The 124,569-nt window shown below is 42.6% G+C and overlaps 3 protein-coding genes and 1 long non-coding RNA gene across 13 annotated transcripts; 3 read left to right on the top strand and 1 right to left on the bottom strand.

Moving 5' to 3' along the window:
- The first annotated feature begins 13,257 nt into the window (after nucleotides 1-13,257).
- MTMR2 (myotubularin related protein 2) lies at nucleotides 13,258-76,402 on the top strand. Of its 3 annotated transcripts, XM_039563615.1 has the most exons (15): nucleotides 13,259-13,374; nucleotides 35,071-35,176; nucleotides 50,703-50,778; nucleotides 54,003-54,097; nucleotides 54,275-54,385; nucleotides 56,375-56,476; nucleotides 57,174-57,257; nucleotides 64,095-64,244; nucleotides 65,044-65,232; nucleotides 67,454-67,639; nucleotides 68,502-68,708; nucleotides 70,278-70,370; nucleotides 71,735-71,848; nucleotides 73,257-73,433; nucleotides 74,404-76,402. In XM_039563615.1, exons 1-15 carry the CDS (start codon nucleotides 13,292-13,294, stop codon nucleotides 74,563-74,565), a joined length of 1,935 nt encoding a protein of 644 aa, XP_039419549.1. In that variant the 5' UTR covers nucleotides 13,259-13,291; the 3' UTR covers nucleotides 74,566-76,402. The 3 variants fall into 3 exon arrangements, with proteins under 3 accessions (XP_039419563.1, XP_039419549.1, XP_019141987.1); XM_039563629.1 differs by lacking the exon at nucleotides 74,404-76,402 and having other exon boundaries at nucleotides 13,258-13,374; nucleotides 73,301-73,422; XM_019286442.3 differs by lacking the exons at nucleotides 13,259-13,374; nucleotides 35,071-35,176 and adding an exon at nucleotides 42,844-43,137.
- On the top strand, nucleotides 13,488-15,484 carry LOC120411071. Its single transcript, XR_005603490.1, has 2 exons — nucleotides 13,488-13,788; nucleotides 14,973-15,484. It is a non-coding gene; the product is annotated as an uncharacterized LOC120411071 (long non-coding RNA).
- Nucleotides 76,403-77,834: 1,432 nt separating the features above from the next.
- CEP57 (centrosomal protein 57) lies at nucleotides 77,835-101,422 on the bottom strand. 4 transcript variants are annotated; one of them, XM_039563586.1, is made up of 11 exons: nucleotides 101,340-101,422; nucleotides 95,993-96,149; nucleotides 92,728-92,907; nucleotides 92,285-92,406; nucleotides 91,265-91,399; nucleotides 86,269-86,346; nucleotides 84,838-84,942; nucleotides 84,599-84,679; nucleotides 84,025-84,269; nucleotides 80,429-80,573; nucleotides 77,835-79,083 (listed from the first exon to the last, which is right to left on the bottom strand). In XM_039563586.1, exons 1-11 carry the CDS (start codon nucleotides 101,370-101,372, stop codon nucleotides 78,847-78,849), a joined length of 1,518 nt encoding a protein of 505 aa, XP_039419520.1. In that variant the 5' UTR covers nucleotides 101,373-101,422; the 3' UTR covers nucleotides 77,835-78,846. The 4 variants fall into 4 exon arrangements, with proteins under 4 accessions (XP_039419520.1, XP_039419525.1, XP_039419539.1 ...); XM_039563591.1 differs by having other exon boundaries at nucleotides 91,283-91,399; XM_039563605.1 differs by lacking the exon at nucleotides 92,728-92,907.
- A 659-nt stretch (nucleotides 101,423-102,081) lies between these two features.
- FAM76B (family with sequence similarity 76 member B) lies at nucleotides 102,082-114,943 on the top strand. 5 transcript variants are annotated; one of them, XM_039563564.1, is made up of 10 exons: nucleotides 102,082-102,232; nucleotides 102,342-102,406; nucleotides 102,907-102,961; nucleotides 104,487-104,642; nucleotides 105,566-105,762; nucleotides 107,790-107,837; nucleotides 108,038-108,118; nucleotides 108,802-108,934; nucleotides 111,616-111,717; nucleotides 112,370-114,943. In XM_039563564.1, the coding sequence occupies exons 1-10, from the start codon at nucleotides 102,128-102,130 to the stop codon at nucleotides 112,457-112,459; spliced, it is 1,032 nt and encodes a 343-aa protein (XP_039419498.1). In that variant the 5' UTR covers nucleotides 102,082-102,127; the 3' UTR covers nucleotides 112,460-114,943. The 5 variants fall into 5 exon arrangements, with proteins under 5 accessions (XP_039419498.1, XP_039419493.1, XP_039419504.1 ...); XM_039563559.1 differs by having other exon boundaries at nucleotides 108,799-108,934; XM_039563570.1 differs by lacking the exon at nucleotides 107,790-107,837 and having other exon boundaries at nucleotides 108,799-108,934.
- The last annotated feature ends 9,626 nt before the right edge of the window (nucleotides 114,944-124,569 follow it).

Raw genomic sequence — 124,569 nt, 5'->3', positions numbered from 1 at the left:
GCCTCCCAGAGCAGCAGGGATAAAGCCCCACTTGGCTGCGCTGCCATGTGCCAGGTGAGCAGCTCACTCTCCCCAGACATGTCGTGCATTCCTGTACATGGCTTCAGACAACAAAGATGCTCTATCTACATTTTTTTGGAGGGCTGCCTGGCATGTTTTCACTCTGACTGACTGGTCTGCCTTGTTTGACAGGACACAGTTGCTCTGTTTTATCCTTCTTGCCCAGGAATATTGGGAAAATCCTGTGGGGCTGTTAAGTGTTTGGGTGAAATGCTGAGTGTAGGTGCAGCCATGCAGCTCCTGTTGAAGTTAACAGACCTGGTGGCAAAACCTACCCCTCAATATCAATTTGAGATGAAAGGTAAAGTTCCTGGTTGTTGTGAAGGTCAATGAACATCATGTAAGGGCAGGGTTTGTCCTTGATACCATTATGTTGGAGGGTCATGGTGAAGATAAAACCAGGGAATGTATTCAAATGGCCTTTTGTGCTTACCTGGCCTCTAAGTACAACAGGGAAGCTCAAATCTAGAGGCCGAAACATTTTTTTAAAAATTAAATTAGTTCTCAAAGAGGTCCTAGAGTACCAGCTACTAAGAAGTATTTATTAGAAATTATTTTGGTATTGTTTAAGAATCTGATATGGAAAGCTCCTTCTTGTAGATGTGGCCTATAGGGTTAGTTCCATAAGCTGATTTCATGAACAAGTGGGCACACATAACAGTCAAGTTAATTTATGAATAAAATTCATATATCAATGAAATTTCCATCCGTGAAAGACATCTAACTTTTTCAAGGAAAAACATACAGTAATTTGGCTGCATCTCTTCAAATTTATTAGAGAAGGAAACTGATGCGTTTTCCCGAAGTGCAGTTTTTAAAAAGAGAAATATGTCAGAGTGCACATGCCATATTATTTGATTCCTCAAATTTAGCAATGTCTTTAAGGTAAATACTGAAGAATGTCTAAAAATACATGCATTGGGCAATATAACCCTTGTGAATCTACACAACAGCTTTGCCAATGATGGTTTATTCCTTTTTTGAGCTCCTTCTTCTCTTAAGGATTGTGGGTTTTTTCCATGTTACTTGTCCTTTGTTGCAGTGCTAGGTTTGGTTTAGCAAGCTGCAGCTTTCCTGGAGAGCACAGCTGGGATGCTTATGCCAGAGTGACCATTTTGCCCTCCCGTAGTCCTTTTGGACTTCCCTGAGCTCCTGCTCCGGCTAGTTGGGCTCTACAACACAGTGATGGCAAAGGAGGCAGAGAAGGGACCTCACAGTGGCCTCAGAGCACTCTTAATGTTACCTCTTGTCCCTGCAATCCCCAGAGGCAGAGAGACCTGGTGATCTGGGCACAGGGGGTTTTCTCAGGGGCCCAGGAGCGGTACATGGGCGGAGTTGGGGTACAGGATCCAATTGGGAGAGCCCGAGGGAGTGGCCAGGGCTAGGGGCAAGGAAAAGTGGGGGGGGACAATGTGAAAGGCATTTAATAAGTGAATCAGTGGGAAACACAACCCCACAGTCCTTCAGCAAGACTTCTAGCCAGCATAATGTTATTTATAGTACCTCTATGAATAACCTAACTCTACAGCAAATTAAAATCAGTGTAAAGAAACCCGTTGTACTCTCACTGATTTCCTCAGTGTGAACATGTTAGCCTTGATCTGTTGGATAACCAGGCTCACAGGATGTCTACAGCAGAGGTAGGAACCTCATGTGTGTTTCCAAAAAGCTGATCAAAGCTGCAGGGCTATGTGGTATCCCCGCTCGCATGTGAGCAGCAAGTTAACTTGCATTAGTACAGCTAAAATCAGGATTTCATGCATAACACTCCCTGAAAGCCACCTTTTCCCTTCACTTAAGCAACAACTCACTAACCAAAGGAGTTTGCCCATAGTTACAGGGCATCTTTATGCTATTACATGCCACACTGGTCTTGATTAATTGTGTGGCTCTTACTGGAGTAAACCCATCCCATGATCATCTTATTCATTAAGGTTCCCTCCAATGCCAAAGACTTAGTCTAGTGTGTTCTACCATATAAACTGCTAGCTTCTGACATACAAATACCAATAGACCATCTGTTTATGCTGGGCAGTTTAAATCCTTCTCATAGAAAATATCTGGGGTGCTTCAGAAGGTTACAAAGAGAAGCTTTCAACAGCTAACAAGACAGTGCTGTTTAAAGAAGTAAATCATTTTTGAAAAAGGAATTTTAAAAACCGTTCACGAAGAACATTTCATTAGTTTCTCAACATTGAATATAGTCTTTTTAGAAGTGACTCAAATGCACAAAACAGCACAAAACCTCAGAAATATTCTTTTGTTATATCTGTCTTTTTAACCCTCAGTAGTGGCCTATTTTGTCTTCCCCTTTTGGTTTTCTTTTTAAAAAAAATTTAAAACTGAGTCTTTTTTATACATTTACTGTGCCTCCAAAGCCTCCTGCTATTAGATCAGTTTTAGCTTTCAGCAAGTGAGAGTGTGCAATAAAGAAAAACTTCCCAATGGCCACCAACACTGTGGCACAGCGTAGCTGTGCACTTGGATGACAGATTAGCTCCAGAAATGCTACTTTTTATTAAATTATCTAAGCTTTCATCTGAGAATGCTTTCACTAGGCTTTTACAGCCTTTGATAAAAGGCAAGATTTTTGATAAAGAGCCCAAAGCTTGGCTCCCATGCCTACATTGATCTACATGATGATGTCTGGCCCTCAGATTTTAGCTTGTAGAATAGTGCCACCCTGGTAATATGATGTAGCCCAGGAAGAAATAAGCAATGCAAATGAACAGAAGTCTAGAAAATATATAGAAAAGAATGTTGTTTAGCCTGAAGAAGAGGAGGTTTGAGTGGGAATAGGAAAGAGATTTTTTGAATGGATTGCTGCCAGGGGAAAAGATTGGTTATTTTCCATGATGATCTCTACAGGCCAAGAAATCATGGCTTCAGGTTAGATGCCAGGTGGAATTTTTTGACAGGAAGGATAATATGAGGATGGACTGTCTGAGGAGGGTATGGGGTCAGAAGGTCCTCAGGACCTGCTTAGGCAGCTGTCAGAAATGATACTGCTGTGGTTATCTGTCTTCAGCCAGTGAAATGGACTAACTATCTTTGTGGGTCCTCACAGAAAGGCAGCAAAACTATTGAAAACAAGTGAAAAGTTTTCATGTTCAGGAAGAAAAGGGGGGAAAAAAGTAAATTGTTTTGTGGGGCTTAAGTCAATGAATACTTATCAATTCAAATGAACAGCAATGCATCCCAGCCCACTCCCCCATCCTGGAGGGCAACTACTTAAATCCCACTCTGTTCCCACACCAGAAAAAAACAGCAGGAGGCTTGAGAGAGGTGAGTGTCCCAACTCTCATGTCTGCTCCTTCAGATGTTTTCCTGGGAGTGAAGTTAAGGAAATCTTCTATTTCAGCTCCCTTTCCTGAAGAAAAATATTTTGATTCTGTGCTTGCACTTTTGTGTTAAAGTTATCAGATCAGGCTGGCTAATCACAGGAATGATCAGAAGCTCTCAGAGATACCCGAATCCAGCCTGGAGCATGTCTAAGTTGATGTCTTTGTTCACTTCACAAAACTAAGCAGGAGTACCTTGGGAGAGGATTAGGTATCTGCAATTCAATCCAGATGATTGCTTTATCATGGAAAACCATCCCTCTCTGTACCACCCAGAAGGACAGCCATCACAGGATGACAGTACCACGGGCTCCTGTTCCACCCCAGTTGAAGCTGCAGGCTTTAGAGGCAGAGCTAAAGGATGTACAGCTGCTACAGGAGAGGGTCTTAACAGCGTGTGAACACCATGTGCTTGTAAAGGTATTTAAAAGATTAGGGGAGAATTAAATGTTTGTCTGTCTTTGTTGTTCAGCACAGCTTCAAAGCTGGAAGACGATATTAAAGGAGATATTTCCCGTCTTTAAATACCGGAAGGAGACTGCTAAAACAATAGCTGGGAAATGCAGGCATTACCTAACAGATTTATACACAAAGATGCTGGATGATTCTTACTGGATGGGTGAAGAGCATGCTATTCTGCAGTATAAAACAGTGATATAAAGGTCACAATTTCAAATACCAGTGAACAATCCCTAGCAGGGACACAAGAGCTGGCTCAGGATTCCTCTCTGGGAAACAGAAGGCAAGCATCCTGGCTGGTGGTTTCAATTCACCCCTCTGCACTGGGCTGTGGGTTAACCGGCCAGCAGCAGAGCAATGCTTCCCATGGACTCTCCTCAAAGCAGCTCTCTTGGGCAGCCAGGGGTGGTCACCAGTTTATCTGCTGCTGTTAAATCTGCCTTGTACCAAGAATCAGAGCTCTTAAGTGCCCCAAACAGGAAACTTTCTCTGTAACCTTTTAGGAAAAAGCAAGTCTGTCTAGAGACAGAAACACTCTTGGAGGGATGCTCAGGCCAGCAGGTGCTTTCTGGGGAAAGTTTTAGTTAAGGATTCAAGTAAACTCAATGCCTTAGCTGGCAAAGGGAAATGGAGAGTCTTTCTCAGAGAGGTTATGCCATTAAATCAGATTTTTACTGAACTGAGAAACTTGCAGCTCCACAAATAGGGCTAAGAGGGTCTTAAGATACCTTGGTGTGCTCCTGATACCGAGCTATTCTGCACAGCTTAGACAGCTTTGGGGACATGGCCTAAGTTGTGGCTCACAGCCTGCAGTAAGTGCCTTCAGGTACCAGAGCTCTGCCCAGGGCAGCCACTCTGCTCCACGCTGTGGCTGCACTCTGGCTCCAGGCCCTTCTGTCTCCAGCATCATCCTCTCAAAATACCAGGTCCAGTGCTTCTGAAAGCATCTTTAGAAGGCAGACCGATGGCTGTTTTCTGCATGAGGGAACATCTCTTCCAACTGCATTTGGGAGTTTTATGGATTATTCTTCTTCACTATTCGTTCTTATTTTATTCATTATAGAAAGGGCAGAGCAAAGGCAAAAACCTCACTCATTATATATTTCTCCTCTCCTCTTCCAGCCTATTTCTCTGAAAGATGTCATCACTGAAACAGTTAATTGGGAATAGTAGCAATTTATATCATCCTCAGAGAATAAAGGAAAATTCTTTCTAACAGCAAACCTCATTCTGAGCAAACACAGCCCTGAGTTCCTTGGCTGCCCATCACCTAAACCAGCTGCATTATTTGTGACTTCACAGGCCCCACAGTGAAGAAAATAACTTTATTCATCATCACTGTCATCATAGTATAAATTTGAAATGTATTCTGGTTAGTTTAATGAGAGTGGGAATGTGCTCCCAAGAACATTATACAAGTATTTTTACAATGTGCACTGAGCTAACAGATATTCAGGTTATTGAGCAACATGTTCATACAGCCAAAGGCTTTATATCTTGGCCATGAAGAATGCTGGAGCAGAACAAGGACATTTCTCTCCTTTCCTTCTTTTCCTTTTTAAAAGTGAATTGATATCTCTTACTGGGGACACTGGTCCCTCCTACATTAGGGTTACTTAACCCTTGCCTTTACAATGGATGCTTGTGATCCTTTTCTGGGAAAGGATCAGACCTCCATTTTTTTGGAAGCAGGTATTCATACTCTGTACAGGGAATGTCCTTGGGGTAAAAGAAGTATCTTTGACTTGGAAATTCCTCTCTGCTTTGGTTGAGACATTGAATGTTAAACTTCTGTTATTTCACGTCTCAGTTTCCTTCAGCTGGAAAGCATGCTGGCAACACTCCAGACTGACTGAAGCATTGAGGGATCTATGAGGCACATGCTGATGGTTCAAGCCAGGGCTCATTCTGAATTCCTGCTGACTTCAGGCACTGCCAACACCACAAAGCACCTCTGCTCTCTGCAGTTGCTTTTGTAGCAGAGTTGGCCAAAGCAAACGTGTCCCAGCCAAAGCATCAGCCTCCAAACTGTCTCTGCTCCTGAACCACCTGAGCTTGTCTGTCAGCATGCTCAGGATGGGCTGGACCTGTTGACAGAGCAGCAGCAGATATTGGGCAGAGACACAGCTGAGCTGCCTGAGCAGTTGCAGCTGGGCGATGGTGGAGGACTGTGCTTCATGTCACCATCCTGTCACAGCCCCCTGGGGCCCCCATGACGGACTGAGGGATGCCATCCCTGAGCAGGGGAACAAAAAAGAACAGTTGCCTTAGGTGTCTTTGTTCTCCCTCCACAGCAGTGCCAACACATGCAGCACTAAAACTCACTTCTCATCCTTCTCCTTCCTTGTTTGGGTCAAAAATTCCCCAGCTAAAGAATGAGGGTTAGCATCTTCCTTCTTACACTCACCACCAGCAGTGTATGTCCCTCTTAATCCCCCAAACTTCAGGGACCTGAGGCCCTTGTCCTTCAAGGGCAGGAGAGAGGATATTGGATTGTGCTCCTTCTCCTTATCTTTTGAGCCAAACACAAGACAGTAATCCTTTTCAAACATCCCAGACCCCAACCAGACAGACATGCACAAGCAGAATGAGGGTATCAAGATCACCAAAGTCTCTGAGTTACCATAGTGAAGGCTCAGAAGTGACTCACTGTAGATAACAGTAAGGTAACTTATTACACTCACATAAGAGAATCAATGCTTCATTTTGGCCTTCACAAACTGCAGGAGCTATATTTCAGCACTTCATCAGAGCCTTGCTATGCAGGGTAAAAGCAGTTGACATGCAAATGCTGAACTATGACCAGAAGTGGCATATTTGGTGTTGCTTGTGAAGCCTGCACTCATGTGCAGGCATAAAACTGGTGTTTAATTGCACAGTTCCTTTATGCTTTTGTCCTGAACCTTCCCTGCATCCAGCACTGAGATGGGATGTCTGAGTGGGATCCCTTTAGGTTATACTGGGAAGTTTGAGAACCTGGCATTTCCTAACTTTTGGTACACATGGCATTGCATCCTAAATATTTCTTTCATGCATTAATTTGATGAATACAACACAGATTGATGTATTCATCAGTCAAACAAGTGGCAGAATGGACAAAGGCTGGCTGCTCCCTTCATGATCTAAAGCTAGCTTCAAGAGGAGGGCAGCGCTGTTCATGCCTAGGAGAATGGTAACAGCAACTGGTGCTCTCAGCTCATGTCACAATGAGAGTCTGAGACCACTTGTAGGACACTGCAGGCTCCTGCAGCTGTGCACTTCCCTGACTAGCCACTCACTACCACCTTCTTGGGAGAAGCACACACTCCCCTTTCCAGCTGTCTGGTGCTCTCAGAAGCATTGCCCAGCATCCCCATACTGGGTGTGTAATGGTCCTGGAGTCAATGAGAAACAACTCCCTGGTTAGGTCCACGTTGCTAAAATAAAAAATGATCAGGCAGATGCTGGCCATGCAGCCAGGTGGAGCAAACTGGCTTCCGCTCACACCAGAACCAGTTCCTTCTGAGCAGTCTTGCCTCATCCCTTCAATATTTGGCCTGGTTCTCCTCTGGCCCCATTAAGGCCCTGTGATCTGCCTTTTCCAAATTTTAGTTCCATTGGAAATGGCAAAAAGCTTCTTCCCTTATTGTATCCATGGGCTTAATGTGTTTTCAGTAGCTTCCTGAACATTTTTTACAGCTCACACACTGCAGACAGGTAACTTACACAGAGCAGACAACCAAACACTCTCAAATACTTCATTTTTATTGCACTCACTGTTAAGCTTGCAACTCCCCATCCCTTTCATCACTAGAGCGCAACACCCTGCTGCTTTTAAAAGAAAGTATGAGCCTTCCACATGGAAATTTGAGCCATCAAATAAAAGGGAAACCAAAAGGAATTAATTTCTACTGTGTTTTATATTCTAGAAGTGTCCTTCTCATTTTTAATATCATCTTCAGATCTTACCATCAACATTTTATTGTGTTTCATTAAAACACTACCACAAAGTGCATCTTCCCTAACAGAAAAGGAAGTACAAATGCGATAAAATCAAGTATTCTTAACCATTTCCCTAATTGTAGCTATTAAACATAGCAGCTGCAGATTAAAATCTCACTTTGAGAAGTCTGTGTGCACATAGACAATAAAGACAGTACTATTTCAGACAATGTAGACGTAAAATTACTTAATTTAAAATGAATGTTTGCTTGAAAATTGGTGTATAAATCAGGACTGTAAGACACAGATTTGAGATCCAAGAGGTACAGAGACTTTTCTCCTCCATGAGAACACCTTTCCCCATCTCAGAGGCTGCAAGTGCTGAGGCTTCAGACACCCTCCTAATGTCTGACAGTACCAAATCAATTCTTGCCCCCACATCCTCCCTTCATGCAGATCACCCTAGAACTTGTGGAAATACATTTATTTCCAGAAGTAGTGGTTTAACAAGCACCAGAAATTTCAAATTTAACTCCTGTGAGTAATTCTTTCTTACTTCATGTTTGCCACACTGGAGACCATTACACAGGTGCCAAGGAGCTGCTGGAGTGCAACAGCCCAAACCTGTAGACAGCCAGACAGTTGCTGTGATGTATTTAGCCCTTCAGGAGAAAAGATGCTTTATTCGAATTGACACAAGAAATTGATCTGTGTGTTCTGCAGCACGCAGTGGAAGTCCTGCCCCTAGAGCCTGAGGCCTGCAGCTCTCCAGGTGCCCGCACCCTCAGGCTCCCTGTCTGCTCAGCACTACAGTCCATGCCTTGGACTGCACCGGTACCATCATGTAGCTGTAAGCAAACACAGGCTACAGAGCACTGCAATCATGCACAGGCCATCGAGAATTAAAAGCATAAGACAGTTAAAAGCCAGGTGAATTGCCTGACTCCAGCAGACTGTACACACTGAGCACACAGTGGGATGGATGCTGATGTACTCATTAGCCTGTGGCATATTTAATTCCTGACTGTTCTGTGGGCAGCCATGAAATGGTGGTGGGAGTGAGGACAAGAAAGCAGGAAGAATAAATAGTCTGCCCATCAGAAGTGCTTCATAAACAGGTAACAAGCTATAGTGTACAGGATTAGGTCCAGGCTGAGTCCAGAGCCCCATGTCTGTAGCACCTTGCATCAATACCTGCATGACTGCATAAAAAATAAAAAGCAATTAAGTGACTAAAAAAAAGTGATAAAGGGTCATTGAACATTAGTTTCTGCTTCTGTCAATCACAGAGGGGGTGCAAGGCAAAAGCACTGTCGGGGTGCCATCACAGCCAGTAAAGAACCACCCTGTGGGTGAGCTGAGGTGACCACTCTGATCAGGGTAACCAGAAGTATAGTTACCTTGGAGGCACAGTGACAATTTAAGTGTCGCTGTAAGTCATAAGTCCCTTTGCTTTGACTAGTTTCTAACTTCAACAGCACAGGCATCATGCATCAGCAGGACCAGATCTGTGCATGTACCCCATGACCATCTTGTAACAGATGTTCTTGCAACCACAAGCAGCTCTAGCTCCAAATCACAGCCACAGCAAGTTGTTCTTCATCAACCTCTCTGCCTGTGCCAAAGCTCTTGCTGTTTCTGACCTCATACTTTATCAGCTGATGGGGCTTGACAAAAGGAACACATGCCACCTCCAGTGTGATTTGATGATCATACATCACAGTGGGATCTCACCAGTGACAATATGCCCTTCCCAAGGCACTGAGAATCTTTTATCGGCTGCCCACTGCCCTTTTGCTGTACATCAAGGAGACAAGAAAATGTAATAAATCTCAGAACCATTTTAGTGAATCAAAGGAGAGACAAGGGTGTCTCTGGTTGTGTGGTTTTCAGAACAATTATGGGACTGAGTCATGCTGCAAATTTGTTGGACTCATTGATGGGGACTAGACTAGAGAAGGCACAGTGTGTGAAGCTGCCTTTGCCATGAACTATTTAATGTGCTAAGAGGGCACAGGAATATGTGAGTATAGTGGCAAAAATATGGGAGATCCATAGAGCTGCAGCAAAGAGAGCTAGTTTTAGGATGGATAAGATTTTAATGTTGGGGCTGGAGCAAAAGGGACAAGACAATCATTTTCAGAAGGGATTAGAGCTCTCACTCCCTTATTATTTATAGGCCTTTCAACCATGGGATGAGTTGTATGATGGGAAGAGAGGGAGGGAGGGGAATGTCTGATGAGGTTACTACAGGTAACTACACAGGTAACTACACAGACTGCAGCAGGGGAGCAAGCTTTCTCAGAGCAGATCATTTGAGCACATGATCCTGCTTCATGGCCTACCCTTTGACCACTGTAGGAGCTTGATTCCTCCTCTGCTCCAGGGACATTTAGTCAAGCAGTCACAGACCATGACCAAACATCCCTGCGAGACTCCTGCAAAAGGTTGTGCCAGGATGCCCGGAATGTGTGACTGTCCCTAGCTTTGGTGAGCCCTGTGCTCACAGTGTGAGACACAACAGACCTGTGTTTGGCTCTGCAGCAGCAAAGCTGAGGAGCTAATCCAGCAATGAGAACATCTGGATTAATAACATCTGGCATACTCATATGGCAGATGTATGGACCACACATACAGAGCTAGAAAGCCCCTAACTCAACAGACACATAGTTTAAATACAATGGATACAAATAGTATCTCACTTTCACCCAGTAGGACTGAAGCAAAAGTCTTACCTCTCCTCACTTAATCATGTTTTACATGGTACATAAAATTATCCTCTTTGTGCTCTGTTCACCACAGCTTTGACAGCCTCTAAACACCTAAGAAAGCCTGGGGCTATGTATTTTTCACTTTGTATATGCTACAACCACATACAATTTCAGGAAGTATTGGAGGATGTCTGCTTGTCTTTTACTTGGAATTAATCTTTTACACCTTTGATTCAAGGAAGTTCCTTGTTATTCTCACTTTCAGATATCACTCAGCTGTGTCAGACACACGGCATTAAAATGAACACAGATAATTTTATTACTTATCCATAATGTTAATTTTATTTTACTGTTTCCTGTGTTGAAATGGCAAAATGACAGAACATTCTCTCATTAAAAAAAAAAACAAAAAAAAACCCCAAATGATGATACTTGTAAGATAATGGTAAGGGATGTGGTAAGCAAAAGTAGGTTAACTTATTTTACATCAGTTATACAACAGTCTTGTGAATTGTCCTTAATTGGTTTTGGTTATGTCAGGCCTTTATTTAATTCTCCATCACTTTTAAGAGCCCTGAGGTAACGCACTTCACAGAGAGAATATTCTGACTGACTTTGAAAATGTGGTATTGTTGAGCAGAAAGACTCACTGAACAGACTGCTAGTTTCTTTCAGCAGCAGGAGAGATCCAGGAGGTGATTAGCTTTGTTCTCATTTACAAAGCACCAGTGGGAATTTCTAAAGGGTTTCACAGGCCCTGGGGATAAGGCCAAGAACAAAACAGGGCAGTGAAAAGCAAATAGAGCACTTCATCAATAAACTACTTAGAGATGCCACATCAATAGTAAATTAGGAAGAAAGGAAGGCACTCTAATACTTTCACATAGCAATGGAGGTTTATATATTGTTTTTATTCCTACTTGACTTTTTTTAAACAACTGCACCTGTATCAAACTAAGCTTAGCAGAGGGAATAGAGGTAATACCAACTCACCACAAGGCTATTTGATAAGATTTGAAAGGCAGACATACACTGCTTTGTGCTGGTTCTACAGTGCTGACCTCTCCCAAGGGTTACTACCGCCAGGAACTCCATCCTCGGAAAGGCTGGGAAGAGAGTGCAGCAGTGGGAAAAGGCTACCAGGAACTGCCCGACTGCTTACCAAAGATGCTGAAGTACTGCTGCCACAGCACCCCCTGCCCGCATGTCCCCACAGAGGACACCATCTGCTCGGCAGACACAGGTGTGGATGGAAAGCTAAACAGAAGGGGCAGGGAGACAGTATGTCATTAGTACCTCGGTTTTTATTAATAAATGGTGATTCTAAAACGTCCATTGCTCCTAACCAGAGGGGAGGAAAAAAGATGAACATTTAAAATAATTTTACAGCTGGAACAAAATCAGCACAGGTCTATGGATCTTTTTTGTAATTGCAATGATGTCGAGGCATTTGTTTGGATTTTAATGCTGCAATAAACCACTAGCAATTAGCTTATTTTTCAAACAAGGATCTCACTTTTAACCATAAGACAGAGTTTTCATTTTAGAAAAGCCTCCACAAACTCAATTTTCTAGGCTGAAACCTTCCCTCCCCCAAAGCTCATTTGCCAATTTAGTAACTTTTTGTTCAGATGATTAAACGAAAAATACAAAAATAAACCCTGCTTCAACAAAGCTGTATTTTCAAGTTTACACCAGCCTCAAAACCATCCCACATCAACTTTGCTCAACAGCAGCTGATAGAAACCGAACAAAAGAGCAACAGAGGCAATTTCACAGCTGCATCATGCAGTCTCGGGTGGGGATGCTGCAAACCTGCTTCAGCATCGTGTATGACTTCTGACGACAGGAACAAAATGGGAAACAACAGAGAGAAACACATCAACTAATTTACTCCTTGCAGCTTGAAGAGGGATGATGTTTTGGTAACCATTCTACAGCCACAGAATATACAGACACAGGGTTTATCCTGTTTTGAGGTAGTATTTAAAACAGGAAGGTCCATTTGGACCGATGCTCCTGACATCAGATGCTCTTTACCAAACAGGCCTTTCTGGAAACCCACCTGCCTCCTAGCACATCCCCAGTGGTTCATTATTTTTGCCACATGAGATTCTTGCCAAAACAGCCATACATTTGAAAGACATCTGCATCCTTGATATGGGAGGCTTAAGATACAGTTCCCTCAGTCTTTGTAAGCAATGCCAAGAGCTTTTCTCTTGCTCTTCAATTGCTTCAAGGAACAGAACGTACCACGACCCTTCCTGCAGAGCACCTGATAGCGAGCCGTGCCTGCAAAGCCTTCCGGGCACAGATCGCCACGGATGCATTCGAGCTTTCAGTCGGGTGACTTCACCGAGGATCCATGCCAGCGCCCTGCGTCCTTGACTCGTGTGATTGTGACCCGTCACCTTACACAGCCCCTGCTCTCAAGCAGCAAGGGATGCTTGAGAGTGACCATTCCTTTGCTCTCAGGAACGACCACCGTGCTCCGGGGATGGAACCCGGGAACTGCTACCTTCCCTTAGTCCTCAGGAGAACAAAAAGGGACATCGTGGCCCACCCCGTACCCTCACGAACCAAGCCCCACGCCCACCGGAGGGGCGGCCCGGAGGGCTGGCAGCGGCGCTGCCCTGCTCCCGCACCCTGCGGCGGGCGGCGGCTCGGCCCCCTCCGCGCCCCGCCTCGGCCCGCCCCCCGCGCGGCACGCCGGGCCAGCATGGCCGCTTCCCGGCCCGCCGGGCGCCGGGCGCGGGGCTGAGGGACGCGGGGACACCGCCCGCCGCGGGGCCGCCCGGCATGGAGGGGAGCTCCAGCTGCGAGAGCCTCGGCGCCGGGCGGGCGGCGGCGGCGCGGCCGCCCAGCGGCGACTCCCTGTCCAGGTACCGCCCGCCGCAGAGCCGTCGCCGCCCGCCCGCGGGGCTCGGAGGCCGGGGACCACCGCGGGGCGTGGGGGCAGAGGGAGGGAGCGGGGAGGGGCCGCCAGGGAAGAAGAAGCCGAAGGGATGGAGCTGGTGCTGTTTGTTCCCTCCGTGGGCAGGAGGCTGCTGCGCTTCCCCGGGGTCGGGTCTCTCCTGCTGGGGTGTCCCTGCTGCTGCGGGTGGCTGTGGGGTGACGGAGCAGGAAGGCAGGCGTGGGCTCTGCTCGGCTGCGGCACAGCCGCTCTCTCTTGCAGGCCTTTAGTCAGAGCAGGAGGTGCCACCCGCACCAGGCTCTCGATAAATCCGTGCGCAGCCAAAGCAGTGCCCCTGCCCTTGGTACCTAAGGTGGAGGGATCTGGGAGATGGGCAGCACAGGTAAGCGTTGCTGGAAGGGCAGGCGCGGCACCCGCTTGGGAGCTGCCTTTCAGCGCGGTGCCGTGCCCACGCCAGGCCTTGTCCTCTTCAGGAGCAAATTTCCTGGGGCGTGTTGAGCGTTTGTGGTTTTGCCATCATGGCTTTTTCTGAAAGCTTGACTTTGCGGGTTGAATGGCTTGTAATGCCATGTGGGTAATATTCAAGGTCCTTAAGCCATGGAAGCCAAAAGGAGATTTTTGTGTTCTTTCCACCCTCCACGGGCTATCAGTGAAATTTTAATTTTGTGATTGAAAAGCACATCCTGCTTGGGCCTTGTGTTTGATGAAGGAGGTTGCAGTAGGGTAGCAAGAGCAGGCGCTGAGAGACTGATAGGGCTGGTGATGTGGGAGGCCCTGGTGTTGTGGTAGAGCCTGGGAGCAGGGTGACCTGATGGCTGCTGAAGGTTGTTCTGTCCCATTCTGGCTGCCCTTGCCATGCACAAGTTGCAGGATCAGAGGATAACTTGGGTTGAACAGTTCTCAGCATCCCTGAGTCCAGCCTCCTGCTCATACTAGAGACAGCTTTAAGATCAGATCAGACTGCTTTTGGCTTTTACCCGGTTTGGTCTTGAAAACTTACAAAGGTGAAGCGCACACAGCCTCTCTGGGCAGCCCATCAGCATCTCCTGTATATCTTCCACTGGCACTGGTGGCACTGGGCATGCTTTTTTGGTCCTGCAGAGCAGTCTCTCCCCAGTCTCTTCACACAGGCATGGTGCTCCAGCTACACTATCCCTGAACTCCCTCTAGCTCCCTGGAGACTTAACTGCACTGTGGGGCTAATACCTGCATGCAGTACTCCAGAAATGCTCCTCTGAAAGCTGAGTACAGGGGGATCCTTCCCTGGATCTCCTGGTTCTGCCTCTGTTCTTAGAGCCCAAGATGCCAATGGCCACTTTGTTGCCGGCATCTCCAAACTCCCATGGTTGGCTTTTACCCCGCTGCTCCTCAGACAGGCACTTGGGTTTCTTCATTCTTGGGTCCTTCCTGACTTCTGACTTTCATTTCACCCTTCTTCATCAAATTCTTCTGCTCTCTGTACTGGTTTCACTGTGCAGTTCTACCAGTGCCCTGCCAGATGCCAGCAGGCCTCTTTCGCCCTTACTTAACTGACCCATTATATTCTTCTTTTTATCTCTGCATCAGCTCAGGCAACTTGGACCCATCTGGTGGAGGTCATTTACTGTGAGAGGCCTATGGACACTAAAGAGAGCTTAACTCAGAAGAGCCAGTGGCTACAAGGAAGCTCCTGTTGAGCCTCTCGGCAGCATGCCCTGCGCAGATGGAACCATGGGGAAATTGAGATGATAAATCTGTTTCTGTTGAGCATGCACAAGGCTGTGTCCTCCAAGTCCTGGAAAGGCCCAGACTCTTAAGAGATTTCTTGGGATGTAAAAAAAGCTTATTCAAAAGCTTTCAGAATCTCAAGTCTCTGCTTGAACATCTAGAACCCATAGAAGAAAGCTAGCCACTTGGGGGGGGTTTAATGTACTCCAAACATAATACAGGTATTTGAAATAGATTAATGTTTTTCATCTGTAATTATTAATAAAAAGACCCTCATCTTGAGTTGGTGTATGCTGTAAAACTTTTTAGTTGAAATGGTTCAAGATTAGGGCAAACTTACAAGAAAATAAAACAAGGTTCTTGTAATGAGAGATGCCTGGTGACCTTCAGAATGTTTATTATCAGCTTGCCTTGGCAATCTAGTGATGCATATGCACAAATAAATAATTGTCTATTAATGGGACAGTAGATTGATTTTCATCAGGTTTTTTTTTCATTAAAGCTGTACTGCAATCTGATTTTATACATCAGAATAATTCTCTGAAACTAATTGGACTATTTGTATGCATTGAAATATACTTATTTTAATTTCTGTGATTGTGATCTAACAGCTAGACCAGCTTCAAATTGTAACCTATGACACATTTTCACCAAATGATTTTGTTTAAAAGAAGTTAGCGTTGGGAATGATGTGAGGAACACAATGAATCATGAGGATGCTGTCATCAGTTTTTATAATCCATTTTATTTAAAAGAATCAAAACCCAAAAAATGACTCAAAGGTCACTCATCTCAGAATCACCATTACCTAGCCTTGTGAAGCCTTACTGAGTTATACTTACTGAATTGTTTTATGCAAGATTTAGAAGACTTGGAAAGATGCTAGTGATGCTGGTATGAAATACATACAGCAGGGCATTCTTTGGGTTGTCTCAGCTCCAGGTTGGAAGTGTTATTATTTCTACAGGTGCTTAAGATCTAGCTCCTCAAGTAGACATGCTTGATAGGGTTTACTTGTACATAAGGCTGCTCACATCCAGATAAGTGCCTTGAAGAACATTATAGGTTTGTCTTTTAGGAATGCACATGAGCTGTGGCAATAAGGGCATTTGACAGTGAAAGTTGCTTTGATATTTAAATAGACCCTTGTAACGTGCAATACCTGTGGTCCTTGAGGAAGACATAGGAATAATTAAACAAATGTTACCTACTTTCTGTCCCAACTAGAAAAACATTGAAAAACTCCTAATGAGACTTACAGTGTAGTTGTTTGTACAGGGTAAAAAATCGCCAGCTCTCTGTGAAAATACCGAGTTAGTTTCAGATGAGCAGGTCACAGCTAATTAACTCGGCTGCCCTCACAGTTGTGCTGAAACAGCTATTCTGCTTTTCAAGTCTCAGCTGTCTCACCCAGTGCTGGCTTTGTGCAGCACAGCACTGGGTTCTGCAGCTCTCTGTGGTTTCCAAGGGTCAGTACTTAGCATGGACATTCCCCTCCCATCCTGTTCTCATGGAAGACACATGACCATGAGCCAGCTACTCATAAAGAGCTGTGGTGGTATTTGACTAGCAACTTGCAAGACGTGCTTGTGTGTCTGCAGTGTCTGTTCAGAAACAACCTGTGAGACAGAAGAAGGAGTGAGGTAAAACACTGATTCATATGTTTGATGAGCTACAATATGGTTATGTCCAGAAGAACAAGCTTTTCTCAATGTTATGGACTGCTATTATATCTCTAGAATGGCCTGAGGATCCTGGGTGAGTGAGTGATAAACACAGTTCAGCTCTGCTAGTTATTCAGACTTCTTCCAAGACCATTCTTAAAATGAATTTGTGGGTGGGTTTGTTGTATTGTTGATTTTGCAAATTTGAGGTTGCATCCAGACCCTCTGACCCTTGGAATTCAAAGGAATAGCCAAAAAATTTCTACCACAATCTTTTCCTTTCATGAAGGGAAAGCCAGATGGAGTCATGTATGATTTTAGCAGAACACATGACTTTAGGGAAAAAAAGTGGTGGCAAACTTCAGATATTTACTTTTCATTAAATGTGTTTAGGCATTTTGTTCATGCAGTCTATGTGGTTATGTCCTGTCGTTTCTGAATGAGCTTGCATCTCTGTATTCCTCAGGAAAAGCATATCACAGTTCAGTCTGAACAATGGTCCAGTAAGATATCTAAGAGGCTTTCTGTTAGGTCTGCTGAAGATAATAATAATAATAATTTGTATTGCCTGTGCAAAAGTGTGGAGGTGATTGTACTGTAAAAAAACTGTTATAGGAGATGTCAGTGCTATTTCAACATCAGTATAAAATGAGAGGAAGATAAGGCAGTGGGTAGATGTTTCCCACCAGCATGACTGTAGCAATGCTTGATGTTACTGCTTTTTTTGTTGCTTGTTATCACCTTTCTTCTGGTGTTTATCATCCACAGAGGTCTGCAGACATGGTGGATCCTATGCACTGCACTTTTACTGAAGCATATGAGAACAATCATGCTCCTTGTCTTTATGTTTGCAGGGATAAATCTGAAAATGTAAACTCAGTGTAAATCAATGCAGCAAGGTCTGTTGAACCAATAACTCCATGAGGTATGAACTCCCCCCTTGTCTCAAATAAGGCCCTGTCAATACCTGGTCTGATTTAAGGCTGTGTTGAAGGAATTCTTTCCCCATGGGTGAGAGTGATGCTGGAATGAGTTGGGTCTGTGAGCTGTTGGCTGAGGAGGGCTTTAGCTGTAGCACCACATTGCTACCAGATGTATGAGCTTTGCTGATTGAGTTGTTTTGTGATGAGTCATTGAAGTTAGAGTTTGAAAGGGAAGATTTTTGCCAGTTTTGGTGTTCGGTGAGATGCTGTCATTTTCCTCATGGGCTTTGAGAGCATTTCTTGCATTTGATTTCTTGTAAGTGCAAAGCAGGATTTCTCAGGAGTTGTTACCATTAAAGACAAGTATGTTGCTGGATGAGTGTTGATAATGAACTGGTTTTGCATCTCAGGAACTTAACACTATGCCTAGAACCAATTAGCAACTCCAGAGCAGTTCATTATCATTGATTTTAATAAATGAGTGATAATTTCTAGCGCTTACTTGCAGCTGAAATCTGTTCTGAGACGGGTGGCTTTCTTGTGTATTGTGAAGATAAATAGCACTTTTGCCTGCATATAGATTTGCAAAATGAGAAGAATCTTTTTAATAGTCTCAGGGTTTGGGCCAGAAAATAATGAAAATACCATTTAGTGAAAAAGACTTTAGAGCTTTTAATTTATAGCTGCGCACTTGTGAAGATAAACCATTGCCTCTAAAGAATTCACAGATCGCTTTTAGTAGCAATCTTTACTATGCACATTTCTGCTCCTGCATTCAGCAGAAACCATTTCTACTTATCTCAGAGTGTGAGACCTTCAGTCTTAAAAGTTTTCCTCTATCAGGCACATGCACATCTCTTTGTCCCAGTTCTGCCCATTCAATAAAATGCTTTTTATTGATGACAAAAATGTATGTGTTTAAGTATATTTTTCATCCGAGAATATAAAATACAACTGACACTCACCTGTTCATTGTATTGTAATTAAGACTACATTGGTGTTTAAAGGCCTCACAGGAATTTGCAGTATCATAGTTCTAGCTGCTGTACAGATGGCAATGCTTTCTGTGTTGAAGAGATGGGGACCAGCTATTTAATTGTGCCTAAGCCAGGACTACTCTATTTTTAATAATGCCTGGTGGGTAATTTTACTAAGCTCTTGGATGTGCAGTTGAATGCCAAGACTCCTTGCTGAGAGATTGGGCACAGAGTGAGATAATCCAAGGACGAGATGAGAAACTGCAGTGGAGACATGAGGCAAGATCTGACAACTGGTGAGGAATGAAGCTAGGCTCAGAACATGACTCTCTTGGGTCCTATCAAGCACTGCCTTCTCTGAAGAGGGAGGGTAATGCTATGTTGACTAGCAATCTGTTTGCTAGACAGCTCTGAGTTGTACACGTAGTTCCTTAACTGCAGGCTATCCATAGCAGAGGTGCAATTACAGAGCCTGAATTTTTAGATTGAAGATGACCTGACAATCTCAAATTACAGAATTCCTATCTGTAGCCCTGATAGGTTAACACCTGTCTTGAACATATTTTGTTACCTATTTCTGATGTTTATCATCTCCCTTCCTTTGCTAATTCTTTCACACCTCATGTATACAGGCAAGAACTGCATTTGGAAAGGTCATAATACCTCTTTAATGGCTCAGCAGATCGATTGTCCACATCTTTTTCATTAATCTTTTCCTGATGACCTGCTTTACTGATACTGGTTTTTCAGTGCTGGGGGTATCAGCAGTGTAAAAAGAGACCTGATCCATACACCAAAGAGCTTTTGTTGACTCAGGAGTTGGACTCAGTGATCCTTGTGGGTCCCTTCCAGCTCAGGATATTGTGTGTTACCAGAAAGCTTAGTCAAGGAAAACAAACAACAGGCCTTCATTAGAAATGAAAGAAACAGTCCGGAGGTCACCTTGATACATGGCTGTTATGTACAAGTGTAGTTGTAATACAGCACATGAAAAAGTCTTTTTATTTGTCCGTGGGAAGCCCATTCCACCATGAGGAAGAATGTGACAGGAAGGGAAAGGAGTGCTTGGTTTGTAGAGGTGTCTGGGATAACCCAGGGAAGTGAGAATACAGGAGAGACACTGTCACAGTAATTACCCCATCTTCATTTTTAACTGAAATAACATCTGGCTCTTTTATTGCCCCAATAACTGGGAGCTAATTGAAGGAAAAAATCAATGAAAGACAACAAAATATCAGTGGAACTTTTCAAGTATTTGCTTTTCCCTTTCCTGCCATCCGTAGTTACTTTTGCCACAGCATGTTCTCACTCAGTAATTTTCCAGTGATTTCAAGGTAGCTCTTTTCTTTGTTTCTCTCTTGCTTCTCTGCTCCATGAATTCTTTGCCGTTGCTTTCTAAACCCTGATGTATTTGATGAAGAGAAAGTGTTAGCAGTTTTTGAGTCCATAATCTTTTCAAGGTGATTTTCTAGTAATTTTGTTAGCTCTGTACAAATGCTCCCACTTTACAGATCTGGCTTCTGTAGTCTTCTGGCCACAGCTCCAGAATCATTAATGCTGGGTCACCCAATGATTCAAATTTGATCTGGGTCAGGTGGGTGTGTGATCATATTTCTGCTGAACTATTTGGAAAAACTGGAGTTTATGGGGTTTTTTCTTTGTTCTGGGAAGACTGGCAACACCTGTTTAGAATAAAACCATATTTTTATCTGGATTTATTTACTGTGATGTAGAGACTACGTGTCCGTACAAAGTGTTACACACAAGACCTTGTTCACAGGCAAAAAGGCAGTGCGTTTTCATATAGCAAAGAATTTATTCTTAGTGTAACTGAATTTTTGGAAGTCTAACCATGATTAGTCCAGATGCAATTATTACAGAAAAAGAAAGAATAATAATGCAGTTAAAACTGTCATACATTAAGTTCTCGGTTTCTACCCCTCTTTCTGGTGTTACGTTCACCCATCTTCTGTTCCTCTGGGTGCCAAAACTGCTGATTTTATTTATTATCTGGTAGTAGTGGATGTTAGAGCAAATTGTCAGCAACTGGAGTCCTTTGCTGGGAGAATATGAGGTTCATCACGTTGACTCTTTTCTTTCTTCACTGTAGGATGCACCTGGGGTCATTTCAGTGTGTTTTTTCTTCATTGGCCTGCAGTTCCACACTGCATCTGAGTTTTTGCTATATATGGGATTTGCATTTATGGGTATTAAACACAATTTCTTTGTTCTCCTTGTTACCTCTGAAGCCAGTTTTGTCCAGCTCCAGCTCTGCATTTCTTTCATTGATCATTGGTGAGTTGTTTATGGCCATGGTCTCAGGTGCCAAGCCTGTGCCCCATTTCTCATCCTGTGCCTCTACTCTTCCATGCCACGTCCTGTGTCTCCACTTCTCCAGTCCTCTGCTGTGGTACCAGGCTGTTGTATTTCTCTCTACAAAGTTACTACATTAGTGGTAAATATTCTATATAGAATAGCTAGCTGCTTTTTACTGCTGTCTGTGCAAAACTGTGGTTGTATCACACACAAACAGAAATAAAACAGAGGGGATATACATACCTGGCCAGTTACAGAAATTGCAGTCACACCTAAACCAGTTCAACCAAAGCTACAAGCAGGCCAAGAAAAGTTAAGGCAAAGCAAAAGTGACAAGTTCTGAGGCCTTGAAAATTCACTACAAGGCTTATGACCTATGAAGAACAATGGCAATACTGAATGACAGGACTGAAGTTAACCCAACTATTTTTTTCTGTACAAAATATAACTGCTGGCGTGAGTATACCTCTGATCATTGCTTGGTGTTTTGTGATCAAAGTATTTGTTGCATTTTTACCCCGGTACAAAATGCACTAATACATGAATTACTGAGCTGAACCATGGCCTCATTTGTACCTTCTGCCTTTAGTGAAAATAAAGCATTTGTGCTGTTTTTATTGCTGTGTTAATAAATCCTATTGTTGACTTCAGTTGATATCACTGCTCAATGGTCTTCTCGAAGAGAAGGATTGTACACATTGGTAATAGGACTGCCCTCATGAACAGGTTCAGCTAAATCTGCCCATGAAAGGGCTGGAGGCTGGGAGTGAGTTGGTTGCACTTGTGAGATTGAAGGGCCTGTCTGCCTGCTGTGGAGAGCAGATGCTGAAGGTAAGGGCAGGTCACTGGGACCTGTAGTACCAGAGATGAACTGCTGAAGGATGGCTGTCAAAATCAGTATTTAACCAGCAGATGGATGCCTTTAGCAAATGCAAAGTGATCAGCATCTTACCTGTAAGTAGAACCTCTCTGAAAAGAAATGAAAAATGTGGGATCTTCTGCCCGTATTTTACCCAAGCCGACTTTTGGGGAAGACTGTTCTTGAAAATTCAGGCTGTGTCTTCCAGTCTGAGAATGGATACCTCACTCCCACACTGAAAATGAACCCCCACACCCCCACACCTTATGAGGGAGTACTTCCCAAGTCTTTTTCCTCGAAGGTGAAGCAACATGCTAGCAGAGTAGTCGTTAAATACCAGGGTGTGAGAAGGAGGATGTGGTGGGTCTGTTGGTGGATGTGCTCAGGACTTGTGCCAGCAGAGCAGTCTTGGGCCTTCAGTATTCCCACCTGTTTGGGTATAGCTTCTGCTGATCACTGCTGCCTCCAGCACCACAAAGAGACAGAATTCATCTTTTTTTGCTGGAACATACTCTGATTCTAGACTCCACATTCTCTTTCCACTTTCTGCTTCCACCTTTCATAAAGAAAAATACAAGCATCCTGCATGAGATTTTTCTCATCTGGTTGGGTTGATACAAAGTTCTGGTAGTCTCTGGGTTGGTGGGGTTTGTTTTGTTTTGTTGTGGGTTTTTTTTGTAGACAATGAGGAAGAATGAGTCATCTCAGTTTCTCCACGGTGGCTCTAAGTAGAGCCTACAGTGAGTAATTCAGATGTGACCACCTACACAGAGCTCTCTCCCCATCATTGTGGTAAGGGCAAAGAGAGCATTGAATTTGGGTTGTTCTCAACTCCAAAAAAAGAAGGAGCTATTTCTTAATTCACAGCATTCCTCTTTTTTACATGTTAACTAAATATATTTGCAACTGAGAAGAGAGCAGAGATTTGTAGTCTGGTTTCCTAAGTCCCATTTCTCCATGTATGTGTGTATATCTGTCTAGCTTATTGACTAATAATTTTTGTAACATTTGGACAGTTTAGCCATGCTTGACAGAGGAGTGAAAATAGTAACTTATGACAAGTTTTGCATTTAAGCAAAAATGGAGATAGGAAGGGAGGGCACGTCAGTTCTTCCATTACAGAAGAAGTTTGTTTCATTTCCAACAGAAGGGAATACCTAGATAACAAGGATGTCATGAATATGTGCAGATTGTTTTGGACAAGGCTTCTCTCTCAAGTTGGAGAAATATGTTATATTCTCTCATTTTTGCATTTCCTTCTTTCCCTTTGCTTTCTCTGGTGTCTGCAAAAGGCTGTGTTCAGTTAAACAAAGCAAATACAAACTACTCTGCCACAAGACACTGATCTTCAGGAAACCAGGGTAGGATCTCATTCAGGTTGCTCTATCTCCATGGGAAATAGGTATCTAAAACCTCCCTACCCTCAGTGGATTCAATACACTCCACAAGTAATCCAGCAGAGATCAGTGTCCACTCCAGGAGGGCTGAATTGTTTTCTAAACTCCACTGCCTGGATTTCCGTTGGCTAAGCAGAAGTAGAGACACCCATGTTATCCACCAGCCAGAGGCGAACCATTCTGACCTCATTGGTCCTATTCCTTTTTGAGTTAGTTGGTTTTTCACATACACTGATTTCTGCTTGAGGAAGCAGAAGTGGCAGGAGGAAGTGGCTGTGGGTGATCTTAGATTAGCCCTCATTTCAGATGAATGAGCACTGATGTACAGAAAATCCTCAGATGAGCTCGCATAGTTTGTGTTCCTCATTTCATTGCAAGGCAGAAGAATTTGAAAGACCTTTGTTTTCAACATGTACCCTGGAAGTTCTTCCTCATGTTGAGATGGAACTTCTTGTATTTTAGTTTATGGCCATTGCTCCTCATCCTATCACTCGGCACTACCAAAATGAGTCTGGCACCATCCTCTTGGCATCCACCTTGGAGATAATGATGAGATTCCCTTCTCAGTCTTCACTTCTCACACAAATGCTCTGTTTTTGAAAACATCCTGTGTTGTCTTAGGTTGAATTTCTGGAAATAAAGCCCCTAAATTGTCAAATACTTGTCTGACTTGAGCCTTGAGATTTTGCTAGGGACCAATTTCATGCAGGGGCTGAACTATCAAGAGAATAAAGGTGTTCCCAGACTGTTTTTTTCTGAGCTGAATGTGACAGAGCACATGGCTGCGTAGTGTCTGTGAAAGCTTAGCAAGGTGTTACAGTTTTGCTAGGTGATACAAGACTCTCCATATTGGCTATATTTATACATCCTTTCCACCTTCTTTTGATTTTCCCAGGACGGAACAAGTAATGTCGTTGATTAGTAAATCGCTGGTATTTTTAATTCCTGTGGGTGTTAGGTTTATTGGGGTGAGGGGGTTGTGTAGTATGTGTTTTAAAGAAAATCAGAAAGTTTAACAATATGTGTTACGCTCTAACTAAGGTGTTTCTTAAATAGGAACATAGGAAGGAAGCTAAAGAAAAACTGAGAGAGCACATGAACTGTGAGAAGTACACGTATATTTGGTTAATATATACACAATTTGTTCTTAGTAAGTAACTAGAAATTGAGGCACTGCCAGAACGCAAATCATAAAAGAGAAGTTATATCCATCTTTTTATTCAGTTCTTATTTCTGTCCTAAGGTAAGTACTTACTAATGTAATTTTTGTTTCTCTTTCTTTCCTTGATCAAGTTAATAGATTTTTCCTAAAAAATAAAAATAAAAATTAACAACCAAATAAAAGATTTGATATTCTGTGTTTCCATTTCTTTAATTTCTCTTTGCTCTCCGGTTCTGGACTAGTTTTTGCAACTTAGCGTGGGAATGTCTGAATTTGCAACAAAATCCTGATCGTTTTTTACTTGTCTGTCTTTCTCTGGCTTGATGAGTTTTTAAAGGAAGGGTGTCAGTGTTTAGAGGGTAGATATAAATATTGACTAACTGCAAGGGTGTTTTTGAATTGTATGTAGGATTTCCATCATGGCTTTTGTCTTCATTCAAAGTGCTTGTGGAGACAGTTAAATGTTGCCAGCTCTCTTTCTCCTGTGGGGTGCAGTGGGAAATCCACGTTTGCTCTGATGTAGGAAATAGCAGCACCACCCAGGTGTCTTAGTTCTCTGCCACAAGACATCCTGAGCCCTGGAATCAGCATTTTCCACAGGCAGGGCTAAGAGACAGTGGGTGTTCTTGCAGCACCGGGAAACACTTGAAGTTGGATTTGTGAGTTCCCTTTTTGCCAGAGCAGTCATGCAGCGTGGAGATTCCCTTGGCAGAGGCGGCCGCTGGGGCTGTCTGGGGGAGAAGGCTGCAGGTCAGGACATGTGCTGGTTCATCACGGCCCAAGAGATCTCTTGCCAGACATCTTGTCAATCAGCGATCTCCCTGATGGCTTTCTGTCTGTCCCTGTGCAGCACTGCTTCAGCCATCTGAAGCCTGAGGTGCTGGAATGTCTTCACCTCAGACATATTTTTTTGACCTAGAAATAGTTTTTCAGGGCAGGCAAGATCTTCTTCACTTCTAGTTTAGTCCTGCCCTCTGCAGCATCTGATATTTGAAAACAAAGGCTCTGGCTTCTTCTGAACAATAACAGGGATGCCAAAAAGCATAACAATGACCCAGTGTGTAGGAAGGCACAGAGAAGAGCAGGTGGGAGCACTGTTCTAGCAGACAACCTTGTTTATGTTGACAGTAAAACAGGGTTGTGTTTTGAACCTCTCTTCATCTTACAGTCTTAATTTATTTTCAATGCTAAGGGCCTGTGCTGGTGATTGGAAGCCCCTAAGCTTTGGAGTACAGACCCAGATGTGTGCACCATCTCTAGGAAGTCTGTCAAACCTTCCTCCCAAGGCCTAGGGTAGTAGAGCCAGACAGACAGGGCTGCCTTTGAATTGTGTGTCACCTGGGGAAGGTGGGGTGACTGCCTTGCCCACAACTCCCTGCTCAAACTCCTAATGCTGCAAGCAGAAGTGCTTGTACTGAGGTGGATTTTACAATCCAAACATTTCCATTAGGAACTGGAATCAGACCAAAATACTGGGTTATCAGCCTGTTTGCAGAAGTTAGTAACTAACTTTGGACTCTCTGGATATGGGCTGAAATTAAATGGGTGGAACAGAGTCAAAATGTCAGTTCCCTGTGGAAGTCTAAAAACTTCTTGAATTTTTTTTTTTTTCTTCTTTTCTCTTCTAGCTGAGCATCATACCATACCAGCTGGGAGCTTGTTAGAAACCAAACCTCCCTCTTTTCCTCTCATGAATACAGATCATTTTGTAGTTATCTTTCTTGTGCTGATCAGACAATATTGATTCAGGGGTCTCATAGCTCCTGTTCTTCCTGGTTTTTGCCTTCTGGATTGTTGACTCACAAGAGCATGATACTGTGGGCTCCTTGCTGTTATTAATTACATGATGCATATTGATTTGTCTTTGGGCGTTGGTCTTTATTCTTGGAATCTTGCAAATATTTTAAACAATCAGCCTATTGTTTAGCCAGTGCTCTACAAACACTGTAGGCCTTTTGTGAATTTCAGTTTAAAAAAAATAATAAAAGAATGACTAATGGAGCACAAACGGTGCTTGTGACACTGTAGTCCATTGTGTAACTATTGAGAGCAAAATTTGCATTCCTAGAAAAGCTTGTTCACGGTCAAAATATAGGACATTCTCTTTATGGCTCATGGGAAAAGATGTACTGTATATTCAGCTCAGGATGCTACTTGGAAGGATCAACTTTTAAAAAATGTCATTTTCTTCCCTTGGAACATTGAAGTCAGACTGAGACCCAGCTTTGCTTGGCAACAGAAGTGACTTTTTCATTCAGGCAAGTGGCATGGGGGGGCTATTTTAGGTTTGTCCCATACATGCACCATGATTTATTTGCTAAAATGGCTTCTCTTTAAGATGATGGCAAACTCTGACATGATGGCCCTTTCGAATAGCGAAAATACATTATTATATAAGTGTCTGCCTTCTCTGAATGCCAGAGGCAGCCTGGCAGTTGGTGCTTTTCTTTCCTTCAAAAGTGTATTTGTTTATCGCTTTTAGTTCTTCCCCTCTGAGGTTGTCAAGCAGAGGTTAAAGTGCGATCTTTAAATGTTTAGAAAAATTGTAAGTTCCAGTCAGCTCACCTGAAACTAATAGCTGTCTGTCCTGCATGTGCCTAGAAAGATGGTACTGGGTGCTCAGAGGGGTAAGGCTGCATCTCATACATGCTATGGGTAGTTTCCTGTGGCATTTGTCCAGGTAGGATTAGCCTGTTTTGACTTTCTATTTTGCTGTGAAGAATTAAGATCCAGTCACTGCTCACTGGAGATAGCACTCCTTTGTCTGTCAGCAAAATCTCTTTGGGAAAGCAGTTGCCTGTTACAGTGGGCACATGTAGTGGCAATTACTGTGTGATTCCTGTCCTGGGAGGGATGGTGTTAAAATGCTAAAACTTAATTTACAGCAGCAGGGCCTGTTCTGGCCCCATGGCAGAGTGGAAGCCAGCATAGAGTGCCCAGCTCCTGCTGCAAGGCTCTGGTTCTGTCAGAACTGAGCTTTCAAGTGCTTGCCTGGAGAGGGGTGTGTGAGGGACTTCTGAGGACCCTTAGGAGTATGTGTGTATACACAGATAAGGACTATGGGGACCACTTAGCCTTAGCACAGATCCACGGAGCTGCTGCAAATGGGAGAGTCTGATGTGGGCAACAGCTGGGTGTCCCAGGCCAGTTCAGCCAGTACTGGCTAGGACAGAGTCATATTCATGGGGAACAAGCACCAGTTTGTCTCCCTCTGCTCTGAGGTGACCCAGGAGGTTTTCCAGTATTACTTTTTTCTTCTCTTGAAGAAGCAGGAGTATTGGAAGTATTGAGGGAGTGTTGTCAGTCTGAGCTTGGGAAGTGAGCGGGGAGTGCTCAATACCTCTGCAGCATTATACTTTTAAGAGAACTGCCCAAGTGCTACAAGTGCTTCTGTTCATGGCCCTGCTGTAAATTCAAATCAATTGGACCCTGCTCTCTTGGCATCTGAAGCTTCCAAATGAAATTGTATTTACCACTCATCATCATTAATTTGCAGTTTTCACCTTGATTAATTTTTAGGAATGCACATAATGAGAAACTTTTAAAAAAACAGGAAGAGAGGAAATGGAAATTTGCCCTCTACAGTGTTTTTCTCATTTATGACCTCTGTGCCTGAAACTGTATTGCTCAGTGGTGCATTTTGTCACCTGTTTTCCATGTCAGTTCAGTGACTATTGAAACAAAATATTCTGTTTGATACAAAAGAAATGGTGTGAGCAGCTCATGCCAATTAATGTCTGAGTAATTGGCACACCTTTGCAAGCAATTTGAAGCAGCTGCTTGTTGTACTGACAGGGAAAAAATATTCATAAAGAAGGTGCTGGAAAGGTGACTTTATCATCACTGACTACTGGTTTTGGTTGTGTTATTTATAGGAGTGAGCCAGGTTAGTATTTTAAGACATTGGTATAAAAAAATAGGTGTCCTCAAGGCCTATGCATGTATTGTAAATAAAATGGGCATATTTTCCAGAGGTGTGTTTCTCATCTGTTCCATCAATTTTTTGTAGAGTTCTGGGTGTTAAATTCATATGCATATTCCTGCTTCTGGATTTAGGAGGGGAGCTTTAGGAATCAGAACGTAATCTTTTTTCTTCCTTTTTATGGTCTCTGTTTTGTTTTTATTTTGGTGTGGGGTTTTTTTTTGTTTGTTTTTTTAGACAATATCTTGTTTTGAAGCAAGATAAAAGTCTCTTTTTAACTTTTCAGTCTGAGCAAGTGTCATAGAACCATAGAATGGTTCGGGTTGAAAGGGATCTTAAGGATCATCTAGTTACAACCCCCCTGCCGTGGGCAGAGACATCTTCCACTAGACCAGGTTGCTCAAAGTCCCATCCAACCTGGCTTTGAACACTTCCAGGAATGCAACATCCACAACTTCTCTGGGCAACCTGTGCCAGTGCCTCACCACTCTCATCGTACCCAGTTCCTTTCTGCATAGGATTTACTTGTCTTTGGGAAGGTGTATATAGTTTATATTCTTGCTGATCAGAAGTTTAGTAGAATGACTATATGTATACTTTATGTTTCTGCTGAACACAATGAGGAACACCTCTAAGAGCTTGCTCAGAAATGACCATTCTCAGTAATTACAGGCTGAGATGGTTTAGCCAGATCACACCTCATATTCATTTTGTGGCTTTTGTCTAAGGTTTTGCCGGAAGTTATTGTCCGGTTTTAAGTGATGCATGAAATTGGTTGTTGTGACATTTTTCATGAGTCACAAGACTAAGAGAAGAGGTTATACAGAGTGGTCATCCTTCAGCCTGGTGTTCACAGAAGGCTCTTCATAGAGAAGTTTTTCTTAGCTCTGGAGTGTGGAGACAGCAAAGTAAAATATCCTGTGTTTGGAGTATGAAGAATGTTGTATTAAGTTCCCTACAGCAGGGGTAAGGATACGGGTAGGAGAGCTCAGTCCTGCAGAAATGGTGCATTTGTCTGCATCAGGTTAAAACTTCAGGGCCTCACGGTTTGATTCTGGCAATTTCTTTGCATCTTTGTGCTTATCTTCTACCTGACTTGGGTTCACTGTCATGCTCAGATCCTCACAAGGTCAAATCACCCTCTTCAGAAGCTGTACTTGTGCTTTCTGCTTCCAGGGAAAACTATTGCTTCTCTATGCTAGGAAAGAAAGAGCTTCTTAGTCAAACTCTTAGTGCAACAGTTGCCAGAACGAATGGCTACTACGAGTTTTTGTTTCTCTTCCTGGGCTTTCTTATATATCACATTTTTCACATTGCAGGGAGATTGCCTTGTATCATTAATGGCAAATGCCATTTAATGATACTTTTTGAAGTGGCTTAAGACACTATCACCAGTTTTACCCGAAATATTTCCCCTGCACATTCATAGTTTAACAGGTCAAGTTTGTGCACTGCAAACACTTCTGCTTGCAGCTTCTTTCCATCTTTGTTGACAGTTTAAGCTCAGCACACTGGCACACCTTCAATTCTGCTACGGGTGCAGTAATACCTTTCAATTGCCTGAACAGGAACCACCGGAGGGCATCTGTCTGAGTCTGAATTATGTTTGAAAACCATCTGGCATATTGTAGGATAGTCCTAATAATAACAATGAACACTTTATCAGCAGTTGAGTCACTGTGCTTGGTTTCCAGTGTAATTCTCGTATTAGTTGTATGTATGTATTCCATATAGCCAAAGGGTTACTACTACGTGCAGATACTGTATAAGACCATTGTGCTGACAGCTTGCATTTGGACTCATCATTCAAAATCTGGCTATAAAGAAAAACATTTAAATAATAAAAATAATTACCAAGATGAAAGACACAGATCAGTGTTAGTTGCATCCCAGACCTGTTTCCTGCTTCTGCGTGGGGGAAGAATGAGGAGTGGAGTAAATGGGGATGGCAGTCACAGGAGTAAGGTGCTTTCCCTGAAGGTGCTTTTGACCTGTTGAAGGGGATCTCTTTTCATGCTTAACACAGACATCCATCAACAAGGACAGTGCAGAGTTGCCTGGGCCTAAAGCATGGGGAAGAGAAATGCTCCAGGAGGTCCTTGGTCTTCCCTGGTTCCTCACAGGAACTCATTTATTTTCCTGTAGGCAGAGCTCAAAGTGTTTTGTGAATCTATGTTGTTCCCCAGAACCTTAACGAGGTTCAGAGATAATACCGTAATTTTGCATGTTTAAGTAGTATTGAACCAGACCTTCAGCTAGCAGTGACTGGCACAGCTCTAGTGACTTCTAGCCCTGACTGAAATCTGTCCAAACCTACCTGTGTTCTCAGATATTTGTCAGGTGTCCCCCAACCCAGCACTTACATGTGCCCATCATGCCCTGGCCGTCCCTCAGGTCTTCTCTGTGTTGCCTTACTGGTGAAGCACAGCTGTTGGGGGTTTGTCCCTGTGGGAACAGAATGTCCTCAGTGGGGTCCTCAGCACATTAAACTGATGCCAGACATACCCGTCTGGCTGCCAAAAGTACTGCACGAGACAGCTTTAACTTTACATTGGCAAAAGCTGGGATAATGTGCAGAAGCCGTGACAGAAGCATGAGTAAATGATTTGCCTGAGATGATGCAGAAGAGCTGGTGGCAAAGCATGGAGGGAGCTCTGGTCTCCTCACTCTGAGTTTGTGTGCCGGTCCCAGGATGCTCTCCTGCTGTCCCCCACCCAAAGGCATATGAAACTATGTGGTTTGAGGATCTTTGCTGTTGGATTGGCAGCAGAGGAGAGCTAAGATTGACTAAACCACTGAAACTAATAAACTTCTCATGTGCATGCAGGGACATCAGATTAATTAGTTTGCTAAGCAGTGGAGCTGGAGCTGTGCAGCTGCCTGACAACGATAAGAGGAGGGAGGTGCAAACCAGCAGCCTTTCTGCTGTCTGCTCCTTCCTTCCATCTCAGCTCCCTGAAAATGGCAGATGAGGAGCACAGAGGTAGCGAGCCAAGCACATGCAACCTATGCATACTGTGCCGAGCAGCATAATCCAGGGGTATTGTTCGCTGTGTGTGCAGGCATTGCTTCCCAAAAGCTCCCACTGCTGTCACTGGAGGGAGGCTTCACTGGTGGTTTCTGCAGGAGCACAGGGACATTGGTGCAGGGAGCTTTTGAAAATCCACTTCTAAAATGCAAATGCTTTCCTTCTTTAACAGCCACTTGAAGCCAAGCATGATCAACAAACACAAAACACTTTCACAGCTCAGACATGCTGTGGATTATGGTTCTCCCCCCTTTTCCTTTTTCCTTTTCTTTTTCCCCTGCATAATGCAGTTTGCCCCTTAGTTTGACAAAGTGAAATTAATTAACAATTTCATAAAAGTCTTTGGTTTACAATGATTAGATAATAGCTGCTTGTATGTTAAGCAGTCACTGGGAATGTACCCAGGCAGACAAGTTATGTCAGCACAAAAACTGGTGAAATTTTGATCCTTTTGTTAGCACTCTCCCTCCCTGAGAGCTGTTCAGAGCAGGTTAGACAGACAGCTCTCGGGAGCTGTTTGGGTCTAGCTTGTCCTAGCTTTGGGGCAGAGAGACTAGCATGCTTCACTAAACCTGTCCAGCCTTTCCAGCTCCCTTTTCTGTCCCCAAAGGATAGGAAATTTTTGATGCAAATGCTCCTACGAATAGGTTACTGTGCCCAGTGATGTCGCAGCGGTTGCTTGGTTGAGTAGGCTGTCCTGCGTGGTGGACAGGGCCAGGTCAGCTGCTGGTGTGCCCTGGCTTAGGTACTTATCCCTGTGCTAAAGGATTTGTAAACTCAGCAGAGTTGCTGACCTTTAAAATGTATTTAAATACACAAAAGTTTGGGCCCTGAAAGGGGAGGGAGCTAGAAAGCATGGCTTCTGGAGGCTTACCCTGAGCCTCTGGCTCCCCCGGCTGGAGCCGGTGTGGGAGAAGGCACAGTGGAGACCCAGGCACTTGAGTCAGGCTTGTCACCCGACGATGAAGGCATCTACAGTGTCTGCTTGCTCTTCATTGATAACTTTAAGTACCTTTGAGTACCTTAAAGTACACACTCTAAGTATGATCTCCTTATAGGTTGCTGTACAGTAAACGGGTGCTGCTCTGTGGAATAATTGTTTCTTTTTTTTTTTTTTTTTTTTAAATATGCTTTTAAAAATCAAATTAATTAAACGGGTGCAAATAAGAGGGTGAGCACTTGGAAAATGAAGACTGACCGTGCAGAAACCAGGCTGGAAGAAGTTTCAAGGGAACACATAAGGGGTCTGAGCTCGTTTAAGTAAAGTAATGTAAAAATGTGGTTTAGTGCTCAGCCTAATTTAGCATGCCTGCAGGCTGCTGTGTGCAAAGTGTTCTCAGCCTTCCTCATCATCTCCAGATACAGATTCCTTCCCTCTCTGTGTGCTGCATCTGATGATTTATATAGCCATGTAATGAATCCAATCAGTCTTGTTACCCAACAGAAGACTCTCTTCATGTTTATTAATAGTTTACTGCCCCGTCGGATCGGCAGCTTGAACCGTGCATCCCATGATGCCCGTCCAGCACAATGGAGATGGCAGCAGTGTGCAGTCTGGGTTGAGAGGAGAGGGGAATGTGAGCAACCCATCAGCAGCGCTCTTTTTACCAATTTTGTTGTAATGTGAAACTATACACAAATTCAGTGCTTATATGAGGCCTTTTCATTCACAGGAATGGGAGGTTTTGCAGATTGAGTTCTTGCTGTTTTAGTGTAAGACAATTTTCTGCCTGAACAGAGACTGTAGGGTGGCTGTGGCATGAGTTGTATGCACAAGTGCTGCTGGCCATCCGGAATTATGTGAGTTTACCTGGCAACACTGCAGGAGCTGAGCACGATGGAAAGCTGAGTGATTAGCTGTTGAACCTTGTACAACAAGTGCCTTCAGTGGAATTGTGCTAATCAATTGACACACCAGTGTCATTTATTTTAAATAACTTTTTACTGTTCCTAAAGGTTCCATTTCGAAGTTTCTACTTCATAGGATGAAAGAGGTGCCAATACTCTTTAATCCTTGAACAGATAGGACTAACTCCCAGCAAGAGCCCAGTGTTTCTGTACTCCGTTTTGTTTTTAACAAAGTATTGCTCCCTGTGCAATACTTTGCCAAACTCCAAAGAATAGAAATAAAGATGGAACATTTTGGCCTTTTGGTGGCTGTTTATCAGCAGCAGAACAATTTTCAGACAATTAACAAATCTCCAGGCCCTTTGGAGGCTCAGATACAGCTATTTCTAGGTTGTCACATGTCTAATTAATATAAGTAGTAACAGTAATACTCCTGCTGGTGTTCTGCTTTGGCCAAGGCTAGGCTTCCAAGTCTGATAGCTGATCATTAAGAGTGTCTTTACACCCAGCTAAAACCTTTCTGGGGTCCATAAGAGTGTGGGAATTAATTGGCACAGGTAATGTTTATCGCTGTACAGTGACATCAGGGAGTAATGTTGTAGCATGTAGGATCTTTCTTTGCAGTCATCTGGGTTTTTAAAAGCCTAAGTATCAAATGCTAATTTTAAGCAATTAGGGTTCTAGGCGAGGTTGCAGTATAAAAATGCTGTTAAATATAAGCTTATTTTAATTACTTACAGCTATCTTAGGAAAACTGTGTAGAAAAAGAAAATTTTTATTTTGCTTTGTTATTTAGCAAATCACATTCTATATCACCAGAGACGTGTGCTGGGAGAGTCTTTTTAATTCTCCTCAGGTTTATACGTATCCTTGAAGTAGAAAAGTTGTGTGTGATGAAAAGAGTTTTAATTCTGAACTTCTTCCACCACCGTACAGCTGCGGTTGGAGCTGTGCTGGCGTGCATTCAGGAGTCTGTCTGTTTTCATCCCCTTGCAGCGCACTAATATCTCCCATCTGAAAGGCTGAAATGGAGGCCGTTAGTTTCTGTAATTTAGGATTTGATCCAGTGTTAAGGAAACTTCCCCGTCCAACCATCCAGGAGCCAGTCTGACAGTTGCTCTCCCACCACATGAGATGGAACTGAAGCCCCTTTGCAGCTCCACACCCCACACTCAGAGACAGACCAGATTTCTCTGCCGTCTCAACCCCTATTTCCTATAGCAGGCCCTTAGACATCCCAGTCCTTCAAATACTTTAATCGTGGTGCAGTAACTAAATAACAAAATATAACAAAATAGCAGCTTGAGCTGGCGTCTCCAAGGAGGGATCCCAAACAAAGGAAACCCTGGGCTTTTATACCCTGACAGTCTAAATGCAGGAAGGTCCGGGGGTCTTTGGCTCCTGCCGTGTCTCTGCGTGTGCGGTCACCTGGCCAATTGAATTTCATTCAATTTCAAAGGGCCGGGCCACAGGTCCCCAGGCCCTTTGCTGTGCAAAGGGTTGGCAGTTCTGGCCTCTTGGCTCAGGCTCTTGCCACCAACAGCTCAACCTGCAGCTCCACTGCAGCTGCTCACGCAGCTTCGGGCACTGAGTGTGTTCCTCAGCACAAGCTGGTGGCTGCATTAATGTTGGCTCAGTCTGAGCTGAGATTTAGTAATGAGTTGTGTACGCTTTGGTAATCTCTGGTAATGGCAAGTAAAACAGGTTCTCTTAAAGCACTGCTGAGGGCTGAATAAGTGAGAATGGAAAGGGTGGGAATAATGAAAAATGCCTGATATGACTGTAAGCGAGTGGCTGGACTTGTCAGCTTTTGAACTTTCTTGAGCACAGTTTTGACACACTCTGGTGGTTCTCTTTATAGCGCTTCCACGTCGCAGTCGGACCATTCCACTCACACCAAATCTGCTTCTGCTCTGTCGTCTGACTCCATCTCCACCTCAGCAGACAACTTCTCTCCAGATTTAAGGGTATGTATGTTTTGTCTTAAAAAAGAAAAAAATACAAAATGTGACCTCTTTCAGAGAACATGTCTTGCTTCTGTGAGTTGGATATGGTAAAATAATGTCAGCTTTCAGTAATGCCAAAATACATTTAGCCAAATTACTGAAAGGGCCTGAAGTCAAGCAGGTGAAATTGAAGTTTAATCTCTACTTTATGATGTCCTTCTTGATAAAGTTGTTTAATCTTCAAAAAGCTGACTCTGCAATCCTCACTTGGAGATGAATTTTCAAAGCAACTCCATTTTCTTTTAGGTGCTTTAAGTAAGTGAAATCCTCAACCTGTCAGTTGTATATACTTTTTCTTCCTGTTATGTGTATGTATATATAAAAAGTGTTCTGTCTTGAGAACCTCTGCTTGTTTGTAAACACTGAGTCCTTGGAAGTACCTTCTTTCAGAGAAAGATTGCTATCTATCTCCAAGCTGATGAAAATAATCTGTCACAATGAATAGCTCTGACATAAAAAAGGTGCAAATAGGGCTCTTTTAAGTCTGCTATTAGATTAGTTAATTATAAACTCGGAGTTCTAGTTCAGTGTCACAGGGGTTTTGAAAGCTATCTGTATGCTCCTCTTATGAAAACAAGGGGTTTGCTGGTATATCTTAGCTTTAAAAAAAATGTCCCTGAGTATAAAACTGTTGGTACTGGTGCATTCCAGTAACAACTTGAGCATTTCTCAGCTGTGGTTGAAAATCTTTGTAAAATCTAAACACAGTAAAATTGCATAAAAATCTCTGAGTACAAAGCTAATTCCTTTGACAACCATGATGATTTTTCATCCCCTGAGTGTTGTCTCAGTCATTCACAATTAATAACAGAGAGTCCACCTGTTCATAAGTGACAAGAATATGAATGTTTCTTTCTAAAGGCAGTTTATTAGCCAATTTTAAGCTACAATTTGGAAATTAATCAGTAGTTTATGTGCATTCTATGATAGTTTGCACCTTTTGCCTATGGATCCAAAAAGTAATCTTCTGAACATGCCTGAGTATGGAAATTTGTAATATGTCTGAAGTTTTTCGCCTGTGAAGTTAGGGTGTTCAGTCACTCTAACATACAGAAAACATAATTTTTAGGCTGAGGCTAATTGGCTTATTGATATGAATAAGATTGAAAATTCTGCTACAGCTCTAACTGTATAATATTATATATGAAATTATTAAAAAATTAAACTTATTTTCTTATTTAAGTTTTTACTGAAGTTTGCGTATGTGGGATTCCTTTTTCAGTTTTGATGCGCAACTCAACTTGCCTTCTCACAGTTTTGGTGACGCTTCAGGACTACCTTTAGAAGTAGAGGACAAGCCAATATTTCCTTTTTAGAACTGAAGTTGTCTTTCCCTTCCAGTGGTTAAGATGGCTCAACATGTTGTCCTTGCAATCCTGATTGTGTTTTGTGACTCTTTTCCCACTTTTGTCACCTTATCTGTGTGAACTGTAAGCTGTCTGGGCAGGGATTCCAGCTCTCCTCAGCTTGTCTGGTTTCCTATTCAGCAGGGCCTCTGTACCCACTAGCAACCAAAAACAGTGTCCACAGGGGAATGTTCACTTAGCTGCATGAGAGATTTTTTTCAAGCAGAAGATGCCCATGTATTCCTGGAGGCCATTAGAAGCCCATAATTTCATGCTGTGCCACAGTTCCTGTAACATGCAGGAGTGATTTCTTCACGGCCTGCCCTCTTTTTTTTATTTCTAAGCAATCGAAAGTTCTGCCTTGGTTGGAGCAAATGCTGCTCCTCTTTCATTTTAGAGTAGTATTTCAGCAGAGATGGTAAAACAGAGAATTACTTATTTACAATAAAGTCACTGCAGGCTAAGTGTGAGCACCTGCTTCTGCTGGCAAAAGGCTTCTTGCTCTTCACCTGCATCAACTCTGTGTGAACACAATTTGGCACATGCCTTCTGTGCTTCACCTAAAGCTTACTCTTGCAGAGGTGGTGTGAGTGGCTGCAGTGCAGCTGTGTGTAGGTGTAAAGCTAGGTCATACCTTTACACTCGAGTGGCTGCTTGTCAGTGGTAGGCAGACCTAGAGAAAATGCATTCCCATGCTCCTACTTGTATTAGAGTATAGGGAGAAAGGGACAGTTTCCACCCCTGCAGGTTGACTTAATTCTCCTAGAGGAACTCATGCATTCATCATTTCATTCTTTATTCCTGAGAGTGTCTAAGGCTGGTGAGCAGTCTTTGGGGGTCAGATGATCTGTTCTGTATTCCAGTGCAACTGCAGACCCACCATCTGTCCTCAAATCATCACTGTCGGTGCTGGTGTGTTACTCTTTGCTCCCTGGGCTTCCTCTTGGAGCTTGGTGCCAGCTCCCAAAGGGAACAGTTATTTTGAGTGATGGTCAGGTAATGCTGATTTCTGTCAGGTCTTAAGTCAAGGACAATGGACGTTCCTTCCCAGGGCTTGTCATTCTTTGGCCGGTTTTCTTCGAATTGACACCTCTGTCGTGTGACAGTTCCACAAGTTTTGAAAGTCAGTTCTGTGAGGAATTTTTAAGGTCCTGATTGGTTTTGCTATTTTCTTGGAACTTTCTGAGATGTGGCCTTGCCTTGGATATTGCAGATGAGGCAGTACCATTAACTGATACAGTGACACGAGCATGTTCTCTGCTCTAGCTCTTTCCTTACACGCCTGAGCGTCTTGTGCAGCTTTCATTGGAACAAGACAGCACGAACTCCCAAGTCTTACCAGGTACTGAGATTTGAGCTAAGCATCTCATTACTGTGAGACAAAAAGAGGTCCCACATTGTTCCTGGAAGAGCATAAGAGAACAAGCCCTGAAGAAGGAGCTGATGCATTTTGTGGTAACTCTGTGGTATGGGAGGCGAGTGCCTGGGCTGCACGGTGTTCTCACAGGAAGGTGTTGCATCAGTTGGCTTTAAGAGGCTGAAAATAAGCTTTTCAAGATTTTGACGTGGATATGCCATTTATGTGATTATGATCTTGTTATGTGTTTAAATTTTTCCTGCTCGAGTGAATTGCTACGTGGATTCATCATCACTCCTACCTCTATTTGGTCTCTGCCTCTGCATGTGCATTGGCTCAAATTTAGGAATTAAATTTCTGTGACGATGGAAAAACACTATGTGATAGCTACAATTAGCACTCTCTTTTTCTGTGGGGAATTTTTAGAAGAATAGTAGGCGTCCATTGGGAGGAGGGAGCCAGGGGAAGGACCCACCTAATTTCTTGCAGTCTGTGCCTGCAGTTTTCTTTTGGAGTGCAATTAACGCTCTGTGTGTGTGCGCGCATGTGTGTAATGAGGTAAATGAGACAACCACTGGGGATTCCTACTGAATGCATGTGCAGTATTTTTCCTAAATCTTTCTCCAAAGTATTTAATAATAACCTTTATGAAGGTTTGGGGTTTTTTTTAATGTATATTGAGCATGTCAGTATCTGGAACTGAGATTAGATTCCCTTTCCAGTAGAAAGCTTACAGAATTTTCACTTCATAAACTAACTCTAAATAACTTTTGGCTGCTTCAGTTAGTTTCTTAGGAAAAAAAAAAAGAAGAAAAATACCCCAACAGAAAAACAACAAAGCACTCTTAGGTTCTCCTTCCACCCCCTTCCTGATCTCAAATCCAAAGCTGTTTAGAATTGATTTAGGGTATATACTCTTGTAGAGATTTTTTAGCAAACACACTGCCATATGTTTTAACATAAGTTATAGATCACGCAAGAACAGAATTGAAGTAGTTGGAAGTGAAAATGGAGTTGGAAATCTATAGATACTTTGTAATTTGGGTTGAGATGTTAAAAACACCTTAAAGCCAACATTGCCAAAGGGATTGGAGTGTATAAATAGCTGTTACAGATCTGGGAAGGTGGTGGTTAATAAAATACAGCGAGTTTCTTGCTCCTATGTCCTGTAGGCAGTATTTTCTCCTGTGCGTATGAGGAGATGTGTCTGTGCATTTTATAGTACTCAAGTCTTCTTGCTGATGCTCTTTTATCAGTAGGGATTTTCATTTTCAGGTAGCTGTTGCTTTATAGGATAATGCCTGAAGTTTACCATGTTCAAAGCTTTGGAGTAGCTCTTACGAAAGGGTTGGATCCTGTTCATTTGCAGTTGAGTGGATATGGCCAGCAGAGCCTGCTGCCGCTTCCCTTAAGAACAGTACCTTTGCCTGATAACTTGTTAAGGCCCATTGTGTTTGCTTTTGGATTTGTATGCAGCAAAAGCTGAAACCAAAGGATGGAAACTTGTATGTTGTTTTCTTTATATTGCTTCTTGCATCTAGAAAGAAGGAAACTACAGCAGATCTGTATGTCACCTGCATGGCCGTGCAGCCTTCAAAAAAAATTGTTCAAATCTTTGTTGTTAGCATTGCTGTTGTGACCACTAAACCATTCTCCCCTTTGAGGGCAACAGTAAGATCCACAATTCCTGATACTGCTCTGAAGTCCAGACAAAATACTGTACAAGTATATGACCCATCCTTCATGACTGTTGTTCTCTACATAGTGATTTTCTTCTTTAATATATGAGGAATTGGTGTATTTACAGTAGGTTTATGCATGAGATGCAAGAATATTATTGTAGCATTCCCGGGACTTGAAGGTTAGAAATGGGAAGAAACAGAGTGGCTTGTGTAACCTTAATTTGTTGTATATTGTGTATATGGTCAGAGACTGTAGACAAGCCCGTGTGGTTTATTTTGTGAGATGCATAACTGATGCATGACAAAAGGTATATGAAGGAGTATTTCCTTCCAAGACAGTAAATGGATACCGTTGCTGCCTCCTTAGGTTTCCTGGATTAAATCTATTTGGGCAAGTCTGCATTCAAGCTAGCCAACCACAATTCCTTTGCACTCTACAGAAGGACATAGATCATTTATGATCTGATCTATCTCAGCTTTAAGAATATGCCCATGCTAGGTGAGAATGTCATGGAGCTGAGCTAGAGAAGTCCTTGGTGCAGATGTTGGGAACATACTTTGAGGGGCAGCAAGTGATTTCTGAGTATCCCAGCTTTAACTGGGTTCCAGTAAAGGTACGGTTTTGTCTCTTTTGAGAACCTAATATGTTTCTCTTCTGACTGTGGAGAGAATGCAGACTAATACCTCCTAATACAGACTTCTAAAATTGAGGTAAATGCTGTCCCTCAGGTGATATTGGGCAGGATTAACTGAAATGCCAGTCACTGACTTTGCTGCCTTTGTCTTGCTTTACTCTAGCTTTAGTGCAAAGTAGCTTAGACTAGTTTTATGTAGAACACGTATATTGTTAGTAGAAAAACATATTGAAGAAAGATGTGATCCCCCCCACCTCCATCCTTTGCTGTAAATCACTAAAACTAGCCTCAGTGAGCTTTTCCATTACTATCTCCCTGCCAATGCAGGAAGTGTGTCAGGCTTTGGTTATGTGTAACACATGTTCAACAAGAGCTGGGTTTAGAGAGTGACATAACGTTTTAAACTCTAGGCACTCATTTAAGCAATGTTTTTCAGTTTTGATTTTAAGGGACTTTTCAGTCAGTGAGTGATGCTAGCTTGGAAGCACTAAATCATGACAAAACCTCTGCCTAAGCTCCTCCATGGTAGTTGAAGACTTTCTGCCCTGCCAGTCGGCTCCAGGATAATATATGGGGATAAATATTCCTGTTTTGGACTAGCCCTTGACTCTTTGCATGGGGCTGCCTGTAAGCAGCCTAGTACATAGCAAATGTGCGAAGATGTCTTCTGTGTTGGGAACTCTCCTTCCCCGTGCACTGGACTGTAACTGCTATTAAGTTACAGACTGTATTGCACAAGCCACCAGATGGTGAAGGTAATTGACCTGTTTTCACAAAACACTTGGCGAGATGTGAGCTGGTGATGCAGCAGTGAAATTGAATGAACTGTTCATCTTTTTACTGTCACTGTGTGAAGACTTGACCGTGTATTTCTCTGCATCATTGCTTCGTTACATTCTCACATGGAGGAGCACTTCACGTTTTTGTGGGTGTACGGGGGTAGAAGCTATGCAGGCAGAAGTGGCCCTTACCTGACCTGCTGCTAGCATTTCCATAGGTCCCTTTGTACACAGGCATGAAGTCCAAGGGCCAAATCCAAGAACAGGCAGTGCTTTACATTATCAAAGGTGTCAAACTGAGGGACTTAAAGAGCAGCAGAAGAGAAGTAAGGAAGTTTTACAGGGAAATATATTTTAGCTATCTTGAAATTCTTATTTTGACCAAACGAGTTGCCTGTGTGTGCTTGTGGGAAATGGGCTTCCTTTCTTTGGAGCATTAAGCTGTTGATGAACAAAGGCACAAAGGACTGGTTCTGGAGAATGAATGATGCTCTTGTCCATAAGCATGGTCATACCAGGACAGCCCTGTCCGTGACTGGAATTTAGCCCCTGCCATTGCCATGTTTTTCGAGGACTCCAGTTTATAGTAAGTGCTGCATATTTCATAAGAACTATAATGATTTTCATTTCAAAATATCCCAAGAGATGGAAAATCTTGGTCCCCTCCTTGCACCTCTCCCCAATAAGTCCTTTTCTGCACCTCCCCCTTTCAAGGAAACAAGCCCACAGAGCAGCCAACCTCTGGGTTGAAAACTATTGATTTCATGCAAATTAGATAGGGGAAAAGCCAGATGCAGTCAGTTTTCTGTCTCCTTTATGTGGAAATAATATTCCCTAAGTGCTCATCTAGTAAGAAAAGAGCAAAGACAGCAAACATTGCTAATTTTTCTTACATAGAGGTACCTAAATGCTTGAATATGAAGTAATGCATGGTGAAAGAAATCTCTGGAAGCATTTATGATTGCCATCTATTAGGAATGGAAAACTAAGGAGAATGAGCAAATGACCTTCATATGCTCTGAAAAATATTTTCATCTCTTCCTAATCGACTGCCATATTTCTCCTAGCTACAAAATGCAAGAATTTTCTTTTCGTTGAGTAAAACCAGGTAAGAAGTGGCTTCCCTCCTGCCCCCTGTTAGTTACAGTTTTGTAAATTTAAGGGCAGATCAGGCAGGCATGAACAAGCATGGTATTTAAAGGGAGTACATGGATTTGTGATTGCATGCAGTGCCTGCCAAGATTTGATTTTCTGTAGATGTTTTTGCACGGAATGAAACATCTTTGTTCCCCTCTGTATGATTGCTTGCTCATTATAAATATAAATTACCTGTATCAAACTCAAAAGTGAAATTCTTAGTAATGGAGGCAGTATTCTGTGACTTACTTTAGTTGGTAGAATTTTTAACTGTTTTTGATCAGAGTGTTTTTCTGTCACTTAAGACTGATGATATGAACTTCACTGAACTAGTTTAATGGTTTCCTTGAAACTTTTAATCTTCTTTTCACGTATAAGTTATTTGCTAAACAAAATTCAGTAACAATAATGGATAGAGTCAAGCTAATGTGCTGTCCAAAGTTTTTGAGCAGCCCATGGAGAACAGAGGCGTTGTGGTTTGAGACGTATGTGGAACCCTTGGCACTGAAGAAGGTTCTGTATTAAAAAATGTTGGACTTGTCTGAATAGATAATATCTTCAACCTTCTGTGCCAGGGAGTGTTGCTGAGTTGAGTCAATGACGACTTTCTGTCAGAGCCTAATGAGAGAATTTTCTTGAGGCACCAAGCCATACAAACTTGAAGAGACAAGCCAGCCGTGGCTGAACGAGTGGCCCTCAACAATGTGTTCCTTTGAGCTTCTAAGCCTTGCCTTGTAGCTGTGCAGCGAGGCCCCAGGAGATTCACCAACCCAGAGAACCCAGAGAGGCTGTTCTTCGTCACTGGACATTCGAGTCTGAGTGGAGAAGAACATCATGGAAAAAACAAAGCAGAAAACCCCAGGGAAACACTGCGTGGTGGCTGCTTCCTCCTGCAGAGGAGTCCCTTTATATTACTTTGAGGACTATATTTCTTTTTTTTAAATACAATAATCTTCCGCTTCTTTTTAAAGATTTTCAAGACAGTGGTAAGTAAGCAAGTGATTTCTCAAGCCCTTTTTTGCTCTCTCAAAATATATATGGTAGGTAGAGATCACAGTTTGTGATTTATTTTTTCAGTTGTGTCAGGAAGGCATAGTTAAAAGGCAGTTGCAGTGTACTTTGTATGTTATTACTGTCTTTAGAGTAGTGTAATACGTGATCTGTTGTCAGAACATTTTTTGATAACTTAAGTACCTCTTGTGGTGTTTTTTAACCAAGCTAGGAGGCTGCCTTTGGCCAAGTGCTCTCTTAGGAGTTGAATGGGCTTGATGTGGTATTTGGACGGTATGTTTGATTCTTTGTGTACTCTTTTTAAATGATCCATGTGTCCATGGTGTTTTGTCTTTTCCCCTTTGAACTTTTAATATCCCAAAGGAATAAGACATAAAGCATTTCCTTGCAATTAATATCTTGCAGCTCTGAATGCCTCTAACATAGTTTTTTGAGCCATCTGGTCATAATCCTCAGAAAAGTCCCCATGCCTCAGCAGGCAGAGATATTTCTGTTTGTTCCCATAGTCTTTCTGCTGTGGTATTCTTAATGATTCAAAAATAATCAACAAAGTCCATTTACTTGCCTGACTTATGTTTTATTGCATTTCCAGTAGGATTCTTTGCACATAAATCTTCTCAAAGTACACTTGAAATAGCCATAAATGGCAGCTGAAATTCTCCTCAAAGTAGTGCAGTGTTTGCAGTCAAGTAAGCATGGCTTCTGTTCCATGGTCCTGATAATTGAGCACTGAGAGGACAAAAGCACCTTAGCAGTAAAATGCTAGGAAAAATGTGCCCTTTTTCCTGTTGCAAGCAATGTTTCATTTAGAGAAGAAACCTATGCACCTGTGAAAAACTGTCCTAAAGAAGCATACTCATCTTGTTTCTGCACAGATTTGTGTCAGGCCTGCAGCTTCTGTCAATGTCAACTGGACGGAATTAGTCCTCTGTGGGGATTTTTTTTCTGGCATGAATCGAAAGAGCTTTTTTATCTGTTTTGTTTCAGGCATTTTTACACCGTCACTGGAGTAATGATAAATCTTAATGCACCTGCCATAGTGGCACTGTCCTTTGTTGATTGACTGACGGAAACAGCCATGAAAGAGGAAAGGGATGCAGTGGTAGGGCAATTCAGGGGAAGGAATAGGTGAACATGGTTTGAGACCCCCAAAAGGCATTTAAAGCAGAGAAGCATTGGTTATGTAAGTGTATAGGTTTTGCTATTAATTTACAAACAAAGTTAATGAATGAATCAAGTATGTAAAAGTAATCCTATGGCTAAGTCTTTGCAGGAAGGCTGACTTCCCTTTTGTGGTTCTTTGTGACAGCAGACAAGAGCCAGCTCTGACACAAAAGCTGTCTGTCATACCTCAGCTAAGACAACCTGTCTACAAGCTTTGGAGCCATGCCTTTTTAAATGGAATTCATGCAGTATTTGTATCTGACTTGGCTCATTCCCTGCTGCCTCTCTGCACACAGCACGTTTGTACTTCTCTGCAAAGTGTAGGATATGACTGCTCGGTTGTTAGGAGATGTCCAGCAGATTGGGTTTTGCTATGTTGACCACAAGGAAGAACCAGGGTTGGGATTTGCCCTTGTGAGTCTGCACAGACATTCCTTTATCCTAGTTCTTAGCTTTCAGTGGGAAGAAGGGTACCTATGCTAAAGGTGCTTCTCCTAGGTATCCTGCTTTCCACCAACAGGTATAGAGTGCCTAGGGCGACCAGCACAGATGTAGATCTCTAGGTTTAGGTGAAGTGGGTATTCCTGCAGCTTACTGACTATCCTGCCTGCAAAGTGGCAAAAACTATGATTAAGGAGGAAATTTAATCATTTTCCATTTCTTGAGACAAAGGCATTAAAAAAAAAGAGAGGGAAGGAAAGTTTAGATATGTTAAGTACAACCAAAATATTCCCAGGTAGTCCTTTAAATGTGAAGTATCAGAGAGGTATTTTCCTGTAGGAGATAAAACCTGTCACTTGGCTGTTGAGTTTCGATTCCATGTTTCACACTTGATTTGAAAAGATACATATTTTTTAAACTCTACTCATTCTCTATGTTTTTGTACATGTACAACATGCACATTCCTGTCCCTGCACCATATCTTTCACCTGTTGCTTCTGACCAGTGTATGCTCACAAGGTAGACAGAAACATGCCAAATCTGAGTTCAGGGACTGCAGAAGCAAAGGGACTTCGTATGTGTGTGTAATGTTTGTCTATACAGGGAAGTTTTATATGTTTATGTCAAGGGACCAGTTCAGAGACTGCCTTCCTCCTGTAGGAAACATAGAAGAGGACTGTGTGTAGCTGGAACAAAAACAGTTCCCAGCTTGGAGAGCTTGTCTTCTCAGAAGATGGAGCAGACATGGTTTTGGGGAAAGGAGTAACACAGGAGCAAGGTGTTCGTGCTGTTGGGTTGAACGTGTCATACCAGTGCTGCAGCTTTATGCATAATAACTCTGTTCAAAATGTGCAGAGTGACTTGGAGTGTGTAGGAGGTTACCAAGGAGAGATTAACTCAGAGGAAAGAAAAAAAATTACAAAAAGGGTGCATTTTAATATTGTCTAAGCCAAAAAAGATTCCTTTTGCTCATTTTTATTGTGATTCAGGATAGAAGAATCTCTGCAGACTTGAGAAAACTGTTACACAACAATTTAGTAACACAAACCTGTCTTCCCTTAAGTTGTGAGAAGCCAAACAATCTGACCTTTATGGGTTTTAGGACTCAAATATTCAGAAGAAAGTAAAAGAGAATAACTGGAAAATGGCTAGGAGAGATCTCGAGTGCTCTCCTCATGCATCTTTGTTATCAGGAGGCTTGTGCAGTGTCCAGGGATAAAGTTACTCTCTCCCTGGTTGGTCTGAGGTGCTCCCTCTCTCTTGCCCAGTTTTTATTCACCTTCACTCCTGTAGTCACACCCTAAGCTAGTCCTGGCAAAATGATGCAGGTTATGGGAAAACTTCCATTACAAAAGCCATAAAGTGGACCTGGGCATCTTGACTGAGCTAGATGCAGAAGCAGTGACAGCACTGGCAGGGTGGGTGGGAGGAGGCAGGCCTGGCTTGGCCTCAGCCAGCGCAGGATGTGGGTTGTCAGGCAGGCTGTGCAGCATCGCTGGTAGGCAAGCGCCTCACCAGGCAGCACAAGAGGAAAACACACCAGCTGTTTTGTTCATGGTCAAAAAGCAAACCCTGAATTTAGAGCTTCATGTACCCTCTCAGGTCCTTCTGGAACAGTGTTCAGCGGTGCACAGGCCTCTAAGACCCTGTGCATAGAGTTTGCTTGCAATTCAGCTCTGTACCACCCCAGGCTGGCTGCAGCTACTCAGGGTGAGCTGCATGCACGAATTGTGCAGGGACATCAGCCAGGAGAGGGATTTTTGTAGCAGCATGCTGGCTGCTGTGTTGGGAGGCAGTGTGAACATGTGGTTGTAGAGAACTGCAGTACCAGAACTGCAGTACCCTGAATTGCAGCAGTCCTACCTTTTTAGCAGGACCTAAATCCCTTTCCCTAACCCCATACAGGCAAGCAAAAGAGATGATGATTTTGTTCCTCAGATCTGGAGGTTGCCTCAACAAAACAGCAGTTTCCCTGTCTTGGGTGCAGTAGTTGGGAGGGCATGAGAGAGCTCTGCACCTCCAGCCAGGGGTGACTGTGCAAACACAAGGTGGGATCCTGGAGTAGAGAAGCGGTTGTTGAATGTAGCAGTGTGGGTTTGTTCTGCGAAGTCACTGCTTGAGCAGAGGACAAAGGTAGGTGGTGGCATGAAATCCTCACACCCTCTGAGCCAGGATTTGTGTTTAGATTCTAAGGTACTCCCATTCTCAGACTCCTGGAGAGCTGTTTCATCTAGAGGGAGAGCTGCTGACGGGTGGGATGGGTAGATGATGTTACTTGGTAAAAGAAGACAGAAATAAAGGCTGTTCTGGTATGTAATGAGACTTCATTCCTCCAGAGATTCAGTTACCAGGCATAAGATTTTTGAGGGGAAAAGATAACGAAGACCTTCTTCAACTTAGAGGCAAGGCAGAGTATTCCACTGGTTCTTGGTCATTGCATCTGTTTGTTACAGAAACCATCTTGGTGATGGTTGTGACAGAGTCACTGGGGTCCTATTCCTAAGTAATAATGATTCGCCCAGCTCTGCATGTGCTCTTCATTGCAGATCTCTAAGGACTCTTTGGTGTTATTCCCACAGAACAATTTAAAAGGCTGAGGCACACAGAGGTGGCACGTTTCAGCTGCAGGAGTATGTGGTACCTGCCTCAATAGCATTTATGGATCAGCAGCTGCCGTCTCCCCACTGCAGCCGGGCTGCCGCAGTCGTGTCCCTGGCTCCCTTCCCTGCTTCCTCGCCTTACTGGTGCTCTTAATTTAATTTTGAAAGGCTTGCAGAGGGCTAAATTTGGGCCCAAGAGTGTTATTTTTAGAGTCTTGAAAATAGGCTAATGTACAAAAAAAGATTTTCCTCACAGTTTAATGAACCATTTTTGGATTTTGAGGGGGAGAGGAGGATGGCAGTAAGATGGAAAGGCTTTTCATGTCACTGCCTTAGTCATATAAGGAGCAAAGAGCCCATTTATAATACTGACGTCATCTTAGAGCTTCATGTGCATTGTCCCATGCCATTCTTTCTCCTTGATCTGTTTCCAAAACTCCTCTTCTCTTATCCACCCACTTTTCTTACCTGCTGCTGGCCCCTGTCCTCCAGTGGTGCCACAGATGTCTTCTCCTGTGCCTGCTGCCTGCATTTTCAGCCCCACACAGATTGCGTTTCCCAAAATCAATTTTAAGGAGCCATTGATGGAAGTGAGTTTCAGGAAAATATCTACCATTCATTTCTTGGCTTCTGCCAGGATGGGTTTCAAGTGCCCATGTTCCAGCCAGAAGCTTATTCAAAATCTCGTGCTGAGCAGGTAGTGCATAGACTGGTACAATAGAGAAGTGTTTGTCCTAGGCTTTCTGACCATGTCTGTCTCAGCCTCTTGGGACGGATGATGGTTATCCAGGGGTTATGTGCTTGCACTGACTTTGAAATCATTGTGGACTCAGTGCTTTGTTACCTGAGATAGGTATTGTGCTGAAGTCACTTGAGGGGTGGTGAAAATGAGTTTAGTCCTCAAGACTGTAGCAAAAAAAAAAAAAAAAAAAGAAATAATAAGAGGGGAGGCAAGGAGGCCGACCTTGAAGTGCTGTGCTTCCAGGAAGCCAGCCGTCTGCTGCCTGGTGTTGAAGTGAGCACGGGTTTGATTGCTGACCCTTTCCTCTGGCCCTGGGGGCAGAGAAGTGTGAATGAGCAGATGGATTTTATTAGACTTAGAAGAGACACTTTTTAAATTGAAAAAGTTTTCAACCTTGTCTTTACAGAACGGTGTTCACATGGAGGTTCTTCATACTGCTTGCTTATTCCCTCCTTCTCTCCCCCACTTGCAGGACAGGGTTTAAAACCCACCTGAGCACTGCCCACCTCTGCCGCCTCGGCAGATGTTTGTCATACCGAGTGCTTTCTATGTGTCTTACCTCATATTTGTTTTGGCTTAAGATACAACCCAGTCCCCCAAATGTTTACTGCTGAACGTGCTCCTGCTGACATCTGCAGGAGAGCAGCAAGTCCAGCTGTTGACCAAAGTGATCCTGGCAGCAGCTGCTGCCCGTGTGGGGTACGGACCTTCTCAAAGAAGCTGTGATCATGTTCTGAATGCAGAGTGTATTTTCACTAATGTCCTTCCAAGATAAAAGGCCAAAAAGATGACCACCACTTATGGGCTAATTAGCCAGAAGCCTCCATCTCATTTATCATAATCCAGATGTTACCCTGCTAATTTCAGGGCTGTTACTCAAGCACAAAATTGGACACAGAGGAGTTGAGAGTGGGTCTACATCACAGGCTTTTGTCAGGGAGGCCCTCAGTCAGGGCTTTGATGGGGTGTGTGATCTTTGGCCAACACAGCTGTTCTGACAAGAAGTCCTCAACATCGATTTCTGCTTGTTATACCAGCAAAACCTTATTTTTATTGATATTGCTGATGTGGGGGAAGAGAAGCTTCCCAGCAAGTTGCTGCCAGTGTGAGTTCTGTCGGTGGTGACCTCTCCTTACTCATCCTGTGGACCCCAGCCCAGCTGCTCTGGAAACCTCCGTGTTAAGACCTGGTCTAAGTGGGTGCAGTTGTGAGGTTTCTGTTAGGAAGTCGGGACTGTACTTGCTTTATTATTAATTTTTTTCTAAGTCTTTTGAATGCATTTTTTCAAATGTACATCTTGTTCTCAAGAAGGCTTTGATCTTGTTAATCTTTTCATCTATGCATCAATCTGTTGTGTGAAAATGCTGGAATGTGCTCTTATTGTGGCAAGGGCTTTCTTTGGGTTTGTTTCCAATTTTTTTTGCATAGTTTAGGGAATTTTTCTTCCCCGAGGCTCTCCCTCTGGCTTGATCCTACATGAAAGTTGACCACAGACGTGTCAGGTTCTAGAATGCTACTTTAGGCTATGTCTTTGAATTTTCTTTGCAGGGATTTCCTGACTCCAAATTGAAGCAATTCTTTCTCTTTCCTTGCATTATGATAAAGAAAACATTTTGGGTGAGCCTGCACATTCAGTTGTGAGCAGCAATGAGCTCCCTCTGCCTGTCTTCACCAGGCGGGACATACACCAACCTTGAACTCAAAGTTTTGTGGTTGCTATAGCATGAGGCAGAGTCTGGACTAACTTACCTGCTCTCTGTCTGTATTAAGAGGTTGAGCAACCTGTACTGCTGTGCTTGTGGTCATTTGTCCAGTTTGAGGCGTGGACAACATGAGTAAATCCATCTGCATTTGACCACATAGCCTTAATCTTGATCACTTATATTGGCTTTTCTCTCCTAGTTCTTATAGGTTTAGACCTCAGTTTACGCTTTCCTAGTTACAGCCATGCTTTCCTAAAATGTCCATCTGCTCATGATAGCAGCTGTTCTTGTCAAAACCCTTGTGTAAATGCAACCATAGATCTGAGAAGTCATGCCCTGTGGTATAGCATGAACCCAAAGGAAAGTGAAGAAGGGGTCATTTGGCAGCCAAAAAAAAAAAAGAAAATCTGAACTGTACCTCCTATATATGCCTGTCAAAATAGGACCTTTTTAACTGAGTCCAGTCAGGGCTTTTGCAATTGTGGGACCCTCACTGAGCAGTGGAGTGACCAAGGTGACCTTTTCAACTTTCCTCAGTGTAAACTACAAATTGCTCTGCTGAATAGTTGATACCATTGTGGTAATCGCTGAGCCCTTCAACTGGGAAAGGAACTGATTCCTTTGGCTCTGTATACATAACTGTGAGAGAATTTGACTTGTGATGGTGGGCTGGGCAAGAGAAGGTTGGAGCATGAAAGGACACCTGGGAAGTGTGCTGCCAAAGCACAGAGCCTGGTGTTGACCTCTGAAGAGACCCTAGGCAGTACTTCAAGATCTTTGAATATTTGTTGTCCTTGATACTGTTGACCTGATACTGTTACCTGAAGTGTAAACTTCTTGGTTTATGAAAACATAATGAATTTCTCTTTGTACTTGCATCTTTTGCCTAGGTCCTGAGGGAAGCTAATAAATTGGCTGAAATGGAAGAGCCGCCTTTGCTACCTGGGGAAACCATTAAAGACATGGGTACGTGAAGAGGAAATTCCTTATTGTTTGCTGACAAACAGTAAAATATCCACAGAGTGAAATATCTTGGTGGTCACTGACCAACAACAGCACCTTGCAGATGTTTTGGGAACCATGATCAGGTTGTTTCATTAATCGAGCTATTGCACATTACCTGGGCCAAGGTAACTGTGTCTTCTTTTAGCACGTGGCAAGTACAAGGCAATTCAACGCTCTTACCATGAGTGATGGGGTGAGTTGTACAGCTCTGCATTTGCTGCCTCCTGAGAGGACATGGATCAACTGTTTCAGTTTGTCCTTGCCACAGGGTAACTTCTTAGGCTGACACAGCCCAGTTGTGTGTCAAATCTCTGTCATGGACTCTAGGAAAGGATACAGTCCTTTTGCAGGGAACTTACTGCGATGGGGGATGGGTTTTTTCTTTTTTCATCCAGATATTGTGACATGCATCAGATTTGCTGATGCTCTCCATTCTGAAGGCTTGAGTAAGCCTCTTGATTAATTTTCTCTGAAAGATTTTGCATTCACTTTTTTAACATGTTGCCTTCCTTTTAGGATGGTATAGAGGAGTGCAGCTTCAGTCCTAAACATAAAATACCGAAAAAACAAAAACTGAAAATACTTCACAAAAAAAATGCACCCAACAACGACAACAATATAAAACCAAGCACAAAACCCTCCAAACAACCCACCTCAATGATTAATCTTTTTCTCAACCTCTTTCCTAAGGACTCTGAACTCATATTCCAACCATACACTGCAGACTGATATCTATCTCACTCCACCGACACAGCTCTGACAGTGAGGCAGTACTTTGAAGGGTTCCTAGGGAATGTTTTAAGAGATCAGAGTTACCAGTGTTTTATCTGTTGGCAAATGGTGTGATGAGCGATGTAAATCTATAAGACTGGGTGACTTTTGGAGTAGCCCAGACAGCAGCTGCCTGTTCCAGCAAGAAGCTGGAGGCAGCAAAAAGGAAATCTTTGTTATTCACCAGCAATAATTGTTTCCTGTTAAAAGTGTGAAGAAAGGCAAATGTAATTCTTGTATTTTACAGGGAAGGGAAGAAAAAATATTTTCAGCCAACCCAATAATCTAGGGTAAGATTGGCCTGTAAAAGACAGGAATTCCACAAGCAGGGGAATTAGTAAATCTGGTTTCTGGTTTCTTTCTCCCATATGTATTCTCTTATACATACCAAAGACTGAGATCATTAGGCTTTCCCGTGGTGATAGCACTACTACAACCTCTCTATTATACCTGGCATTCGTCCTCACAAACAGTGGAGCACTTTAATGCCGTGGAGATCCCTGTTTATCAAGTAGGGACTGCTGAAATCATACAGCTGTGGCAGGGTTAAGGTCAGACAAGCCATGTGTGTAGGTGCATTTGTACATGCGCAGTGTAATCAAGTAAAATTGTTTCCTTAGGAAACCAGGCTAATAAAATGCAAATGTGAAAGGTGGTGTGGCTTACAAGCTGGCAAGGCCGGTGTTTGAGATCGCGCCTGGGGTTCCTTACCTTTCCTCTTTACCCAGAAATCCCGTTCCTTTTCAGATGTAAATGCATGCTTTTCTTATTAGTGGATTTTGCTGGGGTTTTTTAAAACATTTTGAAATTACATTTTGAATAATGGGAACTCCAGTGGAAAAACTAGGCAGGCTGCCCTCACCCTTGTTATGCTTCCTGAGTCTGCTTTCAAACCTCTGTCAAACTAGTCTTTGAAAAGAAGTGATTAATAATCGGCCACTAATGAAACACTTGGTTTAATTAGAAATGGCTATAAGCATTTTGTGTTTAATTGTCCTTCAAACAAATGTGTGTGAATTTATACAAATAAATAAATAGTGGAATTACTAGCATGTTTATATATATATTTTATTTCTTTTTAACCAGATATTGTATGCTACATATTTTGCTCTGAATTTGTCACTTCTGATATTTTAAGGATCTTTCTCCACATCCAAATCTCGAGAGTCAATGAAGACAATGCAGAAGCAGAACTGATGTGAGGATGTTTTAGTTATATGAGTTGCCAGTGCCCTGGAATAAGGCAGACTTCTTATCTTTCTCCCTCTGGGCTAAATCTCATGGGATAAAGGTGGAAGAAATTTAGGTTCCCATCCTGACACCCCAGCAGCCTCATACCTCGTGTTCATGGCGGCTGTCTTCTGGGTAGGAGGCGAGCCGTCCTCCTGACACAGCCCTTGCGAAATGGGTGGCCTAGAGCTTGGAGGCTTGAGGTTATTAAGATGATCCAGGGAATTCTTTCATGGATCTGGCAGCTCTGGTCAGTGGGTCTCCTCTGTGTTTTTGAGGGGTGTCATTACTTGTTGGTGATATTGTAAACCATTGCCATGACACAGCCAGCCAACTGCTTCAGTGGCAGAAGACCTGGTAGGCGGTAGAGGTGGGGAGGCAACAACTTAAATCTTGGCCTTTTTAATTGATATAAAACAGAAGGGCAGTTAGGAGAGGTGTTTGCTGTGGAAAGCCAGCAGCACCTCTTGCCTTTTGCTGGAACAAGTGAGAAACATTTGAGGCCTTTTAAGAAGGGGACTGTTTTGAGTCACCGTCACTCAGGCTCAAAAATAATTGAATTGTGTAGAGTAACTTGATCGCTGACTTCAGACCTAGAGCACCGGCAGCTGGGTGTTACATAGATTCATGGCTCCTGCAGATCACTGTAGCTCTGCTGGCTTTTAGCATGAAGGCCTTCATCCCAGGGCTGACTCCACATGCAAGGGTGTACAGAAGGACCCAGGCATCCTAAAACCTGCCTGCACAAGAACTGCCTTCTCCTGCCCCAGGTGGCACAAACCATCTTGGGCACAATCCTTAGCTTTTATGCAGATTGTTGTCAGCTTCAATTGTGTGCATCCAGGCAGGAGTGGTCTCCTGTTTTCATGTGTGTTCTCAGCTACTGGCAATAAGAGCAAACAGTGTGTACCAAACACTGGCCTGTTGACAGGGGTAGCAGTTTTGTGCAAATGGAGGATTCTGGGTGGTGGTACTATTTCTACCCAAACATTTACCTTCTCCACTGAACTGAAACTTGCATGTTAGCTCTAGGCTCTAGGCTAGAACCCCAGATTAAGCTTGTTTTAATTTCATGATCTGCAAGGTAGGGCCCCCAAATATTGCTGCTGGCATAATTTTTCTCCCATAAATTAACCGTGAAATTAACAACTTCTTATTTTCTTTTTTTTTTTTTTTTTTTTAAGCTAAGGATGTTACTTACATCTGCCCCTTCACTGGAGCAATCAGAGGAACCCTTACTGTTACCAATTATAGACTGTATTTTAAAAGCATGGAACGGGTAAGCTTTTGAAATGATCTGCTTTCGTTACCTTTTCAGTCTTTAGACCTACGTGTTGTCTGAGAGTAATTCTGTCTGAAATGTAACTATATGTTTGGGAATATAGACATAAGGGAGCAGGAGCTGGGGATTTTTCCCCCTCCCCTTTTTAAACTCACAAATTTCAACTGTCTACAGGACCCTCCTTTTGTCCTAGATGCATCTTTAGGTGTAATCAACAGAGTGGAGAAAATTGGAGGTGCTTCCAGTCGCGGTGAGAATTCATACGGGCTGGAGATTGTATGCAAGGTAAACTTTTATCTGTGTTTTGCAATAGGGGAAGGGGAACATGTATTTTTAAAGGTTTTCTCTGTAGTACTGCAGGAATTTCTGCAAAATGTTTCAGTCAGTATGACTTCACAGGTGTCAAAAAACATGATAAAAGTCATTTTCAGTATTCTCCAGCTCCACTCATTTGAGAAGAGGTCCAAAGCTTTTTTCGGGCTTTGTGCTGGGCAATGGCTTTTCTTCATCAAGGAAGTGTCAGCCTGCATCCTCAGTTTTCAGGGTGACCCACCAGACTTATTCTAGGTAGACCCCAGCTACTGTGGAATGCCATAAGCCTGTCACTCATTTGCATTTAAAGAGCAAGAAAGGGGCACGTTTCCCCCCTAAATCATTAGCTCATGTCCACCTGTTGCTGTGCTTTGCCATGAGGGACTGGTGAGTAGCCTTCAGTCCTTGTCAGGGCTGTTCTTTCGTTTCTTTCAAGGCAGTGCATATTTCACATGTGCCTCTCAAGAGCCCTTGGAATAACTGGAAATACAAACTGCAGTAAAAACTAACAATTTGCCTCCTCATGTCTGCTTGTTATAGACCCACAAAGAAGATAAAGCCACCATCTCCCCTCCTAAATTCATATCTCTGGATGGCGTGGCCCCTCTGCTTCCCTCAGTGACCACACAGGAAGAGCTGGATTCAGAAACTTGTCGGTCTTGGGCTGCTTAGAGCTTGTCAGAGCCCCTCAAGGCTAAAAGGATGCCACTTGCTGGATGAGAGCAGATGCAGGAAAGAAAAGGAGTCCCAAACTGCTCTGGTCACTGCTGTGGTTTTGAGGCACCAGGAAGCTAAGCAGACTGTCACGCTGTGGGTGTGCTGAGTCAAGACCAGTTACTGCAATTTGTACCAAATCATCCAGCTGCTCCCTTGTCCTGTGGCAGTAATAACCCACCCTGGCTAACATAGGGTGGGCTGCTTTTGCTGGCAAGCTAATTTGTTCCCTGTTTTGATCTGGATTCCTAGTCCTCAGCCATTTTGTCATAAGCACACTTGCTCAGGTTTGGAGTGAACGGTATCATTTCCCTGGGTGGGAAACTCAGGCACAAACTATAGATGGGTGTTTTGGCCTTTTGTAGCATATTTATATATGTCGGCCTGCTTCACCAGGATATGCATAGCAGTTTGGTGCAATAATGGAGAGGTACAGATACAGCTTCTGCATCCTGAAAAGTTCTCTGTCTGAGACCAGTCATGTAATCCCTGTAAGGAAGCAAAGTCTTCAGCTGTTTATCTCATTCTCTGACTTGCTCTACTGTCTTCATGTACTTGAACTTGATAGCTCATTTCCTGTTGATGGGTTTTAAACTCTTTACTGCAAGCAAAAACTTAGAGATGCTTTATTTACTCTCCAAATTTGGTTTTGTAGATGACTACGGAAAGGTCCTGAAGGACCGCTTTTTGTACTGCTGTGCAAAGTGGAGGAGCTCTTGGTTTCATGACATCCTCTTGAGTGCTCTGAGAGATGGAAAGTTTAAAGGGAGATGGCATTGGATGCTTTGCACCCAACTGGCTGTCCTTGGGCCCTCTACATGCAGTACCTCTGTGGAGGTACTTTTTTAGGCCATCCCCTCCAGTGGTCTTGTGGCACTGCTCAGCGTGAGAGCTCAGTGAGAGCCGAGGAGGTCTGTCTCACAAAGTCCTGCTGGTCAGGCATAGCATTTTCCTGAGCAGGGCTCTCCTCAAGACTTTCAGCAGGTGGAGAGCTTCATGTGAAGGCAAGATGCTGTGGTCGGGCACAGCTGTGCCCTTCCTTGGCTGCTCTGCTGTTGTTGGAGGCTGCAGACAACCCCTGAACCAAGCCCAACATTGCAATACAGCACTGTTCAAAGTAGAGTATTAAATCAGTGCTAGAAAGGGCATTGTGATGTGACCCTGTTTTGAATTCTGGATTCTGGATTTTCCTTGGATTTTGAAGTGGTTCAGAAATTTGTAACTTGATTTCCCTCTTTTTTTCCCTAGGATATTCGAAACTTGCGGTTTGCTCATAAGCCTGAAGGGAGAACTAGACGATCCATATTTGAGAACCTAATGAAATATGCTTTTCCAGTTTCAAATAATCTGGTTAGTGTTTTCTCTTCAGCTTTTGCCAAAAGACACAGAGCAGCACTAAACTGTTTTGTTCTGTCCCATCTACTTAATACAGCATTCACATGGGGTGCATTTTCTTGAAGGAGAGGAAGTGCTGGTTTTCAAATCTGTTTTAAACTTAATTCTGTAGGAGTTTAGATCTTGTAAGAAACAGGAAAAGTCTATTACCATGCACTTCTTTCATGCATGGGGAATGACTTACTGATAAAGCCTTGTAACAGAGGGAAAGTACTCAAATCACAGTGACATCCATCAGGGGTTTACAGCTAATGGTGACTGCACTGCCCCAAATCTGGAATGCAGCCCCTCTGCTCTCTAATGTCATGACACTGCAATTGTTGTTTCAAATGCTGGTTGAAAGGATCTGGTTGTTAATCTGTAAGAGTATTCTTGCCCAAGTAGTTTTATCTTCTCTCTTTAATAACAAACTCCTTTTGTCCATGAAGTACTAGGTAATAGCTAAGGAAGATCAGGGACATATTGTAAAGGATATTGTTGTACTAATTACCTGCTACAGTGAGAGCGTTAATCTTTTTTATAAAGCCCTAAAAGAAAAGTGATGCAGTGGGAAAAAGAATGGTCAGTCATGAATTACTATTTGAGATATCAAACGTCCTGTAAATGGGCTCTGAGTGGGCTCTTAATGGTAAATTTTCTTTCTTTCTTTCAGCCACTTTTTGCCTTTGAGTACAAAGAGGTTTTCCCAGAAAATGGATGGAAAGTGTATGACCCAACTTGGGAGTACAGAAGACAGGTGGGTATTGTGCCACATCCTTCCTCAGCCTCTCCTCTTCAGGAGTGAGGTCTGTGCAGTAATATAATTACAGGTCACATGGAGTGGAGAATGAGCCTGCTGACAAATGCTGTGCAGGCTGGGTTAGGATGTTGTTCTCCACGCTGCAGTGATTGATGAGAGCAGTACAGCTTTAGAGATGGTGGCATCCACTGATGGACATCAGCTCAGGCTCCAGAGAGCTAACTTCAGGCTCTGGTAGAAAAAACTAATGCTCTGGCTTGGTGATCAGGTGCTGCTGGTAGTGAGGAATGGAGGGTGTGTGTTCCAGGTACAGGCATCCCGTTGTTGAGTTTCACACCTCAGTGCTTGTTTGTATTAGCTTTAATTCCTTCCAGGTTTTCCTGTCTTAAACAGCAACCGGGGGGGGCGGAAATTAAGTGTAGAATGCCTTCACTACCTAAGGTGTGGTTCCTCAGCATAGGGAACAACCTAGAGAGTACTGTGATTTACCATCGTTTAGAACACACAGTTGTAGTGTGTCCAGAGTAGACTGATCAAAGGTATTAACGACCATGAAGTGACAGGCTGTCAATTAGGAGTACTGTGGTAAAAATTTGAATAGTCCTCTCTGGGGTAAAAGATGGGAGAATTTTGATTTTTAAAATGAAATCACTTCTGTCATAAAATTGTCAAGTAGAAGAAAGAGGATGATTTGGTGACATGTTTGCCCTGGACACAGTAAGCTTCTGTCTCCTCCAGATCTGCCAGAATAAAACCAATTTTCCACTGTAAAATTAAGAAATTTTAAGCCACGCAATTTAAAGGTTTATTTGGGTCTTTCTCATCAAATCAAACAAAACCAGACCTCTGTCCTAGCCTAGTTGTTCGTCTCATTCCTGGAATCCAAAACCTAAGGATTTGTTTTTCTGGTTCTAGTCTTCTAGAAGCTGGGCATGCCTTCTAAATTGGTTATCTAGGCCTGTCATTAACAGATGGGAGAGAGCGCTTCGCTGTTGGGGGTGATCTGTTCTCTCCTAAAATAGCTGCCTAAGATAGATCGCTGCCTTCTAGGCTGCTAATGGGAAGTGAGATGTATCTTACTGTATCTTACTGTATGCTGCCTTCATTGCAAAAAGGTGTATTTTTTGCAATGAGATGCCACAATCTAAAATCCTGGTCAAGACAAGCTCCACAATAGTTTGTGATCCCTTTCTGTCTAAGGTCAACTTGACTATAAGGCCAGATAATGCAGCAGTTATTGCTTTGTTTAGAATTTACCTCTTTCCTGGTAGTTGTTTTATGGGAAGATCTGCTGGTAGAGAAGGATTTGCAGCCCAAGCTATTTGAGCAAGGTGCTTCTTTATAGGGCCGAGAACTTTGGAGTAACGACTAAAGAATACCTGTGCTATCAAAATAATCTCCGCTGGAAAGCGCAGCATTCGCTCAGCCAAGCATCAGTTAAAACAGGTGAAGTACAAAAGACATTTTTACAACACTTGGAAAGAGGAAAGGATGACTTTAGATAATTTCAATGTAGATTATTCCACTTTCTTAATCCTGGCATGTCAGTTTTTATGACAGAAGCTTTTCTGTCCTTATTAGTTTTAATACTGTGATTTGGTGCACCTTAAATTTGTTGGGAATTTGGTTACATGGTGAAAGGATACACGTATTTGCATACATGTGATTTGCAGCTCTTCATGGCCTTTCTGTAAAGAAAATGAGTGTAAAACATGACCCAGCTGAGGCATTGCTGCAGTGTGTCCTTGTGCTGTGGCCTGCTTTTGTGTTGTTTGCGAGTGGGAAGGACAAACTTTGCCTGGCTGCTTCTGTGTCAAGAAACCAAACTAACATCCACATGCCAAAGCCCTCAGTCATTTCCTTACATTGGTAACTGCAAAAGTGAATCCAAACCAGGATTTTTTGCAGCCACAGCCTGAGTTTTACCCATGATGGGCCACAGTCACTACTATTCCAGATCACACAATCCATCTGTTCCAGTTCCTTATCTCCAAAAGTGACCAACACCAGCTGCTGAAGAAGAGGCAAACCATACTGCAGTAGATGTTTATGTTGTGATCTGGCCAGGAGGAGAATTTCATCCCTTTTGTTAGATTGATTTAGGCCCTGCAACATGATGCTTTATGTCCCCTCCAAAACTTTTAGGTATTTCAGTCTGTTTATTTAATTCCAGCAGTTGTAACTATGGATGTTCAATTTATCTGTGTGAATGTCGTAGCCTTTTTTCTTAATCCAAGCAGGTTCTGCTAAAGCAATAACAAGTACTACAGTAAATCAGGATTATGTCTTGAAATGGCAGCGGGGATTCGTTAACAGTGAAACAAAACTGGCATCATCAAATCAGATAATGGGATTACCTGTCTCTGACTGTATGAATTGTGATCAGAAACAGAAAAGCAGGACATATGCACTGTCAGCAGGACCTCCTGGAATTGGTTTAAAACCTGTTAGAGAAGAGCTGGCCTAGGGCATCAGCAGCCCAGCAGTATGGCCAGGCAAAAACTTGCTATATCTTAGGCCAGGTCTTTTCCCTGTGGGAGCAGGGACACACAGAGAGGGGAGTGGAGCAAAAGTAAACTCCAGCTACCAGGTATCCAGAAAAGACTTTTAGACCAGGATCCATGGTAAGATCTATGTTCACACTGGTAGACATGGCAAGTTTGAGTGTGGTATGATTTGTAGCAATTAGGAAGGCTATTCGGTAAACCCCTGACTTTCCTGTTAGCATTCTTGGGAAAGATGGAAATATGTAACTTATTAAGAATCTGTGATTGTGTAAAACTGTGGGGAGTAATAAACAACCTGTAGAGAACAAAAGGAACTCAGAGACGTTTGAGATTTAGTTGGTAAATGGAATCACATGTGGCAAATGAAATTTAAAACTGAAATTGCTCCCTGATTTTTATTACACACGGGCTGGCAGAATATAAAACAGAATTGCAAAGTGAATAAGACTCACTTGAAACCAAAAGTCCTTAAGATGCCTTTGGAGTAACTTAAAGCTTTATTTTCCTTATTAAGGTGGGAAGCATTTGGAAAATATTACAAGAGGTTGTGAAGTTGTGTGATGGTTCCCTACAAGAGTCAATCTTGTCTAATATCCTGTGCTCTGGTCATATCTACCGGGGAGCCACAGTGGAGGGCTGTGGTTTCTGCTTTCAGAGAAAACATGGAGAGACTAATAACTCAGAAGAACTGCCCTGTTTTGAGGATAAAAGAAGTGCCCAGCATTAGTATACAAGTGGAATAGGAAAGGTAGAGCATGATAACATCAACCTACAGAGGACTGCTGGGTGTCACTTAGGGGAGTAGAGCGAGGATTGAACTGTTAAATGTCCCATGGTTTAACTGAGGTCCTGCTTATGCTGGGTGTGTCTCTACTGCAGAACAGATCACAGCTCTCTGGTGCTGGGTGGACACAGCCTGGGCTCAGTAAATGGCAGAGGGACCAGCTTGGCTCTGCAGCTGTGTGCTGTGTTGGTGTAGGGCTGTGCCTTAGCCAGTGTGCTCAGCCTCTTGGTATCTTGTGGCTCAAACCAAGTTTGAGAGGGGCACTGCTGGTGTAACACAGGACCCTCCCTGCCTTGCCTGCTGCAGATCAAGGTGCACTTACATATCTAAGCTCAGAGTGGATCTGCTCAATCCTATAGAGAGATCTGACTGTGTGTAACTAAAGCAAAGGAATTATTTTTTTCCTGTCAGTGAAGGATCCTCATGTGCTTAACCTTAACCATGTGCTTTGCAAGGTGGTGGTGTCAGTGCTGTGCTGGTGTGGCTTCAACAGTTTTTCCCTGCAAATAAAGAAACTCCATCTTCTACATCATCAAGTGTAAATCAAGTGATAACCAAACCCAAGTCATTAAAGTAAGGCATGAATGACTATCTAGAGGGAAAACAAGTCTAGTTTGTATGTGGAGAGGACACAAAGGCTGTGTCTCTATGGTTAGATGATACAGTTGTGAGGAGCGTTCCCAAGCACAGGGGCAAGTTTCAGGCATAGCTACAGACCAGGCTGTTACCATCCCTCTTTTGAGTGAACATGATTGAGCATCTTTAGCCATGCACAAAGATACTGTGATGCAAGTCAAGGATCACCAGCAGGCAGTTTGGAGAAACTGTCCTGTCTGGAGGATAAGTGAGTTTAATAGTATGGATGTGAGGTGCATTGGTTCAGCTGGGCTCAGTGAGAACGGTCATGGGTACATTTAATTTATCACTATAGAGGTGGCTTTGCTGCCTTCCTCAGTTTGCCCTCTGGCAGCCACCAGAGATATGAATTCCCCTAGAACCAGGAGCTGCTAGCAGCATTAATTTACCTGAAGAAGACAGACCTGTGCAGAAGTCTCTGGTCACTAATGTGGACATGCCACGTGCCCTGGCAGCTTCAGGATGATCACAGCCTGCTGTTAGCAAGGCATGCCTGAGTTCCTCCTGCAGGTGCACAGGCAGGCAGCTCCCAGAGCGACTCCTTAGCCTGCAGAGGCTTATTGAGTTACATCTGTAACAGTTTGGTTTGATAGTAGGCTTTTGGGTGCTTACAACTTACCGGGAAGCAGTGAAATGCATCTTAGATGAGGAAATACCAGTGTGCTTTATATCACGTTTGGCTTTTTCTATTGATTCCAGCTGGAGAAGGGCAAATCTGAAGGAGCACGAATAAATGCAGAAGCTACAGTGCATGATGGCAAACTTCCAGGGAAGATGCAAATTTAGCTTCTCTTCTAGCCCGCTTGGCTTACTTCTGTTTGCTTCCAGTCCTTAGAGAAAGTCACGATCTGAATCCAAAGCGTTCTGGGTGGTGCTGTGATTCAAAGCTCCTGGGCCAGGGGAAAGCAAACATTCCCCAAGAGTCAAAGGAAATTTGAATGCTGATGCACAGCATCTTTTCTTTCTTTGGGGGCTTGTCATGGATTTTTCTGGTCTGGGCTATAGCAGAGGAAAGATTTCCTTCAAATTTGTGTGTGGCAGCTGAAAGACTCAGAGTTTTGGAGAGCTTCAGAGCTCAGTTCTGGCCCAAGTAGTGTGTGCTGAAGCCACGCTGTCCAGCACTGTGAAGAGGGTGCTTTCCAGTGCCCACTCCTTGGTCTTCTCCATGAGCATTGGTAGAGTAGTTGGATAAAATGAAAAGGGGACTTTCTTCCATGTAGTTGCTTGTTAGCTCCAATTTTTCTTGCCAAGACTGTGCTGACTGAGTAGTTTTCATTCAGATTTAGGGGAGGTGGAATTTTCAGGAATTGTTTATGGATCCATTGCACGTACTTACTAGGACAGGACTGAGAACTAATTTGCCATTAGTCCACTTCTAGGTAGTAAACAGCTTGGTCACTGGCAAGAGGTCTTGCTATTCCCTGGCTGGCAGCAAAGCTGGTGGACCCAGCAGATTCCATCCTTGCTGGGTGCAGCAGGTAGACCTCTGAGCATGTTTTACCCATCAGTAAGCTTGAACTGTGTATACCCACTGTTTCTGCCAATTCTTCAGCTTCAGACAGTGCCAAAAATAGCTTTCCTTCAGGCTTTTGGGGTACTTGTGATCCCTGTAGTAACACTGCCTTCCCAGGGAGGGCCAAAGGACAGGGGTGGTTCATAAGCAGGGTGTGTGACTGATATTAGACAGAAGGTCTGGCCTCCCCTCAGATTTCTAACCACGACCTCTTTTGACAGCGTGACTCACCACTGGGATGGGGAGCCGGCTGCAGTCTGTGTGGGTCAGCCGTAATTATCACAGCTCGTCTGACTTGTGTTAGATTTGTCATTTATTTCCTGTGGGAGCCATGACAGTGGTAATCAGTGTGCCACCACTCTCCCTTAAAATGAAGTAGTGTTTATTAGAACAGAAGTGTGTATTGTGTTAAGAGTTGATGTTGCCCTCAAACACACTCTGTGCTTCACAGCCTGGCCATGTTTGCTGCAGCAGATGTGTCTTCCCCACAGAGATGCTTTGTGTCAGAGCTCAACCCTGCTGCCACAGGGGTCTGTTTAAATCTCTCCTTGCAGGCAGCTGCACCAGCCACTCCCTGTTGGTCTGTTCTCTCCTAGCATCAGCCAAACCACGTCTGCAGGTTGTCAGGGTTGTCCCCATTGTGCTTCAGGTGTTACTTGGAGATTGTTCTCTGGGAAGCTCTTGAGTGGCTTCCCCATCGCAGCACGCTGAGCTCTATGATGTGTGTGTGGAGATTCACTGCTCTCCCAGCCCAAGTCCTTAGTACAGCCAGAGAGCTTAGTGTGACAGAAACATGGGAGTTGCACATCACATACAGTCACACAACCAGAGACATACAGTTGTTAAGTTTTTGGTGTTTTTAGAGGTTTGCACAGTTGTGCCACAAACACTGAACAAAGCCCAGATCAGGATGATTTTTGGAGGTGTTTTACTTCCTGTTCTCCCTTCTTCCCCTTCCCCCATCCTGTCTGGGAACTCTGCTTTGTATGCCTAGTTTCCAACCACCACATTTGAACTAAGTGTCATGAGAGGACTCAGTTGGTCAGCCATTCTGTCCTGCTCCTGGCTCTCCTGTAAGCCCGTGATGAGACCAGGAGGTATTGTAAAGATGGGCTCAGGGGGACCACCTGTGTTGCTACATCTGTAGCCTCCACAGTTCCTTTGCCATGGATAGCCCTGCCTGAAGCCCAGTTTCCCTGCTCTTCAGTGACTTGAGCAAAACATCCACCTCTCTGGGGAGAGACATGAAATGCAAGTTACCAAGATAATGCATTCCCAAGTACCAGCTCTAAATGTCCGTCCTTAACAAATGTTGCCTTGAATTTCAGGTCTGGGGATTTGTCTGTGCTGAGGTCTCAGAGCAACTCATTGCTAACCTGCAGTTTCCTCTTTAGGGAATTCCCAATGAAAGCTGGAGGCTGACCAAGATTAATGAGCGCTACGAGCTGTGTGACACATACCCTGCCATTCTAGCTGTGCCTGTAAACATTCCCGATGAGGAATTAAAGAGAGTGGCATCCTTCAGATCAAGAGGACGAATACCAGTGAGTGGGACAGAGGAAGCCACTTTGATGTGGTTTTGTTTCACATACCTTTCGGCAATAAGTACTACCAAGATCAGGCTGAGTGGATTCCAGGGAGCAAATAAATGGTCAGTGGATAATAAAAGTGACAACAACATGTTTGAGGACATAGAAAACAACAGCATCTACTGAAACTACTGTTGTGAAAGAGATGTAGACTAAACCAAAACTAGAAGATAAGATAATTTAGCACAACTCAAACCAAATCTCAGTTCAGTTCCTGGGAAACACAAAGCAGCTCTGTTTGGCTGTTTACAAGAGTCTGGCCTACTCTGACTTTCAGGATAGAGGAAGACGCAGTGATACTCTTGATGAGAGTGCTTATTAAATGAAATAAGATAAAACACATTGTTATGATGATTATTTCAGAGGTAACTGAAAAGGTACTGGTTTACTTCTCAAGTCTATAGAAAATTCAGTCTGTTCCTAAAGTGCTTAACTTTTACATTGTGTAACATAAAGTAAGATACAGCCCACATACTGACTCACACAACAGCCAGGAAAACAGTCTCCATCGTATTTAAAAGTCAGACTTAAACAATTTGATCACCTTTGGTTTGTTCAAACTTTGGGAATGCTACCAGAATGAGTAAGGACAGAGGAGTTCTTTCATTCAGTTGTGATTTAGTAGAATCCTTCAGTCCATTTAGCCTTCTGGAAGCAGCTAACAGGATCCTAGAGCAAACCATTACAGGTAAATCATTTCCCTGGTTTAACAAATCCCATTTTTCCTTAATTTAATTCCCATTTGTTTCCAAAGGTCTTGTCATGGATTCACCCAGAAAGTCAAGCAACGATCACTCGCTGTAGCCAGCCCATGGTGGGAGTGAGTGGCAAGCGGAGCAAGGAGGATGAAAAGTACCTTCAAGCCATCATGGATTCGAATGCCCAGTCCCATAAAATCTTCATATTTGATGCAAGGCCTAGTGTGAATGCTGTAGCCAATAAGGTCAGGTACTTTTTCCTCTGACTAAAACTGGGAATGTAATAATTTAGAGCACATTTCCCACCACCATTTCATATTATTCTTAAGGATCACAAAAGGGTTTTCCACTGCAAAGGAAATCTGCATGCAATGATCCAGTTCTCTAGACAGACTTTTGTACCTACACTGGTATCTGTAAGATGTCAGTGTGACTACTAATGATCCATTCTATTAATTTACAATGGGAAATGAGATTGGAAGGGGAAAAAAAATGAAGTAGTACTAAGATCAGACTCTAGCACTTTGGGCCTTGTGTATCACCATTTTTCAATTCACATGGGTGAAATATTGCTTCCTCTAACAGCACCAGAACTTTGTCCCTGTTAACTGTGATGGGAGCAGGAGATACTCAGCACTTCTGAAAATCAGGCATCGAGATTTTTAATTCCAAAATATAACTGGGGATTGCTAATGTCAAGGAATATTGCTGTGTTCTTTCTGCTGTTATAGAATCACAGGATGGTTTGGGTTGGAAAGGACCTTTAAAGGTCATCTAGTCCAACCCTCCTCTGCCATGAGCAGGGACATCTTCTGCTAGATCAGGTTGCTTGGAACCCATCCAACCTGACCTTGAATGTTTCCAAGAATGAGGCATCTACCACTGTTCTGGAAAACCTGTTCTAGTGTTTTACCACCCTTAGTGTGAAAAATTTCTTCTTTATATTTAGTCTGAATCTACTCTCTATTACTTTCAAACCATTACCCCTTGTCGTGTCACAACAGGGCCTACTAAAACATTTGTCCCCATCTTTCTTATAGGCCTCCTTTAAGTACTGGAAGGCTGCTATAAGGTCTCTCCAGGGCCTTCCCTTCTCAGCCTTTCTTCACGGGAGAAATGCTCCAGACCTCTGATCATCTTTGTGGATTTGATCCAACAGTACCATGTCTTTCCTCTGCTGAGGTCCCCAGAGTTGGACACAGCACTGCAGTGGGGTCTCACCAGAGCAGAGCAGAGGGGCAGAATCCCCTCCCTCACTCTGCTGCCCACGCTGCTTTGGATGCAGCCCAGGACACGTTTGGCTCTCTGGGCTGTGAGTGCCCATGGCTGGGTCATGTCCAGCCTCTCATCCACCAACACCCCCAAGTCCTTCAGGGCAGGGCTGCTCTGATCTGTTCATCCCCAGCCTGTGTTGATACCAGGAGTGTCCTGACCCAGTTGCAGCACCTGGCACCTGGTCTCGTTAAACCTCATGAGGTTCCCGTGGGTCCACTTCCCAAGCTTGTCCAAGCCCCTGTGGATGGCATTTGATCCTTCTGTTTGTGTCACTGATGAAGATATTAAATAGCCCTAGTCCCCATATGGATTCCTCAGGGACACCGCTTGCCACTGGCTGGACATTGAGCTATTGGCCACTACCCTCTGGCTGTGACTATCCAACTTCTCATCCATCAAACTGTCTGCCCATCATCTCCAGTCTAGAGAGAAGGATGTTGTGGGGGACTGTGTCAAAGGTTTTACTCAAGTACAGGTAGATCACACCCATAGCCCTTCCCCTGTCCGCTGCTGTAGTCACTCCATCATAGAAGGCCACGGGGCTGGTCAGGCAGGACTTGCCCTTGGTGAAGCCATGCTGGATTTCCTGAATCACCTCCCTGTCCTCCATGTGCCCTGGCACATCTTCTCAAAGGATCTGTTCCATGATCCTCCCAGGCACAGAGGTGAGGCTGACAGGTCAGTAGTTCCCAGGGTCCATCATTCTATCCTTCTAAAAATTGTGTTTCATGCCATCACTTTAAGCTTTGTTTTAATGGTGGAGCTGCTTTGTTGCACTAAAGATCTTTTTTTTTTTTAAAATCTGCCTTTCCCACCACTTAGGAAAGACAATTAGTGTGTGGGTTATCCTCCTCTGTAATAGTATGGTAAATTTTTAAATGATAGATTAGCGAATGTAATGAGTTAACAGCTTGAATGGGGATAAATGATAATTACAGAGGAAAAGAAGGCTTGTAATGTGATACTCTTTAGTAAAAATTGTAGGATTCATTAGCTATTGCAGAATAGAGACACAAAGTGTGTGCCTGTACATGTTTGCTCCCAACTGTAAGATAAAGCCAATGTTTTTTGCCTGCTTTAGATAGCCCAGTCACTGTCATTGTCAGCTGCTGTTTGCTCAGGACAAAGGACTGGGGTAAAGTACAAAATATGTTTTTGCTTAATGATCTGTGTGTGGATTTTGTTCTTCAGGCTAAAGGAGGGGGCTATGAAAGCGAGGATGCCTATCAGAATGCAGAATTAGTGTTCCTGGACATTCACAATATTCATGTTATGAGAGAGTCGCTGAGAAAACTGAAAGAAATTGTGTATCCCAATATCGAGGAGACTCACTGGCTGTCTAATTTAGAGTCAACTCACTGGCTAGAGCATATCAAGGTATGCATGTTTGCATCCCCTGCATGTGGCTGGGCAACCACAAGTCCTTACCAGTCTGCTCACTGGGAAAGATATCCAGAGCTAATGCCAGGATTTTAAATTCCTTGTAAATTTAAAGATTTACAATTTGTTTTCCATTTATAAGCAACTAAAACCATAGTTTCTTGGAGTGAGGAATCTTAAGGAGATGAGAAGAGGGACAAGAGAAGGGGCTAAAATACTGAAAGATGGTGCTTTGAAAGTGAAGGATGTTCCTGGGTGATGTGTAACTGTGAAAGCTCTGCTTAGAGCTCAGGAGTCACAGAGTTTCCAAGCTCTTGACTCAGCTCCTTGACATCCTGGCATTATTGACTGGTCCAGACAAGGAAATGCTGGGAGTTTGTGCCCTGTCAGCCTTTCAGGAATCCGAGCAGAGTCAGAATAAGGAGGCAAAATGTTTTGGCTTCTCCAGATGTTGGTTTTCAAATTAGCTTCTTCTGCTCTAGAAATGTCCAGCTTACATTGTTGCTCTGCTGGTGCAGACGGGCAGATCTGCTCCTGGGGCAGCTGCAAGGTGATGCCCATTCCTATCAGACACAAAATGCTCCTTCATTTAAATCCTGACTTGTCCAAGGACTGAGCTTTATGCAAGGGCTCTTCTAGAGTTGTGCCTACACTACAGTTTAGATGTATCGTCATCTTGCTGGAACAGAAAATGTGTTCACCAGTTTGCTGTCCTAGTTATAAAGTAGTTGGAACTGATTTACCATTCTCCTTGAGGCAAACAGAGCCCTTGGTCTGTCCTGTGCTGTCACTAGCCATTTTTCATTTATAGTTTCTGTTCCAAAGAGATTTTGTAATTTGTTTTTTTTCCTTGCCCTAGCTCATTCTTGCTGGAGCCCTTCGGATTGCTGACAAAGTGGAATCAGGGAAGACATCTGTGGTTGTGCACTGCAGTGATGGCTGGGACCGCACAGCCCAGCTCACCTCGCTCTCCCTGCTCATGTTGGATGGCTACTACCGAACTATCAGGGGCTTTGAGGTGCTAGTGGAGAAGGAGTGGCTGAGCTTCGGCCACAGGTTTCAGCTGGTGAGTCACTAGCCCGTGGAAGGCACTGAACACAAAGTTATTGTCCCTCCTGAAGGATTTCAGGGGAGTTTAGCCTTTCCTGTGAGAAGTTTCCTGGCTGAACTCGCAGAAGAGAGGTGAATGCTGATGTTATTGTTTTCTACCTATAATTCCATTTATCTCTTAACCTCCTTGGGACTGTATTGGTTAGATACCAGGAACAGCTGGTATTAAGTCTCTCAGGTGTCTGACTGATAATGTCACGTTCCCATGCTTAGGCTTAAACTAGCAGTGTGCTTTGGGTTCAGTGCTGGCATTTCTGCTGGGAGTTGGCAGAGACCACTGGGACATTTTTTGTCTTCATTTGCAGTTCAGTCCATTTTCTCAGACTGCTTGGGCACCATCATCTAAGAAATGTTTTGGTATTGAAGAGGTTGGGGAATTTGTTTATAGCCTTGAGCTCACATTTTTTTCAGGCACAGTTCATTTTTGGAGAGGCTTCTAATTATATAGGTGAAAGAGCAGCAGTTTGAGCCTGGATCAAGAGTAGCTTGTGGTTGTGTCCTTGCAGCTGGCAGAGAGGCAGCTTTGTGGGCTTGTGACACAGCAGTTTGTTATAGTTTGCACTGATGGGAATTGAGAGGGCTTTTCAGTAGAATCCTTTCAGTCTTTGTTCCTTCTGTGTTTTGCTTGTAGCTGTCCTCTCATGGTTGTTTCATTCTGCAAGGGCTAGAACAAGGTCTGTGTACAGCACCTGCAGCAATGGGTTGCACTGTCAAATGCTCTGAGGAAGGTGGGGAAACTGAGGCACTGAAACAACTGAGGTTGTGCTGCAGCAAAACTTGTTATCTGGTATTTGAACAACGAGTGTTTTAGCTTCTTCACTGTCTAGACAAGGAAAATAAGTGACAGTGATGGTGAAGGGAGAACTGTATTGGGGATCTCTGTTACTTACACATTCTTGTTCTGTCTTTGTACCGTGCTTGGGGCTCCCGGGTAATACATAACCATTAATGCACTCTGCTAGTTCTGAGGAGTCGTGCCTCACGTGTTGGCCACACAGCACAGTCAGGGTTGGAGGCCTGCTTCAGGGAGTAGTGTCATTAGTGCCTCTCTGGAGGTGGCAGGCGATGGGCTGGGCTGGTGTTTGTACAGCTCTTGGAAGCAGCGAGGTGTTGCGTGACGGTTATCGCCGCATGCCGTGCCTGTAGGTAGTGCTTGTGTCTAGCACGCTCTACTACTGAAGTAGCCAGGACAACAGCTGCAACTGAATCAAAAAGCATTCTCTTTTTTTTCCCTTCTAAACTTTAGCTATTAACTGAAATCAGTGCCAGCATAGCATCTGGAGCCTCTACTCAAACAACTCTTGTTTTAACTTAGCATGAAAATATCCCCATAAAGAATTTTCACTTCAAACACAAAGAGAGTAGCTGTCCTTTACTCCTTTACCCACTGATATGGACAAAGCAGTATCAAGACTCATTAGAAGCTTTTGAAGCTGTTGGTAAAGGTTTAGGTGACAGAGAGCAGACCCCAGCAGTTTCCCCATGAAGCCCTGGGTGACTCGTGTTCTGTGTGCTGCTGTTTCAGAGGGTTGGCCACGGGGACAAGAATCACGCGGATGCCGATCGCTCCCCCGTCTTCCTGCAGTTCATCGACTGTGTCTGGCAAATGACAAGACAGGTAAACTGCTGGGTGGCACCCGTGTCCACAGAGCCAGGGCACTGAGACATGGCACAGTGTCTGGACACAGGAATGATTTCCAAGCTGACCTGTGCAGGATCTCCTTCCTGGGCTTGTACTCTGGCTTTGATTCTGGCAGCAGGCTTTTTGGGAGCCTGTTAAGTAAAGAGCCTGAAGGCACTTGCTAATGTCAGTCCCTACCACGGGTGGGTACGACAGATCCCTGTTGCCTCTGCTCAAGCTGATGCTGTAACCTGATCCAAACTGCAGCAAGACAGGCTCCATTTTAACTTCTTCTGAAGGCCGATGTACTGCTCCCAGTTCATAATGTGATGTACAGAGCTGAGTGCCTCACTTCAGACCAGGCATGGCAGAGGTGCAGTCCAGGAGAGATCCCCTGTGTCTGGGAGGTTTTTCTCCAGGCATGTGGAACCTGGAAGGTTTTTGGTATCTTCTGTGACACAAAAGTCAGCTATGGTCAGGCAGTTCACTGGAAAAAAAGCTAGGCTCATCATGGATTAGACCAGGAGAAATGGAAGAGAAGGATGGCACTACATATGAAGCTGTACTACATCCATGCAGAGAGAAGAGGAGGCTTTACTGTCATCAGAAGTCACTTTCATTTTGGTCTCCTTGGATTGCTCCTATAGCTGGGCATCCTGACCTGCAGCTGGTGAGGTCAAGATGTCACAACTGGGGCAGCCTGGGAAGAGAAGGGTGGTTGTGAGGGAGGAGGGCCTCCTGCTCTCCTCTCCATCGCCCCTGCATATCTTTGCAGTTCACTGCATGTATTCTTACTGACCTTTTGTGGAGCTTCAGTTGTCCTTGTCTCAGATTGTTTCTGCACAGAACTCAGCAACAAACATGGCCTATGCCCATACACCTTTTCCTCCTGCTGGCCTCTGTCACAAGGTGCCTCCCTGCTGTTCCCTCTGGGCAGTGCTGTGTTAGGCACCCAGGTTATTTCCATTTGGCCCTGGGAAATCTCCACTTTTTGAACGTATTTATTTCTTGTGAGCCTTTTATTCACAGTCCAGCTGCATGGCTTGTCATGAGGAGCAGGCATAGCAGAGCGAGCTTCAATTTGAAGCAGCACTGAGTGTATATAAACACAGTGCTGTAACCCTGCTGACCTCTGGCTTTTGCTCAGAATTCCTCTCTGCACATGCAAAGTAGCTTTCCAAGAGGGAAACTCTTGCTCCTGGAAGGAACAAATATGACCCTGAGTGTCCAGCCAGGCAGGGAACAGGGACAGATCCTGTTCTAGAAATCAAGAGGCCAACTCCTTACCAAGACCACAGTGTGGGAGAAAGTTTATTTTCCTGTTTCAAAATCCCAGCCTAATTTTCTGTTTCTGCCTAAAGTTTCCTACAGCATTTGAGTTCAATGAGTACTTCCTGATCACCATCCTGGATCACCTGTACAGCTGTTTGTTTGGGACCTTCCTCTGCAGCAGTGAGCAGCAAAGAGTGAAGGAGGTAAGACAGCTTCTCTCCAAGGTAAACCCTGTTCCTGAGTGCTTTAGCTGGCCAGATATTGCTACAGAAGCTGGTTCCTCACTCAAAGGTAGATGTAGATGTGGGCCTGGGAAATGCCAAGCCCACCTTCTCAACAGCTGGGACTTGGGGGATTTTCCTCTTTGCACAAACTGCTATCTGTTGTAGACTTCATGTTTCAGAGCAACACTATCTCCCTTCTGGACACTCTGTCTACTTTCAGTTAGTCACTAGTGGTTGAATAGCTCTTGGTGTCTCCCAGGCAGTGGAAGCACAGTTGTGCTTTGAACTTACAGTTTACTGTAACCTTCTCCGTGGGAACTGGTGCTCTTTTGTTGTCCCTTTTCTTTGAAGTGGTCCCTTTAGGGTACTTTGAACTATCTAGTGCGTGCTGTCATTCTGCACACACAGGTTACAGCAAGTAACTGGTCTTAATGTGTGTTCTTGCTGTGCTTGCATCTTCCCGGGAGAGGACAACTCTCCTACTCTCAGTGAGGACGCGCCTCTCTGTCCTGCCACAAGCCAGCTCTGCCCTGCAGTCTGGCCGAGGTTTGTTTGCCCAGGGAGGAGCGTAGAGATGTGTACACTCAGACCCAGTGTGGAATTAGAAGGAAAACAGTGGCACTCATTCTGTCTCAGCTAGCTGAAGATGAAGCATTCTGTCACCAAAGGCTGCAGCCGAACAGCACAGAGGTACACGAGGGCAGTGCTGTGCAGACCTGATGTGATTACATTTGATAGAACATCAGTTAAAAATAATCATAAAAGCTAGCTGTAAAATAAAAGTGATAGCATTTTACTATAGTGAAATCAGTGTCCCTGTTTCTCTGGGGTCCACAATGATTGAATAATTGTCATTTCCAGGGAAGAAAATCTGCATGCTGTTTGGACGTGGGTTTGGGGATTTTTTTAAAAGGCCGCAGCTTAGTGAAGTACTTAATCTAGAAAGTACTTCAGCACTGGTTTCAGTGGGAGTATTCACAGGCCTAATTATTCCACTAGATCAGGGCCTAAGTCAAATGTTTTCTCTTCTTCCTTTGCAATTAAATCCAGCAAGTCCTCCAGGAGCACTTTAGAGAAGTGAAGTTTAACTAAAGCACTCAGAGTTCACATGCCAGTCCCCCCTCTCTGTACCAGTGGTGATGCCTGGTCTGTGCTGGCAGCTGGGTGGGTCAGAGGGGTTGTTCTGTACCAGGGTGCGTGTGCCTGCCTGCATTCATGTGCTTTGAGTACAAGAACCACATCAAAAGAACAGTTTTGGGGTTTTTTTAAGCTACAAAAAAGCAACCAGTTCCATATTAATGACAGGCATATGTCTGTGCTGCTGTAGTTTGTAGATAGCTGGGATTCGTATGGCAAATAAAGCCTCCTCCACCCCCTTCCCTTACAGAGCCTTCCAAAAAAGACTGTATCACTTTGGTCTTACATCAACAGCCAACTGGAAGACTTCACTAACCCTTTGTACGTGAGCTACTCCAACCACGTCCTGTATCCCGTGGCCAGCATGCGCCACCTCGAGCTGTGGGTCGGTTACTACATCCGCTGGAACCCCAGGATGAAGCCTCAGGTACGCCTCTTCCTACTCCTGCTTCCCTCTCTGCTGCTACCAATACTCTTATTTGGAGATCAAGACCTTTAGGTAGTCTACAAACTTATGCTGCCACTGCTTAAATCTGAAAACAAACACCTAAATTCAAATGCCAGCAAGAGCAAGCGCCACCTAGAGCTGCCTGGTGCACGTGCCCAGCTGGACATCACCACCTTGTGAAATCTGCAGGAACTGAGGATTCTCAGCAGTTTGGGAAATTCCTCACTTAGAATGTCGGAAAAATTATTTGAATTCTCTTTACAAAAGAGCTTAAACCCCTAAGACTTCTCTGGATATGGGGCTCTAGATAGGAATTTTGGGGCTGTATTTAAATTACTGATGACAGAAACCTGCTGCTTGCTTTGGCTGCCTGAGGTGCAAGGGTCTGACCTCAGCCAGCAGGGAAGCTGGCAGGGAAGTCTGAGCATGACCCTGAATGCTGGCATCACTTTTTAATAGGAAGGGACAAAAATTCCCGATTGCCTCACTGCCCATCTGCAGGTAACAGCTCTGCAAATCTGCAGCCTTAGACACAGGAACCCAGCAAACACTTTGCAGTACTGGCTACTAAACAGTCAGAACTATGTGAAAATATTTAGAAGAATCTGGCTGGTTTTCCACCCTCCCCAAGCCCCTGAAATTATGTCCAGGCTGAGATGCCATGGCCAGTGTCCCCCAGAAAGGTCAGAGATTAGAGTTTGGCAACAGTCATCTTTCAAAATGCGTACAGACTGTTTTGTTTAGCCACCCCTGCAATGTGCATGTTGGATCCAAACGAGCAGCCCAAAGCCAGAGCAAGCACTCAGGTACCTGTGGGCTGGAGACTGATGACTCTCAAGTACCTCCCCTCCTTCCCTCACAGCTGTGTGTAAGGTCAGCAGTAGTTTTGTGTTTCAGGCTCCCACTTCCACGCTCATCTCCCAGTGCTCAGCTACACATTCCCTTGCAGGAACCTGTCCATAATCGCTACAAGGAGCTTCTGGCCAAGCGGGCTGAGCTGCAGAAGAAAGTGGAGGAGCTGCAGAGGGAGATCACCAACCGTTCCACCTCATCCTCGGAGCGAGCCGGCTCTCCCGCGCAGTGCGTCGCTCCCGTACAGACAGTTGTATAATATGGACTTCTTTTTGCTGAGTAACTTCCCAGGACCATGGGGGGCAGCTTTTCAGAAACCCCCTGGATTTCCAGCATGGTGCTTGGGAGATGCCAACCTATTTATTTATTTCTCTCCAGGGTAACTTATTAGTACTGTAGCACTAGAGAAAGCTTAAAGCAAAAACCAACACAGACAAGGCCCCCTATGCAATTAACCTTCTCAGTGGCTAGCTTTTAATACAAGCCAATTGCACCTGCCACTTGTAAGAAGCCTGGAGCTTGCTCTTTGTTCACTGATGTGCTGGAAATCACTTGGCTTGGAAGAGTCTGCGCACGAGCATGAAGTACTGTGGAGGAAAAATGTCTGCTCAGAAGTTTGAAAGGCCAAACCTGCCTTTCTGTTGGAGCCTCAGATGCAGCTGTGACATCACACACCCTCCTGCACAGCAGAGTGAACAGGGGCATTTGCCAGCACAGCTGGAAACAAGCAACAGTAACGTCTGCAACGTGTCACTCCCTTCACCTCAACCTAGACCATAGGAAGCCATGTAAATGATGCCTTATTTAAAGAACAGGCAGCTTCTCCCCAGTAAAACACAGCAGTAGAGGAGCAACATACAGGCCTTGATTTTGTAGGACAACGTTTACTTCCATCTCTGCAACTTTGGAATCTTGCTTATGGTTTACAGTGGGTGTGCCAGGATGCAACTTAAGCACCTTTATTTCTGAGGGGGGGAGCAGAGTGTGGCTCCCCTGGGCTTTCCACAGCTCCTCTGGCCTCCAGTGCCTCATAGTCATCAGGGGAAAGGTAGTGGAATACCAAGGGGCACGTGTGAACTGCTGGGAGCAGCCATTACGTTTTGCTTGGGCAAGCATAATTAGCAATTTTAATGCTTCTGTGCAGGGTTATAGTGGTGTACTTAGGGTATTTCAGTTTTCTGCTAACTAATGGAAGCAACTGTGCATCAACCAAAGACGCCTTTCTGCCTGCATTGCAACTGCTGCTTTAGGTTTTTCTGGCAGACTGAACAGCTTAGCCATTTTCTAAACCCTACCTTTTTCCTCATAGTCTGCTTCAAGAACTGCTGTCACTCAACTAAACTCAAGTTGAAATTCAATTTTAATACAAAAATTTACTGTAGGAGATAAACCAGACACTTGGTCAAACCATGACTGCCCCCTTGCTCTTCCAAACAGGTAAGCACAGGGTTGCAGAAGCGGGGGCTTTCAGAAAGGCAGTGAAGTATGTGCAAGGTCTTCAGGCTGCTTCTCCACCTGTCTGCTAAGGAGAAGGGGCACTGCCTGGTGTGGGTTCCTGTCTTGCTCTTTTATGACAGGATCCCAGACTGTAGTCACCTGTTTAATATGCCTGTCAGCTGCTTCACTCAGCTGCTATTCCCCTTGAGAAGGATTTTTGGAGAGAGCATAAAAGCAGACCCATTTCCACCTAAGAAACTGCCTTTCAAAAGCTAAATTCGTGCCAAGGCAGTTAACAGTCTTTCCTCCTGCAGTCTCCACTTCTGTCTGCTCTACTGCTGCAATCACCACACCGTGCTTACAGAGAAATCCACAGCCACCTCCTGACAGGATAAGTAAGAGGCTGCACAGCATCACCACGTTTGTTACAGGGTGGCCTGACGCATTATGGTTCAATAGTGCAAAGAATCCATACAAAATACTTTCTAATGACTTGGATTTGCTTTGAGGTTAAAGGGCAGGTCTGCTCTTATGTACAATCACTATGTAAGATGGTTTAAAGCATTATTCTGTATTAGCAAGTTGACTGTGTGTGTATATTTTGTTTCTTGATGAAGGCTGTTTGGTTTCCTTAACACTAATAAAAACAGATAAATGGATAAAGTTCCTGTGCTCTTATTTGCAACTGTGTGGTTTTCCAAAGGACTTGCAGGACATGCAAACATTAAATAAATAGCAGTGCAAGGTCAGTGTGTGAAATCCAAATCTCTCTCCTTCAGTAAAGGGTCTTGCAAGATGCTAATGTTGGAACTCTGAAGTCTAGAATGACAGAAAACCAAGATTCATCTTTGGACAAGTTTCATTTATCCCATACAGACCAGTATTAATATAGATACAGTGCTTAGCTGCTCAGTAATATAAAAACAGAATCACAGAATGGTTTAAGTTGGAAGGGACCTTTAAAGATCATCCAGTTCCAACCCCCCCGATGGGCAAAGACACCTTCCACTAGACCAGGATGCCCCATGCAACCTGGCCTTGAACACTTCCAGGGATGGGGCATCCATCATTTTCTCTGGGCAGCCTGTGCCAGTGCCTCACTGCCCTCATGGTAAAGAGTTTCTTCCTGATATCTAATCTAGACCTGCTCTCTTTTAGTTTAAAGCCATTCCTCCTTGTCCTATCACTACATGCCCTCTCCAGCTCTCTTATAACCCTTTCACGTGCCAGAAGGTCTCTGCAGAGCCTCCTCCTCTCCAGGCTAAACAACCCCAACTCTCACAGAAGCTACTGTCTAATGCACTGTGAAGTGCAGAATTATTTTTTTCTAATTGTAAAAGTATTTTCACTCAAAGTATTCTGAAATACTTTCACAACTGAAAAAAACCTCCACAATTTCTGCACCTTACAGTGCATTGGCACAGTAACTTCTGTGTAAAAGAAAGATTCACATTTTTGCATGTAACCTTATGCAAAGCCTAAATTTACTGGGATGATTTGTGATCAACTCAGTGGATGCTCCCTGATGCTCTCAACCCTGGTGGGCTTAATTCTAACTTGGCACCTCATTCATTCGCTGTAGGCAGCATGGATGGAGCCTAAGATACTCCTAAGCCCTCCACCAGTAAGGAGCTGCATGAGGACAGCCTGAGGGCATGCTGAAGTTAGCCCATCTTTGAGCAAGCTGATCTCCAGAGGTCCTTCCTGAGCAAAATGACCAAGCGTAAATTTCAGCTACTGATTTTGCAGGACCTCTGGTATGAACTGCTCTGTAAGTGGTTACTCCCACTGTACCTGGGGAGCAGCATCCAACAGCAGCTAACCCCATATGTGCCTCAGATGCAAGGAGACAAGCTGGGTGCATCACCTAGAGGCAACACTCAACCCCCTTCTGCCTGTGTTGAGCCTGCAGAGCTCCCTCCCTGCTGAGCTGCAGGCGAGGGTGCACAGCTCTGCCTGTAACCTTACCTGCAGCTCTCATTCATCATCCTGACCAGGGACAAGTCACCTTGCCATGAAAAGCCCACTGGCTGTGGCACAGTGCTGCAGCAAACACCCAGCTAATTTAGAGGAAGTGCAGCCTTCCCAGAATTCATTCAAAAGGCAAGCTGGCTTTATTATTTTTCAACTGTATATACAAGTAATCTGGGTCTTCTGTACATTCCATTAATAGGAAATTCTTTAAATTATTAACATAATAAATAACATTGAATCAGCTGTGCAAGTCAGAGCACAAACTTAATTGCACTACTACAAAAGTAGATAGCTCATCAAAGCACATACTTCAAGTTAAAAGCAAGACACCAGGACCAAAAGGCATGATTGAGGCACTTGCAGTTTAAAACACCTGTGGTTTCTCTCACTCCTCTACTACCCAAAGCTGTCAGCTAGAGACAGGGTATTACCCCTATGCTACAGCTTTTTCCTAAAGCAGGGCTTCTGTAGAAAAATTTCACTTGATCATTAAGCAATGTAACTCCTAAGTTATTTTGCTCCTTTTTTGAGTACTCAAACATCCACTGCCACTGATGCTGACTAATGCAACGTAGCAGAAGAACCAGGGAAGCCTTTTGAAGAGAGCTCCACAGAACACCTTGGGAGGGGTTTACCTGTTCTCCCTCAGACACTCCCAGAGATGGAGTCATTGCAGCTGCACCCAGAGCAGAACTGACAAAAGCCCTCAACACCCAGGGCTGCAGCATTGTTTTCACACAAGATGCATCCTGAGAAGCCTCCCAGATGAACAACAGCGTGAAATGGCACTGGCACATCACACACACACCCCAACCTATGTAAACATGCAGTGCTTGGTGTGCTGGAACAACATGGAGGGACTGCTGGACCTATAACATAAGGGAACTGGGGGAGCCCTACTGTTAAGATTCAGTGGCCATGTACCTTGAAAATGGAATGTGTTTTAAGCTAGACCATAATATATACAATCAAATGCAGGGATGGAGAACCAAGAGCCCGTAAGCCTGTATTTCAAGAGTGCGCTTGGCATACAGTAGTCTCTTCCACACCACAAGAAAGGCAGCTGCTTTAGATCCAGAACGTGAGAAAGTTTGGCCAGGATGGTTCAAGAACATCTCCTGCAGAAGAGTCAGCAGTCCCAGCTGATATCATCTTTCTGTAGTGAAGTCTGTATGGTCTGCATGTCTCTCAGCAACTGAAGATTCTTCCGGCTCTTCTCTCCAGGCTTCACTTTGATGGGACCTGCATTCTTGCCTTTTGTGCTTACTGTAGTTGTTACTTTAACCTCACTGACTGGGAACCTGCTGTCTTTTATTTGTTTAGCAGAAGTCTTTCTGGACTTGCATTCTCTCCTAAGTCTCTCTAGCTGAAAGAGAAGCCCAAAGAAAAATATTAAGAAGTGATCTTGTTTCAGTTTTATGTTCAGCGATTCTTCCAAACAGCTGAAATATCCCACCACTTATCTCACCCAGGTAAGCAGATGGTTCCAAGTCACACTCAACAATAAATATTTTATTTTCCTTACAAAGCATTGTTATATTTGCATCTTTAGAGCTGTGTTTAGCTTACAGTCTGATCTACCACCTCTCTAAAAACTGAAGCTCATTATGGGGGAACACCGCCATTAGTAATGTAACAGAAAAAGGTGTAGATGAAAGAAGTTGATTTGCCACTGTTACCATCCAGTGATTAAAAAAGAAAACAAGTGTTTTTTACATACATACTAGTAATTTTAATAGCTAGTCACTACCAGAGGTGTAGCTTTGAAAAGAATACCAGAGCTCTGCTGGGGTGAAGAGGTGGTATCCACACACAGCACTGTAAATCACAGCATCAAACACTCAGTTCTTCCCAGCAAAGACTGAATGGGGAACTGGACAGTCTGAGGTTCAGACACATTCATATGCCCAAACCACAACATGGGTGGCTTCTATAGTTCCCCTCTCTAGGGTGGTGGTGGTCCCTCCTCCTAGCTGACAGCATGCAGCATCATTACTGCTGGGAACTACAGCACATCTGCTTCTCTGCAGCAGTTCCTCTGAAGATCATAAGATATCTAAGTGAGTAACACTTCTAATAGCAAACATTTTGCAGATCCATTCTGGATGTCAGGTCTCAGCCTGTGCTTTGTGTATAAGCTACATCAGGTGAGGGTGAATCGTGGTTCATATGAACTGAACCAGATTAAACACATGGGTTTAAGCTCTTTGAAAGAAATTCACTAAAATTAATGAAAACAAAAGAAAACAGGGAATCAATGTGTGTGTTTTATAGCTTTGAATGAAAAGGCTACACTATCCAAAACATTCTGAAAGTTATAGAATAAGCAAAACAGGTATTTTGAGCCTTAAAAAAATGCAAATCAAAACATAAATAGGTAGTTTCCTCCAAGTAAAGGAAAACTGTTCAACAATGTTCAAGGAACAAGAGGAGTGTAAAATGCAATGTGAGAATAGAGGCAAAAGCTCTGTCCAGGACAGGGTGAGGAGTGGGCACAGGGTGACGGAAAGGATGTTTCTGCAAAAATACTGGTATAGATGGAGGTATGCAGACTAACTTTGGGACATCAAAGGTAGAATTCAGAATTAGACAATGCTACTCTAGTTATTTCTGCTTTATGCAGTTGCTGCTAGATTAGGATATAGCATTAAAAAAACCCTGCTTAAGTCAGCAACTCTACATGAGTATGAACACAGGCAAAAGAAACTCACCTGCAAACGATGCCTCCGAACTTTGCTGATTTGGTCTGCCTTTGCTTCCATCTTTCCCACCAGTGCATCAAGTTCCCTCTCCAGATCTTCCCTCACTGCAATAGTTGGGGCTTCCTGGATGAGCTTTGACAGCTGCTCATGATCACTAGCACACAAGTCAGACAGAACAAAGCTTGTATCAGGCTCCATTGGCTTCTACAGCTCATACCCCAGTTCAGAAATAACACTTCTAGGAAACCATAGCATCAGCAGCCAGACATGTTCAACACACCATAACAAACCAGTAAGAACAGTTTTGCTGGTTTGCAGCACTATTCCAGTAGCTCATCCTGGAGGCAGGCTGCTGCAACATTGAGTCTCAATAATCTAAGTAGCTTCCAACTTCAAAATGCATATCCAAAATGACCAAATAACCCCTTGAGAACTTGATCTCAGCACTCATTCAGTTAATATTTTGTGTATCTGTACCTACTGCAGCTGTGCAGTACAGTAACAATTCATGTTCTGTTAACCAGGACAAGCAAAGCACCAGCAAAGCTGACCTTTAATGGACTATTTGTCCAGACCCTGCTTTTGGCTAGGATAGAGCTTTCATTTTTAGTAGCTGTTACAGTGCTGTGTTGTGGATTTAGTACAAAAATAATGTTGGTAACACTGATGTTTTCATTGTTCCTGAGGAGTGCTTACCCTAAGCTTTTCAGTGTCTCCTGCTATGCCGGTGAGGAGGGGCACAAGAAGCTGGGGCAGAGAGATTCCTGGGATGGCTGGTTCGAACTGGCCAAAGGGATATTCCATACCATAGAACATCATGCCCAGAATATAAACTAGGGGGAGTTAGCCATGAGAGGACAATTATTGCTGAGGACTGGCATTGGTCAGCAGGTGGTGAACAAATGTACTGTGCATCACATACTTTTTTACCTTGGGTTTTATTCCTCTCCATTTTTCCGTGCTATTATCAATACATTTGACTGTATTTCAATTACTAAACTGTCCTTATTTCAGCCCATGGGTTTTTTCTTTTCCCAGTTTCCCTCCCCATCCCACCAGAGCAGAGGGGCAGGAAAGCAGCTGCATGGTGCTTAGCTGCCAGCTGGGGTTGAACCAAGACAATACTTTTTGGCATCCAACATGGGCCATGAGGGGTTAATGACAGGTCTGACCAGAATGTGTGAAGACAGATCTTTTCTAGGCATCGTTGTACTGGTTTAACAGCGGCTGGTCGCAATGCTGGTTCATGGTGCCACGGAATCCCGGGCCATGAAATTCCTGGGGGGAATGGGTGTGCTCAGCGCACCGCCGGAGCCACCTACTGGGGAAGCGGTCTAATTACACTGCTCTCATTCCCTGCTCGGCGGGCCAGCCTACAGAAGAGACATGGTCCCACACATTCCCCTTCTTTCTCCAGGCTAATCACAACAGCCTTTGAGAACTCTCAATAGCCCCAGGGTGTTAAAACCAGCGTGGTGCCAGAGCTTGGATCCAGCAAGGTGCTGAATGGAGTTCAGATCAGGGGAAGATTTGTGTCTGCGGGCAGTGAGCGAGCCGCTGTGTGGGATTGACTTCCTGGTTAAACCCCACAGAGAGTAAGCTACCTTCTACACAAAAGACAGGATATAGAGGGTACACACCACAGGGAATCCCGAGTTTCACCTGTGGGACGACAGGGAGAAGATGAAGTGGGATGGAAAACCTATACCTCAACCCTAAAGGCACAGGTATGTGAACCTCAGGGAAAAAAAGCAAGCACAAATAGGGGTTCTTCCAGGAAAGTTGCTGCTTAAGTCTTCATAGTGGGCAGTTCTCCAGACAGAGTGGCAGGGCTGATCTTATTCCTGATCCTATAGATAGGAATCCTAATTCTTTTTTACAGGAAATGGTAGAATCCTAGGACCAGTATTAGAGGAGCCCCATCTCCAGCCAGGTGCAGGAGAGGGACAACCAGATTTACTGGACTGTGTGGATCAGATGGCGTGGCACATCAGACCCAGGGGAGTACAAGGCTTTAGCAGACCCTGGGCCACAGTGTACCCTAATGCTATCAAGCCATACAGGGGCAGAACCCATTTGTATTTCTGCAGTGACAGGGGGATGGTGTTGGAGGCTAACATCGGCCTGACAGAGTGATTGGCAAGAGGACCCCACTGTGGCTGGCCCAGAGGCTCTGTGCACCCTTGGCAGGGCCTGTCTCGGGCGAGGGCATTTAAAGGACCCACAAGGGTACTGGTGGGCTTTCAGTACAGCTGCCCTGGAGACAAAGGAAATGAAGCATCTGTCCACCCTGCCTTGTCTCTCAGAGGACCCTTCTGATGTGGGGCTGCTGAAGATCAAAGAACAAGAGGTGATAGAATGATTTGGGTTGGAAGGGACCTTAAAAATAATTTTGTTCCAAACTCCCTACCATGGGCAGGGACATTTTCTACTAGACCAGGCTGCTCAGAACCCCATCCCACCTGACCTTGAATGTTTCCAAGAATGGGCACCCACAGCTTCTCTGGACAACCTGTTCACCTCACAGTAAAGAATCTCTTCCTAATATCTCATCTAAGTCTGCCCTCTTTCAGTTTAAAGCCATTACCCCTCATATAAACACTACACACCCTTGTAAAAAATCCCTCTCCAGCTGTCTTGTAGCCTCCTTTGAGCCCTGGAAAGCCACAATGAGGTCTCTCTTGAGCCTTCCATTCTCCAGGCTAAAAATCCCAGCTCTCTCAGCCTGTCTTCAGAGGTGCTCCAGCCCTCTGATTGTCTTTATGTCCTCCTCTGGACTCACTCAAGCAGGCCCACATCCTTCTTATGTTGGGGGTTACAGAGCTGGATGCAACACTCCAGATGAGGTCTCACCAGAGCAGAGCAGAGGGGCAGAATCCCCTCCCTGGCCCTGCTGCCCACGCTGCTTTGGATGCAGCCCAGGACACGTTTGGCTCTCTGGGCTGTGAGTGCCCATGGCTGGGTCATGTCCAGCCTCTCATCCACCAGCACCCCCAAATGACTTCAGCCATTCAGCTACCCACCCATCACTTTTTCCTGCCCTGAAAGACTGTTATGACAGCTGAGTCCAAAGTCATGGGCTCAATTAACTCAATGGGCTAGTAAAGGGATGGTCCATAGACTACAGGAATAATATCTGTGTGTACATACATGAAAAGACTGGAAAGGTGATGGTGGTTAACTGGGACATACTGGAAAGTGTGAGGCTTGGGCAGGACATAAATGGTACAGTATAAGGGGTGGATACTGTCCATCCCAGCAGGCAGGAGTGATGGGTGTGGGGGTGTGTGAGTGGCAGCAGGGTACTGAGCTGCTGGCTGGGTCCACACCACAACAGTCTGCTGCATTGGGGCAGTGACTTCTCCCTTGCCTCTTCTGAATATACTGCTGCACATAAGCACAGGTCTGCTGTCCAGACTGTTTAGCAGAGCCTCTATCTGCAAGGAGAATTGACAGCCCCTGCAAGCAGCAAGACAAAGATTACATGCTAGAGACCTCCTAAACTAAGACCTTTCTCAGGCAAAACCTTCCAAGTTCAAAGCAAAAAGGCAAGAATATGAAACATCTACATTCATAAACTGCAATGGAGAATGTACCACACTCACAAACTCATCTGTCCAAATTCATCTTGTAAAGTCAGCAACACTTCTGAGAGCTCTTCCTGAGATGAGGACGAGTCCATTGGCAGGGATGGCCTTCTGCTTTTGCTGGCAGGATGAGCCATACTGGTGGGTTTTGCTAGTGGAGCATCGTTTACCACATGTCTGTTACACAAAGCTTTCGTGTGATGTTTCATCAGGTGCAGCACGTGTTGCACATTGGCAGCAACTGAATGACTGGGACTGGTAGACTGAAAGGAAAAGAGACTTCTTTTAAACGGCATTATCAACAACTTGATAATACTGGAGAGCATTTAAAAACAGTGGCACTTTCATTTTACTGACAAGAATGTAATTTTTGTTTCAGTTAATACGCCCTAACAAGAACACCCTGTGAAGCAGCAGAGCAGGCTCATTTTTGGAAATACCAGCTCAGCTAGTTGTCAATATCCAACAAAGACAATCTGTAAGAAAAGTGTCAAAGAAAATTACATTATCTGACCACTGGGTGTCAGGAGTGCACCGAGGCAAAGACACTTAAGGAGCTGCAGCTACTGAGCTTTGGAATTAATCAGCTCACCTTCCCAGCCACAAAGGGTACATCACCCAGGCACAGTCTGTAATGGGGCTGCACAGTGGAATGTCTTCCAAGAGAGCATTTCTGGAAAGAAAGAAGAAAGAAGTATTTAGCAAAAATTATACTACAGCAAACCTACTTTCCCTTTACTTTGTAGTAAAAGAGGCAACCTGCTCCCTAATCACATGCACACAACCTTATTTAACTCCTCAGAAATTGCCCTTCTCTTCCCCACATCTTACCTTCTCTGGCTGCTTAGCTTTTTTCCTAGGTTGTGTTGCTTTTGGAGAAAGCAGTGGTGATGCTGCTTGAATCAGTAGTCTGTTGGTTTCCAGGCCTGTCTGAAGCTACAATTGAGGGAATAAGGGGAGTTACTGAAATTAGATTAATAAATAATCAGAGACAGTAGTGCAAGCAGAGAATTGCAAACTGAGAATTTTTAAAACATAGGCTCTCTAAAAGCAAGGGCTGCAAATTTTTAGGATATTTTTGCAGTCCAAGGTCAACTTAAACATTAAATATTTCCTCTGGTAGCACTACTTGTCAGCAATCCTAATAAGTTAGAGAATTAGCCTTAGTGCATTAGTCCCATGCAGGCAAGTGCCAAAATATCAGCTGTGCTTTACACTTGACAAGGTATTGGGGAGCTCAAGCCACCCAAGCCTGATCAATTGATCCCATGACATATAGTTACTAGGGAACTACTCCTTCTGTCCTATTAAATTTGACAGTAAAAAACCTACAAACAAACAAACAGCCACAATAACAAAACTAACCACCAAACCATCTATTGAGAGAGTTAGGGTTAGAACTTCCTGTCGACAGTGAGAATCCTAACACGCTTTGCTGTTCAAGAGGAAGATATGGCATGGCTTTAGAAACCATGTCCTGAAGAAGCATTCACAGCACAATTTTTCATTATTAAATTGAGATATCCCTTTCCCCATCACACCAAACTCCTGGCAAAGGTTAATGTTAGAGCCTAACACATTACCTCCATAATTCTTCAGCATCCAATGAATGTTTAATGAACACCACACTTTTGGATTAGAAGATCAGCCAGCATCCTTAAGGGCTCATAATCAAGAGTATGTTGTCTCTTTTTTGCCTCCTTCTACAATATTTTAATTACAATTATGAACAAGGGAGCCCATTTGTTGACCTTGATATATTCAGAGGTTCCCATGCATACTCAATTATGAATTAGTCTGAATTTCTACTCCTCTTTTCCAACTAACTTCTCTTAGTAAAGAAATCAAAGCTTCAGTGCACAGGTGGTGGTAGAAAAAGGTTTCCAAAAAGCTCAGAGAACTTCAGAACATTTGGTACTTCAGGCAGGAGGAAAAACAAACAAAAAACCACAAAAAACCCCCAAACAAAACCAAAAACCCCCAAACAAAACCAAAAACCCCCAAACAAAACCAAAACAAAAAAAAAAAAAAAAAAAAAAAATCACAAAAACAAAAAAAAAACAAACAAAAAAACCCAAAACAAACCCACAAAAAATCCCCAAAACAAACAAACCAACCAACCAAAAAAGATACTAAAACCAGGATTTCATTATTCTGTGAGGCATATGGGGGGCACTTTCAGTAAGCTTAGCTGAAAAGTTGATAAAAAGGAAGAGCTAATTACAGCGCATACCAGTACAAAAGAAATTTCCTGTTGGTTACCTCAGCAGCTTTTTCCTGAACAAGCTTCCTTGCATGTTCTTCCTCCTGAAGCTTCTGTTCCAGCTCTTTCATTTTTTTCTAGTCAAAGTTGAATAAAAATAATAGCATTACTAATGAAACAATTCTTTTTCTTCCTGAAGCCCACAGTACTAAGAGCTTGAGCAAAACTATGAGTCCATCTTAGGATTTAAAGATAAATGAAGACTTGTGCATTGTACTGATTGCTGATGCTTCACCTGTATAGGCATAAATACAGCAGTCAAAAGCTTACGCTTAACATTTACTCTTTTTTTCTATTCTTACATTCACAACTGGTATCTGAAGTTAAGTCACAGCCAAATACACACAGAGCAATACACAAGGCTCTTTCTTTTCAATTGTAAAATCACCCTAGACAGTAGGTTGCTTTGTATACATTATCCTCCAAGATTCTGTACTACAAAAGAGCTAACAAAGACATATCATTATAAGGCAAGGGAAGACTTGCTTTATTTAGACCACTAATGGTATTTTTGCTAAAATCTGTAACTTGCACTCTTTCAAGAAAAGAATTTTTGAATATGTAGCCACCTTTCTAATAAAAAAAGAGGGAGGAAAGGTTGCATGATGCCTCTGAGATACCTTTAAACAAAACTGAAGTAATTTCATCTTTTTATCACAAAAGCATATAAGAAGCCTTTTGAAACTCCTCTTCAAAGGAAAAGGTTAAGGGAAAAAGCACATATTTCTTTGTAAACCTCCAACAAGATGAAAACATTGTTTAAACAAGATACACTGAAATTCCCAATGTGAAAGTTATCAAGTAACTTTCTGGCTTTATACAGCAGTGAAAAAACAATCCAGAGCTCCAGTACCCAAAACAATTTCCCTTCTCTTCCCCCAAAGACTGATAATTCAAGAGCCACTAATCAAACTTAAGGCAGAAAAGTGTGCTAGACAGAGTGATGGCTGGATTTGAACACTTGTTTATAAACCCACTACACTGAGGTACTAAATATTTCTGCTTTACTTAAGCATTAACTACAAAAATAATGCAATGAGCTGTTATACAAAGGTGTTAAAAGGCAAAAGCCTGGATAAACATTAAGGACAAAGGCACTATATAAAGGAACCAACTTTTTCTATTGAATAAAAGAACCATTCTGATGATTTATTTTTTTCATTCAAAACAAAGGTATTCCAGGTAACTTAAAATCATCTTCTGCCCTTTACAGTTATTGGCACAACCCTTGATATCCGTGGTCAGTCTCAAAGACTTTTTTTTAATCTGTTAAGCATGAAAATATTGAGGAAAATATTCTCTTTAAACTGAAGATTGACATGAAGCTGGGCCAAGGCTTTTATTCTGAAATGAATGAGTATTTCCTCAGCTAGCTGTTCGGCTGCAGCAGGCAGCTCAAACTGCACAGCAAGAGTGTATCTTACTGTATCACCTGTGATAGACCCTGTTAGAAATTATATACCAAATTTAGATTCCCTAAATGATTTCATTGTTTATAGAAGGTATTATGCAGATTACTGGACTGTCACTAAGAGAGAGGCCACAGAGCCAAGCGAACAGACCCTGCCCAGCACTGCTGCCCATCACATAAGACAGTACTGCAAAGCAAGCAGACTGCAGGTCAGCACTGGGCTGCCTGACCATCCGACTCAATCACCAGGAGCCACTGCAAAAAATTTTAATGACAAAATAGAAATAAAATATTTCTATTTTTGGCCTGTTTTCTAACAGAAAATTATTTTCATGCAACCACCTACTCACAGAATCCCAGAATCATAGGATGGTTTAGGTTGAAAGGACCTTTAAAGGTCACTTAAGTCCATGGGCAGGGACACTTTCCACTAGACCATGTTGCTCAAAGCCTTGTCCAAACTCATCTTGAATGTTTCCAGGAACAGGGCATCTACCATCTCTGTGGACAATCTGTTCCAGTGTTTTGCCTCCCTCACTGTAAAAAATTTCTCCCTTGTATTTAGTTTACCCTCTTCTAGTTTAAAAGCACTGCCTCTTGTTCTATCACTACACTACAGGCCCTGCTAAAACATCTGTCCCCATCTTTTTAATAAGCCCCCTTTAAAAACTGAAAGGCCACAATAAGATCTCCCTGGAGCCTTCTCTTCTCCAGGCTGAACAACCCCAACTCTCTCAGCCTGTCTCCACAGGAGAGGTGTTCCAACACTGCAGTGATTTTCGTGGCCTCCTCTGGACCTGCTCCAACAGTTCCATGTCCTTCCTGTGCTGAGGACCTCAGGGTTGGACACAGAGCTGCAGGTGGGGTCTCACTAGGGCAGCGTGGAGGGGCAGAATCACCTCCCTTACTCTGCTGACCACGCTGCTTTTGATGCAGCCCAACCCACAGAATGGGTTGGGGCCCCCCACAGAATGGGGGGTTAAGTCTCACTGTTAGCATTAAGATCAATTACTATGAACCACAGTTATCCAAAAAATGTCATCCACACACACATTCAAATTCTGGCCATCTGGCTACATGCAAGACCACAGGCCAAACTGCACTTTCAGGGAACAGCCCTGTTTCTTTACTCCATCTTCAGACACAGACATGATCAGATCTTCTCAGTCAGCTGTCCAGAGCCTGCACTGCAGGACTACAGTTGAAATAAAGATGTCTCAAAAGCATTTCCAGGGTAAGTACTCCAATTACAAGTACTTCACATAAATAGGAATCTCAGCATTTCCTTTCCACAGGCAATACTGACATTAGCAAATTACTTGAGGACAATACTTACAGGGCCAGGTAGTGGTTCTTGGGAGATAAAATGCTCTCAGTAAGACCCCCATAGAACTTGTGCTCTGGCAGTGTCTGAACTCAGAGGCAGATACATCACCACTCACTCATGAGCCATCACCTCACCACTTTCCATCCATTTCAGCACATCCTGTATGAAACTCTTATTTCTTGCTTCAAACTCGATTTGAAAATGTTCCTATGATCTTGCCACAACTACAGCAGAGATCGAAGAGGGAACAGATGCAATGCTTCTGAGTAGAGAGTGCAATCACCCTTTAAAGATTATAAGGTAACACCTATCACATGGATGCTCACATAGGAACATAGCCTATAACCACAGAGGCAGGCAGACCTGGCAACCAGAAAATGGCTCATGACAGCATAATGATCACAAGGAAAATGACTTGGCATCACAGCTAAATCCAGATTTATTTCAGTCCCAAGAACTGCTTCAAAATTGTGTGAATTTAACACCCAATTCCCCTTAAACATATTTAATTGTGACAGCTACTAATTCCTGAAGATAAAGAATCAAAGCTCTCTGGTTTGTTCCAGAAAAGAACACAAGAAGAACCATAAGGCTGAAATTATTTTCACTAGCCAGGCACAAAAAGGCAAACAACCCAGTCTCACCAAACTTCAGCTACTATCAGTCAAAAACTTGGTAAAAGCCTTTCAGAGGGAATGCCAGTTGCTGAACTTGTTATTTCAACTCTAATCCTAGAGGAAACTACTACTACTTTCAGAGTACAAGACCCAGGAGACTCTTATTTCTCTTTTCAAGTGTTTGGCCTAAATAAACAATGCAACCACTTGTACTCTACAACTGCAGCTCACCACAATGGGGTGTCAAGATCATAAAAAGCTTGTAGCAGCCGCTTTGGCTCAGGGACTTCCAAGAATAGTTGTAGCATCTAAATGTTCTGCAGCAAGCCAAACAGCTAAAGATTTACTACCAAATATCTCCTTATGTACTTCTGGAGAAACACCATCTACTTTACCACCTGAGATAAGGGCTGGTGTGCAGGGTGGCAAGCCTATGATTTGATAGAATCCAGAGCTGCCATCCTCAATACCACAATTTAATCACATACTATCTGGTCCTCTTGAGGGAGCAGGGAAAAAATTTGCAGAAGGAAGCCTCTCCCTGGCTAAGCTCTCTGTAGTTTCCAGGCTTGGGAGACTTGTGGTGTCTTTACAGCAACAGAGGGAGGTACAGGGATGGGACTTCAGAGGCCAACACCACAGAGGGTACACAGAGATGGATGGGGTTTGCATGGCAAGGCACTGGTAGCAATGGGGCGACAGGGGTGGCTTCTCTGAGGAGCTGCCAGAAACTTTCCCATGTCAACAGAACCAATGCTAACAGAGCCAGTGCCAGCTGGCTCCAAAACAGACCCACCGCTGGCCAAGGCTGAGCCCAACAGCAATGGTGGTAGCACCACTGGGATTACAGATTTAAGGAGGGGAAAAAAAACTGCTAGGGAACAGCAGCAAAAAGGGAGGAGTGAGAATATTTGAAAGCAGCAGCCTTGCAGATCCTAAGGTCAAAAAGGGAGGGGGAGAAGGTACTCCACGTGCTAGAGCAGAGATTCCCCTGCAGCCCCATGGTAAGATTGAGTTTTATTTCTCACCATAAAATTACAAAAACTATAAAAATTCAAGGGTCAACCCACAACAGAATATGACCAAACACAGTCATGTTGAGTTTGTAGAAGCTCCTGATTCAAACAGTGTCCTGAAAAGGCAGACTGACCCAAACCCATCCAGTGCTAGAGGCCTTGCAACAGCAGGCTCCAGAAGTCTGCACACAAAATAACTAATAATAATTGTGTTTCTTATTAAGGAGGGATAAAAGGAAAAGAATACATCAAATTCATACAAGTCAAGGTACATCTGGATAATAACAGAAAATAACTGCTAGCATTCAGTAGCATGCAAAGCAAGCCAAGATCTTAGGAATGGCTGCAATTTTACAACGCCTAGGCACCAACAAAGCACAAAAGAGGAACACCAACAGACTATTAAGGCTTAATAAAACTCCAACTCCAGCAGTGTACAGTGACCCAAAGTCTACCTGGACATGTAGACTTTCAGCAGTAACTTCAAGTTTTTACAACAGCTCAGTTTTAAAATGAAGTTTAGTTGCTGTCCTACTCTAAAGCACAAGGCTTTGCTCAGCTCTGCTACTGCCATAGAGCTGTGAAGTACAGATTAGAATAAGCAAGATAAATCTGATATAGTACCCAACACAAATGACGGACCTCTGCTAAGGACTGCATCGTAGTAAGTCTGCTATACTCTTTTTCCAGTATATCCAGCTTTTCCAATTTTGACTGAACATGCGATTGGTCAAGAAGCCGATCTCTCTCCAAGAAGCCCTTGAAGGGAGAAGTGAAAAGGAAAACAATTATAACAAAGGAAAACAATTATAAGCACAAGAAAACAAGACCATCTTGTGTCTGGAGCACAAAGGAGGCCCATAAACAGTCCAAAGGAACTCCTACTTCCTCTGTGCAATTTTAGATGGTGCCACAATCAGGGAGCAAATTGCACCATCAGCAGTAGGGAACCACACACTTAACCACAGCTGATAGGAAGGATTCTGCAGTCTCTCCCTCCTCCCAACCCAACACAGTAAAAAAAGAAAAAAAATCATTATGCAGAAATTAGAAATAGCTTTCTCAATTTTTTTCTTCAGTAAATATTTAACAAACTGAAATAGAATAGCCACAGAGACCAACAAACAGACAGCTCTAGGTGACCCATATTTCTATAAAACAAAATTCAAGCTCATTTTAGATATAGGCCAAATCCCAATTACTGATGGTGGGAAATAGAAATTTTACTGCTATTTCTACAGAATCAGTATTACAGCCCCAATTTAGCAAGAGAAGCGCTAGTAAAGAAAATCCCCAAAGACCTGAAGAGTGTAAACACAAAAGGGAGTTTTTTTACCAGTGGCACACAGGTATAACACTGGAGAATAACGATGAGCTACTGCAGTAAGCCAATCATGCAGAAGCAAACAATTCATATTAATACCAGAGCCTGCTACTGCCTTAGAAACGGGTGCACAAAGAAAATACCAGGGTCTTGAGAAGACTGGGAAATGTAAGTAGGGAAGATATCCATACCTAAGGATATGAAGGCCAGCTGAAATAGACATCCATGCTTAAAGGTATTAAAATTACACTAACTATGAAAAATCATGACATAATTAATGATTTTTATGATTTAACCCTGAGATAGTTTTGGGAACACACCTGTTTCTCCAAAAGATGTGACTTCTCGTTTTCTGCATGCTGGATCATTTTCCTCATGTAGTCCAGCTGTTTCTCTAGAAGGCTGCATCGAGACTCAGCAGCTGCCAGCTGAGAACACAGCTCTGAAGATAACAGAAGGCAGAAAATGGAAATCATGTATTGCTTGGTCCTGGGATTTTTTTTGTTGTTGTATTCAGGACAGTTTCAAAACAAACAAGAAAAGGACCATCTAAGAAACTTACCCATTATGCCTAATGAACTTCTGTATGCATAAAAATCCCTAAACCAAAGAATGCCTTTAAATTATTTCTTTGTAACTCCACATGCCATTGCAAATTAAAAGATGCTAAACAAAGTAAACTAAAATTAGTTTAGGCATTGATAGGAATCAAGTTTCATCCACATCAATGTTCTATAGTATCTATACAAAATTTGCAAACAACCTTGATTTTTCTTTGACACTTCAGTCTTGTCATGTTCTTTGCGTTGCATTTGCTCACTCAGTACTTTTTTATAGTCTGCTGTTTCCCTGCTGAGGTGTTTTACATTCTCCTCTGCCTGAAACCGTTCCAACTCCAGTCGATGAATTTTTTCCTGGAGATTCTTCAGGGCAGAAAATATTGCTGCAATTGAATATGTACCTTTTGTTAGATACCATTAAATCACCACTTCAAGACAACACCGAACTTGCAATGCTATTATAAAAACACGTTATGTAAGAAGGTCAGAGTGTTCCCTACCAGCATCCAAGAGTCCTTCCAGGAATTAAGACCTGTTTCCCTTTGAACCATAACTGATTCTAAAACTAGTCTTGAACAAATAGATGCCCTTAGTGCACCCCCTTCACCTGACACATCTGGGAAAGATACAACTATTTCCCAGAACAAGTCATATAAATATTGTGTCAATTAAGAACAAACAGTGCATCCTCTGACCCTTTATCAAAAGAAAATGAAAAGTCACAATTAGATAGTTAAACAGTGGCAATTATCTATATTATTATTACTCCTACCACAACAAATACATAAACACAATGTTCCCGTGAATGGCCACACAGCAAAATAAAGGTTAACTATGAGAAGGGCTACAAAAGTGCTTATTTATAAGTGGACTTCTTTTTTAATTCTTCTGGTTTTTGCACTTGTGCTCCCCTCCTCCACCTAAAAACATACATCTCCTTTGTGCTGAACCATTTTTCCCTTTCTACTGCATTCCCAGCTTTAGCAGTTACTGAACAAAGCCTTTCTATATTCTTCACCACAAAAAGAAAAGCAGTTGTAATAGAACTCACAGCACCTTGCAATTAGACCAACTGCTGGTAATCTGATGTACTGCGCCTCTTAGGTGTGCTGTTTAATTCTGTAAAGGGAACCATAAGCATAAGCCCTTTCCCCAATACAGGGCTGCTAAAGTTAAACATAAGAACATCTGTACACACAGCTCATATAGCAGAATAATCTGCAAGGTCACATCAGCCCTCTCCTTTGTGCTTAAATCCACTCCAGAGAAAGAATGTACCTTTACTACAGAATGCTTGAGCACTAGAACAGTTGGAACTGCATATTGGTTTGGGCATCACATTACCAAAAAGAAAAGAAAAACAAAACAAAACCAAAAAAAAAAGAAAAGAAAAAAGGAAAAATAATTATCAGAATGAGCATCCCAGAGTAAAAATTCATCAAATCTTGAAATGAGTATCAGCACATGAGAGTATCACATCAATGGAAACCTGTTAATTACATAAGTAGCAGCAACAGTAGTCACAGTTAAGAGGAAGCTATTGATAATTTGGCCCTATTTGCATATCAGAATCACCAATTGCACCCTCTTCTCTATTTACATTACTGTTCCTTGGATTCAGTTGAAATAGGCATAGCTGAGACAATAAACAGATTTGTTACTATTACTCTTAAAAGCTACATTGAAATCTCTGTATATTCACAGTAATGACTAACAAAATAGCAATGAAGCAACTCAAGCAATGAAAAGATAAAGGTGAAACGCAACAGGATGTCAAGTACCATTCAGTCATTCCTGTTAGAGCATTAAAGCCAACTGTGCATGCTGACACACATATACAACACAGACATTAAAATCACAATAAACAGAACTTACTATACTCAATTTCAGGATTTTTCAATAAGATTTATTTAATACAGGGAACAGGAGTAGCAATAAGGACCCTCAAGAACAATCAAATCAATTTTGCCATTTGAAATTACTAAAATATACGCTCCAGAATGTTTCTGCATTTTTAAAAGCTATGCAAAAAGAGAAACATACTGGATCATCCATGTGTTGGATTCAATTTTCAGTACATATTCACATTTACTTGCACTTTATTTAAACATTTTTTGAAAACAAAAACATTTGCTGATTTTAAAAAAGGGATATAATTTATCCGATTGTCTTCCACCACCTATCCTTATCTCAGAGTTGGCAGAGTCACCATTTGAAAAAAAACTGCCAAGTGAAAACTTGGAAGTCAAAAGTTTATTGCTAATGCAACATGGAGCACACTCGACAAAAATACACCTGCATCAGTAATTCATAAGGAAGCTTTTTCCTGCGCATCCCATTTTTCATTTGTAAAGATTGTTTTAATTTTGTGTCAACGGCATTCTCAAAAGTGATGGCCTTGAAAGTATATACTGCATTTTAAATAGAACTGCAAGAACTGAGATTTCATCTTCTAGGTCATTAACACAGGAGTCCCTAGTAACTCAGACATGAATTGTGTTATTGGAACAGGGACTTGAGGCTATCATCCTGATTTTTTACTTAGTTTGGGTAATACTAGGATTCATCCTAATATTCCTCACTTTTGTCCATATAAGGAAAAAGTATCAAGCAGTTCACACCCTTAAGCCTCCATGCCACTCCAGTCTTAAAGGGAGCATTTCTGCAATGACCCTGACCAAACAGCTCAAAGGATAGGTCCTGCTCTACTCTCCCAAATCCTCATGATATACCCTGTATGTACCCCAAGGCAGCACTGGAGTAAGTCTGACTGGATGACAAGCTTATTCACTAAAACAACAGAAAACTAACCAAGAATAGGTTTTTTGTTCATGTCCAGTCAGTCAAGACAAATCTGTTTACATGGAGATGAACACCAGGACCAGAGTGGGAGAGGGAGACGGAACAGCCTAGAAACAAGAAGAATAAATGGGAATAAAATTGCCTCCCTTTTTGGTTTTATGAGCTCTCAGTTCAGCACTTTGCTGAACCCTTCTCTGTATCCTTTAAGTCTTCAGTGATACAATAAATACTCACAATACACCCTTCATTCATGACAAGCATTTCAATTTTAACAGGACCAAACCTCTTCCTTTGCTCCAAACCATTCTGGGGACTAAAGTCTCCTTATCTCTCACTCAGCTATGAATTCAGGAGAAGAAAGGTTGAAGGAGACGAAGACTGAAGAAGGGACAAAGAAAACATGTCAATACAATTGCACAAAGTACTCGGACAATTTACAATTCTCTACTTCCGAAGAAGAGCATCTTTCTCCATCTGTAAGATGACCTTTATCATCAGGTGTTCTTTGGAAAAAGAAGTGCAAAGGACCTACAAAACAGGCAACCTGGACATCACTGGGAATTGATAAAAGGATAAAAAGACTTCAATCTTCACAGATGTGGAAGACATACAGTATTTTACCATGATTTGGAAACAGGTAAGAAACCAACTTTGCTGAACTAATACCTCTGCTGTTGCTTTCAGGATATGGAATTACTGGTTTCCATGGGGAGCGCTCCAAATCCGAATTAATAAATGGCTTGTGCTTCGGGTATTCTATAAACGAAGTTGAAGAGAGTCCATCTGTGGCTGATGTAGAGTTACGAGTTATGTGCAGATCATCCTGAAAACAAAATAAAGCTGTTATTCAGCACATTTGTTGCTTTGTCATAACAACAGAAATAAAGAAAAGTAGGATTCCATCAGATGATATGTAGAGGTACTGCTAGAGGAGACTCATATCTCAAAAGCTGTACTTCCTTCTTTTTAGCCTTAGGACGTGTCATTTTTACATTTGACTCCCCTTCACTAAAAACAATATCAAACAGATTAATCTCTTTCCCATACTAGTTTCTGATTTACACTTTTGTTTCCCATTTACTTATACTGTCTGCTGCTCATTGGGAGAAGGCGATCCACAAGCAGTTGGAAAACAACCACATTCCTAATTACTGGTTACATTTACAGCACATGAGATACTGCACTAAGGTGGCCAAACCTGATAAGGCACACCCAGGACCATGGTTCTACATCACCTCATCTAACACAAGAGCTCACTGACTACACATGGGACACAGGACACACTTTGCAGCTGGGAAGGTGAGGTGAGAGTCCCAGTCCCTCTAACTCCACTTACTTCAATTCATCTTCCTTATCTTTCCATTAGTAGATGGAACTTCACAAGACACATCCAGATGGCTTTATGCTACACCTGATTAGTGGTATCAGCACAGGAAACAGCAGATCACAGCCAGGAAAGTACTCCTACCTCTAAGCAGGAACATACTCTTAAATCAGCTTCAGACTGTTCTGACAAACGTGGCCATAGAGACCATGGATTTCCCAGCAGTCTGCATCAATTTTGCAAACACCTGCTGTGCTTTGGATGTTGCAATGACCTGAAAGGACCACCTAGCTGGGAAGATGCTCTTCTAAATAAAGGAGACATGGCAGAATACAGTGCTGATGGTTTCGACTCAAAAACTCTCTACCTGGCCTAAGCTTTCAATTTGTATATACAAATTAAATGAAATGCTTACTTTTAACTTCTCTCAACTGCACCCATCACTGAACATTTCAGTGACAGAATCTGAAAGCAACCTAAGAGAGGTGGGCTGCAGACAGATGCGAAGCTCCTACAGCTTCCCCCTTCATCAGTAAGACAAATGAGCAACTGCTGATCTTGGCAGGGTGCTTTTAAGCTTTTGCAAATATCAATCATTGGGAGAATATCTCAACCTAAATTAAAATACAGAAAGTATTAAGTACCTCATGGTAAATTGCACAACAGCCCAAAATGCATTATGAGCAGCCAAATGTGGGGGAAAAATTTAAGAAAATTTTAAAGCTATTTAAAGCCCATACACAGCTGATTTCCTCTTACAAATAAAGTGATCCATTGTGGGCAAGAAAATTAGAATCCTAACTACTCTGAGTATGTCAATTGGTGTTTCTAAGCATAGTTTTATGACTGCTTTGCAGTTTGTGTTTATAACATTTTCCTACACAACATAATGGCTTTTCTCAAAATAACGGAATTTGCACACACATTTGGTACCTCAGAAAGTGAATTAAAACACTAATCCCTAATTGAGAATATTTTAATAAAACCATTTCAAGCAGGTGTTTTATGCATATACACACTGCTTTACACTCGGCAGCCTCACAAGTCTAACCAGAACACACGAATCCATCTGATCGAAAGCCTGTTAAGTGCAAACATCAAAAATGCCATCAGCATTACAGGATATGGCATTGATGAGCACAGAATACTACAACCAAATGATGGAGTAAAAACAAACCAAGAAAAACACAGCACTTCTGTAGCAGACAATACAGGAACAGCAGCAACATAAGCCTCAGCAACCATCGATTCAAATATCAATATCCTGTCTGCTATTGATTCAAACCAAAGGTATCCCATGAAACAGTCAAGAGAAAAAGGGGAATCAGTTTGAAACCAAAGTAGGGCTGACAGCATCACAATCCTTCTAAATGTCACCATCATCTTTCATGTCTTTACAGGTAATGTCTCTTCTGAGAATTAAATATAACTATATAAAAATACCAAAGTAAAGGAATTCTTTTGTTTGTTTTTACTGACATTAGTAACATTTTTCTAGCCAACAGCAGACTAAGTGAAAGAAAAATCTGCTGTACTCAAAAGCCCGGAGCACCAAAGTCACACAAAGTAAAGTAAATTGAGGCTTTTGACTAGTTACACATCTTCTAAATTCCACCCGGATGCAGGGAACAGGCACTAATTTGAACAGTCAGAAACAGTAATTTGCAATAGTAATTTGAACAGCGTAATAGTCAGTTCAGATATCTGCTTCAAATAGCTACTGAAAAAATTTATGCTGGAACACCATATGTTATATAGGCAATCGTTCTTTGTTTCAGTATAAATAATAATTTGCTACCAAGTATATTTTTCTTCCATATTTTTAAGCAAGAGAGTGGCTTATATTCAGTTTCATAAATAGTGACTTTAAATAATTTGACAGAATACTTTGTGAGAGTTTACAAAACAGCCTCAAGGAATTTCCCATCACAAAGCTCAAACATCACAGCAATTCTCTGCTCTTTTCCCCACTCTCTCAAGTCATTAAAAATCACTTAAATTTGCTCCTGCTGTTGGAAAGTCTCACAGGGAGTATCATGCTCCAATGCTCAGGAAAATTGTGAAAAATAAAAAAAAATCAGGGAACTCTATATATTTGTTCTGAATCTCAGCTAGGCCACATTTGCTAACTACAGCTCCTCTCTTTCACTGTACTCCCTACAGTCTTTCCTTTCTTAAGCCACATTAAAGGCTCAGAGTAGTAAATGAAGAAGCTTAACAGTCCCACAAGGAGCCAAGTGTACCCTATTACATAACAGCAAGCTGAGCACGTTTTATCTCCACAGGTCTGACAACACTGCCTTCCAAAATTCATGGCTTCCACCACTGCATATCAGCTGCCTACCCAAGCAGAAAGAAGGGAATATTAAAAACACAGACCAGCAATATCTTAACACATCACCAGCACACAGGGACCTCCTGAAGCTCACAAAAGCTGAACACAGCAGGGAAAAAAAAGACACAAGCTCATATGGAAAGTTTTCTGCTAAGAATCAGCAACTTGGGGCTGAGGGACACTTTTCAAACAAACTTCTGTAGACATTAAAAATGACCCATCATAACGTTGTTACTTCCCTGACACAGAAACAAGTACAGCACACCATGAAAAACTATCCAGAGAGCTTTTAAACTCAGTGGTGTACCAGTCATTCCAGTAAGGAAAAGGCAAAAAACCATTTTTCTTGTTATCTTACCCAAATTACTAGATCTGTGGACAGTAAAAATAACAATGATTTATAAACAAACTGTAATGCTAAGTGACAGCAGGACACAACATCTTTCAGGCAGTGACTGCATGAAGAAAGCATAAAGGCACAAAGTCAGCACCTTTGGTACTTGCACTCTGGCACGGGAAAAAGGGATTAAATTAGAATGGGTGCTATTGCAAGTTCTCATCTGGTACCACAACCAAAAAAGGAAAAGAGAAAAAAAGATTGATACCTGGCAATGCTTTAAGTGACATACAGTAGTCTTTGCACGTGGTAAAAAAAAAAAAAAAAAAAAAAAAAAAAAGGCAAACCCTGGAAAATTATGCAGGGAATGAGCAAAAAAAACCCCAAAATAACGAGATACTGAATGTACTGATTATAAAACATCCAAGTATCCAGTTATTCAAACTTTCATAGTCATTGTGGAGGGACAATCTCAATTAGCAGCCTACCCTCCCTCATTACTGCAGTACTAGGAGAGTGGGGAAGGAAGGACAGTCCCTAGCCCCTATCACCCACATGCCAAGTTAAGTGCTGGCTGCACCTCCCTGATATAGACTGAGTCAGGAGCACTCTACATTTCAGTAACATCTCTAGTTAAAAGCACACACAAAAAAAGTTAACTTAGTTAAGCCATTACATCAAATGGGGAGGAAAAAATGTTGGCACAATACAGTAATTTTTGTCAACTATCTGCCGTAGAGTGCCAGATGTATTAAAAGCAACTACTTTCAATGTTCAGAAAAATATAAAGTTACGGGTTTTTTCTTTTTTTTGAGCACATACAGAAAGTCTACAGTGGGCAACTTTTTTCCCCAAAAGTTTTGTTTTGCTAACTAAATTGATTAACAGCCTCCATTTACCTACTGAAGACTAAAACGAGTCTTCTGACATCCTTTTCTAGACATGCTAGAAACAATTCCATTCAGGAAGGAGATAGGAGTCCTCAAATTCCTCTTGCTGGTGGAGGTGTAAGTATGGGAGCACACTGCAGGGCAGGAGACACACAGCAGAGAACCCCACAACGGGTGCTCACCACCCAGCCAGTGAGATCCCAAAACACGAATCCCCTAAGAGTGATCTCGCACACCATCGTGCTGCAGCCTTTTCAGCATCTCTGCTCCTCCAAAGCGCATGTAAGACACAGCTTCTCACAAAAAAAAAAAAAAAAAACAAACAAAACCAAACCCAAAACAAAACACAAAAAGACCAAAAAACAAGGAAAAGCGACCACTTAAATTTAGAAAGCGATAAACATCAAGCCAAAACTGCGGACGCGGAAATTCTGGTCCCCAGCGTGCAGGTGGTTACCTGTCCCAATCTGCCAGGTGCTCCCACACGCGCCTAAGGGCACGGGTATCTACCAAAGCCAAACCTCAGCTTAAGGCAGCGTTTCCACCTTACAAAGAGAAACAACCAGACGTGCAATCCACCAGCAGCTCGGCACTGGGAGCTCTGGGCTTGCCGTGCTCGCCCCACTGACCCAGCACTGCACAGAGGGGGCTTGGCTGAGCCCCGCCTGCCCGTGGAACAGGTGCTTTCAAAGTCACGACACCGAGCTATTCGTGAGAACAAACCAAATTCAACGCTTTGTTCCCATTCGCTTACAAACAGGATCTCCAGGCACTGGCATGGGGACAGCAACAGGGCTGGTATAAACAGCCCAGTATCTGTCTCTTTTTCTGTCGCTTTAGAAAACACGTGTGCATACATCATGGCTTTATACATACATACATACAGATATATATACATATACGTATACGCACATTTACACACATATACACACACAAACACCTATAAACATACATATATATATATATATATATACATGTTATTTAACAGACAAGCCAGCTTCCACAGCCTGTACGGCTCCCGGCACGCTGGAGGCATGCAAGCCACCAGCCCCGCACTACCCGGCCGCTGCCCCCCGGGCCCCCCACCCGTCCTACCCATCACCGCGGGGCCGCCCTCCGAGCCTCACCGTGTGCGGACGGCCGGGCTCAGCCGCCGCCATGTCGGCCGTAAGGGAGCCCGCGCTAGCCCTTGTCACTTTAAGGCACGGCCCCCGCGCGGCGCCTCGCTTGACTGCCTTCCCAGCCAGCCAATGAGAAGGGAGCATCGGGGGTAAGTTCCGCCCCGTCGTCCGCTCGGAATTGAGAGACAAGGCAGATACCCAATAAAAAAAGAGCGGGGGCCCCGCTCAGCCAATCGAGAGGAAGAGGCCGCGAGCGGCGGGCGGGCCCCTGCAGCCAGGCGCGCGGGCGGGGGGGCGGCGCGTGGGCACGCGCGGAGGGAGGAGGGCGGAAGAGGCCGGCCTTTGTCAAAGGGAGCCCCCGCGCCTCGGCCAATCGCAGAGCAGGGGCGCCGCCGCCGCCCGGCGCAGGGCAGGGCGCCCGCGGCGGGATTGGCGGCGGCGGGGCCGGCGGGGGCGGCGATTGGGCGGCGGCGTTCGAAGGCAGGTTTGGCGCGGGGCGGCGATTGGCTGCGCGGGCGCAGCGCGAGCCCGGGCCCGGGGCGGAGGGAGAGAGGGAGGGAGGGAAGGGCGGGGGGCGCGCGCGGGGTGACGCCGCCGCCGCCGCCGACACAAGGGGGACGCGGGCGGGCGGCGCGCGGGGCCCAGGGCGGCACCGGCGGGAGCGGCACCGGGACGGGGACGGCGGCGGCGGCGGCGGCTCCTCCTCCTCGGCGGCCCCGGCGGCCGCTCCGTCCCTCGCCCCGGCGGCACCTCCCCATTCCCCTCCCTCGGCCCGCCCGTGTCCGCCCCGCCGGATGGCGGCGGCGGGCGCGGCGGCCGCCCCGGCGCTTTATGCCTGCACCAAGTGCAACCAGCGGTACCCGTTCGAGGAGCTCTCGCAGGGCCAGCAGCTGTGCAAGGTGCGGCGGCGGCGGGGCGGCCCTGGCCGGGGCTGTTGGCGGGGCGGCGGGCGAGGGCGGAGCGCGGGCCGGGGCTCGGCCGGGCAGTAACGCGGCGCTTCCCCCGCAGGAGTGCCGCATCGCCCACCCCATCGTGAAGTGCACCTACTGCCGCTCCGAGTTCCAGCAGGAGAGGTACGGCGTGCGTCTGCTCGGGGGCTAGAGCGCTTGCAGGAGCTGGGCCTGGCTGGTCCGGAGAAGAGCGGAGTGAGAGAGGATCTCATCAGTCTGTATAAGTGTCTCCAGGGCGGGTGCCAGGAGGATGGTGCCAGGCTCTTTTCGGTGGTGCCCAGCGACAGGACGAGGAGCAATGACCATAAACTAAAACACGAGAAGTTTCACCTCCACATGAGGAAGAACTTCTTCACACTGAGGGTGGCAGAGCACTGGATCAGGCTGCCCAGCCAGGTGGTGGGGTCTCTGTCTCCGGAGACATTCAGAGTCCACCTGGACACGTTCCTGTGTCACCTGCTCAAGGTGACTCTGCCTTGGCAGGGGGGTTGGACTGGATGATCTCCAAAGGTCCCTTCCAATCCAACTCTTCTGTGATTCTGTTTGCCAGTAATTGCATGGGGAAGAATGTCAAAGTGCGTGTTTATCACCTAATTCAATGTTGTGCCATTTTATCTCTTTAGCAAAACCAACACAATATGCAAGAAATGCGCCCAAAACGTGAAGCAGTTCGGGACGGTGAGTAGTTACTTGGTTCTTAATGCTGAAGTTGAGCTCATTTGTTCTTCAAACTGAATACAAAGTTCTCTTGCAACTAATCTTCTTACTTTCTTTTGAGGGGGAAAAAAAAAAAAACAAAAAACAAACCCACCCTAGAGATTGCCATTCAGAAAGTTGATGGAAAAGACTGACATCTCTTGGTTTCCTCTGTGGGTTACCATTTCTTTTCCCAAATTGAAATCCATTTGTGTTATATATAGCTTAACAGTTAATAATAATTTCAATATAACTATTTGTAACAAAGCAATGTTATTTCACATCACACACGTTAAGCCATTCCCTGCATATTCTCATAAGCACACACTTCATGGCAGGAAGACCATTAGCCCTTCCTCTTTTTAGTGAGTGGTAAATGTGAAAATCTAGTAATACCACATACTTTATATTATGTAAGTCTTTAGAAATGCATGTTAATCATGTTAAGCTAATAAGTAAAAAAGATTTTGAGTATTATCTGCGTTCATGTTACTCTGCATTTTTTCCTGTTGAATTTCAGCTTCAGTTCTGTTCGAAAAATGAATTTTTCTATTATATGAATGCACACATTGTATCTGAGTTGCCCTGCAGATACGAGTTTTTAGGAGGTATCAAGATAATCTTGTTGTGGAACAAAAAGGCATGACTTCCTTATACTTGACATAAACCATATTAGTTGAAATTCAACTCCTTTGAGAAGTGTAATAGCTGTTGCTATGTAGTCAGGCACTTTCTGAGTGTATATGTAAACTGAACAAAGAAATGCTTTCAAAAGCTTAAAATGCAGCAAAATGAATTGCAGGACAAATCCAGCAACAATTTTACCAGGAGTTCATCAAAAAAACAGAACTGCACTGAATATAATCAGCCACTTCTAACCTATGAAAACTGCCAGCAGTTTTATTTTTCAGCACTGTATTAGTCTAGTTGAGCGTATGATATGAAAGTTGATAACCTGACCTGATAGTATCAGAGCTTGGTTTTTGTTTGGTGGTGGGGCTTTTTTTGTTTGTTTTGTTTTTTAAGTTTCCTGCAGAATTGCAGGGATTAGGATACTAATCTTAGAACTGTAGGGTTATTGAATCCCTGAGCTGTGCAAAGGAGAGGGATGCCATCAGAAACTTCCTGTCTAAAAAAAAACGCTTGGTTACTCTTCTTTTAAAGTTTTGTAAGTAATTTCTTAAGTAGCGTAGTAAAACTGAGAGAAAATGTCATAACATTTAAAAAAATAAAAAGCAGTAGGTGTAGAGGTTAGTTGCTAGATGGTTGTGTGTGTTTCTTTTATTATGCCTGGGTTTTCATGGAAAGTCCAGGCTGGTTTTAAGCACTGAAGAAGCATCATTTTAGAGGAAAAGTTTAGTACTGGAGATAAAAATGGTAGGAAAAGGGTTCTTAAGATAGGTTGTATGAAGCCCTACTAGTTTTGAAGCATCATTATGTGGGTTGAAATACCTGTGTTCATTACAGTAAATGCAAATGTATTCAGTTCAACTTTTTTATTTTTCAGCCCAAGCCTTGTCAGTATTGTAACATTATTGCAGCATTTATTGGTACAAAATGCCAGCGTTGCACCAACTCGGAGAAGAAGTATGGCCCGCCTCAGACCTGTGAGCAGTGCAAACAGCAATGTGCTTTTGATCGAAAAGAGGAGGGAAGAAGGAAGGTAGGCTTTGTTCCACATCTCTCATGGCTTAGGCTGACAATAGACAGTGTTCTTCCTTCAGAAGAGAAAGATTAACAGAAATGTATCTTAAGTTCTCAAATACCAGATTAAAGTTGCTGATCTGTGCTTTACAATATTTGAATTAAATTTCGTAATTTGCAATTCTTATGTCAGCTACTGAGCTAACTTTTAATTAAATCACACTTTCCAAAAATAGGCATAAGTGTTAGCAGACAGTTGTAGCTGTGGAACAGAAGTTAAGCAGCTCAACAGTTCCTCGTGTTCTGATATTTATTTTACTTTTGTTTTCCCATCCATTGGTTCTCATGTATGTTCATAACTTGAATCTGTCACTTTACCTCTTCTTATTTGCCTGCCTTGCCTTTAAGTAGAGCACCAGAGAGGTAGACTGCTCCGAGCAGCCCTTTGTGTTCTGTTTCGTTAAATAGCTTTGCTGAGTGCCACTTTCTCATTCCAGAAGGTGCTGAGAAAATGACCTCAAAAGCCTCTTGACTGAACCCAAGAATAATGCTGTTTTTACAGAAGAATTTACTTGGTACAAGTAACACATTGGCTGGACATCTTGATTCTGCCTGCAGTATGATAGGTTGAGAGAGGGCACGTGGTGTTTAAACTAAAAAAGACTCGTCCTTTTAAAAAGTTATTGTTACTTCTGCGATGTAGAGCAGGTCCAACAATTGCTAGGCTCTTTCTAGCACAAGTTTAAATGACAAGTGGAATAAGATTCAGGTTACTAAAAGAAACTTGCATGCACTGGAGCTACAGTAGTGATGTTTCATACAAAAGATGTCTTTTTTTCCCAAAGATAATGGATGAAGTGAAACAAAATTTCCTTGCAAATATCAACTACATCTTCTAGTGCAAGTGTACTTGGAAATAAAATGTGAATTATTTCCGAAAAGGTTGATGGAAAGTTGTTGTGTTGGCTCTGCACGCTGTCGTACAAGAGAGTGCTACAGAAGACAAAAGAACAGAGGAAGAGCCTGGGATCTTCACATTCTAACTCTTCATCCTCATCTCTTACTGAGAAAGACCAGCATCATTCAAAACACCACCACCATCACCACCATCATCATCGTCACAGCAGCAGCCATCATAAGTAAGTATTTCAAAAATTGAAATATGTGTTGGTAGCTCTTCATCTTCTGTGTTCTGTTTATATGGAGATAAGTAAGGAAAGCTATTTAAAACATGGTGTCAAAAGCAGTAGTATATCATTGTTCTTCATGGTCTGTCAAAATCCTTGGATTCTTGGAGTTTGAATGAAGGTGGTTCATTAAAAAAAAGGAAATTCTTGGTGATTGTCAGAGTAGTTGATGTTAAAATTGGTAGCAAGTCTACGAAAAGGGCTTATGGAATGGCTACAGAAACAAGTTACTTGAGGGTAAACTTGTATTTGGGTTTCTAGGCAGTAACTGCTTTGTGGTACCTGCTATTTTACATGCATTTGCCGTGGGTTAAAAGGTGTGTATTAGCAGTGAGAATCCTCACCCTGACTTACTTCACCCTGATTCATGTACAAATACTGAAAATTAAGAGGAGAAGCAGAAGCAGCAGTATGAGATTACCTTCAGTCTAGGACCAGTTCATACCTCTTTGCTAGCTTTTGTAATCAAGTCTTGCTGGAACAGGCAGTTTGTGAGTGGCTGTGATAGAGACATAGGGACATAAGGCTGTCAGTTCAGTTACTGTCACTCTGATAGCATTTCACATAGTTTTGTCCCATCTTCTGCAACTTTTCTCAACACATCATCTCTGGCCATGGCATAAACAGCGTACCAACCTTAATGTACATACCCAATTTAATTAGTCATAAACCCCAGAATTCATTTGGGATTTTGTGCTGCTGTAATAGTAGTCATGATTCTTATTTTCATTGATAGATTTGTGGCAGCATAACTTCAGAACTACTTGGTTTTTGTGTAAATACTAAATAGTATTTATATAATAAATATTTATAAAATATATAAAATAAATATTTCTATAATAAATAGCAAATACTATGTCTGCAATGGTAATGACCCTGATGCCAGACACACAGACACTTTCCTTCTAAACTTCACATTTCTAGTGCTTGTAATTTTTCAGCTTGTCTGAAACTTGCCTAAGTGTGACTGAAAGATACAAGCAAATTAAGATGAAATGGTATTGGCAATGCATAAAAGAGAAAGGCCCATACTTTCACTTTTAAAGAGAGAAAAATAAGATTTGGGGTTTTAGGAATTCGAATAAGAAAATTATTCTTGTCATGCATAGAGTTATTGTACTGTTCCTGTTCTTTCAAATCTCTGCTGAAAATGGAGTTAGAGAAAGTTAAATGTAATTTAATGCATTTGGCACAGGTACAGTAAGGATTAAATTTAAAAAAGTTAGCTCTTTACTACAGAATAGAGCTTCTGATATATTCAAGAGTTACAACAGTAAGCATATCTATACAGATCACAATGTTCCTGGTTTCCCACCTTTTTCTTCTGTAGGCTGCCATGGGTCCATTGCTTCTGGTCCAATTAATATGACTCTTTTTCCCTGTCCATTTCAGTTACTGTTAAGATCAGACAATAGAGACAGTGAGGTATAAATACAGATTCTTTTAACTATTTCACTCAGTGCAATCTTTTATATTCTACCCTTCCTATATCAGTATCCTTTATTAGTTGCTTTTGCAATGATTGAAAACAAATGGTTACACCTGAGAAGCAGTTATTTTCAGGGATCCAAAACTTCACCTTACTCATATGGCACCAAATGAACACCGCTTCAGGCCGTGTTCATATGGCAGTATGGGAATCCCAGGAGAGATGCTTTAGACCAGCTTGCTGAGTGCAGGTTTAACAAGACAAAGTTCACAAAAATTGGGAGGTATCAGCAAAAAGGTTTAGCCATCAGTCTTGAACTCTATCCCTTGTGACTTGCAACAGCATAGCTGCTTATGATTTATGATGATTTATAGCATCCTGACATAGCAAAGCATGATCAGGAACTTGTCCAACTGAAAATTCATAAATACTCACTGTATTAGGAAAAAAAAAGGGTGGGAGGATTTTTCTCAAGTACAGATACCATTCACATAAATTTACAAATAATGGCATATTTGGTCAGTTACCAAGTACATTTCACATATTTCAGAATCAGCAATCTGAGTCCAGAACAAGATCAGGGACTATGGAAACAGAGGTAAATATTATATTATTTATTAATTTTCTTTTAATTTATCTTGCAGTTTTCATTTAAAGAATTTCTTTTTTCTTACATTTCGGCTAGTCTCTAGCATTCCACCTAGGAGCATGAGTTAGTTTTTTTTTCCATGTACCAAATGGTGATATTAGAGAGTTACATAGTATGAGGCTTTAGGTTTACATTTTGTTTGATTTCAGCCATAAATCCTCTGCAGCTATTCAGAATGAAACTCCAAAGAAAAAACCCAAACTGGAATCCAAGCCATCAAATGGAGATAGGTAAAGTTATATTTTTGTAAAGCTGAGCCATTTCAACCAAACAGAGCACTGATCTGTGACAAGTTGCCTTTTTTTTTTGTTTGTTTGTCTGAGGAATGAGGGATGTGAAACTTGTGTCCTGTCAGATGGATTGTTGGGTGGTATCTGAGTGCTGTCAGTCAATTAAGTTACTTTATTAGCAGAAAACTAGCACTATTTTCCTGCTTTTAAGCTGTTTGGTGCAAAATTAAACAAAGCTTGTGTACAAGGTAACAGTTATCAACACAGTGGTGTTCCCTCACACTGGGAATTGTTTTGTCAGTTAGATGCAGGGTAGAACCTGCTGCTTTAAGCTAATCCAGTATCTAGAGAGTTCTTTAGAACCTTAGTGTGGGAGACTGAATCTTTATTCCGATTCTGGCCAATGGTCAGAATAAAAGTTAAAAGTGTCTGCTTCAGTCAAAAGGTATTTATCCCCCTCAAAGCTAATACTGAATTATATTTCTGCAGGTGTATGTAATGTGTGCCATTAGTAAGGTAATTTGCCAGTTGCATCCATTTCTGTCAGGTACATACTTTTTTTGCATTAGTCCTTAAGGATGTTTATGGAATTATTAATGATACAATTTGAAATTTTTTTTTTTTAAGTGTTTTGCTTTTTTCTTTTGATGTTGTAAATAACTACTGTTTTACATTTTTAGTAGCTCTATAAATCAGTCTGCAGACAGTGGAGGAACTGACAACTTTGTCCTCATAAGTCAGCTGAAAGAAGAAGTAATGTCACTTAAACGTCTTCTGCAGCAAAGAGATCAGACTATTTTAGAGAAAGATAAAAAGGTAAAAATTACAGCTGTTCAATAAGTACTTCATAATTTTGTTTCTGTTTTGTAGTCTCCTAAAAATGTCAAGACAATAAGATAAAACAAAAGTCAGATACAGTTGTTTTATATAGCAGCTAATCAGATATTACCATTTAAAGGAAAAGTTTTGGACTTTTGTATCATGAATGTATTTTGTCTCTAAGTCAAAGAGTAATTCATCTTACCTCACTTCAGCCATGAAGAAGTTAGCCTGTTACTCAGGCGGCATGCCACAGGTCATGGATAAAATGCCAGACAGTGGTTTGCATGTTTTATATGCTCTTAACTGAGTCATGACAAAGAGTAGTAACCATTCTGAGTTTAGCATAGTTTTTATTTCGTTTTAAACTAAAGCAACTCTAGCCATAATAAGTCAATGTCCAAATTTACATGGGTAGTGTATGAAAATGAAGTGGTTTGTTTTTATAGGATCAGTAGCACGTGTACTGTAGGTTGTCAAGTCTTTGTGGGTAGTCAGAGACTGCAAAAAAATCGTGGATTAAATGGCTGTCAACAAAAGTTAAGTGAAATTGTCAGGCCCAAGTGGCTGCAGCAAAACTCTTAGAGAAGATTCACCCTTCAAACAAACTAATGACTAACAAGAAAAGAGAAATAACTGCAAACACATACTTGCTTTGCATTACCTAGACTTTATTTCTCTGCCGTCTGAATAACTAGATGCTTTTAGGACACTATAACAGTGGCTCTAGAATGTCTGTTCAGGACTGAGTAGGTTATGGAATTGTATTCCAAACAGATTTATTATATTTTCAAGTAAAATTTTGATTGTGAATGCATGGTAGCCTACCAAACATTGATGGTTAAGAAAGACTCAATCATACTGACAGGAAAATGCTTCCACTTTTGAACCATAGTTCTGTATCTTCATTTCTGCACATAGGTGTGTTTTGTAAAGGATATTGAACCTATTTTCATTTATGTCACTGGTAAAATATACCTAGTGTTGGAAGTACTTGCTATTTCAAGCCTTTAAGTGTTCAGTGTGAAAGAGCTGAACAGTCTGTCATGGATTCTCTTTATGTATTTTCTCCAAAGCACAGACATTAGGCCCTGATCTCCCTTATAAAGTCAGGAGAAGATCGTGAGTCAGTAGAAAATTCACTTAGCTCTTTTTATTTTTAATCTACTGAGCAAGGCTAACAAAAGTGGTAGGTAAGGAAATGTCGCCTACTTCTGAATAACCACTGCAGTGACTTGTTTTGTGCTGTTTCTATAGGGAGAGTATCTAATGATTTTAATATCCCCACTGCTAAAACTATTTATTTGACTTCAGAGTTCTTTGATGTTAGTCTCCTTCAGGCATGAAGTCCACACTTTCAGAATGTCAGTTTTTCAGCTGCTGCAGGGAGGAGAAAAGCTGAACACATTATACAATGTTTGCATAGCTGGAAAAATTGCAACAAATGAACATACTGCAGATTTTTTTTTTTTACTGTGAGATAGTAAATCTGAAGACATGTACTGGGTGAAAAGCCTGAGCCATACCTGTGGGAGATTCCTGTTAAGGTCGTGTCTCTAGATGTATGAAGGGACAACATTTGAACAGCTTTGAATGCTCCAAAAGTAAAACTTCTGACCTCTATAACATGGCAACAAAAACAGCTCAGTACACCAGCTTTGCAGATAATATTCATTCATCACTTTCTGTTATGTGTCAGGGTATCAGCCGTGTCATTATCAGTGTGTATTGTTTGCGGTACTAGCCTTGTTTGTCTTTCTGCACTGAACGGTAGTGAGAAACCACAACATTACCATGAGGCCCTGAGACTTCATTATTAGGAGAGGACCACTGTTTGCTGAATGTTCACAGGCTGTGTGTTTGCTCATCTAGTTGCATACTTCCCTGTGGTGCAACACTAGCACTAGCTTTTTTTATGTTTAGTGTGAGGTGTGTGGGTTTGTACTGGATGCGCTGCAGTCTCCAACAGCCGTAAGTGCATGCTTTGAGCAATGGTGTGTGTTCAGTGAGTTATGTGCCATTGTATCAGCATACCTGCACTTGACCATCTGTTTGACTGTTCTTCTGAGCAATACCTGTTTCACTACATGTGATTTGACACATAGTAAAGTTGGCAATAGCAGTCTTGGTAGTCACTTTAGGAGGGTCTGCTCTGGTTTGTTGTGGTAGGCATCTTTGCTAGCAAAGAGGCTTCATTTCCTAATACAGGAATATGTACATTGTATATTTATCCTTTTGCTTAGGACAAAATGTAGCATAAAAGGACACAAAACAATCTTTTTTGTTGTCTTTGTAGGGAAGATTTTTCGTGTTACCACACCATATAACTGAGAGGTGTTACTGAAGATTGTGATAAGCATCTCACAACTGAAAGAACAGCAAGGATTATAAATCACCAGTCTTGTATTTGATTTTTTTTTTTTTGTTGATGTTTAGCCTTTTTTATGCAAAATTCTGAGCAAACAGTATGGTTATATGATGACGTTGGCTTTCTGCATATAAAATAGGTGTACAGACTTTTCAAACTGTTTCTCAAGTGCTGAGCTGTCAATAGAGCAATAATAAATAAATAGTGTTTCCTGAGATTCCTGAGGTTTCCCTAAAGATTTCACGTATTGACTAGAAGACGTGTCCTGTTGCAGTTTTCAAGGAGTCTTCATAGGATCTGTGTTTTGCAGTTGACAGAATTGAAGGCAGACTTCCAGTACCAAGAGTCTAACTTGAGGACAAAGATGAACAGTATGGAGAAAGCTCACAAGGAAACTGTGGAACAGTTGCAGGTGCGTAATTGCCTATCAATACTTGGGAAATACTTCAGATGGAATCATACATTCAGGCTGTTCACTCAGCTTGTTCGCTCAGTGTTGTTGACTCCAATACAGTAGTACCAAGTTCATGAGTGGTCATTGCCATGTTTAACTTTGCATGCATTGTACAGCAGTTCCGCAGTCAACAGTCAGTCTCCATGAGTTAAACTCACTCTTTTAACTTTAAAAGGTAAAGCCTTACCTCACATGCTTTCTCCAAGTTTATTTTTTGTGTCTGTTCTCTGACAATTTATCAGTTGTCATTGGGCTATGGATTTGATGTAAGGACTCAGCATTAACACATTGACAGCTAGATGTCTCTTGTTAAAGCATGCTTTATCAGGAAGAAAACCTGAGTTAGTTGCCTTATAAATCACAGACTGAACAGACACTAGTATATCCACTAGCAATAGTGGATATACTAAATTTTGCAATATGGGGAATGTGGTTACTTTCTCTGTTGAAGACAGAATATACATGTCAAAAAGCATATACAAGTCTTTGAAAAGTGATCATTACCTTCTCTGAATGTTCTTAGCATGTACATTTTGAGAGTTTGTTCATAAATGCAAAGTGCATGACACTACTATTTCAGTAACTCATACTTTTTTAATCTGTATTGCAGGCCAAAAACAGAGAACTGCTCAAACAGGTCGCAGCATTGTCAAAGGGTAAAAAGTTTGATAAAAGTGGGAGTATCCTCACATCTCCTTGAGGAACTGATTATTTGTGGGGTTTGCTACTCAACGTACATTTGAGTAATTCTGTGAAGCCCTTAAAATCCTGTGTAGTGGAAAAAATATTTTTGCACACCAGATTAGTTGGCATGTTTCCTACATGTTTTTATAATTAATATGCAGCTTTTTTTAGTTACTGTTCAGATGAAATACTTCAACTGGCTTGAAGAATGTTTTTATTTTTTTGATATTGGAAACCTTTTGCCAGCAATAGTATTAAACAATTGCATAGAGAACATTAGCAGTGTTCTCTCTGAAAGGACAACATGCAATAACAAACTAGGTGTACTTTTTACAAAGTAGCAACTGAGTCTTTTAAACTACACTGATGTCAGCCAAAAGTTTATGAATCTGCAGTGACACTGAACACTGTTTTCTGGCAACTGTTCCTTTACTTTGTATGAAAATATAAATTTGGAATGGAAATCATGGTGCTCTCAAGTGGAACTAAAAAGAGGCATATATGTATGTGTAAATACGACTGTAACGGTTATATTCTTAGTTATAACAAGTAATTAGTGTTTTACATTCTTGTGATAGGGACTGACTGAAAGATTATCTATTGTACAGTAACAGAGGCAGTGTGGTTTTTGTAAGATTTACTGTAGACTTTTCTTGCAAGTGCCTTTCTCCAACTGTTTATTTATAGGAATGTTGGTATTTTGTACATAAGGTTTTTATGTTTTAAAATCATGTTTAATAAATGTTTTATGTAAATATAAATGTGTGTACAGAGGAATCTGAATCAAAGATCAAAGTGGCTAGTGCAGTGCTCGAGGCAGCATTAAGAGCTAGCTAGCTGATTGATGGACAGTGAATATTGGCTTTAGATAACCTTTGTAGCTTGTGTCTGTGAGGCGTAGGATTTTGTTAGTGCTGCTCATGCCAAACACTTCCTGAACAAAAAGCAAAATGTTTTTTTGCCACACTGGAGTTTTGTGGTTTGTTTATACATTTTTCCCATTTGGCACAGCACTAATTTTAATTCCATAGCAGACATTGTACTCCCAATGTTACAGCCTTAGCTAGTGGTACACACTCAAAGTTTTAAATGCGTTTATTCCCTATTGTCTGATTTGATGTACTTGGTTGTAATTTATGGTGATTCCTCTTAATGAATTGCAAGATGCACATCCCCCACTGAAGATACACAATGAGAAAAGAGTAGCCAAAACTAATGGTCTTGAAATTAATTAAGGAAATGGATGTGGTGTCAAAGGGTGGATTTTAATGTTTTGGGTGGATTTTCATTCTAAATTACATCAGTTTAAGTTTAGCTCTGCTCCTAGTGGACATGAGTCATATTCAGAAATTTCGATTAAACAATCATTTAGTATGCCCCAAGGTATCTATTCAGGAAGGTAAGTTATGAATCAGCATAAAGGGAAGTAGACTTACACGGGTAAAGGTTTAAGTCAGCTCTGGATACTGACTGATAACAGGGTAGTTGTTGATATTTCGGCAAGCTTAATTGTGTAGAAACAACTACAGATTTTTAATTAAAGAACAAAAGTCTATAGACCCTTGGCTGTTCACCCAGGTACTGAACTATGAACACCTTCTCAATAGTTCAGATGAGATACAGCAGTGACAGACTACTGAAAAATATTAAAAACTTAAGCTATCTTGTTTCATATAGTATATGTGTATTTTTATACCCTAAAATCAACTTTGTATGTTTATAAAAGGTCCTCTTTAAACATACTAAACTAGGGTAGAGAATGCTGCTATCTTTGGGGTTGTTGTTAATTTTTTTAGTATACAAATTTACGACTTTCATTAATTCAGAATTAGTATATGGGTAAATTTTTTTCCAGTTTGATGGTGACCCATATTCAATGAAATGGGTTTTAAAATACAGAAATGCATAGCAAAATGAAATGTTTGAATTAAGATTACTTAATGATATCAGTTCAAGCTGCAGTCAGGACATTTTAAAGAAACAAGCAGAAGTTCTGTATTAGAAGTAACTAATTATAAATCCCAGTCAGAAGAATTTTTAGGGGCTTCATGATCTTTAGTTCTAATTAAATACCTGTGGGTTTTCTTACACAATCGCATTTTTAACATTAATTTTTTAAAGTTGTTAACTAGCCAACTGAATCCCAGTCCTGAGAATCATGTCCTGGAGCTGTAGATTATTGACATAATAAACTGATGTTCTTTAAACGTGGATCTGCGAGGAGATTGTTGTACTGTATTGTGCTTTTTAGCCTGTTTCCAGATGTTGATTAGCATTGACCAGTGATGGTCGTTTTGGCTCAAGTTATTTATGTATTTTAAGCCTGTGAATATTGCGGCCCCCTTTTAAATAGTTTGTCCAACTCCGCGTTCTGCAGTGAAGCTGTTCAGCTGTCCACATGTATAGATTATTGAAATACTGTACTGGCACACATCTGACCGTTGACATTTTGTACCTTTTCTAAATCCAATGTTTCACAATAAAATCTTGTCAAAACATTCATCTGTCCTTTTAAAATTATTCAAAAACCCGTATTTTGTGTTAATCTCTCATGCTACGTCACTCGCTAAAAGTCTGTGGCCAAAAAAGGGGCAGAATTTAGTATTTCAGTTTCTGTTAAGATAAGACACCTTGGGCTGTCCTCTGATTGTAACAAACTAGAGCTACAGATTACTTTGTCTCATGAAAATATTTTTGTTTTCTACAACAGAATTATAATAGATAGAAATATGTTCCTATAGAGAAGAAAAAAACCTGAAGGTTTAACTGAAATCTAGTGACATTTAATAAAGCCTTCAACTGCGTTTTTATATTCTGATTAACATCAGCACTTGTGTTTAAAAGTACCTGAATTTCAGTCTGACTCTGTTAACTGTAAGGTTTCCCTTCCTTTACATACGTTGTGTACAGGTTGGGTGATTCTGAGATGGATAATTTCTTTGTCTGTTCCATTTCTTGTGTCAGGAGGAATTAGGTGCCCACACCAGCAGCCTGCTGGCTGTCAGTCACAATGGCTCCTAGTGTTTAGAGCACTGATGCTGCAAATTGTAAATCTTATTTTATATTTCTCTCAGCAATCAATCTTCACCTTTCCACAATCCAGAAGAATACTTCTCATTCAAGAATTAAAGTTCAAAATGAAAAAAACAAAACAAAACAAAACAAACCCTTAAAGAAAACGTCCAACAAGAGAGTAAGATTCTGTATCTATCTGGTCAAGGCAATTACTGAGAAGAGGAGAATCTTTGAGTTTCAGAGCATCTCAAAACTGTTGATACTTTGTATTAGGTATAGTAACAATATGCTATTCTAATACTGGATTGTTCTTAGTCTCATTTTAATGCAAACTTGCTACAGCAACTTTGAAGCCATTTATTTTTAAAGCTGAGAGCAAGTCAAAACTAGGTGTGGTATACTTACTTTAGGTGTGGCTTCCATGTGACACATGCAAAGTGTGTGTAACTGGCTAAGTAACCAATTGACTCCTGAAAAGAGATTTGCATCATTTGAAGTAGATTTCCTTAAAGAAGATTTAAATTGGTATAATCTATGTATAGGCATTCAGGCAGTTCTTAATGGTCTTCAGTGCCTTCAAAAGCTCAGAATCCACACTGATTTTTATGAAAACACTGATGTTTATGATTGCAAACTATAATCTTCAGCTTTTTGAAATGGAGTAAAAGCTTTTCATGTCATTTTTATTCATTCGAGCGATTATTGGTACTGCCATAGAAGATACATTTTCTCATGTATTATGTGCAATTGCTTTAGCTTTCCTCATGGAAGAGGTACTGATATATGAAATTACCTCTGTTGAATCCCACAGAAGAAGAAGGGGGGTATCAGACAAGGGGATTATTGAGGTGAAAGGAGATGTTTGTGGTGCTCCTGGAGAAAGGGGAGTGTAATGGAGGTGTCAGGGCTAATGGGGAAGAGAGACCTCTGAGATACCGTGTTACTTGTTTATGCAATGTACTGAATCACACAGCTGGGTTTTTTCAAGAGGTACATATTTTCTATATCTGTAAAATGAGGCATTGCTTAAGGGAGATTTTTGGTGTTTGTTTTTAGCAATACTAGAGTCCAGATTTTAGAAATGAACAAAAGAAACATCTTGATTAAATCTAAATACAAAGATGTACAATTTAACATTCATCTTACATGATGAAGTTAGTCGTAACTGTGTAAGTAAAAAAAACAGGTAAAAGTGCAGCAGACCACTGCCTACCATAGCCCCAGCTGCATAATGGTGCAAGTTTCACTGTATGACTCCAAGTGACAATCTCTCTATTCTTATACATTAGACAGAAATGGTCCTTGAAGGTATGGCACTCAGCAGCACATGAATCATTGACATTTTCCCTTGCTTTAACCGCACCACCTTTGCAGACGGAAGGTCAGTATTGGAGATGTAAACAGAAGACTACTTTTATAGGGTCTTCTTTTGACTGCAGAAGGCGTGGGGACAAACAAAAATATATTGGACTAACTAATAGGTGAGTGGTTAGACCCAGGTGATCTTATTATGGGTTGGGTCAGAGGAATGTGGTGTATTCCTCCTATGGTGTCTGTGGGTATTAGAATTTGCAAATTGATTTTTCCCAAATTGATTTTTACCTCCTGTTATAACACCTCTCCCACTTTAGTACCTTAGAGCAATTTGTTTTCAACTGAGTGCTGAAAACCTTGAGATGTTTTCCCTTATTTGAATCAAAGATGAATGTGTTTTGCTTTATTTCAATAAAAGGTGTACAATTTGTCCTTCATCAGGTGCATCAACTCCTGTCTTCACTTTTATTTATAGAGGTTCCTTGGGAAACTTTTTACAACCTTCCAGAAAGGGGAAGAGCTGTAAAGCTGTATTTGCTGGAATAACTTAAATCACTGCTGAAAGGGAAACAAATTAATCAAGCTGACTCCACTGGAGCAGTCTAGTAGTGCTCATACAACCTGTTGCAGTGCTATAGTTGCAGAGCGTGTTACAAAATGCAACCAGGAACAGTAATTTCAATCATTCCTTCAAGATCTACAAGGATTTGCTTGCTGGTCACTTGACCTGACTCAGGGTGCAGCATTCAATAAAGCAGCTGTAGGGAAAAAACCTTTATCATACAATTGTGGAGTGGTTTGAGTTGTAAAAGACCTTTAAGATCATGGAGTCCAACCATTAACCCAGCCAAGTCCCTCTCTAATCCATGTCCCTGAGTACAAAATCTATGCATTTTCTGAACACTTTCAGGGATGGTGATTCCACCACTTCCCTGGGTAGCGTGTTTTAATGCCTGATAGCCCTTTCCATCAGGAAATGATGCCTAATAACTGATAGAAACCTCCTCTGGTGCAATTTTAGGCTATTTCCTCTTGTCCTATCACTTGTTATCTGGGAGAAGAGACTGGCTCTCACCTCACTATAACCTCCTTTCAGGTGGTTGTAGAGAGCAATAAAGACACCCCTAATCCTTCTTTTCTCCAGGCTAAACACCCCCAGCTCCCTCAGGCACTCCTCATCACACTTGTGCTCCAGCCCCTTCCCCAGTTCCATTGCCCTTCTCTGGACACGCTCCAGCCCCTCAATGTCTTTCTTGCAGTGAGGGGCCCAGAACTGAACACAGGATTGGAGGTGTGGCCTCAGCAGTGCTGAGTACAGGGGGACAGTCACTGCCCTGGTCCTGCTGGCCACACTATTGCTGATCCAGGCCAGGTGCCATTGGCCTTCTTGGCCCCCTGGGCACATGCTGGCTCACATTCAGCTGCTGTTGACCAGCACGCCCCAGGGTCTTTTTGGCTGTGACCCAAGTGCAGGACCCGGCACTTGGCCTTGTTGAACCTTGTACAATCGGCCTTAGCCCATCAATCCAGCCTGTTCAGATTCCTCTGTGGATCCTTCCTACCCTCCTGCAGATGAACAATCACACTCAACTTGTCACCTGCGAGCTGACTGAGGGCACTCAATCCCTTTCCCCAGGTCATTGATAAAGACATTAAACAGGAGTGGCCCCAATACTGAGCCCTTGGGAACCCCACTTGTGACCAGCTGCCAGCTGGATGTAACTGCATTTGTCACCACTCTCTGAATTTGGCCATCCAGCCAATTTTTTTATACAGTGAACGCTGCACCTGTCCATGAGCAACCAGCTTGTCCAGGAGAATGCTGTGGGAAATGGTGTCAAAGGCTTTGCTGAAGTCCGGACTGACAATATCCACAGCCTTTCCCTTATCTACTAAGCGGTTCAGCATAGAAGGAGATCAGGTTGGTCAAGCAGGACCTGCCTTTCCTAAACCCATGCTGGCTGGGCCTGATCCTCTGGTTGTCCTGCATGTGTCTCATGTACACAGGATGATCTGCTCCATGACCTTCCCAATCACTGAGGTAAATGTAATGATTGCGTGCGCAAGACAGCCTCCAACTACCTTATAACATCTGCAAAAGTGGAGCGAGCACTTGATACTTCCTCTTACTGGAAAGGCATGATGCTATTTTGCATAAAAAAGCAAATTGCCTTGCAAGATTAATTTGAAACCTAATTTCTTCATTCTCATTGAAGATACTTCAGTCTTTCTGCAGTGATAAATCTGTTCCAGTTTTTAGGGTGTGATTAGTACAGTGGATTTTTTCTCTTCTTTTGCTCTAGTGGTAGTGATATGTAAAGATTTTTTTAAAGCAAGCACACTTTTGGATGATGTTTACCAAAACTGATGGAATGCACCCCTTCCCTTACTTCCTGATGCTAAATATAGTAAGAAAAAATAGAGCTAAACAGGATGGCTGCCTACCTAAGATTAGCCACTAGATGCTGCTTAAACCCCACAGTGTATGGTTCTGCTGTCTGTGCAGCAGCCAGCACCCACAGTGGATAGCTAGCTGTTCCTGTTCAAATACAACACTGAGGCTACAATGAGAATATCCTAAATGCTGAAATACAGTACTTTGGAATGCTTTTTCTATGTGAGGATGACTGTGCAGTGGAACAGGTTGCCCAGCTGATGGTAAAGTCTCCATCCATGGTGATACTCAAAAGCTACCCAGTCATGGTCTTGGGTGACTGGCTCCAGGTGGCCCTGATTGAGCAACAAGGTTGGACCAGATGATCTCCAGAGGATACTCCCAATCTCAATTGTCCTGTAACTCTGAAGCCTAAACAGGGCAATATTTTTTTTTCCTTCATCTATTAAAATACAATATTTTTTAACGAAAAAAATAGGTAAGCAATGTTTTGATGCATTCAGTTTTTCCCTCATGGTGTTCAGTTCATTTGAATAGAACAGAAAAAACCCCCAATATTTTTTGTAATAGGCATTCACCTGCTAGGCAGAGTGCTGCACTAGGAAAACAGATCAAATTATATGTATGATTGTTACATAACCATCAAGATAATTTGCTGAGCTTGTAAAAGAAGTGGCTTTGCATGAAGAAGCATTTCTAAAAGCTATTTTTGGTAGCAAATTTCAAGTAAACAGAGCAAGGAGAGGTAACTTCCCATCTATTTCTTTCCTGTTCATCTGTTGCCAACATGATATAATTCTTATACTATGCAAAGTCAGAAACAAGTCTGTTCGAAAATAGTAAAGCTCCCAAGAGTACTTATCTTGCTCTCCAAATCTCTAAAGCCCTTTTGCATTGTTTTTTTAATGTTTAGGGGCAGAGTTCTAAATTAGTTTGGTATGAAGCATGTAGGACCTCAAGAATATGTGTAGTGCTCTTTTCCCCTTACCCACAGATGCCATCTTACCTTTTGTCAAGTGGCTATGGTTGAAGTACAGTTGTAGATCACGTTCAGTCTGCATCCCCTGCTGTCAGTAAAGCCCCAAGCACTGTACTTCTAAAACAACTTCTGTTTTTTCTTAAAACAGGGTTTGGATGTGTATCAAAATCCCAAGTCAAGAGTCAGAAAAGCAGTATTTTGGAACTGTTGGGGTTTATTATGCATTTTTGCATAACATTTGTATTATTATATACTTTTAGTTTATTAATTCAGTTTAAAAAGCAAGATCGCAGTACAGAGTAGCTCTTCACATCTTTCCTTGTGTCAGGAGAATAGTCCTCCAGTTGAATAAGGAATGTAACTGTCTTTTTGACTTGCTATCATGAGGACAGGTGCATTTATTTTCCTGAAAAGTATCCTTGCAACAACTCACAGAATATTGTTCCTGAGGCATACAGAAATCATAGCAAAAATCAGATAGCATCTTAATCCATTCATAACCCTGTCATAGTTAACATTTCAAGTTGAGTCAACTAGGTGATAGTGTGAGGAAAAAACCATAAGCAATTGAGATAATTTTAAAAAAGCAGTAAGTATGAATTTTATAGTGATTCAGAATGCACTCATAAACTTAATTCTGCTGTCAAGATTGCTATCAGGCTGATAAAGCATGTTTATCTTACAAAACCAAAAAATAAATATGTTTTAGAAAACAGAACAAAAACATGCTTTTCATTCTTCAACTGTAGTTAGGAACACAGATACTGATATATTATTTACCAAAATAGTATCAGGGCTTATAAAAACAGTAATTTATGTAGTCTAAAAATATCACTGCTTCTTCAGTAGAACATGAAAGAATTTTTTGGTAGTTGACAGAAAATAATTTCTTGACAGATGAGTTTTCTTTTTAACCCCATTGGAAGTTTCCTCTAGCCTAATTTCTGTTCCTTAAGTCTTGCTAGCATGGTAACCTTTAGTTCCATTTTCTGGCAAAAAATGTTCAATAAATCAATCAATTTTATCACAATTTCTGTGATGGTTTTCCTTCCTTAATACATTCATTGTCTTAGGATTTAAAGACTGTGAATGTGCCGTCAAGGATCAGTGTATTCAAAGATTCTTCTAGCTCTTTTATTCAATTATACCACTTTATGCTAATTAGCATCATTGACTTTTCCTCTTTGCAGCAAGATTTGCTCTTCCAGGAGTCAATAAGTTAGTCACCGTACATCTGGCTCCTTCATGTAAAATACACTTCCAGCTGTTGTTCTTGTGCTATTTTGTACCAACAGTAAAAATGCCCTGGCTTTGGTTGCTGGCACTAGGGAAAAAGCTCTTCTGGCCCACCCTGGAGTGACTCTACTCTCCACTTCATCCCACGCACTGGGATGGCTGAGGTCCAGCCCGTGCCCACCTACAGTCATTCTCCAAGAGGCTGGCAGAGGTTGCACACATCAAGCCACCACATGTTACTTTGTAGTGGAGCATAGGTCCTCATGATCGACAGCGCTGCAAACCCCAGAAAGCTTGACATGGGGCTTCACTGGGGGCTCTGTTTTCCTAAACAAGGGAGAGGGAGTCAGAATTGCTGGGTACTCATCCTCCTGAGGATTTTCTCTCTCAGTCCCTTTGAAGGGGTGTTAGAAGGTGTGCTGCCAGCCTCACAACAACCATTACTGATGGCCGGTCAGAAGATGGAAGCTTTGAGAGAGAAAATATCTGAGGCTCACTGGAGAAGGAAGAGGCAATGCAGATGGTGGACCCCTGAGGGGTAGAGCAGAACTTGCTCCAATTACACCTTTGTTAGCTGGTTTAAGATCAAGCTGAGATGTTTTCAATGACCAGTTCCACCAGAATAAACATCTCTGGAGCTTAGGGCCATTCACACTGCCCCCGAGGGGGACAGTCAGCCTAGGCTTCCCATCAAGTCACCAGAGAACAATTTAGAGTAAAAAAATGAGTTTTCATTTTTGTCCTCTGCATGAGCCTATTTTACATCACTGTATATGGGTCTTAATTTCCTAACAGAGGAAGTGTGAATGCTCTTAGAGTAACTTTTCCTAAAGAGGTCTCTGTTTGACTTATTTCTTAGGGTTTTGCTGCACATGCAAATTCTGTCCAGAGTATGCTAATATATATTACCTGCTGTATTGAAGTGGAAAATGCTTGCTTCTTTTCATTTTCCCAGTCTTTCAATATGCAGTTGCACTCATTGATGCAATTTTGAGGTTTAAAGGCAGAATTCTGTGCCCTGCTGACCCTACAGTAAGGTTGCTGAGTAGAGGGAAAAAAAAGAAAGAAGAAATGAGTAGCTCTAATTTATATAAATTATATATATCACCTATATAAAACATAATTATGTATAATATACTATAATGTTATATGATACAATGCATTGTATATATTTTTTAAATTTAGAATATAAATGTATTCTTATATCTGATAAAATTCTTTATTATTTGTCTTTTCTCTTGCCCAGTGCAAAGCTGATGGGATCAGTAGCGTGGGTCCTAGTCGTGCCTTCTATCCTTTCATAGACTTATTTTCTCTTAAAATCTGAGTGTCTCTTTCCACCCAGCCCACCTCGGATCAATTGGTGGACATCAGTAGGATTGTTCTTTGGTTTGAAACCTAAATGGGTGAAATAGGGAGTGGTTTGTGGTTTGGTTTTGAAGTTGTTGTTTAGGGTTTACTTTGTAAATACCTCTTCTCCAAATACAAACCTGTTATCTAATGCCAGGTCTCTGTTCCTTTGCATAGGTGGGAAGGGATCGCAACTTGTTTATATCCCTGACCTCTCCAACAAACCTCACATTTATGACAGTTCCCACTCAATATTGTCAAAGCAATCCCTTGATAAGCATCTCCAGGGCACCTCCATCTCCAGTTATGGTGAAAACTGGTGAATACTGTGAGGGCTGATATTTTAATGCACCAGCAACTGCTCAGGTGAAGTGACAAATACACATGTACAGTTTATCTAAGAGAATGAACACTCCTCAAAATAACATTTTACAGTCAGCAGCAGCCCAAACCAAACTCAAAACTGTAGTATGGCAAAAAAATTGATAAGGTAACCCCAAAATGGAGGAGAGAATGCAGGCTAACCACTCTGGCACATGTAGGAATGAGATTTCATTTCCTAAGTGCACTAAGCATGGCTCTGTCACAGTTAACTCATACCTTTGTTTTTAGTGGGGCTTTTACTGGATGTGTCATACTGTTTCCCACTTGGTCTATTTTCCTTGCCTCCACGTACTTTCCATGATTGCATTAACTTGTTTTCAATCTAAGAAACAGAAGTGAGCAACTTTTTGTTGCTGATCTGCAGCTGCTGAGTGTGATGATGTGGTCCTAAATAACACAAATTCAGAATCACAGTATTAGCTAGTAGCCAATCTTGGTACTTTAGAGCATTTCTGCTTTCTGCTCTGGGATACAAAACATCATATGTGTTTTGCAGTAGTAGCATATTTCCAGCCATCTGTAATTGCCTCCTACTTGCATATGCTTAGTCACTGCGTACAAACACACACCTTCTGCTGAACTTCAGTGAAGCTCATTATGTTTTTAGCCATATGCTATTCTACAAAGGCTCTTTTTGACAATACTAGAACTCAGTAATCCTAAATTACTTCCAAGGAGGCCAGAGGAGACAATGTAACCAAACCATTATTTTATTTACTTTCTCATGTGATCCAGTGACATTTTGGTAGAACTTTTGTTGTCATCACTTTTGCCAAGTAAATGGAAACATGTTGGTATGAAAAACAAATAACAAATTTATTACTGTTAGAGCAAAAATAACATCACAGGAATACTCTAAACCAACACAATTTAATACCTCTTTTACTTCCTCAGTATTTTTATGTCTTAAATGACCCTTCATGCTATTGGTAAGTTAATACTCACCAAAATCATGGAGTACTCAAAGGTGTAATTAACTCTTCCCTCATATCACCAGCTGGAACCCAAATTGGTTGTCTGTTGTTATCTTGTCTCTGAGTCTGGGGTGAACCTAAATGCCAGGTTGCTGTGCTTTGGGAAACCTCTGTCTCCTGAACAGATGTCTTCCTGGGATTCCAACCAACACTTAGAAGTGGGCAGTCTTATACTGAAGCAGGCGTGAAATGGGCATGATGTTAATCTTCTAACAAAAATTAGTAGTATTTGGGGAGGGAGAACATGTCTTGGAGAGTTGTCTCACTTCCTGCCAAGATAGGATCCCAGAAGAGGAACCAGATAGGGATAACCAAGATATTTTTCCTTAATCACAACTATCTGGAAATCCCAGACTAGTGAAAAATGTCAGGCTACAGACCATCTTAAGGATTTAAGGATCTTTTCTCTCTCACAGTTTGATAGTATGAAGCTTTTTAAAAGTATTTTCTTTCACCCTAAATTACTTTTTTATTATTTC

This window comes from Corvus cornix, chromosome 1 (assembly GCF_000738735.6).
Source record: "Corvus cornix cornix isolate S_Up_H32 chromosome 1, ASM73873v5, whole genome shotgun sequence".
NCBI classification, from domain to species: Eukaryota; Metazoa; Chordata; class Aves; order Passeriformes; family Corvidae; genus Corvus; species Corvus cornix.
Note: the sequence above shows the minus strand (reverse complement) of the source record. Positions and strands in the feature narration are given on the sequence as shown.

Bases quoted from the DNA above. Each gene is read 5' to 3' on its own strand.
- MTMR2 (XM_039563615.1), top strand. From the start codon at position 13,292: ATGGAGGGGAGCTCCAGCTGCGAGAGCCTCGGCGCCGGGCGGGCGGCG. The intron at 54,386-56,374 runs GTAAACTTTTAT...TTTTTTCCCTAG, and splicing joins GGCTGGAGATTGTATGCAAG to GATATTCGAAACTTGCGGTT. The intron at 70,371-71,734 runs GTAAACTGCTGG...TTCTGCCTAAAG, and splicing joins TCTGGCAAATGACAAGACAG to TTTCCTACAGCATTTGAGTT.
- CEP57 (XM_039563586.1), bottom strand. From the start codon at position 101,372: ATGGCGGCGGCTGAGCCCGGCCGTCCGCACACG. The intron at 96,150-101,339 runs GTGAGGCTCGGA...TTTTGTTTTCAG, and splicing joins AGCCCGGCCGTCCGCACACG to GATGATCTGCACATAACTCG. The intron at 92,407-92,727 runs GTTGTTTGCAAA...TGTTATCTTCAG, and splicing joins AGTGTCAAAGAAAAATCAAG to AGCTGTGTTCTCAGCTGGCA.
- FAM76B (XM_039563559.1), top strand. From the start codon at position 102,128: ATGGCGGCGGCGGGCGCGGCGGCCGCCCCGGCGCTTTATGCCTGCACC. The intron at 102,962-104,486 runs GTGAGTAGTTAC...TTTATTTTTCAG, and splicing joins ACGTGAAGCAGTTCGGGACG to CCCAAGCCTTGTCAGTATTG. The intron at 111,718-112,369 runs GTGCGTAATTGC...TCTGTATTGCAG, and splicing joins AAACTGTGGAACAGTTGCAG to GCCAAAAACAGAGAACTGCT.